Source organism: Poecilia reticulata, chromosome 17 (assembly GCF_904066995.2).
Source record: "Poecilia reticulata chromosome 17, P_reticulata-male-v2, whole genome shotgun sequence".
NCBI classification, from domain to species: Eukaryota; Metazoa; Chordata; class Actinopteri; order Cyprinodontiformes; family Poeciliidae; genus Poecilia; species Poecilia reticulata.
In genome coordinates, this window is record NC_088846.1 from 22,419,954 (window position 1) to 22,548,459 (window position 128,506).

At 38.4% G+C, this 128,506-nt stretch overlaps 9 protein-coding genes across 13 annotated transcripts; 6 read left to right on the top strand and 3 right to left on the bottom strand.

The window, feature by feature from the left end:
* The first annotated feature begins 2,609 nt into the window (after positions 1-2,609).
* Positions 2,610-10,021, top strand: cdcp2 (CUB domain containing protein 2). Its single transcript, XM_008434395.3, has 6 exons — positions 2,610-3,317; positions 3,558-3,905; positions 6,594-6,935; positions 7,650-8,003; positions 8,232-8,410; positions 8,969-10,021. The coding sequence occupies exons 1-6, from the start codon at positions 3,251-3,253 to the stop codon at positions 9,272-9,274; spliced, it is 1,596 nt and encodes a 531-aa protein (XP_008432617.1). The 5' UTR covers positions 2,610-3,250; the 3' UTR covers positions 9,275-10,021.
* A 335-nt stretch (positions 10,022-10,356) lies between these two features.
* On the bottom strand, positions 10,357-15,348 carry tceanc2 (transcription elongation factor A (SII) N-terminal and central domain containing 2). Its single transcript, XM_008434392.3, has 4 exons — positions 14,941-15,348; positions 14,712-14,853; positions 12,070-12,263; positions 10,357-11,356 (listed from the first exon to the last, which is right to left on the bottom strand). The coding sequence occupies exons 1-4, from the start codon at positions 15,037-15,039 to the stop codon at positions 11,168-11,170; spliced, it is 624 nt and encodes a 207-aa protein (XP_008432614.1). The 5' UTR covers positions 15,040-15,348; the 3' UTR covers positions 10,357-11,167.
* A 375-nt stretch (positions 15,349-15,723) lies between these two features.
* On the top strand, positions 15,724-19,745 carry tmem59 (transmembrane protein 59). The gene is made up of 8 exons (XM_008434391.3): positions 15,724-15,954; positions 16,151-16,256; positions 16,841-16,935; positions 17,016-17,168; positions 17,262-17,334; positions 18,251-18,374; positions 18,467-18,584; positions 19,059-19,745. The coding sequence occupies exons 1-8, from the start codon at positions 15,799-15,801 to the stop codon at positions 19,209-19,211; spliced, it is 978 nt and encodes a 325-aa protein (XP_008432613.1). The 5' UTR covers positions 15,724-15,798; the 3' UTR covers positions 19,212-19,745.
* Positions 19,746-20,156: 411 nt separating this feature from the next.
* Positions 20,157-22,761, bottom strand: lrrc42 (leucine rich repeat containing 42). 2 transcript variants are annotated; one of them, XM_008434389.3, is made up of 7 exons: positions 21,954-22,761; positions 21,728-21,859; positions 21,536-21,654; positions 21,364-21,449; positions 20,867-20,980; positions 20,698-20,782; positions 20,157-20,619 (listed from the first exon to the last, which is right to left on the bottom strand). In XM_008434389.3, the coding sequence occupies exons 1-7, from the start codon at positions 22,358-22,360 to the stop codon at positions 20,315-20,317; spliced, it is 1,248 nt and encodes a 415-aa protein (XP_008432611.2). In that variant the 5' UTR covers positions 22,361-22,761; the 3' UTR covers positions 20,157-20,314. The 2 variants fall into 2 exon arrangements, with proteins under 2 accessions (XP_008432611.2, XP_008432610.2); XM_008434388.3 differs by having other exon boundaries at positions 21,536-21,657; positions 21,954-22,758.
* Positions 22,762-24,686: 1,925 nt separating this feature from the next.
* Positions 24,687-30,639, top strand: yipf1 (Yip1 domain family, member 1). 2 transcript variants are annotated; one of them, XM_008434386.3, is made up of 10 exons: positions 24,687-24,802; positions 25,034-25,145; positions 25,697-25,854; positions 25,954-26,034; positions 26,148-26,235; positions 26,369-26,485; positions 26,562-26,728; positions 27,313-27,495; positions 28,806-28,913; positions 29,136-30,639. In XM_008434386.3, exons 2-9 carry the CDS (start codon positions 25,112-25,114, stop codon positions 28,887-28,889), a joined length of 912 nt encoding a protein of 303 aa, XP_008432608.1. In that variant the 5' UTR covers positions 24,687-24,802; positions 25,034-25,111; the 3' UTR covers positions 28,890-28,913; positions 29,136-30,639. The 2 variants fall into 2 exon arrangements, with proteins under 2 accessions (XP_008432608.1, XP_008432609.1); XM_008434387.3 differs by lacking the exon at positions 24,687-24,802 and adding an exon at positions 24,809-24,924.
* A 106-nt stretch (positions 30,640-30,745) lies between these two features.
* On the top strand, positions 30,746-33,443 carry LOC103479754 (uncharacterized). Its single transcript, XM_017309787.2, has one exon. It carries the CDS (start codon positions 31,354-31,356, stop codon positions 32,065-32,067), a length of 714 nt encoding a protein of 237 aa, XP_017165276.1. The 5' UTR covers positions 30,746-31,353; the 3' UTR covers positions 32,068-33,443.
* A 156-nt stretch (positions 33,444-33,599) lies between these two features.
* ndc1 (NDC1 transmembrane nucleoporin) lies at positions 33,600-42,605 on the top strand. 2 transcript variants are annotated; one of them, XM_008434382.3, is made up of 18 exons: positions 33,600-33,780; positions 34,807-34,927; positions 35,033-35,134; positions 35,450-35,624; positions 35,712-35,838; positions 36,329-36,437; positions 36,595-36,646; positions 36,750-36,882; positions 37,236-37,328; positions 37,399-37,480; positions 37,598-37,759; positions 37,841-38,101; positions 38,242-38,354; positions 39,279-39,329; positions 40,551-40,614; positions 40,704-40,804; positions 41,642-41,802; positions 41,896-42,605. In XM_008434382.3, the coding sequence occupies exons 1-18, from the start codon at positions 33,742-33,744 to the stop codon at positions 41,957-41,959; spliced, it is 2,010 nt and encodes a 669-aa protein (XP_008432604.2). In that variant the 5' UTR covers positions 33,600-33,741; the 3' UTR covers positions 41,960-42,605. The 2 variants fall into 2 exon arrangements, with proteins under 2 accessions (XP_008432604.2, XP_008432605.2); XM_008434383.3 differs by lacking the exon at positions 39,279-39,329.
* A 560-nt stretch (positions 42,606-43,165) lies between these two features.
* dcaf8 (DDB1 and CUL4 associated factor 8) lies at positions 43,166-52,392 on the bottom strand. Its single transcript, XM_008434381.3, has 13 exons — positions 52,097-52,392; positions 51,598-51,673; positions 51,391-51,489; positions 49,665-50,320; positions 48,947-49,087; positions 48,748-48,842; positions 48,498-48,608; positions 48,212-48,342; positions 47,405-47,512; positions 46,882-47,012; positions 46,584-46,703; positions 46,056-46,172; positions 43,166-45,143 (listed from the first exon to the last, which is right to left on the bottom strand). Exons 2-13 carry the CDS (start codon positions 51,632-51,634, stop codon positions 45,036-45,038), a joined length of 1,854 nt encoding a protein of 617 aa, XP_008432603.2. The 5' UTR covers positions 51,635-51,673; positions 52,097-52,392; the 3' UTR covers positions 43,166-45,035.
* Positions 52,393-55,024: 2,632 nt separating this feature from the next.
* Positions 55,025-119,621, top strand: LOC103479751 (guanine nucleotide exchange factor VAV3-like). 2 transcript variants are annotated; one of them, XM_008434379.3, is made up of 28 exons: positions 55,025-55,939; positions 62,197-62,313; positions 72,547-72,605; positions 73,038-73,103; positions 73,714-73,831; positions 75,193-75,285; positions 75,678-75,746; positions 75,838-75,941; positions 77,151-77,250; positions 77,580-77,675; positions 79,632-79,700; positions 80,106-80,192; positions 81,360-81,445; positions 81,632-81,764; positions 85,600-85,709; positions 91,724-91,825; positions 92,130-92,221; positions 93,147-93,169; positions 94,169-94,193; positions 96,024-96,154; positions 101,100-101,165; positions 101,410-101,444; positions 101,580-101,696; positions 107,451-107,538; positions 107,891-108,020; positions 113,677-113,730; positions 116,059-116,207; positions 118,273-119,621. In XM_008434379.3, the coding sequence occupies exons 1-28, from the start codon at positions 55,736-55,738 to the stop codon at positions 118,312-118,314; spliced, it is 2,565 nt and encodes an 854-aa protein (XP_008432601.1). In that variant the 5' UTR covers positions 55,025-55,735; the 3' UTR covers positions 118,315-119,621. The 2 variants fall into 2 exon arrangements, with proteins under 2 accessions (XP_008432601.1, XP_008432602.1); XM_008434380.3 differs by lacking the exon at positions 113,677-113,730.
* The last annotated feature ends 8,885 nt before the right edge of the window (positions 119,622-128,506 follow it).

Sequence of the window (128,506 nt, forward strand, 5' to 3'; positions counted from 1 at the left end):
CCTGCAAAACAGCATAAAACCCTGTTTTGGCATAGCAATTGTAATTAATAAGACAAAGTTTTTGCCCTCACTTACTTCATGTGCTTAATGTAGATATCCCAGATCAGTTGCTTGCTAAATGTTTCCCTTTCCTCTTCTAGAAATTTCCAGCAGTTCCAACCTTCATTTTGTGTTTTTCTGAGCATTTCGTTTCCTAATAGGTGATTAAATTGCTCCAAACGCACAATATCTTCCTGAAACACATTGCAGCATTGCCCAGCACCCACATCCTTGAACAATGACGAGCTTCAGGAGAGGACAGAATTAAAATTCAAAGACAAGGCAAGTTCATTTCAGTCTCACAAACCTCTGTGCAAAAAGCACTTGACTGATTTTAATCACATTCTTATTTATTTCAGCTTGGAGCTCGGCATTACTATTTGGGAAGCCTGCAGCGCCTTCATCATTTTGTTGGTATGGTGCAACAGCGCCATCTAGTAGCCCAGTGCTGGAATTAAAGGAGACCCGCCAAAGCTATTAGATGTCAGTCTAAAAGCTCTGCCTTCACAGCACTGCTGAACAGCAAACATTAATTTGCAGAGTATGGTTTCACTAAGAGTGCTTTATCTCCCTGTTTGTTATCCACCCCATTCAGTCAGTGTTATTGTATACATCTATCTGCACTTTTGAGCTATAAGACTGCCAAACAGGGGGAGTGAGTCATGGAATACGATTGGCATTTGGCAAATACAGGAAAATATCCATCTGAGAGCCTCTGCATTATGTTCCTTAGAATGAGAAATGAGAATGTAAACAAAATTTGCATTGAAAAAGGTGGTTTCTTTCTCAGAGATGACCTCTTTTGTTTACTGCTCTGACTCCTATAAAGAGCTAAAATCTAAACAAGGAATAATTCACATGCAGTACCTTAAAAAAGTATTCATACCCTTTGACCGTTTTAAGTTGCATCAAATTACAAAAGCACATTTTGATGTACTTATTAGGATTGCATGTGATAAACCAACAAAAAGTAGTGCATAATTGTGAAGTGGACAGAAAATTATACATGAATTCCAAAATAGTTTTTTGTTAAATGTTACATGCAAGTCAATTATTTTTCCTTTTTTTCAGAGGACTGTTTATGGTCTGAAAATAGGGTGCTTTTCTATAGCAGCACTGGGAAATTATAGTCGATGGTATGTTGGACTGAGCTGAATTCAGGGCAATCCTGGACAGAAATTTGTTAGAGAAGAGATGTCCAGCTCTGCAACTTTTGGATGAATTCCTTCTACAAACCACCTGAATCAAATGAACTGCTCGTTACCAGGCGCTCTGCAGACCTGAGTGACATACTGATGAGGGAGTTTAACCATTGGATTCAGGTGTGTTGGAGCAGGAATGCATCCAAAAGGCGTAGGATAATATCTCCAGCTCCCCGTGATGGAGGCTGCAGGAGACTTGAGTCTATGGCGGTAGGTAGTGTGCCCTCCAGCAGGACAACAGGTCTATAACCTAAAGTGAAATAGTTTGTATCATATCCATGTGCTACAATGACCCTTTCAAAGACCAGACCTAACATTCAATTAAAATCTGTGGTAAGACTTGAAAATTGATGTTCGCAATTGAGCTCCATTTTAATCTGATGGAGCTTGAGGTGTTTCAGAACGGGGGGGCAAAAAATTATTCTCATGTGCAAAACGTGGAGGGACATCTTAATGAGCCTGCATTAATAATATTGACTGCTGTTGCAAACAAGAAATAAAATTTTCTGACATTTTTGGGAAAAGTTCTAAAAACCACATTCATCACATTCTTCCTGTACGCACTGCTTTGTATTGACCTACCACATAAAGTCTAAGTAAAATAATTGACAAAATATAAGAACATTAAAGGGATATGCATACTTTTGCAACTATTTTATGTCACCAGAAACACCCTTTTCACAAGCACAACTGTAATTATGTTGTATTATTAGCACAGCCCTCTGCATGGCCAAACTATTTTCATTAGAAACTGAATTGGTTTGTGGCGTAGCTTCATGAGCTCATTATGGTTGTGCTATAAAAGCAGACTGTTACGACTGGATTAAATGTGTGGGCTAATCTTTATTGCAGTTGTTTCCCTCATCTGAAACACTTTTTTTGATGTTTAAAGGGGGGTTATTATGTAAAACCGACTTTTTTAAGCTTTGTATAATGTTGTGCCCTCATCAAAAACATACCTGGAGTATTGCTTTAGTTCTTCCATGCAAGTTTGAGAAATCCTTCAATCTCCTGCGAGAGTTTAAAGCAGCGGTGTCCAAAGTCGGTCCTCGAGGGCCACCGTCCTGCACGTTTTAGTTCTCTCCCTGGTGGTAGTAACAACCTTTTCGCCAGGTCAATGTTCCTCTTAGGCCTTCTAACGAGCCATCATTTGATCCAGGTGTGTTAAGCCAAGGAGAGAACTAAAACATGCTGGATGTCGGCCCTCGAGGACCGACTTTGGGCACCCCTGGTTTAAAGAGGTGCCTAAACACTTGCTCCCATAAAGCGTACCCCGTCTCTGCGCCTTCTCCTCTCTCCTCCACCAGACTAGTGACAGCAACAATTAGCAAACACCTGGTGGAACTGCGCATCTGCTGAGGTCATCATACAAACTTCGTCTCAATCCAACGCACCTCAGAACAGTTGCTAACGGCATAACAGAGGAGCATTGTTGTGATGAGGAGCTAAAGGCAGAGTGTTGGAAACACTACGATCTTCTTAAAGAGACAGAAGCTCATTTTCAAGGCATCCAATAAGGTCATTTTTTAAAGCTATGTTTGACATTTTTAAAGCAACTTCAGGTAATGCACTTGATTGTGGAAAATACATAACGCCATCACTTTAACAACATCTTAGCCCAGTTCACACATTCTTTTTTATTTCTCATGCAACTCTGACAGAAGTATTTGTTATTATAAAATGCATTTTCTCTGTCTGTCTCAAGGCCCCTCCCAGCTGGTTGTCTGACAGTGTTTGTGTGCACTCTGCCATCATTAAAAATGCATAACCTCTCTGCAAACAGTGTCCTGACAAGCATCTAGAGCTCACTGGATATCAGTCATTAAAATTTAGCAAAGAGGCCAAAGCCGCAGCCTGTAGGTGGATAGGCATCAGGTTCCCTCATTCAGGCAATGGATAAATTTTTCAAAGTCCTATTACCTCAAGGCGGTGCACTGTGACATTACAGTTGTGTGTCTCGGCTGGAAAAGCAGTCGAGGTTTCAGAAAAGCCGAATCCACAATAACAATATGAGTCTCGGGGTGGCTATACTGATTCATTTACTACTGTTGGTTGACAGGGCTTATACTAAAAAAGGTGAGTTGTCGTTTTTTATCCTGATGGAATACTATTTAGACTTAATAGGAGTGTTTTATTTTGCAGAGGCTATATATACAGATAAAGCTGGGCCTCCATTGTTCAAAGTCAGAGTGTAATACAATTTCATGGATTGTATCAGCTGGCAAGAAAACAATGATATCAGTCAGGGATAAGCGGTAAGCCTTTCCATATCTTTTCCTCTGAGCTAAAATAAAGCATTGCTTTTGTAATTTCTAGGTGTCAAATGTGGAGGCATCCTCTCCGCTCCGTCAGGTAACATTTCCAGCCCAAACTTCCCAGGCCTGTATCCCTACAACATTGACTGCTCCTGGCTGATTGTAGTGGCTGAAGGCTCCTCCGTCCTCCTCACCTTTCACCACTTTGAGCTGGAGTACCACACCAGCTGTGCTTACGACTACATCAAAATATACAACGGCATATCTGAGGACGAGGGGAACCTCCTTGGGACATTTTGTGGTGACATTTCCCCACCTCAGTTCACCTCTTCTTGGAATGTCATGTCCATTATTTTCCATTCGGACCGCCATGTGGCCCACAGGGGCTTCAGTGTTGGCTACAGAAAAGGTAAGGGGTTAGATTTAATGTAACATGACAGATATATTGGGGCTAAACTCTGCAAAACTTCTGCTGATTTTGTATCTCATAGATTGTACCTAAACATCCTGGCCTTGTATGCATGTCTAGAATTTAGATACAACAATCTTAGACTGCTTTCAAAGTTTTCTATTGAGTTTAAACATTTTTACTCTTAATGTGTGTAAAATAATGCCCTTTGTAGACTGTTGTCAAACAACCTCAAAGGCAGAGTGGTATAGTTGAGCCCCAAAATTATACAGACCTGGTAGATTTAGGTTTAAAGTAATCTTTTAATTTTGTCAACTTGCTTTTCCTCCCAAGGGGTAATTTTAAGCTTTTTATGTGGCCCAGGCAATGTCCCAACTTTATTTGGCTCCCTTCAAAGCAAAGATAAGAGTGATAGCAATTAACCTCCAACAGGGCAACGATCCTACTCAAGCATTCATTTTATGTTTTACAAGGATAATAAAGAATCATCACCGAGAATAAATCATCAAACTATCAGTGGAAATACAGAAAAAGATAGTCGGCCATTATAACAAGGGCAGTGGAGTACAATAGACTCCCAGTATTCGCATATGATGTTAGGGACCACAATCACCAGCAAATATATGAAATCCGTGAATATTTAAGACCCCATCTTATAATGCTTGTAGCCGCATATTTCAATAGTTCAAACACCAAATATGCCTTAGCACACACCACAGACACTGGCTACCCTACTGAAGAGGACAGCATTAACAGCCTTCTCTTTGGGGTATAGAATCAGTGCCAATAATTGGCCTGTCAATCATTCTAGGAGGGTTTGTCAGCAATTGACCAATTGGCAGTCGCTATTTGTTTCAAAGTACGTGCCCTTATGCCCCCAACAACGAAACCCGCTAATTGGACTATTAATTCTGACAACTTTGGTTAAATGCTGCTTGAGTTCATATTTGCTCTCAAGTGAAATATTGTTAGTTCCTGTTCCTTTTCAAATTCATCCTAGAGCCAAGGTTCATGACAAAGGCAGGGAGATTTTGCTGTGACAATGACGACGGTGCTGTGGACATTGTGTACAAAGCTGGTTCCCGTCTCTTTCAAGCAAGGACGACTCATTCCTCACAGATAAAGCCCATCAAAAAAAGCTTTCTTATTTTTGAAAGCCTTTGGGAAAAAGATGAAAGAGTATTTTTGAAATGAGGACGTGGATTTTAGATTTCAGAATTCAAAATTGACAGTCAGAGCATGTGACGTTTCTGTATTTTTCAAAACTTTTAAAGACTAAAAAGAGCCATGTGAAAAGAGAATGACAATTCTGGAGAGAAACATCAGCCATGTTGTAGACAACTGGAGGACTCACAGCAGATAATCTTCCAACGGGGCAATGATCCTATACTGCCAACGTGTTCATTGTATGTTTTACAATGACAATAAAGAATTTAATCTAATCTAATGTACTTAGCAAAAAAATCAACATAAATGTTTTTGGAAAGGTTAAAGTTTAGACTTAAATCAGATCCTGAGATTTTTGGGGGCCTAAGATATTTGACCAGACCGAGAAAAGCAAAAGTAAACAATGGAGAACTGACTTTTGTTAATTGCTTGCCAAAATGGACCAGCAAGCAGTCAAACACAACTTTCAACTTTGGACATTAGACTTCTTTTGCCTTCGAAATATGCCTGAGGAGCTTCAATGGTTCTTTGATCTTTCTCAGATTACAACAGCATTTTAAAAGATATGCTTCACATTTCAACAAGTAACCTTTTTTTTTTTACAATATTTGATTAGGGGTCAGAGTGTAGAGAAGTGAAGGCTTTAACTATAGACAAGGGAAATTTTACTTCCACACAGGTCAAATCTGAGAAGGTAAGGAGAAATGCAGAATAAAAAATAGCAATTAGAATTTATTTGCATTTCCAGAAAGTATTCACTGTGCCTTAGTTTTTCGGCATTTTAGTTTTATACCCTTCAGTGCATTATAACAACAAAGTGAAAAAAGTTGAAATTGGTGCAATTTTATTGAAAATTAAAAAAGAAAACCACAAATACTGTGTACTATATAAGCATTCGCAGCCTTTACTCTACACTTGTCTGAGCACCTTCAGCAGCAATCACTACCTCGAGTCTTTTATATGCCTCCCTCTACAAACTTGGCCTCCTGTGTGGGGCATTTTCTGCTGTTTTTCTCTGGAGATGCTCTCTGGCTCAGTCAGACTTAATGTAAAGAGTAAGTAAAAGGTCTTGGTCTTTACAGCGATGCTCAATTAGATGAAAGTTCATCCTCTGACTGGGCTGCTCAAAGATATTTGCCGACGGCTCCTGATGCCAGTGTTTGTGAGCTTGGCTGTGGGCTTTGGGTCACTGTCGTATAAATCTCCCAAATTCTTGCTTACGTACATAAATAAGGGAGATGTTTGATGACATGATCCACATTGAGTGATGGTTTCTGGTTATCCAATATTCAGTCATGGTAAACAGAAATACAGCCAAGGATTTTATGCACTGGAACATATATTTGTGGTTTGCTTATATTCTTTTATTAACTGTTGGTAAAAGAATATAATTCTGTTATATAACAGAAAACAATGCTGTTTGTTTTCATAAACTCAAGATTCTACAAGATTCTCCTCCTAAAAGGCATTTTTCTTATCATATAACAGTTTTGTTCCCTTTTTGCCTCCTATCCTCACTAGACATGTGTGGTGGAGTGTTGACTGGACTATCCGGTGTCATTTCCAGCCCAGGCTACCCTCAGGAGTACAGCAACAATGCAGACTGCTCCTGGACAATCCACATGTCAAATACAAGTGTTGTCACCTTGGTCTTCCTGGACTTCCAGCTGGAGAACAACGAGGGATGTAACTTTGACTTTGTTGCCCTGTTCGATGGGTCAACAGTCAACCACCGCCATCTCGGCAAATACTGTGGGACAGATAAACCCCCCAACACAGTCACTACTGCTAACCAACTCCTGGTAGTCTTCAAGTCGGATTTCAACATTGGTGGGCGAGGCTTCAAGGCTTACTATTACTCAGGTAAGAACATTTCCTAGACTAACTGTCAATAGAGTGGAAAATAAAGAAAGCATCGAATTAAAAAAAGCTCATTGATGATGCTGAATGTCTAAAACAAGTCACTTGAAGGACAAAAAAGATGATTCAAATCGAATCCTTTGAATTTCATAAAAAATTCTGCAACAATGTGAAAACCCATTAGTGGTCCAGTCAAAGTCCAGACTGGAACGCATGTGAGTGTGACTTTGTTGAGTGTAAATCTAAAGGCATGGACAATGTGCACAAATGTTATGTCTGGCTTAAATATTTCATTTTTTGTCTCCATTGCAGCTATGAGTTTTTGATCGATACCAGATCGATATCTGTACCGTGTTCCATATATAGCTGTTCCATGGTTGCGCTGCGATGCTATATAACCTTACATCAATCTCCAGTTTTTTTTACCCCTAGAGAATTAACTACTTGCTGCTAGATTTCGTATGGACGAGTTAAACTTTAGAATGCATAACCTACTCATTAAGTTTGTGCAATGCAAGTAAACAAATGAGTCAGATTCCCAAAAGTGGAAACCTATAAACTTAAAGCGAGTCCTCATAAACTTCAATTACCTGCTATAAACTTTAGCTTTTAATTTTAAGACCGTTTTAAATAGCACCCTTGAAAGGAAGTAGTAAAGTAAACACAGAACAGAAACCTTAATGAAGATGGCTAACTACTGTCATTTACTTCAAATAGGTGAATGCCAACAAGTTCTATCGGCTGTGAGCGGCAACTTCAGCAGCCCACATTTCCCCAACATCTACCCGAACAACATCAACTGCCACTGGAGCATCACCCTGGAAGCCGGGTACCGCATCAAGCTCTTCTTTCCTGTCATGGACCTGGAGGGCCGCAACAGTCTGTCAGACGAGTGCGACTACGACTCGGTGTCGGTGTATGACGGGGACAGCCAGGCGGACACGCTGATGGGGCGCTGGTGCGGCCGGGAGCAGCCTTCCTCCCTCGTTTCCAAGGGGAACAAGCTGCTGGTTGTCCTCAGCACAGACAGAAACGAAGCTCACAGAGGGTTCACCGCTTCTTATCTAGGAGGTAAATGTGTTTGTGTTTGTCTTTTATCAGGAGCTAATGGGACTATTAATTGAGTGTATCCTGTGGGGACTGCAGGTTAAAGATATGTACTCCCCACTGAGTACACTGTTTGCAGTATTAATCCCAACTAAATTTGCTCTTTAAATTCTAAACATTCATCCCAGCAAACAGCTCTCCTCTGTGTCGTTCCTATTCTGCTCACGAAATGCTTGCATATGTTTTCCTCAGTGGTGCCGGTGAACGTCAGCTGCACCAGATCAGAGTTTACCATCCTGATCCCTCAACGGTCGCTACCTCAGCTGGACCGAGAGAGCATCTACCTTGGAAACCCGACATGCACAGCTCAGCTGACAACCACCTCATATAAAATACTGGCCCAGTTTGTCAACTGTGGTACAGCCAGCCAGGTAACTGGCTCTCATACTCTACTACACCATGAAATGATTTCTTGTTTAAAAAATAATTTGCTTTTGCAAAGATCTGCAAAGACGGAGGTGGAATATATAAAAAAAAGGTTGAATATTTTAGTTTTAGGGTTTTAGATTTAAAAGCAGACTTAAAAAAATAACAACTGCAAGCAGTTATTTCAAGCCCGACCCAACAAGTCGGCCCCGCCCCGCAAACCCTGCTCTCCACATTCCCACCAGGCATCTCTTAGCATGTGGACCAAGTTAAGGATTTGCAGGACAGTGATTAACTTCTTAAAGGTGTTGCCATTATAATATGTTTATTCTATGGTTGGTAGAGTACAAGTAACTCGCATCTAAAATATATGAATCTATATTTTATAAATAAATGACCAAATCATGTCAAGGTCATGTCTACACATAGAATAACGTGAAGCTTTTATCATGTCCAAGGATTCAACGCCTTTTAAACCAGTGCCATGATTTATAGGACATGCAGCTGATAAAACGTGGCTAAACTTATTTTGCACCCATTTTGTGACTAATAATCCTTTACAGAAACACCGCAACATCACCATGCTGGTGAACAAGCTCTACATTGATTTCTCTGATGGGAAGCAGCAGAACGTGCAGGAATACAAGGTGCAGTGCGACGCCTTAAGGAAGGTCGCGTCTGTGTCAATCATTTCTGCGGAGGAGCGACGGCTGGAGGAGCAGGCCCAGCAGGCGGAAAGCGACAACAGCGGGTACGTGGCAGAACCAGAGGCAGAACCTCATGACTTGAGTGATATTGTCTTCATCAGCATCTGTGTTCTGGCTGTCATCCTCATGGTGATAGCGATTGTTTGGTTGGTGCTTCTTTAGTGAGTTACACGGAGATCACCAACAAGTTCTTAAGTCTCGATTAATTTTTATACAAAAAAAAATAAAAAATTGAAAAGAAAACATCATTTTATGACGCTGACACTGCTCTCTACATATACATATGCTTTGCACAGAAATGTGCACCAGTAAACTTTTCTGAATGTGTCATAATAAACCAAGTTCTACTAACAAAAATTTTAACTTCTAACTCAGTGCAGATTCATTTACAAACATTTTGTACTTTTGATTGTTTTGTACATAGATTTTTCAGGTACATAAAGGAACTGCCAGCTATGTAAGGTTCTCTATCCAACTTGCATCAATGAATGTGATTCAAGTTGTGCTGGGGATGCTACTTAAGTGCTTTGGCAACCAAATATTTAATGTGACTTTCTAGAAGCTAACTAGTTAATTTGTGAAATGTGGTTGTGTATCTTTTTTTTTTAGCAGTGTGATAACTCTTAAGACAATTTTTCTAGCTACTTTCTGACTTAGACATTGAAAAACCTAAGATGGCTTTGTAGGAGTACTTTGGGGGATGAAAATATGATTTTAGTTTATTTTTGTTTTTGTAAGGTTTTATGAAAATGTTTTGCTATTAAATACAATATAAAACATGGTCTGTTTTGCATTTTCTACAAGTGACATGTTCAAGACATTGTAATAATAACCCCAAAAATCTGAGAAGACATTTTACTAACTACTTTTTAATTATTTTGGTACAGTGAATCACAGAGATCCTGTCCAATCAGGCTTTTCCAAAAGTTCAGGTTCAAACTTTGATTTGATACATTCTTCCACAAGGTTTGAGGAGATTGCACTTTCATACTAAGGTCTTGCAAACCAACTGAACTCAAGATTAAACGCTAAAACTAAATCAAAAGGTGATTTAGCAAAAACTAGTGGTTAAAGGGCATTTATGCAGCCAGTTTTTGTGTGTGTTTTCCCCCTCTGATAAATTACTTTTTCCACCTGAATGGCACAAAATATATCATGTTATAAAATGATATATTCTGTAATTATTACAGTACTATTTTTACATCTGATTTTAACAGGGCTGTGTGTGTGTGTTTGAGCCAAAGTGTTTTTAAGATTTTTAATTTTCAGACAAAGTTGAACTGGCAAGAGGTGAATCCACAAAGAAGTTTGATCTGTTCTTCTCCACTTGTCATGATAAAGTGTCTTTGGAAAACTTATTGAACTCATATAAAGGGTCACTAGTGTTAGATACAATTTATCTTCCAGAAGTAGCATTGTAGCGCTGTTAATGTGCTACACCAGCGGTGACCAGGTCAAGAGCTACTATCCTGCAACTTTAAGATGCATTCTTTCTCACACCAGACTCAAATGACTGAAGTCTCTCATATTCAATTATTCTGATCTGCATATGCCCCTTAATGAGCCATTCATTCAATTCAGGTGTGTTTGAGAAGGGATGTATCAAAAAGTTGCAGGATAGCCGTCAAGGACTACATTTGAGCTGTGCTAAATAATTGGTGAATTAACCTTTACTATAAAAAAACCTCTAAGGCAACACACACAAAAAAAAGAAACATGTATGTTTACAATCCAAATTTCATTAATGAATTTTGTATTTAATTGACATTTTTTTCAGTCAGTTTTAAAACAAAATTAATGACATATGGTACAGTATCGTGTAAGTGGAGGTATGCTTGTAAGGTTTTGTAAGGTTTTACAAAACCTTATTAAAATTAGAGCATTTACTCATTAAACAGCGTACATTTATTGGTGTGCCTCAAAGTACAAAAATATTCTGTATTTTCTCAGCCAACAGAGAACACGATTAAAGACTAAAAATAAAATAGAAAAAAATTCACAGGCATTAAAATCTCTTCCATAAGAGGTCAGAGTCACAGTCCAACTTGTAGTCACTTATTTTTTGTACTTCAAAACCAGCTGGCTGACTGATATTTTGCCGTCCTTTACTTCACTCCTAACGTCAGGGTTGTGTTTGAAGGCGAACACCAGCGCCCTGATTGTCCGTCTGTATGAGCTGCTGACTAACCGGGAGCTCTGGTGGAAAACTTCTCTCTCTATGTTGTCTATCAGACCACAGTCCTCCTGTATCACATACAGACCAACAGACAAAAAATACTTTTCAATTCAGTTAGTTCAACAATCTGTAGGAATGAAATACAAAATGACCAAAGTGTTAGGAAGTAAACCAGCAAATATTAAAAAGACGATGATCACAGAATATGAAACCAACAAACCTGATTTGAACAAATAGCTCAGGTTTGTTACAATTTCAGCTAACAAGTACAGAATTTGGTGAGAGTCTCACTTGTTCCTACTAAATCTCCAAGAAGAGATTAACTATAGTAAAATAAACAAGACACCTTAAAGGATTAAAATATATCCTATTTTTTATTGCTATTGTGAAAGATTTCTTATTCTTACCTGTATTTATCACTTAATGATCATGATAAATCCAAATTATGTCTGAAATCCACTTAAAGCTGTCTGTATTGTCAAAATTGCAATTTACATGTTTTACTCCACCATTTATTCCATGAAAGCATCAATAAATATCAAGAAATTCACAATTATTTAAAAAAATGCACGTACTTTGTGCAGTTTAGTGATAAAAATCTAATTTCTTTATGGATTTGGAGTCCTGAAGAAGACCATTTAAAAATGTGTAGTCTTGTTTTCAAGCAGAATTTGGTTTTGTGGGTTTATGATTACTGTGCCATGCAGCCAAAGCCATGCAGATACCCAAAAAGATGGTAAACGTGTGAAATGCCATTGAAGTTCTTTGTCCTGTTTCTCACCTTGACCTCCAGTGCTTCAGACAGCATTCTCCGAGCGTTGCTCCTGAGCCCTTCAGACTGTTTGTCAGAGCGCACTTCAATAGACGGCTTATTTGAATTCTCCTCAATGAAAGTCCTCCAGTCAGTGTAAACTTTTGCTGCCAGAGAACTCACCTCAGGGTCTGGATGCTTCCGTACTTTGTTGACAGTGTGACCTAGGAAAAAAAAAACCCAGAAGGATTAATTTAGCCTCAGGTTAGTAAGCAATAAGCTTGTGACAAACTGGACTTTCAACAATAAAGAGTAAGTAATATTTAAGACTGAGTTTTGAACTTCGTCCAAAATGAAGACGTATGGTAAATCTGCTAAAAGTGCAGCACAAACGTATTTTAACCTTAGATATCTTCTGCTTTTAGCTTTTCATCTTACTTAAATGTTTCATATCCTTAAACAACTTTAAATATCAGACAAGCTGAATAAACACAAAAATAATTGGCAATTAATCAAAGTTTTTAACAGTAATTACCACACTAGATTTATTTTTCCTTTGTTTCTTTCAAGCAATAAAGAAAAAGTATCCTTGGCGGTCAAAATGCTTAGTAGCAGTTAGTAGCATTGTCAACTTGCACCAAGAGTGTTCAAATCCCTTTCTGGGATCTTTCTGCAATGAGTCTGCATGATCCTCAGAGAAGGACCCATGATTCGCTGGAGGGATTATTCGTTTCTCAGCTGGACTGGGAACGCCTTGGAGAGACGGAAGTCTGGTCTTTTCTGCTTAGGCTGCCAGATTTGGCCAAAAACATTAGATGGATTACTTATTATGTTGTAATAAATCAACTATGACTGCATACAGGGGTGAAAGTAGTTTTAAATTCTTGGGGGTACTATGACAAAAAAATAAAAAATAAAAAAATAAAATTATATATATATATATATATAGCTCTTGAATTGCTACAAAATAAAGCTGTATTTCCTTCAGCCCACTGACTGCAATGTTGACACCTTGAGATGCCATGAGACCTAAATTCTGAACATCATGGCATGGAGTGCATCCCAGTTTTCCATGTCTGGAATATAACCATTCATTTTATATTTTAAACTGGTTCTATTGATTCTGTGTCCAGACAGAAGGATAATCAGTAGCGTAGCATCATGACCTGTTTGTTCTGAAGATCCTGCAGCTTCCACTTCTCTTCCTAACATGGCGCCTCCTCACCCTGACTCTCATACTGATAGGAGGAACCACAGAGCTCTGTTAGGTTAAAACCACAACTTCTGAAGTTGGGATGTTTTTCCTCCAACAGGTTCCAGAGGAATCACCTCAAACCAGATGTTGGACTGGATTTTATTTCAATGTCATTTGTGAATGTTAGATCTTCATTTTCAACAGTGGAGCTATAAAGGTTGAAAAAGGTTATTATTTTGGAGAAAATCTCATTAACATCAATATGTCCACTAAATAAGAGGCAAAAAAACAAAATTGTTTGATAAAGGAAAAGCCTCTCAGACTCTGAGCCCAACAGCACCAAACTATTTTTTATATTAGACAATTAATTTAATTTCACATAATTATCACGGTAGAAGCCATTTGTTTGTTAAATACTTAATGAAACGTATTTACCGTGTTTGATGTTTGTTGTGATTGACGTATAGTCACAAAGAACGACGTAATTAGTCCAAGTTTGTGTTTATTGAATGTTCAGAAACTACAGCGGCTGTGAAAGGTAAAACAACCCGAACAGGTGATCAACTCTAAACCACTCGCACCTTTTTACACTCGTTGGACCCGTTGCCATGGCAACCTCCTGCGCTCCACAAGCCGACTAGAGATTACGTCAAAAACATTCAGTCCGTTACGATATCAGGTTTTCAGGCTTGATATTTATTTTTGCGATCATTAATAAGCTCCCTGAACACAGCGGTGGTTGATTAGTTCATTTTAAACTCCTGCTCTGCTAGCTATTTTGGTAATGGAACCGAAACGCACAGAATTGCGCAACACCTTGTTGAAACAATAATCACTCAGATTTATTATTGTTGTTTGATCATTAATTTGAACACGTTTTGTTGATTTTTGTTGTTGTTGTTCTTTTATAAAGTTACGAACGTTTTGATAAGGAGTCAGAGGAGGACGTGCTGCTCTCAGCCTCCTGGCGGCGTTCAAGTCTGTCACCTCATGCCGAGATCGATTCAAAACTTTCTGAGATCGTCGTGTTGCACCGCTGCTCTAGTAAAGCACGAAGAGTTCAGAAACAATATGAAATGGGAAAAAAGTTATTTATTAACTGATTAAGTCGTGTTTTAGATTGTTCTTGAAAAACTAATCAGTCACGGCTAATTAGAGGGCGCACTCGCGGCTGCACAGCGAACCCATTGATATTTTCTACAGCAGACAGTTGCTCCCCTCTCTTGCAGGTACTGCGTACCCCCGCTAAATCTTTTAGGGGTACGCAGTACCCTGCCGTAGCCCCTTACTTTCACCCGTGACTGCATAACTTTGGGCTATATTTCTTTATATAGTAATAGAAAATGGCCAGTATTTCAGGGCCAAAATTAATTATCTTGTTTGTATTTTGACCGTTTAATAACATATCTCTTCTGTGTGGAATATCAAACCAACAAAGAGCAGAAAATTATGATTGAAAGATTTCCCCTGTACATACCTATTTTAGTGGACCTGAGCACTTCTTTGGATGGGATCTTCTTGCTCAGCTCAGTCAGGGCGTCTATCAGGTTCTCCTTGCTCTGATCTGGCAGTTCTAGCGTCGACTTGTAACGTAGGATGTCCTCAATCACAACTACCCTCTTGAAGAAACATTATGAATGGTCTGTCATCAGTTTTAAATGTAGAAACGTATGTTGTTTTTATTCACACTATGCTTAATATCTCACCCGTAGAGACTCAATTGTAGCTTGTCTGTAAACTCGCTCGCCGCTCTTCGGTTGGTTGGGTGTTTCTCCCTTGGGGAGCCGAACGACAAACTTGTCCATCTTCAAATAAAAGTATTTCTTCAGCTACAGCTTGTTAGCGTTAGCGGAAGTAAGCTAACCACTGCTAACGGATTCAGTTTGCTAGATAAGAAATATGTTCTCGTTAAATAATTTGCAATTAATATTAAAGAGAGATTTTATAAATTTGATCATGCCATTTGTTTGCACTCTCTAACCATGTTTACGTGTGAGAAAATAGTAAAAAAAATAGTGTCAAAATAGTGTCAATAATGAAGTTGAAATACCGACGAAAGCCTGTTTGTAGCAGAAATTATGTTGCCTTCAGGTATTTGGAGGAAATAAATGTCTCGGTTGAAATAATCAACTAGTATAAAATGATGAAATGACTGTCAAGTAAAAATAACTAAAGAAAAGAATAACATTTGTAGGTGCACTGATATTTATATTTATATTTTTAGATGTTTCCTTTACCTCATACAATATCCAGGTTAGTTTAAATGTTAAAAAAGATGCGACTTAAAAAATGGCAATAGGTAAACGTATTTTTGAAAAAATGTCAAATATGTATGAGATGAAACGTAATAGAAAATAAAATGACATAAAATAACAATTAAAAACATTTCACATTACATCTCTAGGTAGAAACTGGGTATAAATTACCACATTTAAAAATATGAACACTTCTTTAAGAGTCCGTAAACGCAACCTTAAAGCTAAAAATCTCGCGAGATTTACAGTTCCGCTTAGGGTGGACGGGGAAGAGGAGTGGAGTTGTTTGTTTGTGTTTTCACAGGCAAAATGGGAACCTTTTCTTTCGTTGGTAGTATTTTGGGACTTAATGTCCTACTTGCTTGCACATTGGCGTCTTCAGACGTGTTTGACAGCGTTCTGGGAAGCACAGCGTCCTGCCACAAGTCCTGCGGAATGACATACAGTTTGCACACGTATCCACGGGTGAGTGCTTTTATCTTGCTTATGTCAGCTAGCTTGCGCTAACGTTATGCAATTTAGCTAGAGGAGATCATTTAGGTTTACTTATTTAAGTGCAGTTCTATTGTTTGATGCATTGTTGTATAGAAATCGTCGAAAAGTGCGTCATTTTTCGCAGAGGTATTCAACTGGTCCTTCGGGTTTGTTTTTGTGTTTTCAGGAGGAGGAACTGTACGCCTGCCAGCGAGGCTGTCGTCTGTTCTCCATTTGTCATTTTGTCCGTGACAGCGACGATTTAAATCAGACCAGAACTGAATGTGAATCAAGTAAGTGTATGATAAGTGTATGCAATCTATCATCTTCCATCTACAATGTTCAGGCTCGTCAGACTGTTCAACACTAAATGTATTGCAAGCTCCACCTGACACACACAAGGTTGATCTAGAATCATCTCGAGTCGCATTTGAGTAGTTTTCTGGTGTAAAAATAAGTTTGGAAAAATAATGTGCACCAGATGTCATTGTGTAAACGTAATTGACTGTACATACTCAGTACTCCCACCCCCCTTGTTTTCACGTTTAAAATACAAACTTTAATGTCTTTTTATTGGAATTTTATGAGTTAGGCCTACATGAAGTAGTGCATAAGTGTGTAATGAAACTAAATGGATACTTAGTTTTCATAAAACATAATAAATACCACACCACACTTTAAGATTTTTTTTAAAATAAAAACTTCCACTTCACTATGATGCACTACTTGTGTGCGATTCTCCCGTCATATAAAATGACATGAAATATGAGCAGGCACCTTGGCACCATAACAATTGGACAATAAAACCTTTCTCTTGATACATTTTGTTGTATTCTTCTAAACCTGTCTTGCTATCCGTTACTCCGAACTCGTGCAGCCTGTCGGGAAGCCTACACCCAGCCTGATGAGCAGTATGCGTGCAACATGGGCTGTCACAATCAGCTTCCCTTTGCTGAGCAGCGTCAGGATCAGGTATACCGGTAGTTGAATCAACGCAGAATTTCTCTCAAGAAATAATGACATGCTCAGTGTCTCTGTTGTTTTCTGAACAGTTGGAGGCCATGATGCCTAGGATTCATCTTCTGTATCCCCTCACCTTGGTAAGAGGATTTTGGGATGACGTAATGAGTCAAGCCCACAGCTTCATCACTTCCACCTGGACGTTCTACCTTCAAGCTGATGATGGAAAAGTTGTTATTTTCCAGGTATTGCTCTGATTAGTTCTAATAAACCTGACAGTGGTAGGTCATTTTATGCAACAGATTTTAAAAAATCCAGTTATCTCCTCTGCTTCCCAGTCTGAACCACAGATTAGGATTTTCTCCCAAATTGAACTGGACAAAGATTCAAAGGAGGAGCCTCAGAAAAGCTGTAAGCACATAAAATTGTATTCTTTTTATGCAAAGGTCTTCAGTTTAGAACAAATGTAAAACGTTCTGGCATATAGCGCAGCTCAAACATTATCGTGCATTCACCTGCCACATGAATGTCAAATATTTTGTGTCCAGTTTTGGATCTTGCTAAATGTTTGTTAACCTGACACAGAGACCTATTACTGAAGCATAATCTATACTTTAATAGTTGAATTCTGGGCCACTCTGAGCTTAACATTTAGCATGCTTTTCCCATTCCAACACCAGTTTGTGATCATTTTTTCTTCCGTAACTGTGTCTAAAATTCAGCTGACAGAATGGGTAGAATTACTGCTTTTTGCTATTTAAAGATTTTTTTTCTACTGAGCAAATCAACAAATGTTTAAAAAAAGTGTCTAGTATGCAGTGATAAAATTATAGTCAACACTACAAGTGTTTTTTTTGTTGTTTTTTTTTGTACATTTTCTACTTATTGCAAAATATAGTACAAAAGGTTATTGCAAATTTTAGGTCCTTAATATTTATCTCTGGAACCCGAAACTCTCCACCCCCCCCACCCAATCATGATGCTACAGCTTTAAACAGCTGATGCAGCATTCTCAGGTTTTGGATGTTGTGACACATCTCAACCAGCCTCATTTCATCAAATGGCTACATCTTGGATCAGATTCTTCTTATTACACTTTTGACAATATTACACGTAACAATATTTAGCAAGCTAACACAGAGCATCTTAAAATCTCGTTCTAATGTCCTTGACCTCAATTTCATGTAAAATATCTGGGTTATTTTAAAACTTGAGAATCTGCCTGGAAAGCAACTGTGATCTAGAAATGCAGCAAAGGAACTGTAAAGATGAAACATAAAGGTGGCATCCCTAATTTTTGTAATTGTCCTTTTTTTATTTTTTAAAGTCCCCCGGCTGAGCAGCCCTATTTACAAAGAATACCACCGGACTTTAATCCAAGAAAGAGACAGAGAGCTGAGTGGTGAGCGCAGCTATGACGACGGCTACAATCTATTCAGCTGCCTGTCGAGGTTTGCACATTTCTGTTGCCTAAGCAACTTTAGTAACACCATGGTTCCGCGTACTGCGAAGCTACACGGACCAACTGTGATTTTCTCCACAGGAACCCCTGGCTGCCTGGGTGGATCCTAACAACTACTTTGATTCTGTCTGTGTCGGTCCTGATCTGGATCTGCTGTGCTACTGTGGCAACTGCTGTGGATCAATATGTACCTGCTGAGGTAAGCCCTGGGTTATTTTCTTTGTCGTGGTTTCCAGGTTATTTGTTTAACCTTCAGACCTGTTGCTCGTTGTGGCCATTTTCTTTTTAAAAGGTTCCAGAAATCTGAAGGTTTTCTGAAACGTCAAACTGTTCACACAAAAAAAAATCTTCTGGAAACATTTGAAGATTAACATGAAGTAAAACCTGCAGTTTTCAAGAGCAGTTCAACATTCAGATGTTACTGTAAATTTTAGACTATGAGCTTATATTCACTCCTTAAATGTTTCTGTGACACATTACTTAAAGGCATGCATGTTGCCTTGCACATGTTGCCCCTTCAACATTTCACATTTTGTCCTTTTTAAAGCAATAAAAATCACAAAATGTAAGGAGTATGGATACATGTCAAGATGTCTTTATAAAACCTGCAGCCGTTCTGACTAGCTCAACATGCAGACTGAATACAGACTGTTTTGTTTTCCTCTTCCTGTAGAAACTGAGCATCTATGGAGACAAGGACTATATCAAAGAGCAGAAACTGACTCCTTACCCAGCATCCTCTCTGATTATCATCACCTCCAAAGGGCCAGAGGAAGAGGCGGGGCCACTTCCTTCCAAGGTGAACCTGGGACAGTCCAACATCTAGAAAACAAGACTGCAATCCTAGAGGAAACTTTCCTATTGATTATTGATATTCTATTTTTTTTTTCTTTAATCTCCAATTTAAGGCCTGAGCTGGTTGTGGTCTCAGCAGAACTTTCAGATCATTTACTTATAACTGGGTTGTCCCTGCTTTATTTAAACCTGACATTTGGGTAATTAAAACTTTCTGTATATTGGTATAATTGTGTCAAAGTATATTGAGGATAAAGGAATAAAATATTTTAGGGTTTTTTCTTTTCCTGCAAGCGTGCATTAGTTCTGTGTTTTTATTGAATGTAATGAACTGACTTGAAGTGATGCAAGTTTTTACCCAAATCCACAATGCTTGGTAAAACAGATTGTGTGGATACTGCCGACTCCCCCTTTGTTAATGTTTGTATTGCTGCAATATCCTGATTCGTTTTACAGTAAAAGTCCGTGCTCCTAATTAAATGAAATGGTACATGCAGTTAAGTCTTTCCTGCTCTGCTATTTGTTTTCTTGGTAATAAATACGAATAAAATATACAACTGTGAAATTGTTGAATTGGAATCATTTTAACCCTTTGGTAAATTAGGGAAGAGAAAACATGACAATATCAACTTGACTCTGCAGCAGACAGTTAAAAGCAGAACTGGTGAATTAGTGGGTAATGTTTAAATTTGTACTCTACAAATTAGCCAAAAACATGGACTGAGAGCTCAGGAAATGGGTCTGGCATAAAATATGTGCAAGAATTCTGGGGGTAAAACATCCTACGAAAGTTTTGATCATGTTACAATAGACAATGTCCATCATCTGTATAGAAAATGTCAGCAAGGAATTCGACACAAGGGTTTTGTCCCTGTGTGAGTTACAGGAAACTTGCATATAACTTGATACTCAGTTTTATGATTATTAAAGTACATTGTGTAGTAAGTTAAAAGCTGCAGAAAAAAAGGCACTCTGGCAAAATACAACATTTTATTTCTTATAAAAAATAAAGCCAAAACACTTCCTTTTTTAAGTATATGTGAACTGCTAATAGTTTGTGTGAATGTGGCATGTTGACTGCCGCTCCCAAGTCTGATTATTATTTTGGAATGCTGCCCGTATGGATTCCATTATTCAATAGCTGTTCAACAACTCTGTGTCCTCTGCTGTGAGAACTAATGAGGACGAGCGTTTTGTCTTAGTCGGAGGGCTTTGATGAGAAGCGTCGCACTTGCTTGACTCTCGCTTCGTCTTTGCAACGTTACAGGTGGGATTCCTAGCTTGGAGACATTTTGTTGTGGATGGATCCATTTTCCCACATAGATGATTGTTTCCTGTTGGTTTGTAGAAGTGTAATTTCTCCATATTGGTCTGCTTGCCATCCTCACTGATCAGTGGTGCTGCATTCAGTACCTCTCTGACAAACTTCTGTCTGCCAACTACAGAAAAAAACAACACCTAAGCACTCAATTTGTAAATTGATTAACAAATTTAAATGAAAAATGTAACAGACTTACAGAAGCGAAGTGCTGAGGCCCTTGACTCTTCCATTTTCTTCGGTTTAGACGTCTGGCAGCCACTTGTTTCCCACTGATTTACAACCTGGAAAGAAGACGAATGTGGATAAATGATTCTGCTTATTGAAACAAATTATCTACACTCCTGGTATTGGCTAAAATTGATTACCTGTTCTGCCCATCCTTCTGTTTTACACCCCGAGTGATCGAAGGTGTTCAGTGGTTTCTCCGAATGAATTAACCCCAATAAGTTCCACACGGTTGTCTTCAATCCTGTGCCAAGCTCATATATAAACGATAAATTATTCCCAACACCCAGATAAGTATAATACACCACAAATCGTGCCCGTTAAACAAGACGTATTGCCTATATCATCTACCCTAATCCCTGGTTTTGACATTTTCAGCTTCTTGATAATTGAAAAAGTTATATTTCAAGGAATTACTTGAATTTATAGTAGTAGTGAAAGGTGCTTTAAGAGAATGTAGGCCACAGTTGTCCAACTTCATTTGTAAAATAAATGTAAAACTAGGTATTCATTTCCTTGAGCTTTACAGGTACATTCTACTTTGCGTTGGTCTGTCACGTAAAATCCAAATCAAATACATTGTTTGTAGTTATGACAGAATGTGGTATGAATCTTTCATAACACACTCTTGTCTTACTTTCATGTTGGTCCCAGATGCATCAAGCTTCACCAGCTTTGGGAGACAGGTGAGGTATCTCAAAGCCATTTCTGAGAGGGGATTGCCTGTATAAGAAAGAAAAAAAATCTATCAATATTGTACAGTTTATGTTTGCAGTTGGTGCTCACCAGACTCCATTGAAATTACGGACAGGAAACATCCAGGAGTTCCAGGGAGTCCAGTCCTTTCTGCATCATCCGGATAGGCGCGGTCAATCTTTGCAGGCCAACATCTGACAGATGGTTGCCACCAATAAACAGCCGAGTCAGGCTGCTATGGAAGACAGGATTCAGAGTTAATGCCATCTTTTCTGCTTGGTGCATCCTAAAGAGCCAAGCCTTACTTCGCCAGTGACGCGGAAGTGAGGTGATGGAACAGCTCGTGATCATCTCCTAGTCTACAGCCAAACAAATCCAGAGACTTTAAACTATGAAACGTTTTTATCTCGGTGAGCCGCTCATGCAGGAGTGGAAACCTGCAGAATAAGAAAAGCAGACATGAATGGCTGTTATCTATGGCAAAAAGAGGCAGAGAGGCATGGAGGTGAGGAGATAACGATATACCCCAACCTGTTTCTGAGACAGAGTGAGCCCAGCACCAAATCTCCATATGCGTCACTGAATAATTTCAAGGCTTTCTGAGAAATATCTGGGTTTAAAAACACGCGGTTCTCTTCTGCTGCCACAAAAAGTCTGTCGCCTATTTGCTCTGGGAAGCCAACCAAAGAGTCCACATGCTGGATGTTGTCAGTAACGAACAGCAGAGTGATGTCAAAGAGGGATTTGGTGGTGTATCTCAGACTTCCTTCGTCGTTGTAGGTGAAAATGAAATGCTCCTTCCTCAGCACAAACGGATTCGTCCTCCTGCATGATGATGATGATGATGATGGTGGTGTTGTTTTTGGTTGTGCCAGAATAATGTCACTCACACGACGAAGGCTGCCTCTTTCGCGAACATAAATGGCGCTGCTGTCCATTACAGACACGCAAAAACTTCTCTTAACTTAACAGCAGATTTGAATACTCTTAAGTAGATCACAAATTCGCCCCAGAGGGTCATTAGCTTAGCTTAAACCATAAACTAAGAAGCTCCTTTGTGTTCGAGGTATTCCCAGCTACAACTAGTCATCATTCTCAGTATTGTATGCTAGTTTCCTCACGACCAGTATGCAGCTTTCACAGGCATGATCAGATCCCTTTGCCATCATAGAGCATAGACACATTAGAAGAGCAAACGCATAAGAGGCTTCTGCGTCGCTTCGCCGCCATATTGTTATGGGGTTCCATTTGTGTCAAAAAATATAGGGTTCCATTTGTGTCAAAAATAAGTAGAAGTCATATGCGTAGATGTTGTTGGTCTATGCCACAGGTGTCAAACTCCAGTCCTCAAAGGCCGCTTTGCTGCAACTTTTAGATGTGCCTCTGCTGCATCACACCTGAATAGAATAATTAGGTCATTAGCAAGGCTCTTGAGAACTTATCTACACAGGGAGGAGGTATTTAAGCCATTTCATTCCAGCGTTTTTCGTACCTGTGGCACATCTAAAAACTGCAGGACAGTATCCCTTGAGGACTGGAGTTTTGACACCCCTGCTTTAGAAGAACAATTTCACACTGATATTTGAGTCAATGGAGCACATGACTTGGAAGCTATTGAAGAAAACATGATATTATTTAATATTAAAATAATTAAAAATATTGAATATGACTTAAAAATTAAATGGAGAATAGTGTGTCTCATGTAACCCTAACTACCACTTTTTTGTGTCAGTTCGTCACAAGGCAAGGCATTTATTTACATATGTTTGTCAGGAGTGTTTGGTTCGGACATTTGTTGACAGTCCCTAAGTGAACCTCTGAGCGTTTGAGGAGAGAGAGGGAGGGGGTGGTTGATGATCAATCACAGAAGTTAAAGAAATTCAGACAACTACTTGAACCAACAACAGGAGGGAGTAACATAAAAAAATAACTGCAAGTGGTTCCCTGCTTTACTGCAGATGAATTGACAAGATGACAGTGAGTAATAACCACGACGCAGCCAGAGACATAACATATGCAACATCTACATATGCAGTGAATGCATATGCAACATAGACATATGCAACATCTACATGCAACGTCGACATATCCATAAAGCACTAAGACCATAGACATCTACCAAAGACACTTAGCAACGACATAGACCAACAACATCTACACAACTTCTACTTATTTTTGACACAAATGAAACCCCATATTTGGCAGTTTATAATCTCAGTGTATTACCGCCATCAACCGGACTGAGGTCAAATTTAACTCATCCTAGCTTTCAAATGCCTTTACTTAATAAAATAAGTAAATAAAAAATAAATCAATTCTCTCAGCTAACTTTGTGTCCTTTAAATATTTTATAAGTTATTAATTATGCAATGTCATTGAAGTTTCTGTAACCATAGTTATTGCTGTGTTCCCTAACTAATTTACTGGCTGTTTAATCCTTAAATTTACAATAGAGAGTTCAAATAACCAAGGACAAATTATAGATCTTATTAGAGTTTTACTCCATGCTATATTAATCATCCCCAAATAACTTATAAAACTCCTATGTTATGATCACATTCCCAACATTTCTGCTCAGCTGTCTACCCACAGCTTTTTTTAAAGGACCTTGGCCATGTCCCACAATCACAGGTGCAGGGGAAGAGTTTCACCATGTCACATCAGCAGTAAAGGCAATAAACCAAAAATATTATAAATAGTAAAATCTTAAGAAAAATATTTAAAGATCATATGTCTGTAAAAGAAAAACTGTTGAACTATAGTATTTAGTTGCAATATCAAAAACATATTAACTAAGATAAATGTTGGTTTGGTATTTTCAGAGGTAATAGTTGGTCAATTTTAACTGACGGATGAAAACATCTGATTGTCATTTGCAGGTGTTGTTTACTTTTTCTAAACGATAACCAACATTAGTACTAAGATTTCAATTAAATATATAATATATATAAATCAATTTGATGTACATTGTATAGTTTTATTCTGGAAATTACTTTTCCAGTAAAATTTGTGTCGTTTTCCAAGGCTACTTGCCACCCACAATATGGCGGACTCTGTGACCTACATTACAACGTACCAGCCGTTTCTTTCAAACTTCACAGTAAGAGTCAACTAATAGCAGTCCTTTTGTAGATCTGGATATATGCCAAAAACACATCTCAGTTTACATTATTCTTTTATAATAAAATACTTTACAGTTATGATAACTTTTATTTCACCATGTCCGCTAAATATATAGCCAAATTAATGTATCTAAACTCTTATTTTGAAAATATCTCACAACAGGAACGAGTCATGTTTACCTCGTTGGCATATCCTGCTTCGGGTTTCCCTAGCTAATAAAGATGACATAATTTTTACGAATTTTTTCGCAGAATTTGGTAAGCATGGGTTTAAGAAAGTCGACACCTTTATACTGTATTTCACAGTTACAATAGTAATAGGAGTTTATTTATTTATTTTACTGTTATATTGAAGTTTTCCAGTCGAAGTTGGTTCCTAAGTAAGCTAGCTTCCTAAGTTATTTTGTATCTATAGTTTTAAAAATGCTTTTAACCTGGAGTCAACAGATGTAAAACGTCAACAGCCGTGTTCTTTTTTTTCATCCACAGCTTTTAGGATTAATTGGTTGCCTCTTTGCCAGCCTGCCAGCAGATTCTCAAAGAACAAACATTTCTACTGAAAAGGGAATGGCGTCGAAAAATGATCCATTTCAATTTCAAGGTGAACGTTCTCCCTGAACTCTGTCTCTCAAAGTTTAATGTCGTATAGATATAACACATTAGTAAGTAGGTGTCTACTTTTACATAGATTTGATAGCTAAATTCATAAGAATTTTTGTCAAAATAAATAAAGATTAAAGAGCTACCCACGATTTTTCTCATAAACTAGTGTATTTTTGTAGGAAGTGTGTGACTGAGCAGCAAAAAAAACAGTGCTTAATTTTGAAGTGGAAGGATATTTCTTTACAAAAATCACAAAAGTGTGGCCTGCATTGATATATTAATTCAATCTAACTTTACCTGAGATAAAACCACACACCACGTTATTTTGTAGAATACATGTGCAATATTTAATTATAACTCAAAAACTATAATACATCAATTTATCAGCCCATAGCGTCATTTTGTCATGACATTTTGTATGTTAATGTATGTATTGATTTTCATGAATGAATGATGAGCTGCAAAATGAGCAAGCTTTAGTAGGTACACACCTTTCCTGAAGGAACAAACATGTTGATCGAGATGCCTAACATCTGTCCCTTCCAACAGAATTTGATGAAGCTGGGACTCTTCTGGAATCTAACAGAGATGCAGTCACCATTAGCATTGACGATGAGGATTTAAAATCCAAGAAACAAAGAAGTGCTGTTGGTTTTGCTCAAGATGTTGGTGATGAAGAACCACTCATCAATGAGGACAGAGAAGAAGTCAGACCATGACCCTGTTATTGGAAAATTATTTGCTTCTTGAAATGTGTATAAATCATATATTTAGATGATAACTGTCTTGTGTTTTTTTTATTCAAGCTTCTGTCTGGGCAAAAGAAAAATGCTCCTTTCTGGACATTTGAATACTACCAGAAATTCTTTGACATTGAAACCCATCATGTAAGTCATTTTGTTTCTTCCCTGTCTCAGTTTATATCATCAGATTAATTGCTTCAGAGCAAATGTGTCTCAAACCTGGTTGAAATCTGATGTGTTTTTAACTCTTTTTTTAGGTAAAGGAGAGGATCCTTGGCTCACTGGTGCCGTGGCCTGGAAAAAACTTCATTCAAGTTCACCTTCGTAAAAACCCAGATCTTTATGGTTAGTTCTGACTTAGTTTGCACAGTTGTTGTCACCGATTATTTGTGGTGGTAGGCTGATTTATTTCCTTTTTTCTATTCACAAAACATTGAAGTTGTAAATAATGATGCTCTAAATATAAATATGTTTGTAGGACCATTCTGGATTTGTACTACCCTTGTGTTTGCCATTGCTATCAGTGGAAACCTATCTACTTTCTTGCGATACTTTGGCAACTCAAACTATAAATATACCGCAGAGTTTGGAAAAGGTGAGTTCAGTTCGAGTGATGCTAAACATGCTTGATAAACGTCCAGCTAACCTCTTGCACTGTATGTGTTTTCCAGTGAGCATAGCTGCCACAGCCATCTTCAGCTATGCGTGGCTTGTGCCCCTTGGACTCTGGGGTTTGCTGCTCTGGAGGAGCAATAAAATCTTGAACCTGGTGTCATACTCGTTTATGGAGATTGTCTGTGTCTACGGATATTCACTGGCAGTTTACATTCCAGCTGTGGTAAGTCCTATAAATATGTTAGTTATGCTATTGACATTGTTCTGCAACAAATTGAGCCTGCATCATATTATTAAAAAATATATATTATTGTCTATGCAATGCTTTGCAAAAGTTTTCTCAAGCTTCATGTCACATTTCAACAATAAACCTCAAGGGTAAATTTACACAAAGTTTTAAGAATTGTTTTTCTATTTTCAGCGACAGCTTCGTTCTTGGATTTTGATCTGTTTTGCTGGCTTGGCCATTTTAACACATCAACATGCTCAAATCAATTGAATACAGATAAACCTTCCTGATGGTTTGAAAAGGTTTTTCTTATCTGATCAGCCCATATCACTCCTTGCTTTTACATAAACCGTTGCTTTGAAGCGGTGTGGATATTTTTACAAGGCACTGTAGCTGCATATGTTTTAAACAGAATGCAGAAGGAATGAGAAGGTTAGGGTTGACTATTTAGAAACTGTATTGTTAACAATAAACTGGTAGTAATTAAAAGATTAATACTTTTCAGTGATGCCATGACAGCTTTTGAGGAAATCTATTTCTGTATGTCATAACTCTGACACAGATTGTTCCAATAACAGGTCCTGTGGATTCCACACGTTGAGTGGCTGAGGTGGCTCTCCATCGTAGTGGCGCTCTGCCTGTCCAGCTCAGTACTGGTGATGACTTTCTGGCCTGCACTCAGAGACGACCACCCCAAAGTCATCATAGCCACAGTAGCAGGCATTGTGCTGCTGAATGGGCTGCTGGCTGTAGGCTGTAAGGTAATAATGCTGGCTTCCGATGCTGGATATGTGAGCAAACAAATATGGTCTAAGGTTTATTATCTTGATCTGGCTCTCTGCCTTCAGAGCATTTCTAATTTAGTTGATTCTTTATAACCAGTCCGCATTGGTGTAGGTAACAATGATTGCCTGAGTCTCAATTGTTCTCAGTGATCTCAGCATAACCAAGCTTTGACCCTGCTTGTTGTGTCAGTCACATACAAAGCCGTGCCATATTTGCACAGCTCCTACCTGTGTGTTTCTGGGAAACAAATGTACCTGAGAGTGTCAGGTTGTTCTCCTCTTGTCAATGGAAACTTTGACCATCCTTGCTAACTGCTGGGACAATGGGCTGTTTGATGACTTCTTAATGTGAATACTGTCAGGTCTGCAGCCATATCCAATGTCTTGTAACATCTATGTAATTGCTCTACAAAGTACAGTAACCCTATGTCTGAAGAGGTAGTAAGATAAATGGGTTGTAAAACTCTTGCATTCTCTTCTCTATTAGTTCATATTTTCCTCTCACCTAAATTATAGTCTGACATTGATTGTGGTTTTAGCTAATGGATTCAGTTGTTTTTCTTGACATATTTTAGCATTGAGCTTTCAACAGTTAATTGCAGAGATCAGACTTTGTGAAGAAACCCAATCTGGATGCCTTCTTATAAGGTCTAGTATCTAACATTTTTGACCTAAGAATCTAGAAAGGGTAGTAGTGAGAAATTTTCTCTTTTTTTCTGTGAGGCATCTGAAACTTCTTTGTTTGTATCACTGTATTCAGTGCTGTGTTTGACACAGTCAATCACATTGTTCTAAAGGTGATGCCTGGTACTGTGCTATGTTAAAATGGTTCAGAATTTATTTGACAGACTTTGTCATATGGTAATTAAAAATCTAAGAGAACACGAATCACATGTGAGCTTCCTAATGAGGTAATTTTCGGGTCAGTTTTATTCTCTGTGCTACCAGGACCCAAGCTGAACAAGAAAAGGCAGCATTTAGTTTTTCTCTGAAAACTTGAGGTGTCTAGAAACTGTTGACTCATGTGAAAAAGGATTAACAACCTTCTTGTTCAGCATATATTTCCCGTTGAAGAATACCTCATCAGTTTGTTTTTAACATTTCTTATTTTTGTGGTTTATACTATAATTTTGATGTTTTTTTTCTTTTTAAATTATTCTTTAATGTTTTTTATTTAAATTGTTCTTGTTTTTAATGTCTGATTGCTTCACACCTTTCCTTTGTTTTCACATACAGCTCTGTAAGTTATTTTGTGTGTAATAAACTTGTCTTGCCTTTGTCTACAGATGTACTTCTTCAGCGAACCAAAGCTCGGCCCAGGACATGTCAGTCCCCCTGCAGCAAAGATCACCAATGGAACATCGTCATGAAGGACCTACATTCACTGGGTGAAGGTAAACAACAGAGCTAAACAGGCTTATTTCTTAAGTATGTTTGCTTTAACATTGATGTCACAATTTCTTTTTTGTTATCAACTGCAGGCCTATATTAATACCGCCTATTCTTTATTTGAGTAAAGGATCAAGTGTCTCTTTTTGATCTACTTGAGTCAAAAACCAGACCACAAACTTTTGTCTTCCCTAAAGTGTGCGTTATTCTGTATTTTTAAATTACAGGTTCTCCAGTTGCATTATTAGAGAGACTCAAGTTCCTGCGTTGATGAAGTCATGGGTGGACTGGATTTCACTGGCCCTTCCGGATTAAGGCCTTAAAGGCCGACTTGTAACTTCGGTGCAGCGTCATGACCTCTGAAAATGAAAACTGTTCTCCAGTATGTTACTTCTAATGGGATGGCTTCTAAACTTACTTAAGTTAATTGGGGTGTAGTATTACACAGCACACACAATGTTATTGTGGTGGTGATGTCGTTTCCACTTTACAGCACTAATGTTAAAATGTAAAAAAAAAAAAAGGTTGGTGATTGCAGGATCAGTGGTATTTCATTGATCTATTTCTTTTTATAATTTTTATAGTTGTTTCATACATACCCTCTGAAGGTAAAGGTGTTGTATTTTCTTAATATCAAGTGCCCTTAACTATTGCCAAAGCCTGGCAAGATGTCAAAGTAATGTTTGTAAATATTCTATAAATAATTTGTTGTCATTATGGCAAATTATAGTAAAATCTATTTAAAATCCATGTTAATTTGTGTGTTCAAAGTTAATGTAGAGGCAAAAACTTTTGTGATTTGAGTGTAGGAGTTCGCCCCGCAATCGGCAATCCCCACTCCACTTGCATCTTTTCATGCCCATCGTTGGGCAAGACACTTCACCCGCCTTGCCATCTGGTGGTGGTCAGAGGGCCCAGTGGCGCTGGTTCATGGCAGCCTCGCCATGAAAAAAAAAAGATATTTCACAGCACTGTGTGTTTCTGATTTAATAAGACACAAAGTGCAAGATTTGCTTGGTTTAATCTCAATGAATACTTTACTCAGGTTTTTGCAGTTGGGAAAAAACGTTCTTGCAGTATCACAGTGTGGGGTTATTGTCGCACTGCATACAGGGCAATTCTAGAGGAAAACCTGATGGCGGTTACTGAAAACTTAAGAATTCAATCCACCTTCCAGTCAGGCAACAACGATAAACAAACAACCAGTGATACGATTAAAATGATTGAAGCATATTAAAAATCTTGACTCATTCAAATGGCCATATGGAAATTGCTGTCTACATTCACTGAACATTCAATTTGACAGATGTTGGATTGCCTGGCAATGGTGGTAGAAGTTTGCCATGAAACTCCTACCACTGCCTTTGTCATTGTGTCCTTGGGCAAAACACTTCATCTACCTTCTCTGTTGGTGGCGGTCAGAGGGGCCGATGGCATGATATAGCAGCCTCGCTTCTATCAGACTTCCCCAGGAAGGCAGTGGCTACAGTACAGTTGCTTGCCATCATCAGTGTGTGAATGGGAATGACTTGATCTCATGTAAAGGGTCATGTAAACCAGTGTCATTTCATTTTACCTTCCTACTTCAGAATATGCTCTACTTTGTATGGATACTTAAAATCTATTGAGGGTTATGTGTAATGTGACAAAATGTATAAAGGTTCAATGTTATTTTTCAAGGAACTGAAGAACAACTGAAGAGTCTCATTAAAATGTCAACATTTGCAATTACTTGAACTCTTTGCCCTTTTGGTGGACTTTAAGGATTTTAGACTTGAGAACCTTAAGTCACCCCAGCTGTCATCGGGTAGCAACGTGACCCTTCTACCAGTGTTAGAAGTTGCCTGTCCACTTCCACAGTTGGACATTTTAAATATTTAAAGGTGAGATTGTAACCAATAGGTATAGATTCGACATTTACAAGAACATGTCTGACTTTAAAAGCGAACGCTGGGCTTTAGTCGCCATCCAGCATCGGACTCATCCATCTTAGCTGTTGCATGGAGGGCTAAACCGATAAAATCTAGTGTGACAGTTTGAATGACCTGCGGTGGAAACTCTTGAGCCCTGCAATGGACCACATCCAGGCACACAGCATAGTTCTGTTACAGGGAGGAGATTGTCATTAAGACTTTGCCCATTGTTTGCACTGATTAACAAGGGCTGACAATTTTAGATTAATTAACAAAATAGGAAAAAAATTGGGTCACTTGACACGGTGTCAAAGGGATGGTGGCACCATAATTAATGGTCATTCTAGCCTCAGCTTTGAGTTACACTGGAGCCTACTTGTCTAACTGATAACCCTTTTAGACGAATGTCACCTACCTGAGTCGCAGACATGCTTGCGGATTCATTAACACCCCACTAAAGGACTCCGTTTTTCCCTAAAGATATGCAGTAAGAATTTTTCCTCCGTTGTTGATTTGGAAACCTCTCCGCAGGATGGCTTCTGCAAGTGGTAGAGCTGAAAAAGCCTCAAAATTTGAGATGCTGAAACTTTTGGAGAACTGCCGAAAGGAAAGAGATGATGCTTTACAACGGGAAAGTGCTCTCAGGGAAAAACTCAGGCAGAATGAGACGAGGTTGCGTTCAACAGAGGGCCTGAAACAAAAACTAAAGATCTTGACTGTGGACAACAAAGAGCTTAGAAAGCAAGTGAAGGCTCTTCGGACTGATATCGGACTGGAGAGAAGCCCCAACTTTGTGGGGAAGACCACCAAAGACATTGTCAATGATCTTGAAGAAAAGGAGCGCGAGTGCAAATCCTTAATAGACAAGACCGGGAAACTTAGAGTGACCATTGATGACCTGACGGCAGAGCTGTCCAATGTGACCACGTCCAAGATGCTCTTAGAGGACCAAGTACAGTCATTACAGCAAAATCTCAAGGACATGACAAATAATCAGCGGCGTCTGCTGAAGCTGTGGGACGACAAGAAGACCCAGAGGGAGCAGCTCGCTCTTCCTGCAATTGTTCAGAAACCCTTCACCCACAAAGACGTTCAAACTGACATGTCCATAAGCTCATACCAGAAGCTCCCACCTAATGCTTTTGAGACCAAGCAGATTAAACAGGATGGAGACAAGGACAATTCATCTTCCTTTGGTAATGGCTTTCATTATAGCAGAAAGAGTTCTGTTCACAATGAAACCTAATGACTTCAGTTCTGGCAGTTCATTCAAGGATGGTAACAGTGACACTAAAGTGAATGATTCAAAGAATTTCTGAATTACTATGCTTGATTCATATCTGGAACCAAGAGGCAAATCCTATAAACTCAGATATGACATGTCAGTTGAAACCGAGCTGGCTCAAAGAGCAAATTTGTTTTGTGAACAATGATTTAGGCTTTTTTATATAAGTTGTTGCTGTGCTGTTTTTTCTTTCTTTTTATAAAAGAAATATATTGACTTTTTGTGTAAATAATAGAATATTTTTAGTACACCGTACAATGAAATTCCATAATAGTAGATATGATAATACCTGTCGAGAAGCCAGTGGACACATTGGGATTGTTTGTAGACAGAGACCATCTGAGATATATATATATATATACACATATAAAATATGAAGCCAATTTGTTAGGCTGCAAAATAAGCTTTAAATTGATTAATTTAGAATATTGATGGCATTAAAAACATTTATGATGAACATATTCTAATTTAATACATGCACATTTCATTGACATAGAAAAGCATCTAAAAGTGTATTTATTTCAGTTAACATGAAAGTAACATGTTATTCGGACCTTTAGCTACAGACTGATATTTTTCAAGCGTTTATTTTTGCTAACTGGGCTTGCAGCTATTGAAATGTGAGATGTGATAACCGGAGCAGCTGAGCAACAGTTCAACCTTTTTTCTCATTAGTCCAGGTAAGGTGATTCTGACAATGTCTCTGTTTCACTAGCAGCTTAACACAAGGAATTGCATAGTTGTATCCCATTTGGATGCCTTTGGAAGCAATGACTCAAGCTGCACCACACATTATGAATTTTCACAAATGGTCTTTAAACCAATGTGTGCTATCCCTGTTGCTTGCACACCTTTCTCTACCACATTTTTTTCTTCCACTTAACTACTAACATACTCTGTGAAGAACCAACGTCTTTATTAATGGTTTTCTGTGGCCTTCCCTTCTTGTAGAGTGTGTTATTTTTACCATGATTGTGCAGGTAATTACATGACAGTAAAAAGCATTTCTGTATTAAAATATTTTATTGGTCTTATTTGTTATCCTAATTTTCCAGGATATTTTTATGAGCTGTAAACCATGATCATAAAAATTACCATAAATAAACCGTGTATTGAATCTATATTAAAAATCAATTTTAACTTTTTGAAAATAATTACTGAAATAAATGACAATTTCAATTACATGTTATATGCTGGTCTTGAAGTTGCACCGGGGACGATTAGAGAATTTTTTTGCGGAGCTGTCCAGACGATTCTGATCCCAGAAAGTTGTAGGAATTCCCATTGAGCCATTATTTTCGTGTTGATTTGTCTTGATGCCTTGAGTTGAGTTTTATTAGTGTTATTTTACTGTTTTCTGTGGACTAAAACTAAAACAATTGTAACAATTATTTAAATGTCTCATTACGTGTTACCAACTCAGCACTGCATTTATGTAGAAAAATATATTTAAAATAAAGCAGTTGCGTTTAACAGGCAGTAGAACGGGCAACTTTTAATCGGGGTCCTTCAGAGGTGTCTTGAATGCATGTGGCGCGATGTAGATGAAGTGGATACCGGAGGCTAAGATTATTTGACAGCCCGAGAGCTGAAGACAACTTTATCGCAGAGTGGAGTAATTTTCAAACAAGCATCATGTTTCCTTCGGAAACAAGCTGCTGGTTTATCCGCAAGGTGAGTTCTTTTGAATAACAATTCACTTATAGAACTACAAAACTGGATCGCTAAGCTAAAAGGCTAACCTCTACCCCATTTGTTTATGCTAGCTTCCTTGAGTTCAGTTTTATAACTTACTGTTTTTAATTTAATTTTGAGTTAATTTATGTAAAGCAAATAAATAAAATGCAGGAGAAATACGTTACAAACTATGTATAAAGATCCAAGAGTTGGGAGACAAAAAGTTTGAGAATGTAATATTAGCATTGATATTTTGTACGAATATTTCCATTAGCAAAGACTTGTATGTTTACTAGTGCCTTTCTCGGTTTGGTAAACGTAAAATGTCAGTCACAAAATAAAACGATCTAATTTCGTGAGTTGGAGCTTTTCTAGATGGTTTTCAGAAGGTACAAGAAAAACCGGCGTGCTGTGTAGGTTGTTAGTTTTTGATGATGCTTATCTGTACAGCATACAATCAGCGGGGTTCCTCTAAATGTAGACTTTAAACAGCACTTTTGTAGTTAGTAGAGCATTTGAAAACAAATTGAGAAGCTGGGTAAATTTGTCACAAAATGCGCTCCTGCATTGCAGATTTTCCCATTCAGTAATGGGTGGTAGGTTGATTTATAATTAAAAAAAAAACAAACAAATCATTGTTTTTCAATGTGGAAATTCAGGTTGACCAGCAGCAAAGTGACGAGTCGAAACATTCAGATTTACACAAAAATAAAAATATTAGAAACAGAACTAAGAATAACATAATATAAAGTGAGGGTAAATTTACAGCACAGGAAAAACACTGTGGAGTTCTTGAAAATGCCATAAAAATAGACAAAATGTATGTGCATTGTTGTACATAAAAAAACAACAGAATATTTACAAGAAGTGGAACAAACCTAGCAGCAGGGATGTTATTTAGAGAATAAATATGGCAAGCTAGTATGTATCTTGCTTACAAATGCTTGAGGAAATTATCAGCTACGTTTTGTAGCAGAAATGTTTTTCTTTAGTTGGTGTAATACTACTGCCTTCTCTGTTCAGGTTATTTGGTGGAGAGCTGCTGCCAGCATTGCCTGGTCTGTCCTGTTGTTGCCGCCCACCACGGCAGTTTTTGTGTTTCTCAGCAAGTTCAGTTTTCTGCACCCCATTCAGACTATTTCAGGTCAGTCGCCATGTTGGTTGTGCTCTTTGACCTGTTTATCTGACCCAGTTGAAAGTGTGCTTTAAACAACAACAACATCAAAAACCTTTTTTCTTGTGATACCAGAATGCCTGTCTCTGCTGATGAGTTCCTGTTTGATTTTCTCCTTCATCCTGCTTGGTGGAGTGGTCATCATGGTTGGGTTCTTGAATTTAGAGTACTATACAGGTGAGTGGCAGAGAGCAGTAAGATTTTCTTGGTATTTGGGACTGAGGCTTCTTGAAGCTTGGCTTTAAGAGAAAATAAAGAACTTCTTTGCATTTTACATGGCATTTTTATCTTTGGTTATTTAATGCTTTGACTGAAAAAACACAGTAAAAACATTGTTTTTGCCATTTCTATCTTTTTTTTTCTGTTACTGGATCATTTAAGTGCAATCAAAGAACTGGGATGTTAAAATAATTATCAGTTCATTATTTTCAGTTTTTTCCCAGTGGATTCTGTCCAGTTGTTCACATATCATGTATTTCTCTGTATCTTTAGTTATCCCAACTATTGCCTGCTCTAAAATCGCACTGCTGGGTCAGCTGCTTCACCCTCGCCAGGTTATCAACTCCTTTGCCCACTGCCTGATGGGAGTGATTGTAGGTTGGTGTTGTGCGGTCACTGTTGGTAGCAGATATGAGACACTCGGCTGCCCGTGTAAAAGTAGCGATGGGTAAGTCGATGCCAGGCCAAATTCAGTTTTAGTTTTCAGTACTTTTATCCAACTTTAATTGCTTTGGTGTCTTCTCATGCTCTGCAGTGTTCCTCAGATGGGGCTCAATGAGTACCACCTGGTCTTTTTGCTGGCAGGAGCATTTGTCGGCTTCTCCCACAGCCTCCGGGGAGTTATCCATAATATAAATTATGTCTCCTTCAATGCCGTTCAGGTAGGGGACACGAGCCAGATGCTGTTCGGTTTTCATACACTCATCATTAACATGACTCTGATCTTATTTCATGCCTTTAATGATTTATATGAAGCTTTTTGCTTAAAATAAAGAATGATGGAGTAATAAACAACCAAGTTATTTTTTTTTTCTTTTTTTATGTTGTGGATTGTTTCCAACTCCAACAGGTTACTGGAGTTGAAGATATTTTTCTTCTTGGCAGAAGAGGCAGAACTTTTTTTAGCAAGAGAAAAGCTCCGTATTTAATTTAGATTTATGCACAAAGTTCTTGTTTACAAAACTTGTTTAACTTGTTTGTTGCAAAATGCTTTACATGCATTGACAGGAAGGAAAGAGGAAAGATTAAAGATTATGATGGGTGTAAACATCTTACCTGACTGATAGACTTACCTCAAATAGCCAACATTAATCCCAAGCTAAACTGATTTCTACTTTTAAACTAAGAGTCCACCTGTTACTGTTTCCTCAGCAATACAAATATCTCCACTTCAAAGGGGCTCTGCCCTTAGTGCTGAAGTGCAGCGCCATTCAAGCATTTTACTCTATCAGGAACTTCACTGTCGCTTATTTCTTTCTGGGTGAGTGACTTGTTTGTTAAAGAATTGTTAAAAAGTCATCTTAACTATAGAGTTTAGTTTTGTGTTGTTATTCATTGCAGCTTATCGCAATTGTTATCAGTTGTTTTTTTTTTTGTTTTTTTTTTCTGCACATTTTTATATAAAATGTTTTATTCAGGTTATATCCCAAAAACATGGATCTGCAAAACTCTGAATCTTCATTTGGACAGGTTTGTGTTTTATACATACGTTCCATAAATGTTTTGGGCCTTCAGAGCATTGTGAGGAGTTGGATAAGCATCGTTGTGTTTGAATCTCCTCTTCCTCCTCCAGCTCTGTCCATCGTCTGGACAGCATAACTGGATTTGTGGACCTGTCCCTCCTCTACCACCTCTGGATCAGCGCCACCTTCCTCCTCTTCACCTGGTACACCACATTGCTGCTCTTTAGGATCTTTGTCACAGAGGTATGTGAACTGATTGAAATGCTTTTTTCCAAGTCGGACCCAGTAGAAGTGACTTTATATTTATTTGCAATGGTTTGTTCTGAGTATTACGTGGCACTGTGTGACATAGTTTTACTTTTTAGTAGACTCGGCTTTGACCCAGTTGTCTTGGCTCGCTGCCTTTCTGCAAAATACAAATGCACGCCACACATTTCAGTTATTTGTAAAAAATAAATATCAGTAAATCAGAGGAAAGTTTGTGCTTGTAAAGTGCCAATGCTGAATAATTTAAGTGGTATCGATATTTTGCAAGCCACTGGCAGACCTGTGGAAACATTATGGATAATGTGTATATATTTGTGTGTATTTTGCAGGTGTACAGTTTTCCTGTGCAACCAACTTTTACTGAAGATTCCCACCAGTGTCTTCCCAGAGTTCTCACCGACCAACAACCAATGATCTTGAAGGTATAAAAATTGACTCGCAGGTTGTTGCGCAGTCATATTTTTCTGACTCCCGTCTTCTTCTAAATGTCAGTTCCTAGCCCTGCAGGACTTGGCTCTGCTGTCCAAACATTCTCCATCCAGACGCGGTGAAGTCTTCAGTCTCAGCCAGCCAGGTCTGCCATGTTTTCCACACGCAGCATAATTCTTTGTGATATTTCGTTCTTTTATTTAAGTACATATTGATATCCAGTTTGGCTTTCAGCAGTATTTTTTTTCCCCGTCTTTTCTAGGCGGACATCCTTATAACTGGAACGCTGTCAGTAGAGAGTGTCTGGCTCTGCTGGCCGATCTGACGCAGAGACTTGTGGCTTATCATGAAACCGTAGCAACCAACGGGAGGGCCAAATCTCTGTCCAGTGGCAGTGAAAGGAAGACTTCATCTGACACATCATGTAAGTTGCTTACAAGCGTTTGATAAAGGTGAAGCCTTTCAGATCACTAAAGTTTGATCATTTTTTTTCTTTACCTTAAAGGTTACTCTGGTACAGAAGACCTGATGAGTACAAGACCAACTTTCCTAACCAAGACTCCCGCTTCGGTTTTCGCCCGCTCTTTTGCCGGAGGTCCACACAGCCCTCTGACGGCACCGTTCACGCCCGACCTGGACAGCCCCTTTTCCTCTCCCACCTTGCGGCGGCTCACCGGTCCGGTGGATCAGTGCTCGCCGTGGCACGGCTCGGTGCAGAGCCCGCACATCATGAGGCGGGCGCCCAAACTCTGGTCCACCTCCGCAGGTTAGAGGAGGGTTGAACAAAGGCCACACTCTACCTTTTAATCTCTTAATGTTTAGCAGCAAGGCCATTACTTATTTACTTCTGATGTTTGCCTATTTTGTACTGTATGGTGGTAAGTAATGAGAATATTGTCCTTCCAGAGTCGCAGGTCAGCAGCAGCCCACCACGCTCTCCAGCCTCGGTTCCCAGTCCCAAACAGGAACCCGCCAAACCAAGTTTTCTGGCCCAGTTCCTTCAAAACAGAAAAGAACAGGTACTGAAATGTCTCAGTTATAAGCTTGTTACAGTGCCTTTCAAAAATATTCACCTCATAATTTGGTATTTTGTTGTTTAAAACCACACATTTCAATGTATTTTATCACATTTTTATGTGTTAGACCAACACAAAGTATCACATGAATTAAAGGAGAAAAGTGCTTCCAATGTCACATCAGTTAAAACCACCAAAAATGAACATAAGCAACACTTAATCAGACAATACGTAATTATTAACTTCAATAACCTGATTGACCATTAATATTCCTAAATAAAAAACAATGTTTGCTGAAAATTTACTTAATTTTGAATATGTTGTTTTTGCTTAAAATATTCTTGAAATATCTTTTAGAGAATATAAAAGAACAACTTAGATTTGGATTAAACTTCACTGAAATCACATTGTTGCATTTGCTCTTTCATTAAAGTGAGATATGTTCTGTTGTATTTCTAGCAGGGTGGTTATTGGGATGAATCACTTTTTTTAAATTATTGTTATCATAACTTTTTTTATAGTGCCTTTTACATAAGATCCCATTTGAAACACGTTGTCGTTTTAATCAAAGGTTGTGAATACTTTAACAAGGCATTGTATGAGTCTGTCCAGCTCTGCACTTCAAATTTAAGGCTTTCTTCACTCAAATTCTTTACAGAGATCATAACTATAAAATGATTTCATGAGCTTTTTCTGAATTTTTAAATTATTTTTTATTCAAGGTTTTCTGAATTAGTAAAAGTGTTGACACCAAATATACAAACACCACCTTGTCAGTAACGGGGTTTGAAAATCATGTTTGGTTTTTATTTTCACTGGGAATATTCCTTCACGTTAAAAAATGGTCTTAGTTGAGTGTGATCACTTGATTTAAGCTCTTTTTCTGTTTGAAATCAAAACATTTCTGCACTTAATTGTTTCTCCCAGGTTAAAAATTTCTTGGCAAAGCGGGTGCTGATAATGTATTTGTTTAACAAGGTAAGGACGTGTGAAGCATGTGCATGAACACCGAGGGGCGGCTGCATGCTCTTATCTGGCATCACAGATCTTCATCTGTCTCTAACAAATCACTAATCTACCTTCTGGTTCTGGGCCTAATCTTGCCGGCATTACTAATGTAGCTCTTTTCCATCTAGCTGTTACACTCAGCCTGGCTAATTACCTTGAAAGCTTGGATTAAGGAGTCATGTAACGTGTGCTTTGAAACTCTTGCTTGACGATGAAACCTGTGTTATTTGTGCTTATCAATTATTGACGAAACTTTGCTTTTCTAATCACGCCGGGACTTTTTGTGGCGCCAGATATCTGTCAGCATCGCACAATTGGTGGTACTTTGTCTCCTGAGATTTATGCTTCTTCCTCTAATTACTGCAGCATGTAATGTGGCCCATAGACATGTGTCCAACTAACAGCTCTTGATTTTAAAGCTGTGATCATTTAGAAGAAACCCGACTAAGACGGCTTATGCACTTGGATTCTCTAGAGACTTTTGCGCTGCTAAGATACAATGTTCATAAAATATTCAAATGATTTAAAATATGCAGTTTGTCATATTTTGAACCAAAGAACCCAAAATTATGCTTGGCAGAATGGGATATATTTCCATACAGTTACATCTTAATAAATTAGAATTTCATCAAAAAGCATATTTACCCTTAAAAGAATAGTATTTTGTATTTGGAAGTGTTTATTTTAAAAACTAAAGTAAAATTTCTCTGAAAATGATAATGCATTAAACGGAAACAATTGGGTTTTTTTTTCTGCTTTGTAACGCTACGTTGTGGACTACACAGTGTTGAAAGTTGGCTAAAATGTTATTTATTTCTTTTTTTTTAACTGGTAAGTACTGATGAATACTTAGGTTTAAAGACTTTACTCAGTTATTGAAAAACTTTGCAGTTTCCAAACCATACTGTTTTAAAACTGCGCTACCTGCCCATGCTTCATCCATGCAGGTGTTTAAAACTCAGCCGTTTAATGACAGAAATGACACGGCACAATGTAATTAAGACTTAAAACAATGTGCGTTTTAGCGATGATCTAATTTATTGGGATGCACCTGTAGTCTTCAGAGAATCTTCAGAATCATAATCGAAAATTTGAATTGCCATCACAGCTGATCTGCGAAGCCGTGTGGGTCTCATTAGTCGGTGTTGCATCTTGAAGACAACTCTCACTGACAGACGTTTTGTCCTGCAGCTTCCAGAAGCCTCTAGTCAGGCCCTCTTCGCCGACAGCCAGGCTCACATCTGGGCGTTGGAAGGTAGGACGACATGTCCGTGTTTCCATCTGGATCAGATGGAACTCGTTAGTCCAGCATGTTCATCGTTTTCTCCTGCATCCACCCTGCAGTGCTGTCATACCTGGTTCAGGCCTCCTTCACAGAGGACCAGTTTGGGGTTGTTCAGACTACATTACCCAGCATTCTCAGCTCCATGCTGCACTTACAAGAGGTAAGTTGACATGGTTTAATGTGGCTCATTACAAGATAAATTCACTGAATGGTGGAGTTATGGTTTTCTTAGTTGCATCCCTCATATTTGGTTCACTGGAAGTTTGAATTCAGCTTAATGATGGTGTTGGACTCAGATTAATTATTTATGTTAATTCATTAAAAATTTTTGATGTAAAAATCGATCCCACATTAGATAACAGCTTTCAATAAATAAATTGTTTAAGATTAGTAAGAAGTAACTCAATACATAATTTTTGTAACAAATGTAAATATTCATGAACTTTAGTATCGTAGAGCAAGTTTATAAAGTGTTTCTATGATCAAAATCACTAATCTGACAGTAAATGGTTTTAATTATTACATGTGGTTCACATGAATGACCTACATGTGATGATCCCCAATTTGCATTATTTTTAAAATGTCGGCGGTGGCGCCACTAATTCCTTCCTAAATGCTTCCCACGCCGCATGTTGGAAGCCATCTGGTGTGGAGAAACGACGACTTTCATAGAAAACTGAAAGTCAGCAATATGAACGCTCAGATTTAGTTTTACAGGAGACTGAGCGTCTCTTCCTGTAGTTAAAGCCCAGCTATGTGATTGTTTTTACTAGATACTCAGTGGGATCCAGTAATTTTTCTATTCCAATTCATGCAATGCTGGTTGTACCTTTGCATTAGTGTGGATATTCATATTACTTTAATTACAGATTTTAAGCCAACTTTCCTGACTATATCACTATATCAATGAAAGGTTAACAGCTTCTTCCATAGCAGCCAGATTGCAGCTTCACATGTTTCACAGACTAACGTTTGTTGTTGCCTTTTTCACTTCTAGGCTGTGGATCGACACTTTAAGCTGCCTCATGCTTCCAGTAAGCCGGTCCGCTCCGCCAACAGCATGGAGGACTTTACCTACAAAACACTGCGCTTTGCTCTCAGAGCCACACTCAAGACTGCCATTTACAGGATAACCACCACCTTCGGAAGTCATTTAAAGTAAGCTGTGCTTGATTTTTTTTTAAAATACAGTAATGGATGGATTTATCCTCCTGCACACTCTGATTAAATCTTTTTTTTTCTGAATTTCAGCGCTGTCCAGATGTCTGCAGAGCACCGAAAAAGACTGCAGCAGTTTCTGGAGTTCAAAGAATAAGACTGCTCTGGTTTCTGTCGCTAATGTTTGATGTGCGGATTTTTGCTTGTTTGAACACAAACTCAAAAGAAATGAGTGAAAGCCTGATAGTGCCTCCTGGAGTACTTTCTCAGCAAAGTTCCAGAATGTTTTGGACGTTTGATCCCGACTCCTACATGCAGGAGAAGCAAACAAACTTCAAACTGTAAACGATGATGGACTACAAAAACCTTTGTACACTCTGGACCTTCAACAAAAGGATTGCTGGTGAAGAAAAAAACTAAGATTATTGGTTTTGATATCTAAAAGTCTGTCCTTGCCAAAGTTCTTTCTGTGTTCATTTTTCAGTAATCCCCCTTCTTTTTGGTGCGAGTGAAACTGCCATGATTAACAACCTGTTTTGAAGTTAAATGTCTAGTTGTTTAAAACCTGTTTAGTTCTGATTTGAGTTTCTTTCCAGTTTTTTTTTTACATCTTCTCAGTTAACATATCAGACCTCTGGGTTTAAACATGTTTAGTGTGTGTGTGTGTGTGTGTGTCAGGATTTGTGCTTGATGATGTCCTGTTGGATTAGTCACATATTTGATGCAGCTCTTTGAGTGAATGTTTCACTATTATGAGTTTGATTTTCCACTCAGACTTGAATAAAAAAAAAGAAAAACTAAGATTTATGATGAAATTTTGAATTCTTAAAATGAAAACCTACAGACCTTCTTCCCCTGGGATCCAAGATTCTAGGGTGAAACAAATTTGATGCTCACCCATAGGCACAGATATATTTTAGATGTAAAAACAGGCTATTTCAGTCAAGAATATTAACATCGTTTTTTTTCCTCTCAATTACTGGCATCTTCAGTCGTCTATAAAGCCTTCAGATAAAAATCCCATGTAATTATTTACTCAAATTTCTCAAATCTGTAATTAGTGTCTTTTTTTTTTCTTTTTTGTCATCCATAATTTTTACTGTCTATAGAATACAAATATTTGGTTTTCTCAGCCACGCTTCAAAATGGGAAATGCAGGAGAACATGCCTTTCAAGTTAAATCTTTAAGAAATTGTAAAAAACAACAAAAAAAAATCTCACTGGTGGAAAAACTTCAAATTTCTAACATGAAATGAACCCAAATCTGAATTTATTTTAAGGTATGTATTTATCAAGATACATCTGTACCAGTACTGACCATTTTTGTTCTAGGACCAAATCAATGACGGACCACTACATAACATCAAGAGCATCATCTTTTTCTTTATTGCACAAATTGTACATATTTCCAAATAAGCCAGTAGAATGCAATATTAGGCAGTGGTGGGAAAAATAGTTTTAATCAAAGCCTTTTATACGTATGCAAGATGTCAAAAAAAAAATAGCACGTGGGAAAATCTGGATAGAACTGTTTGAAGTTATGGAACAATTATCTGAACAAGAAGAATCAAAGTTGCAATACTCGTAAAGACAGCTGTCAAGAAACGGGGAAAGAAAAATGAACACGTCAACGTTTTCTCCTGTGGATTTTAAAAGTATTTTGTCCTCATACAGTATAGAATATAAATCTCTGCATCAATACCAATCAAATGTTCTGACTTTTTTTTTCCTCCTTTTTTTTCTGAAGTCAAACAGCATTTGCTAAAGTTTTTTTTTGTTTCCTTTTTTTTTTTCTTTTTCGTATTTTACAGTTCTAATATATATTTATATATATATGTACATATAAATTCAAACTAACTACGGTTCTCATAGAAAATGAGAAAAGCTCGACTTTCTCGCTCTCACACAGCAACTGACCCAGCCGCCTCCTCCGCCCTCATCTTTCAGCCAGTGTTAACAGCGCAGACAGGACTTGTGTGCCGAGTGCAAAACCAAAAGCCCTCCAACCTGGGTCAAGTGTTCGTTTCAAGAGTTCAGTTTAGACCTTCTTGCCAAAAGCTTGAGGGATTCACTTTTAATGCTCGAGCACGATGCTCCAACACAAAACTTGTTCTTTACAGTCATGGCAAGAAAGGATAGGGTGTAAGGGAACAACAGAAATAACTGCAACCGAGATTATTACGTTCTTTCACACTCATAGGCAGTGTTTACATTTTGACTGATCCAGGTTGGGTCTGGTGCTTTAAAAAAAAAAAAAAAACGGAAAAAGCAATCACATAATCCCCCCTGAGAGGGTAAATTCACCTCTGATTTGTCATGTTTATCAAGAGGCGAGTTGAAGCTTTCCTGTTGTAGATGACTTTCAGTTTGGAGAGAGAGGGAGGAAGAAGAAAACGAAGGAAACGACCTCTTCTCGGTCGAGAATCACTCAAGTGCAAAATATCCCATCTCAAAAGGGACAAAAAAAAATAAATTAACTCCGCTTCTGCATTTCCTATGACAAATTCAAGATGGTGGCTCCTCCCCCATCATCAAGCTCGCTAAATCGTCCCTGATTCAAAGTGCAACCAGCAGTGACGAAAAGAACAGGAAAGCACGAAGATAATTATGAAAAAAAAACAAAAAAAAACTACCATTTCAAGCTACTCCGAATTAAAAAACAAACAAGCAATTATGAGACTGGGGTTAAAGCGGAGCTCGCCCCCTGCACAGTCTAAATCTTAAAGGGAGTCACATTTAGGGGATAGTTGAAGGTATACGCCTAAATCCTTTCCTTTCAGCTGAACTCTTCCTCGAGAGCAGGAGTCTTTTAACCCAGATTGAGCTTATGGGTCTGCTGGTGACGTAAAGCTCACTGCACATCGCCCGCCTTTCGCCACACACAACTTTCCGAGTCTACGTCAACAACACGTGGAGAGACAAGAGGCCTCCGAGTGGTTCAGAAGGTCGTAAGCGCTCACTAAGCCTCTGTGCACAAATTCCCACTAAAGAAACAGGATCGTGGAAGTGTTGCAGTCTACAGTCGGCGTGTGCACACATCGTCGTCGCTCTGCTTCAACAGTAATAGTACGTTTAGGTAAATGTGTCTGCTTGCTTGTGTGTGTGTGTGTGTGTGTGTGTGTGTGGGGCTCGTGCCAGTGTGTCAATAGTGCTTGCCTATGTGCATCGATTCGAGGGCAATAAATTGTGAGTATCAGTTTGTGTATGTGGATGTACGTCTGTTTGTCCGTGGCTCAGGACGACATGCACTGGACGTGGTCCGGACCGCCGTCCTCTTCGTCGGAGGAATCCGGAGAGCTCCAGGACTCGTCGGTGTCTGCGTCTGCTCCCTCGCGCCGAGCCTGCGTTGAGACGGGATTATTTCCACTGAAAACACTGCTGCTGCTGCTGCCGCTAAACATCAGGCTTTAAATCCATTTTGTAGAGCCAGCGCACTGTTAGGGCGCCCACTTTGATCCCACATACTTATTTGATCTGTAGATTTTTTTAGACTTCAGTTTTTGTTTTTGTTTTTTTTTAGATATTTTTTTGGAATAGCCAACTTTGGCATTTACACCATAACAGTAAATAAAATGTTATCAAAGATATCAAAAGCAATTTCCTTTACATGTTTTACCTTTAACAAAAAATGAGCAATTAGGGCTCAAAACAACCTAAATGTGAACCAAGGCAGCCCCTAGTTATCTATTATCAATTTAATGTAGGCGTCCGATTTTTCCTAAAATAACAAATGTTTAATGTTTCTTAAATTTATGAGGAATCAATTAATTGTTGATTAACATCTGTGTGCCAAAAACGTAATTTTTTGATTAATACAGTTTTCACTTTAAATTAGAAATATAGGAGCAAATTTATTAATTTGATCTTTTTAACCATCCATCCATCTCTATATGTGCTGTATACTTTAAAGTGCAAATCTTCGTTTACATTTCATTTTGTAGTTTGCATTAAATTGAAAAGGTTATATTAAAAAAAGAAATGGCTTTTATAGGAAAGTTATTGGGTTTCAAAAATCATTGTTGAAAAACAATTCAGATTTCTTTTTTTCGTACCAGCAGCCATAATTAATCTAAACCAAAATTTTTTCTGTTAAAAGTATATTTTTAACATTTTTAAACTGAAATGTTGCATTTTGCAGGAATGTTGGTAATTTATTTTGTTTAAAGCGTCTTTGCTCTACGTAAGTGGTTCATGGCAACATCCCAAACTGAACACAGTGAAAAATAGATAATCTAATGAAATCTTTGACTCACCCTTGGAGGTCGTCTGTTTCTCATGTGTCTCATCAGAAACCACAGCAGCTGGGTGTCATACTGGTCGCCATGACGCACGCTGTCTTCATCGCGCTCCCTCTTGTTTTTCTTCATCACCTTTCAGAACACAAGAAGCGATCAGTGAAATATGAAGATGAACATCACAAAGCCCCATTTTCTTGGACTGTAAAAGTGTATAAACAATATCAGCCTTTAAGCAATTAGGAAAAGGATAGAGTTTCAATTAATCTGACAAAAAATGTTACCAAATAAAGATGCAAGATCTCACTTGAAGCCTTTTGTACCATATTAAATAAAACCCTTCTGCAATTTCCCATAATGGAGGCTCTTTGTTTTAGTTTGAACAAGGATTTTATTGTGAAAAAGCCAGACAGGAACTTACCAAACCCATTCATAGTGATTATTTTGATTCCAATCAAGCAGGATTACTTTAGAAATCCATGCGCTTTACTTTATCTAGTACATCAAAATCAATTTTAAACAAATGGGATTGAGCAGGAGTCATACCTCTTTCAGGCCCTTGAGTCCAGTGGGGTTTTCAGCAGTGGGCGCCCACAGTTTGATATCATGGTCCAACCCACTGGTCGCCATTCCTGGCAGATGGGGGTGCGGCTCCAGACAATTCACCTGGAGTTACCAAACAATCACTGAACATCACAAATCCTAAACTTAAAAGCAAAAGTGAACGGAACAAAAATCTGGTTAGATTTACACAAACTGACTCCTTGAAGTTTAAGCTACAGCTCTTAGCCAACTCGTGTCATATTTGAAAACACACATTTTGAACTCTGCTGATCAAACTCACCACTCCTCCTCTGTCTCCCTCCATGAACTGGACGATGCGAGCAGAGTTTTTGTCCCAAAGGTAAATATGACCACAGTCACTGCCGCTGACCACAAACTCACTGCAGGGACCGTAGAAGTTCACGCCCTTCACTGTGAACCAGAAGAGATGCAGGGTCAGTGTGAGAGCTGGAGGGAAACTCAAAATGGCCGCTTCGTTTTACAAACCAAAGGATCTGAGAAGGAGAGATGTACTGACCTGACCATACAGATTTTAATTTCTTTTTAGAACAAAACCTCATTATGGGATGAGTAAAGTAACAAAAATGAGTTTCACTAAACTTTAAAATGGCAAGTTACGAATAATCTTCCTCCCATAGTAAATTCCAAACAACAGAATGCTGCCGTTAGTGTGACAATTAGGTATAGTTTGTTCAGACTTTTAGTTTTTTTCCAATCATTATTCAGAATAACATCATCCATTTCCAGTCAGATGATTTCTTCTTCTGTTTAAAGTTGCTGCTTTGTTCGCAAAAAATAAATACCTGTGGCGTTATTGCGGTGCCCCTTATATCTCCTGCGATAGTCTGCCCCGTCACTGTGGTTGGAGTCAAATAGGTAGATGTCCTCATCGTTGTAACTGGCCAGGAGTTCTGAAAAGTCAACAACTTTCAATTCATAACTTTCCCAGGCTTGAATTAATCATTTATTTCCATTTTAAAATATAAAAGTTCACAAAGAAATCACGGCATATAGTTTTGCAGAGGTTTTCAAAGTGCGTCACCTCATTCCTTTAAAAATAAAAACCCAAAGATGAAGAATAAAAAGAAGGACAAAATCAAGCACAGAAGACACAAAGGACAGAAGGAAGGAGGACAGAAAGGAGAAAAGAATGACAAACGTCAGCTGAGGTAGGACACAAGCATGAACAGGAGGAAGGACAAATGATACAAGAGAGGGATGGAGGAAAGAAAAGGGTGGAAGAAAAGAATATTGAGAAAGATGGAAAAAGAGAAAACAAGATGGAAAATTGAAAAAAAGTTGCTTGTTTTCACACTACCCAGATCTAGAAAATACTCTAATTTAAAAGTTCCTATATTTCCTGCTGATTCTAGAGTATTGTGTGTGAGCTTGAGATAATTAAACCTTCAACTATTGTTCAAAGCTCATCCAAATAACTGATAAATTTGTGCAGCTGATGCCAAATCTAATCTTAGTGTCCCTCTGCACAAACAAACCCATAGGAAATATTTTATTAAGAGACACAACAAGTCAGACTGTTGTAATCAGACAGACATATTGGTACTTTAAACTGACAGGAAGCCAAAAGATGAAAAACGATGTAGCTCTACCTGTGCCGTCGTGACTGTACACAAGACAGGTTATGTTGGTTTTAGACTCGCTGGAGACCAGATGTGAAGGACAAAACTTTTTCAGAACGCCGTTGTTTTCATTTTCATTAATCTTCCTCTGATCATAAATTCTAAAAAGGAAAAAAACCCCAGCAAAAAATAAAACAAAGAGGAAAAAACGTGTAAAAAAAAAAACAAAAAAAAAAAAAAAAGTCTCGTTAAATTCAGAGGTCTTCTAATAAATCAGACAAGATAACCAACACAGGAGCCAGAGCACAGCTCATACCTCACATACTGATCCCTCCCACCGACTGCAAACTGCTGCGTCTTTGCTGGGTTGACAAAGATGGTGTACAGTCCCACTTTTTTATCGCCCTCCTTTACCACCACCAGTTTACTGCCAAACAGGATATAAGGAGACAAAGAGGAAACATTAGTGAGCTGCATAAAGGCCAGGATCATTTTAAGATGCGGTTCTTGTTCTTTTCTTGCTCTAACACGTTGATTTCAAACCCCAAATGATGAACAGAACTCACTTGGCGGGACGATCCAGGCGCAAATCGATACCAAACACCACGGCGTCCTCTCCAGCTGACAGAAACGAACAAGGCGAGTCCGGCTCCAGGGCCAGCTGATGGAACGAAAAAAACAAAAGTGAAAACGCATAAGAGTTGGCATGTTGTCTCAGAAGTCTTTCACTTTCTGGTTTACAACAACCTTTGTCGGCATGCTCACCTTGTGTGCTGCTCCTTTGTGCTGTGCTACCCGCTTTGTGTTCTTGCAGCGCTGCGTGGCCGAGAGCTCAGCGACTCTGATCTGACCGTCACGAGCGCACATGGCCAAGGTGGAGTCTCCGCTGTGAGGCAGGAACTTCGCCTGTTGGAACCCAAGAGGAAGAAGAAAACTCACATCAGTCACATGCAGATTATAGTTTTACTTTAATTGTTTGTATTTATTTTAGTAACCTTTTACATTTTGCTGTGAGATCATTCTGTGTTTCAATCAGCAAAATGTCCTTTGGTTTGTGACCTCCTAAATACCATCAGTGCTAAACAATTTGTAATTTTTTTATTTTTTTTTTACTAAAGACAAACATTGCAAAGAATTTACAGGGTTCTTACATTTGCTTCAGATCAAAATAATTTGTTTCCTCTCATAGTTTAAACCTGATTTTTAGAAGAGCTTGAAAAAGTGTTTGCTGAAGTCATTTCTGCAGTTGCGAGGCATTAAATACGAAGCTACAGCTACGAGAAAAACTGTAAAGAGGATGGATGGACAAAATGAGAGAGAACGCATGGGTGGCACAAAAGAGGATATATGGACAATGATGAATGGACAGACAGAGGTAGGACAAATGGACATTTCTACATATTCAGCTGCTGATAAACTTTGAACAACCCAAGAATGAACTGAGTGCCGATTCTGGTCCGTCCCTCTTGTCCCCGCACCTCACCTGAAACACATTACTCTTATGTCCGCTGTCAAACTCCAGCTCCGCCCGCCGGATGGCCCAGTCCCAGATCACCACCCGGAGGTCGTCGCTGCCAGACGCCAGACGCGTCCCAGAGGGGTTGAAGTGCAACGTGTTGACGCAGCCAGTGTGCCGCTCCAAGCGTCCCTGGAGCTCCAGCCTCTGCACGAGGCCCCGAGCTCCGCACACACGCCGGACAAACTGGTGTGAGTTCCTGCCGATCTCCCTGGAGCGAAGAGAGGGAACCGCCTGCCACGTCGGCCCACGGAGGTCGTGGAGCTCGGCGCCCAGCCAGGACTCCATGGCCTCGTCGTCATCGTCGTCGTCATCGTCGTCCTCCTCCTCCTTTGGCTCTTCGTCGTCGTCGTCATCATCGTCTGAGCTGGATGAGTGATTAGTGCCGCCTCCAGGTCGGATTCTCTTTCTAGCGGCCCTCTTCCCTCGATCCTTCTCTTTGCCCCTCTCTCGTCTCCCACCCTCGCTCTCCCTCTCTCCATCCTCCGTGAAAGAAAACAGTCCACTGCCGTCCATGCTGTCCGTATCTTCCTCCTCCTCCTCTCCTTCTTTGCTTGCAGCTGTCTCTCCTTCTGCCTCTGGTATGCCTTTGTCTCCAGACGCTTCTACTGTTTCTTTGGGAGCTGTGGAAACAGGAAAAGGCCGAGATGTCAAGGCAACGCAGTCTCCGTGGGAGATTCCAGAAGAAATCTTGCACAAATTAAGAAAGTTTCTGTATTAACTGACTAAAACAGACAATGATGGAATCTAAACTTTTGCAGAGGAAGCTGAACATCTTGTGACAGAGTCTTTTCAACAAAACCAATTGCATCCCTGCATCATGGCTGTTGTAGTTTAGTAACAACCAAGTCAATCGGCCAGAACTACAAATGACAGAAAACAAATGCTGCCACATTACTTGTTTAAAAAAATAACAGAAGAAGCAATAAATGAACAAATGTAGAGATTCAATACTTACAGAAGCATCCTTGAAAAGCTGGACATATTTCTGGTTTTTAAAGACCTATAATTAAGATTATACAATATAATATTGTTTATGATTCTTTAAAACCTTGGAGAAACGTTCTTTAACACTGCACATTTAGAAAAAAGCTAATATGAGCAAGTTAATCAGTTAGCAGAGCATGCAAGTGGCCGTTTCTACTGTAGATTGCTAACTGTAGCTTCAGAACATTGTTGCATTAACAAATGGAGCAGCACTCATTTCATTTCCAGACCAGGGCTGTCTGTGTATTCAAAGACCAGAAATATTTCTGAACAATCAAATATGACTGACGATATAAATATTGCAGTAAAGATGGGCAGTAACGGTAAATGCCACTCTCAGTTTAATTTTTCTTACCCTGTGTGACCTTTAGCATCTTATGGATATTCATGCTTCTGTAGTTTTGTGTTTTAAATGAAGGCTAGAGACGTCCAGCTGCCTTCTCGTGAAACTCGTGAAGATCAAGTCCTGAATGACTGATTCTAACATATATTTCTACAATTCCTAATTTCATTACAAAAAACCCCCCAAATAAACAAGCTGACAAGCATTGGATTAAGCACACAGGTGCAAATTGGTTTGTTTGGAAGAAGTAACAGACAAAATGGGAACAGGAAGGAACAAAATGGTGAAGTAAACTGACCTGGAGCACATTGTGGCTGCTAAAATTTTCAAGTAAACAGAAAAAGAATACAAAAGTGGCTTTACCGTCTTCAGAGGAGGATTGTGTCTGACTGTCTTTACTTCCACAGGCGTCCCCGTCCTTGTGCTGCCGCTCTTCTCCGGGCTGTTTCTCATCTGAACCACCTGATAAACACAAGCATTTTTCCCTGATAAGCTCGCAGGTCCAAGAGGCACCAAAACATGCGTGGCTATAATTAAGTCTACAAAACGGTGCATTTTTATATACTGCACCATTAAGCACAGGGGATTTTTCGTCAGCTTCAGCCATTCTGTCTCCTTTGGGTCCTGCGTCGTCCTGAGGTAGAAACTGTAAGATGTCAAGCAAGTAAGAAGCATTAAATATGTTTTCTGACCAAACATGAGGATAAAGTCAGAAAAGAAAGCGAAAACAACCAAAAATTAAATAATTTCCGTCGCAGCTTAGCCGTATAACTTTAAAACTCACTATCAGCCTACTTTTACCAGGTCTTCATTGCTGCACCTAATATAACACAACTGACTTCCCAGCTAGCCGACACAGAGGCCCAACTAATGCCGTTTTTGCTTTGTGGTGTCGGTCTTCTGCGACTGTGGTTCAACCTGACACCCGTTTCATCGAAAGTAAAAGCTACATAGTATGTGTAAAGCGAACACACATCGAAGCTAAGAGAAGGCATTCAAGTTGTACTCAACAAGCTAGCTGTCAAAATGCGGGTACTTTAAATTGCTAACTTAGCATTGCTAGCGTTACCTCTACTCGAAGGCCCGACGAGGCGCACTTCTTAGTTTAGTACTAATCTTTATTGCAGATTTGTTTTCTCCACCTCGCTACTTGGCAAACGAGCTAAGTGCCCTGACTAGGAGTTCTCTGATGGGAGATACACGACATTAGGAGAGCCTGCATTAAGCTGTCTCTTGCTAAAAAAAAGAAAAAAAAGTCAGACAACAATACGAGCTAGCTGCGTTCACACAAGGTTGTCTTCTGCTCTGTTTATGTTTTGACGATCCAGCTTCTTTTTTTTTTTCTTGCACAGCTCCATTTCCGGTGTCGTACGTGCCTCTTCTATTTATGATTTTTTTTTCAAAACCGGAAGTTCTATTAAAAAATAACCACCACCACCACCACTATTATTATTATTATTATTATTATTATTATTATTATTATTATTATTATTATTATTATTATTATTATTATCAGCAGTAGTTGTATTTACTGTACTGGGCTTTTTTGTCTGCATTTATTTATTAATATCCGAATTATGATTATAGTAATAGAAGTATATCCTATGAGAACTGGTTAGAGAAGTTAATAAATTGTACTCAAGATTTTTACACAAGTAGAATTAAAGTCAAAATTCCTCAAGTAAGTCCAAAAAGTATTTTTTGTGAAATGGTTTCTCGAACACTAACTGTTTTATCATAACATATGAATTTATTTGTGGAAAAATATGGAATTAGACTGACATCATGTAATATTTTGTGCAAATTCTCGTTTTTAAAAAAACAAAATACTAAAATAGTAATAACAAAAAAACAAATAAAAAGAGGTTACATCAATGCAAAATGACAACTTCAGGAAGAAGAGACAAACATATCCAAATCAGTTGTTTTCACAATGTAAATCTAAGTGGTCATTTATATGTTAAAACAGAACAAAAATACTTCCAGTGAGAGAAGATACTATTCAGTGTACCTGCATTTTACCTCCAAGTGGCACAACAGACTTAGTAGATACAAAATACCAGAACAATGAAGCTTGTATACAAACAAGACATTTAACTTTAATTTATGTTGGAAGTAAGTGTCTGATGCAGTTTGCCTTGATATTTATTCAGAAAATAACTGGAAGTGGCTAAAGTAGCCAGAAAGTGTAAGAGCAGCATTATTAATAATATTACACAAGTAAAAGTAAAAAAGAAGGATGCAGTAAAATTGCTCTAAGTAGTGTTTTTAATTTTTAAAGTTACTTACATAAATGTAGCTGCGTAAATATACTCGGTGTGCTTTATTATCTATAGGAAATATAGTATATACAGCAATAAAGTATTTGCTTTGAATAATTGTACCTCTGTGATATAATCAATGTCTGCTCTAACATGCAGGAGGAAAGTGAGTATAAAATGGCCACTGTTTTGTAGGTCTTTTTAAAAAATATGTTTAGGCATTAATGAAACATTAATACTGAATATTCCTGTATATCTGGCTGCTATAACTGAACATTATTTGACAAAACAATCAACCAAAATCTTTCAAGTGTTATGTTTATTGGGATGATGCTCTCATTCCCTGTGAAGCTGTATTGATTGTTGCCGTCAAAACCCAGTTGTATTATATAAGGTGAAGAATTATATTTGGTACTCGGAGGCCATGATGTTTCTGTTTTATTGCAGTCAGATGTAAATAGAAAAATATCAGGGGTTCAACAGTGGCAGAGAGAGAATTTGTCCTGTTGGAGGTGTTCTGGGGTCAACCCCTGCTATCGAGCCTTTGGCATAAACACAATGGAGATCCTACGTTTCATCCTGAAACGTAGGATCCAGATATTTCTGAACTTTCACATTCTGAGGTAAACAGAAAGACAACAAAAGAAATTCTTTATACTCTAGTATGATAAATTTAATATAAAGTCACACAAGTTTACATATTATGTCATAACTGATGAAGGCAGGGGGTAAGACATAGATCCAATGTCCTTATCCTTGCAGATGAAAGTATTCGGCTTCATGATGACACCACCAACATGTTTCCCTGAGTGGGTGGTGGGTTCATTGTACTGAGCAGGGTTAGTTTTCAGTCATGTTTGCAGGCAGACCAAACATTTCTGCTTTCATCTGTCCGGCACATCTTCTTCCACATGTTTGTTGTGTTCCTCTGTGGGTTATGATAAAGTGTGAACACTAGATGGTATTGGTTTACTTGCAACAGTCACTTTCATTTTGCCAGATTTTTTTTAAGTGCACAGCAAACAGGTTTTGTGTTGATTATTCCACCTGAGCTGTGAATTTCTGCAGTTCCTCCATAGTTACCTTGGACTTTTTGGCTATTCCTCTATTTAGTGCTCACCTTGCCAGGCTATTTAGCATTTGCATTTGTGCCATACTCTTGATTTTCAGATGATGAATTGAACAGTGCTCTACCTGTAATTTTGTAATTTAACCCTGCAATAAATTTCTCCACAACCTTACGCCTTAAATAAAACAGAAAGTATATGTATAAATAATTTATTTTGAGGCATAAATCGATTACATTTCAACAATCCAAATTTAAGTAAATAATCTCAAATCTTTAAATAAATCACAAGTCATAGGTAGATGGCAACTAGTTGCATTTACTTTTTTGGGGGAAGAAGTACTTCATTATTTTATTCTGAATAAAGCTCTTGAGTACAATTTCTGGATACTCTACCCACTGTGAGTAACTTCACTCAATGAATAACATATTTTAGCCATAAATGCACCAGACAATGACACACACCAGTTTATGTTAAACTGAGAATTATTGTTTGCAGACAAGATTTGTTGTTTTAGTGTTATTTTCTACTTGCTGAGCCGTTAGGATGGCACACCTATACACACACGCGCACACACACATAAATATATATAAAATATACTTCTTAGCTTCATAAATTTTCATAAAATTTTTTAAAAAATACCAGAATTTGCACATTACATTTTTTGGCTGTCTGATTTCAAAATCTAAATTCTGATGTGATCCAGCAAAATACGTTTTTACTATTATTTGATTAATTTCTTGATTGGCTACTTTCCATAACTTTTTACTTTTACTTGTCTACAAATATATTTGAGCAGTGCTGTTTTTACCTGATACATTTTTTGGGTTGCTGAACCCACCTGTGATCATAGGGAAGATGTATTTTTCCCCATTAACAGCCAACCTTTTTTTAATTAATTAATGTATTTATTTATTACATGAGACACACCTGTCACAGCCTCAAGCAAGCACACAGTCGACATTTCCTCTTATGTAGCAAAAAATAAAAAATAATTAAACAAAAACAAAACGACAACAAATACAAAAACAAAAACGGTGCAGCGCCTATTTAAAATAATAAAAAAAAAATTGTGACGGGTATAAGTAGCATGGAAAGTGCCAGACTTACTAAAGGAGAGGTAACGGCGAGTTCTGAGCAGGAAGGGGAAGTTTAGACAGTTTGAGGGGGGTTTCACATCAGCCAGCCGCCCCCGTGAGTCGCAGAAAAAAAAAGAAAAGCTGCAGCGACGCGGTGGTCCCTCCAGAGGCGACGCTGGAGTTCACGGACACGAGTGAACGGCTCGAGGAGCGGCTTCTGTTATGACGCGCGCGGATTTAAAGCAAGATCAAAGTTTGTAATTTCATTTTCGCGTTGACCCGCTGTTCGCAGACAGCGGAGATGGAGTACTGGAGGCAGTGTGCGATGTGGCTGATCGGCTGCAATGTTCTGCCGGCGAACCACCGGGTCACGGCGGACACAGCGCAGGTGTTCGACCTGGCGCAGACCCTGCGGGACGGGGTGCTGCTGTGCCAGCTGCTCAACAACCTGAAGCCCCACACCATCAACCTGAAGGAGATCAACCTGAGGCCGCAAATGTCACAGGTAAGCTCAAACACTACCGAGTCTGCTTGTTCACGTTGCGCGTGCGGGGAAAATGTGAAATTGGCCATGAAAACGATTTAAAGTAAAAACCAATCATACCCACAAAAAAAAAAAAAAAAAAAAACACTATTCACACTGTTAACTTTTCATGTTAAATGATTCGATTCATTTAGTCTGGATCAAACTGTTCGATGAACACGCCATACAGGCAGCAGGAGTGAACCTACGAAGTGATGGCCAGATGGGGCCCAGTAATAATTTGCAACACCAAAACTGACAACAGAATTTCATTCACCCCTCTCCTTCTTCCCCATTTATTTCTTCATTGTTTGTTCCCTATAAATTAACATTATGCCCCTCAATTAATTAAAATATCACTACAAAGTTAATCTATTTTAAGAATGAAATTTTAACAAATGAAGCTCATATAATCATTACATGCAGATTAATCTTTTCCTATTCTACTTTTTAAGACTATGACATAACAACTTGTGCAAATCCAAAATTCACTTTCTCAGAATATTACAAAAGAACAATGTTAAAATGATACTTAATACAGAGATGCTAGCATGGAGAATCATATGGAAGAATGCTGATCGAACAGTTGTTCAGCAGAAAGCCACTGGCATCCACCAGATGGTGGTTGTTGTACAAACATCTTAGTTAAATATGTTTGTCTGTTCAGACTAGTATTGAAGCATGTTCATGGAAAGTAAAGTGAAAGGAAAACGTGTGGAAAGAGCCTTTTCAAGCAGATGAGCCAGATGGGAGTGGACATGTCAAAAGCAGCTGGATAAAAGCAACACCAGTAAACAGGGGCGGCTCCTGCATGTTTTATGAGACCTGTCCAAACTCTGAGTTTATTTTGTAAAAGTTTGTTTCTATGACAGAATTTGATGTTTAATCTAATTTAAGTAAGCCTGTAAATTAAGTTTTTTAGAATTTATATCCTAAAAAGCATGTTGAACTGATAATCTAAATATGTAACCATCTTGTCAATTGAGGGTGGCGAAGGGAGTCAAACACATTAAAAAAGGGATCGCAAACGAGAAAGCATCCTAGCATAGTATTAGTATTGTAATTAATTACAAATGATGCCTGTAAAAGTCTTGTATGCATAAAAAATATGCACAGAGGACAATAAAGCAACACATAGATTAAAGACAAGCAGGTTTTAAGAAGGTTAACACACCAGACTCACGAATTTTAAACACAATTTATATTGGCACACTGTAATATTGTTTTGCATAGTTATGAACCAACATTTACCCTTAATGCACTCTAAAAAAAAAAAAAGCTTATCAGATCAGCGTGAGTTTTTTTCTTTCTAACTTTTGGGTTGATTTTAAAATAGATCTTCTAATAATAGAGACTTGCTGCTTCAGGCGGACATCTGGAACAAACTAATTTTCAGCATCCAGAGTTCTTTGGTGTTTTGCCAATCTGATTGGTATAAATGCATTCTTCGAGTTATTGTCGATGTTTTTGTTTCAGTGGCTTAATTTGTTTAAAACGAATTAATTTGTTGGAGTTTTTTTTTTTTTTTTGCAGAAGCGAGTTGGAATAAAAATTTCCTTAGAGTATTAAAGTCTTTGTAGCCACTGGAGAGGGCTGATAAAATCCTGACTTTGATCCACCCGTTAGACAGGAAACATGTGCAGTTTTTGCAGCAGGAGAATGTTTGTTTTTAGGAGGAGTTTGAAGCCCAGTAGCAAACACTTTTAGACATAAAGAGTGTTGAATAAGAATTAAAAACATAAACATTTTTCTCAGTAAATTTAATAACAAGAGCTTCCATGTCTATGTGTTTGTGATCACTGCTCCAGACAATTTCTCCATTGATCTTTCTTTAAGTTATATGTCTGCTGACCCCACATGCTGAAAAACACACTGAAACTATGATGCCCACCTCTCCAAATTTTGTATCTTGGCATGCTTTTGTAAAATTATGTGCAGTGACTGATTTCAGTTCAGTTTGAATTCAGTTTATTTATACAGTGCCGATTCACAACGTCATCTTGAGACACTATACAAAGAAGTCCTTTCAGTTCAATCACACATACCTTCCACTGTCCTATTTATCAAACAAACAATTTCAGCTCGTTATTCAAGTTAGTTTAAGAATTTTTTTAAATCTAATGAAACCCAGCAGATTGCATTGAATCATTGACTTGCAGCAACTTTCATTTTGATCTAAACTGACTGGGTCAAAAATGAATTATTTTGATGCATCAAGATGCACACATGAATGATGTTAACTTTATCAACAAAAGAAAAAGAACAAAAACAATGTCAAAACTCGATTATTGTAATATTTATTTACAACCTAAATATGAGGAAAAAAGGAACTGGGGAACTTGGGAGCACCTTTATGATGAATATAGCATGCTGGAAAAAAATCCATGCCACATGCGGGATGTTTGAAATTTTCAAATTTCAACAATGAATTGGAAGTAAAACACTGCAACCTGGAAGCCTGTCAAACCGCGGATGCTACAATTCCCACTAACTCAGGAAAGCTGAATATAATTGCAAAGATTGTTTCCGTTACAGCAGCTTTGTAACAGCCTTTGGATATATCATCCGCCCTCCAAGATACTTCATAGAAACCACACACCTTACAATGAGACTAAAACAGAATAAGGCGATTACAAGCATGTGGTGGCAAGACATAGTTTCTAGAGACATGCGTGTCTGGGGAGGGATGTGGGTAATTGTCAATTGATTATGATCGCATCTTAACCTTCTGAATTGTAAACACATCAATTCAAATACTCCCAGTCCCAATTCAGAAGCTTAGAATAAAGTCTGTAACCAATTTGATCAACGTGTTTCAGAACATGTAAGGTGTGTGAAGGTCGTCACAGAGCACTTTAGTTTTACACATCATGAGCAGCTTCTCGTGTGACACCTTGGCAACGAGAGACCTACTTATAGGCTGTCAGTTGATATTCATTCTTCATTAATGGGGAGCTGGATTGTACTCTGGACAACGGTCAATTTCACAAACACTTTGACATGTTCGGTATTTGTTTTCCCTGCTGGACAGGTTGCGTTTTTTCATTTGTATATATTCTGACAAGACAAAAGACATTGCAACGGTGTGCATTAGCTGAACGTGAACAAAGCCCAGTAGGTTAATTTGCTTCTAACGAAGGCAAACATGTCACCGGATGAGTTGTTGTGGTTTCCATAATATTGACGGATAGTTTATAGGTCACTCTTTGAACCTTGCTTCCTGTGCAGTCACAAACACGGGCAACGTCAGAAGTGACAATAGCTACTAAAAGCTATGAGTTAGAGATCACAAAAGGAAGCACAAGGAAGTAGATCTATCAATAACTTTGCAAAAAGCTAGTACTGCAAAAAGAAGAAGAGAACGTACACAATATCGCAATTTAAAGCGGCACTAATTGGACTTGAAATCCTTTCTGAGTAGATACATTTTCGTGACCTAATAATGAACTGGGGTGGTTGGTATATGCTCTGGCCGTTCCATCTATGTCCTTTTTTCCCCTTCATTTAAAGACACTCAAAGTGAACTCGGAGTACAAGAACCCAAACAAAAGAATCTTGTGGCCTGCAGCTGTAGGCCACATGAGTATACGGTTAAGAGAGGCATGTGTGTCAGTGAGCTCCAGATTTGTAAAAGGCATTTTCATTGTTCTCCACCCTCCCGAGCTATAATTTATAGAAATGAAAATGGGGACTCGAAGTGGATGAAGACAACGAAGAGGGAAGCATGCTATGAAGTCAACGTTTTACGTTCAGCTAAGCATTTTGATTTCAATGCAAAATGATGGATACTCATTTTCTTCCATTTTTAGCACAACGTGCCTCACCTCTTCATAAAAAGCAAACCACAAACAAAATATAATTTGACTGTACACAGAAACATGAATAACCAAAGTAAAACATGTAATTAAAGCTGCATAATACAGGTCAACAAGAAATGTATTGATTTTGCAGAATCACTGTATGCATCGCATGCATAACATGAACTGCTGAAGCAGGCTTTTAATGATTATTTTCATACAATTCTTCAGTCATAATACAGTACTAAGAACATCAACCCACAATATCATTTTAAAGATAAACCACAAGATAGTCTGTAGCTTTTCTGTTTCATTCTGCCTGAAAGAAACAGAACAGCTACGGTACAAGGGACTGTACACAAGAGCTCTGACTCTAGATTCAGAAGCATGAGGCTTCTGGTGCTGCACAGCCATCGTGTTCAAGCACTTCCTCTGCAGAGTACCAGGGCCCCAGGGGGCGGTGGAGTGATTACAGGCGTCTCCACGATGAGCCGATGAGATAAAAAGGAGCCTATCTGTTCTCGAGAATCTTCAAAGAACCTTCTCAGGTTTCAGTTTGAGCGATTGCATAATCACATGTTAGATCAATCGCAGTTTCACGAGGGTTTAGAAAAATTTATTGCATTGGTAAGATTGTTTATCCATTATTTTTAATTTTGATTTATTAGGAGAAAAAAAACCATTTCTTGTAGGACACAAACGGTGAATATGAATTTCTGAACTCTTTAAATTCTCAGTCATAACCATACACGCTCATCGTATAGCTGACACCTGGCTTTCCACTGACGCATAGATCCTGGTAGGAAGTGACACTAAAAGAGGGCACAGTTTGGGGTTTCGTTCGTACTGATAAACGTTTAGTTTTCACTTTCAGTTTTCAGAACATGTGGATCACATTCACTATGATGGGAGTAACTTCATACTCCCTGTGCTGCAGCTATATTGCGTATGCCAGATTATATATATATACCAAATCACTGAAGATGTGCTTCAATGATGGTCTTCTTTAATTTTCAATGCTGTACAAAAATCCATCCATCCATCCATTTTTTAACACCCTTGTCCCTCAGTGGGGTCGGGAGGTGCTGGTGTCTATCTCCAGCTAACGTTCCGGGTGAGAGGTGGGGTCACCCTGGACAGGTCGCCAGTCTGTCACAGGGCAACACAGAGACACACAACCATGCACACACACACTCACACCTGGGGGCAATTTGGAGAGGCCAATTAACCTGACAGTCATGTTTTTTGACTGTGGGAGGAAATTGGAGTACCCGGAGAAAACCCACGCATGCACAGGGAGAACATGCAAACTCCATGCAGAAAGACCGAACCCAGAACCTTTTTGCTGCAAGGCAACAGCTCTACCAACTGCGCCACTGTGCAGCCCTGTACAAAATAATCATGCCTTTTTTTTTTTTTTACATTAAATGTGCAAATATTGGTCTATTTTGAGTCATCTGTATATAACTGACCAATGTAAGGTAGAGTATAACTGAAAATTTGAAGGAAAACTGAACAAAGCTTTCCCATAAATAAAGAATAAAAATCTCAAATATAGTTTGCTTTTGTTTTGTTGGCCTCCTTTAGTTTAACATCTAAAAATAAAACTGCAGCAGAGATCTAAAAATAAGGGTCAAGTAATAACAATGTGTAACAATGGGTTTATTCCTCGCACATTATTCTAGATTTTTGCACTGGAGCTTCAGTAATTACTTGAAGTATACTTAAGTGTGTAAGCACATAATTTAGAGTGACCAGATTAACATGGAAAAATTAGAGAGGGAAATGTGGTTTTCACACTGAGTGATGAGAGTCAAGAAGCTGAAGTTGTTGCCTAACTAACTGCTTCTCTGATTCATGTTGTGGACACCAAACACCTTCTTTGCGGGTCTAATGTGAAGAAAGTTTTCAGATCACGTCATTAAATAGAAGAACACTAAAAATCTGTGCAAAACAAATTATTCTCAAGAAATATGTTTTCATGTTGCTATTAAGTTTATTTTTATTCCTAAACAGAAATGGCTAACTAACATAAGGATTTTTACGATAATTACTTGTATTCGGCTGTAACTAATTACCCTTATTGTAAATGACTATGTTGATTTTATTGATTACTCAGTGTGATGGTCTTGTGGAAGTTCAGAACTCAGAAGAGCTCTTTGAAATCAAGGTCACTCATAAAGCAACCGAAACTGTGAGATAAATGTAAAGTATATGGTGAAGAATTTCCCAGGAAATTTCTGCTGAATGAAATGAAACTAAGCTCAACTTTCTTCAGAATTCAAAATTTACAGTTTAATTAAACATCAACAGCAAACGACTGCTTGCATTTGTAAGCATGCATTTTTAAGAAATTAATTTCAGGTAAATGCAAAGCAGAAAAATACAGTCTTTTCAAAACTGTTTATTTTTTTACTGAATGTGATTGTCTTCTCCTTTTAGTTCTTGTGCTTGAAGAACATCAGGACGTTCCTGTCTTCCTGCTGTGATGTGTTCAGCATGAAGAAAAGTGACTTATTTGAAGCCTTTGACCTTTTTGATGTCAGAGATTTTGGAAAGGTGAGCCAGCCACTCATTTTATCTGTTTATTGCTGCATCTCTGAGGAAGTCTGTATTCGAAACATGGGGAGTTCAACTTTACTCTACTTTATGTTTACAGCTGCTCTCCTGTGATTTTTAGATATCGCTCTTTAGTTGTCTCAGATTACATGTCGATATCATAGACGGCAGGATCTTTTAAAAATGTTGACTTTGGATGATTGTATTTTCTAGTTCATGTTTTAAAATACAATTGGGCTAAGAAATGTAAAACTGCTTTGGGTTGTTCCTCATTGATCAGACATTAAAAATATTACAAACGTATCACCGTTTGAGACAAAAGACGACAAAATGTATATTATTTTTCTATGGAGTAAGATTAAAAGGACGCCCTCCAGATATTTTGCATATTAATATCCTCTGTCTCTAACTCTCACACATTTGTATAATTATCTTATAATGCAAGAACTGCTGTGTGCTGAAAGGTGCTATACCAAAAAAATGTGATTTGATTTGAAGAAAATGGACAAGCGGCCGACATAAACAAATTATTTTTTCACACCTGATCTCATCTGATATGATGAATTGTCTGACATATTTTTCTTTTGTATTTCCATTTTCCTCACAATTTTTTTTAAATAAATTGATACAGTCTGAAGATCTTATTATATGAAAAGCAGTTTGAGACACCCATTTAAAGAGCATGGCTAATAGATAATAATAGTATTTTTCTGTAAGTGTTGCCATATGTTTTCTTGACTTGTCATAATCTTGTGTATCCACCCATATGAGACTAAAAGGATTTAGTTGTGCAGCCATTAGCCGCTTATTAGTCAGACACACTTCTGAAGGATTATCTGCCTTTTCTGCTTGTGCTTTATTGTGGTAGCTGGTTCAGAGTCTAAGTGCATGACCAGGTCAGCGTGTCAGTGTTGGTCTCTGCCTTATTACCAGGATGACTCCTGTTCACAGTTGAGAAGCCAAGTATAACACCTCTGAAGAAACCGCACAGACTGAGAATCGTCTTATTTCCTTAGCTGAGAGCACCTGAGAGCAACTTTTTACCCAGAGCACAAACAGCCATGTGCAGCCTCTCAGGAAAAAGCTCTTTGAATGTTTTTGAAGCGTTTACCTATTGGAGTTTTGTGATGCAGGTGCATCTTAGTAAATTGCACTATCATAGCACATTTTCAGTGATTGAATTAAATGTTTGAATTCATACTTGTGTTATAGATTCACTGTCAGGGTGATATGTTTCAAGGGTTAACTTCAGGTTTTTTATGATTACAGCTATAAAAATCCAAATCCAGTTTTTCCTGAAAATTAAGTTATTGTGTAAGACGAGGGGAAAAAAAATCTCAGTATATTGAATAAGCTGAAAAATATTTTTCCATTTACTATTTGAACCTAAAACATGGTTGAGGCTCCTTATACATTCATTATTGGGTTGTGGCATGAAAGTGATCAGCTTTGTGGTGCTTTTGAGATAATAAGAAAGTCCAGGTTGCCTTAGTTGTGTATGTCAGCTCATGTTCATTGTTGGGGAATCTTATCTTCTTTTTAATAATTCAAAACAGATTCTGTGTGGAACATTTTGAAGAGGTTATTAAATCAGTTCATGGTAGTTTTACTAGCGTGGACAGATCACATTGCTCCTGAAAACATCATTGACTGTGCAAATTTCACCGTGGATCTCATAAATTTGGATTCTGTGCCTCTCTGTTTTTCTTCCAGTTTGTAGGATCATAATTTCAAAAGACATGCAAAATCTGCTTATTGGTCTTTGGACCAGTCCTTTGTGTTCTTAAACATTAATGGTTGAGGAGTGGCTCCACACCAGGAATGAGGCATTACATCCCATGTCCTGGATGCCTCTCTTTGTCAAGGTCTGACACCACCTGTAGTTCAGGTTTTGTGAATCTCCCCAAGCTCTTGAATATGGCTTGCTTCATATTTCTTTGATGGCTGCAGTTATCCGTGTTGCTTTTGGATTTTTTTGTATCAGCGCTTTTTCCTTCCACTAAACTTTCTGCATAAAATGCTTGGATGGAGCACTCTATAAACAGCCAGCATTTTTGGCAGCAGTCTTCCTCATGATTCTGTATGTCATAGCAAAACTATTATATAATGTTTCTGTATTAAAATAAAATGTTCACTGATATCAGTTAGTTTTCCCACATTTTCCTAAATTTTATTCACCAATGCTAATCTCTATAACTTTAGCCTCTCAGCCACATAATGTCAACATCAGGTGGAATCATTGAGGACAGCTGGTGTCCATACTGGCCAAATATATTATCCCTATATAGAGCATGCACTGTTGAAATATATCTAACCAAATACTGTATTTAGAGTCTTTGGTGACTGAATTGTTGCACACTGCGATTAAATAAATTGTACAGTTTTTGTCTTCTGTATTATTGTTAGCGATAAGTCAAAGTCTTCAAACATGCTAAGAATTTTTCACTTGAAATACTTTTTAGTCTGAAAACTTTTGATATATTTTTTAGATTCTATAAAATTTGGGAGGACATAATGTAGTTTATGACTGTGCCTGAATCTGAATAATTTAGTTTGAGCTGTGTGCATCCCTGTTACTTTCCTTTCTTCAGTCCAGTGTGGTGTGACCTAAAGAAGCTTCCAGTTAATCTGGCTGCTGATAATCCCACAGGGGAGGTGCCCTCTGCAAATATGTACAGTACATGCAAGCCGGTCTGCATAATCTCAGTCATGTTCAAGGGTTATCCATCAAGTGGACATGCTTGCGGTGGGAAAAGGATTGCTCTGTAGCATAGAAATATGGGTTTCCGTAGGTTGGACTGTGTGATTGAGTTGGATTTGCCCCAGAACGGGCTGTACAGCTAAACAAGAAGTGGTCAATCTCTTCCTTATTTTGAGCATTCACAAGAGAACATCGTAAATCTCAGGCAGCCTAATCCACTCGGGTTTGAGTTGTGCCAACTGTGCCCATAGACTGAGCATTAGTCTGCTGAATATCTAATGAGAGCTCTCTAACCTACATTCCTCCGAGTTACTACAAGCTGCGCTGCAGGCTGCTTCAATGAGTTTATGCAGCAGCATGAAGGCTCCAAGCTAGAGAGGAGAACTGAAGAGGCAAAAAGAATTTCTTTCTTTCTTCACTATGAAATAATGTAGCCCTTTTTTGAGTTTTTAATCTTAAGTGACACATTTTGGTGTTGGACAGTTTTAGGGAATTTACAGACTGTAAATATCCTCAATGGGAATTCCTAGAGACCGTTAGCTTGTTCAGTTAGCCTGTTCATCTTAAAGGTGAAAGAGAGAAGTCTTTGCTCTGTCTGTCGTAGTTGTCAAATTTTATTCCTAAAATAACAAAAAAAAAAGGGAAAATGATTAAGTTTGAAATAAATACATTTCATTCTTAATTGGACATCTTTCTTAATACTTATTTTAACATAAGAAATATATATGTATTTTTCTTTAGGGTTAGCATAAATCTGTCACGCTTATCCAAAATTTGGACCTGACTCGGTTAATTTTGGTCTTACTAAAATCTAACTTTTTTTCTAACTTGCTTTTAATTTAAGGCAATTTGTAAATGGTTAAAGACGTGTTTGTGCATAGCACTTTATCCCCAAAGCACTTCACAATACATTCAGTCATTCATGTAAGCATTCTCACAATGGTGGTGGCAAGCTGAATTTGAGGCGCCTATGATCTTAAATAAAGTAAATTTGTTGATTCAGGAATTTAACAGGTAAGACAAGGCATGTTTATAATTATTCACATTGTGTGTAAAAACACAATTCAAAGTGCTTTACAGAAATATCAAAAGAGTAAGAGTTTAAAAGCAGATATTAAAAAGACAGACAAAGGCAAAACAAATGAAATACAAGGAAAAAGCATTCAACTAAAGTAGAAATAAAAAAAAAATGTAGATAAAATGCTTTCTGCTGCCACATGCACAGCTAAAAGGAAATGTTTCCACCTTGATTTAAACATTGTCAGAGTCAAGTCATGTCCCACGTTTTCAAACTGTTCCAGATTTTAGGAGCAAAACACTGAAATGCAACATCACCAGCCGGAGATCACTACCTGACGCTGAGTCTGAACTGGTTCAGATGGGAAAGAAATGTACTTTGGTGCTAGACCACGAAGGCACTTTTCACAAGCAGTTCTGTTTTAAAGTCGGTTCTCTGTGCGACAGGAAGTCTGTGCAGAGACCTGAGTGCTGGACTAATATGGTCGTATTTCCTGGTTCTAGTAAGAACTCTTGCAGCAGCGTTCTGAGTTTTCTGCAGCCGTATCAGAGCTCACTTAGAGAGCTAAGTGAGAGCCTCCTGCTGGAGACGAAACCATGGATTAGTCTTTCTCAATGTGGTTTAAACACTTCCTTTGATTCGAGCAATGTGTTTTAGATAATAAAAAACTGTCTATGTTATCGATTTAATATGGCTGTTAACATTTTTGTCTGAATTCAATATTATCCCTGATTATTAGGTTCAAGAGAGAGAGAGTTTCAAATTGATTGATTTGGAAATGTTCCAGTCTGAAGTGAGATGTTGACTAGATGAGCAAGTTGTAGTAACAAGCTGTTCATTACAGATTTTAGGAATCTAGTCGGTAACTCATCAAGGCAGCATGCTGACAGAGTCCGAATAATATTGTTGCCTGTTTTGTCAGAGTCAGATGTGAAATGTGTCAAAATTAGATGTCCAACAGGGTGCAAAGGAATTTGTGTTGTGGAGACGACTGCATTTATTATGCTTTGAACTTTACCATTAAAGAATATTGAAAACTCATTAAACTTCGATGAGGAAATAAGTTTAAAGAGCAAGATAAAAACTGGAGGGTTTGTTCATTTCTTTGTCGTAGCAATCAGGACACAAAAGTTGTTCCCACAGTTTTTGATGATTTCAGAAAAATAAATCTCCCTTGTTCTCCGCAAAGTGAACCAGGAGATTTGATTTGCGTCATTTCCATTCTGTTCTTATAGCCACTGGCTTTCATGTGCCATAACAGAATCTTAGTTTTCTCTATGGTGCCTCGTCTATCCGTTTGGTAGCTGCAGAAGAACTTTGCAAAGGGACTTAAATTCCATTTGTTTTCTGCCATTTTCATGTCTCTACCAGGTCAGTCTGGTAGACCAACATTTTTTGTTTTTCTGCATGACAACAAATACTTCCACATTATCCTCATTTCATGTTTTATGCACCAGTTACATGTGAAGAGAGAATATTTTAGACAAAAATAACAATTGGATCGTGTTACAAATCAGCGAAGTAAAATACAATAAATAAACTTTCTATTTTCATTTAAACTGTTAGCATTTATCTTCCTGTTGCTATTTTATAAATTAAAGTGGCAAATTACTTAGAAAACAACCTTGCAAAGACAAACTTTGAATACAACAAACCATCTAAAGAGTGGGTACTCAAAAACAAAATGCAAATTTTTGATTGTTTTAAGAATCGTACCACTCCACTTACTAAAACTGAGGAGGTACAATGTCCAAATGCACCAAAAACCAAGACTTCTTTACTTATCAGCACTTTTAAAACAGCATAACTGTGACCAAAGCTGAGTGAACACTTCAAAGTGGAGACAAGTGCTAAACTGTACGGTTAACCGAAATGACTGTTACTTTATGGCAGAAAAAAAGATTTATTTAATAAAATAACCTTTTTCACACTGCCCTCGGGGTAGAAGATGCATTTACTAAACAGGCCACATTAACCGAGGCGGTTGGAGGTCAGCTAACTTTCTGGGTTTGCATTGCAAGTCACATGTGGCTTAATCAGACAAACTTGGTGTGAGAGCAGCTTGTTTTTAAGACTTAAAATCAGTCAGAAAAAAAGTTTACATCATTCATGATCAGATTGAAGTTGGTAATGCTAAGAAACTTGCAGCAGTTTTTTTTTTGAATAAGCACTTATTTTATTTTGACCTTTAAGAGCAGAGTGGGACAGAGCACCCACAATATTTACTCGGGTAGGAATAGCGCTGCTCAACTTATTACTTTTACCAAAGTAAAAGTAATTTGTATCCATCCAAAAATATTAGTGGCGTAAGAGTAAAAAGCATTTGGTACTTATCAGAACATCTGATTTAAAATTTAAAAATGATGTCAATAGAGAGACAAACAGTATGAAGTTGTACAACAATGAAGAAAAAAAAAGATTACAAACAAATAAATTACAAAATAACAAATTAAAGCAGAAGAAACACTTTTCAATGTACATTTTTTTTAAATATAAAACTTGTGAAACAAGCACAGTGGTATGTGTGTGTTATCTGTTTCACTATCAAATGCCTCAGCAGGCTCAGCATGTACAAACTAACATCAGAAGAACAAAGCTTGTGTCGAAACAAGAATTTTCATCCAGACATAAACTGTAGCTGTATATTTATATCTGGTGCATCTTGGATTGAAATTTCTTTTTCTTCATTTAGTGTGCAGTGTGCAGAGTATCCAGAAATATTACTCAAGTAAGAGTTGTCGTGATACCTCATTGTAATATTACTTACGTAAAAGTAAAAAGTACAGCACAGTAAAACTACTCCTAAAAGTAAAACGTCTTCGCTCCTATATTTAGAAGCTACGTTGGTGTAATAAAAAGTCACGTTAGGGCTGTAAATACTTAAAAACAACAATACTGATGTTTAAAACCATTTTACATCCATGGGAAATATTCATTTTGCTTTAGTTTGAAAAAGATCTTAGTTGCTTTTAATAACCTTAAGCGATACAAATGTTCTTTTTTAAGGTGGTTTTCAAGCTGGTCTCAAGACTCTTTCAAGTTTCAAGTACACCTGTGTGCTCCAAAGCCGCAGCATTTATTCACACAGGAAGAGGACATAAACTGCGGCTAGACAGGCTGTTAGTTCGAAGCCGTCAGATGTCTGTTTATGTTTATATAAAACATGTTTGCGAATCCAAACCCCCCGAATAAAGCAAATAGTAATGCAGGTTACTGACATTTAATACTATTCTATGCCAGAGACTTTGGGGAAAAGTCATAATAATAGTAATATGAGCTAAACTTTACTATTTCTCATGCAGTGGCTAGGACTAAGTTGGAGAAAATTTGAATAATAGCACTGAGACATGATCATAGGAGAACTGCATAGGTGGATTTTATTATTAGTTTATTTTGTCTGATGAAAAGTTTTTTTTAATTATTATTATTTTGATGACTGCCATGCACTCATTGAATTAAGTAAACTTTTAAGGAAAACAACAGAATAATTGGTTTTAATCACTGTCACTTTTTGCACATTTTAAAATGTCTATGAAGGCTTCTTTTAATCACACTGAAACTAATATGAAGGGTTTCATATCTAAAGCTGATATGTGTGCACCAACTTTCACCACACTGACACACAGTGTGATGGACGGGTGTGAGTTAGAGGTAACGTGACCATTTCCTGCTGAGCATGCATGTGCGTGAGGCTGTCACCGTGGCTTCTTTCACTTTCATGATTTGAGTTTTAATTCAGTGACTCAATAAGTACTGAGTAACTTATCACTTGAAATGATTAACGTCGATCACAATAATAATAATAATAATAATAATAATAATAATAATAATAATAAAAGCAAATATTTGTTTGCAAATGTTCACTGCGTAGACCTTCATGCAGGGTGAGTTTTTAAATTAACTTTAGAAAAATGTCTGAAGCTGTATAATTGAATTACATAATATCAATCTAAAAAAAAAAAAGTCAATTTATTAAGATAAATTACTCTCACCGGCCACCTTAAGAGGTTAAATTGCTCATTAACACAAATTGCGAATCAGCCAATCACATGGCAGCATCTCAGTCTACAGTTGCTTTGAACTAAGAAAAAGAACAGAAAAAAAGACATAAACGTGAACTGAGTTGAAACTCTTTGCCAGCAGTTTTCAACTTGGTGTACGTTGGATTTAATTATTTGCTTTAAAAAACTCAAGCTAAACAAACTAAATAAGTTGTAGCACAAGCAAAGCTCCCTGCATCTCTGCCTGTAGCTTTTAACTTGTCCAAATGGTGTTGGAGTCTCAGTAGAAACACACACTAAACTAAATAATGATGTTGTCAAGCGGATTCTGCCTTCAGGAGGTGTTTTCCCACCGGGTGTTCTCATACGGTGCATTCAAGTGCAACTCGTGCACCGGGTTGTCTGTATATCAAAACATCTCCACAGTGATTTGAATATGGTTTTAATAATAAATGTCTGCACAATCTTACTTGAAAATGCTTTCCTGGTGTTTTTTTCTTAATAAGAACAAGTATTTTAAATGTAAATCCATCTAGTTTCAGTTATTTTTGAAAACACAACTTGAGAAAGATATGTGATTATTTGTACACAAGTCACAAAAATTGTCTACTTTCCTATAAAAGTGATAGCTGATTGTTTGGCAACCGCATCATGCAGAATACGACAGTAATAGCACGATTTTCAAAGGGAAAAAATAAATATGTGTGTATGTAAAATGAATGATAGCAAAGTAGTTGTTTTAATTGGCTTTATCTGACAGAGGTGTCAAGTTTAGATTTAGGCAGATGCGCATCATGAAAACAGGAAGGGTGTGGGCACAAGCAGCCGATAAAAATATATAATGTGTCTGTTGATTTCTATGCGGTTAATGGGAAGTTGATATTTTCCTACCTGTTGCTGAGAATAGTGTGACTATTTTACATGGTTTGTGTGAGACTCTGCTGATTTTTTATGGCCCTAGGATTGAAATGATTTTCTGCGTTTTGATCTTTTGGGAAGGTGGGTGAGGTGTCATTTTTGCAAGAACAATCAGTTTGATTAGTGTGTAAAATTTACCCCAAAACAGGGTTTATTTATCCAGTGGCCTGTAACACAAAGACATGCTTTTATTCTTGTGTCTTAGAATAATGTGTCCAGTACACGTTCTTCAAGTCGGCTGTTCACGCTTATCATCCTTGTTAAGCAAATTGTGAAAGAATATTTCAACTGTTGAACATCTGTAGATGCAACTTTAAACTATTTTAAAGTTTCAAAAATCATTCAATATACATTTAATTTAAAATCTACTGAAAAGAAATAAGAAGGATGAATTCTTTCCCAATCAGGGAGTCGAATTGTTATGAACTTTGGAGAAAGAATGAGGAGAGTTTGTGTATTTTTCATCAATAAGGCACATCACAGATCAAAGTAAGTCGGCATAATGAAAGAATGTGATTGCCCTGTATTTCTAATTTATATATCAGAAGGATCGTTGACATCCACATTGTTAGAAGAAGCAAAATCATACCTGTCAAGTTTTAGACTTGAGAATACCGGGAAATATATATCCATCCGCTGCTGAGGAGTAAAAAAGGGGGAGAAAACTGCAAAATACTGTAAAAGCGGGGGGAATGCGATGTAATTACTCTAATACGGGAACGTTTCTAGGCCAAAATGAGAGACTTGACATGACTGTGGTCATTGTGTTACCTCTTTTTCTTTCAGTTCTCTCTGTTCTGTGTCTCAGCTCAGCTAAGACGGATGTTCAACACACACAGGGTGGTTGTTCTTTGGCAGGGTGGTAGAAGCTGCCATTCTCTTGCCAAGAATCACAAAGTTGTTTTTTTTTTATTTTTACATAATTTCCCAGTTTAAATCCCTCCTGAACTAAACCAAATACACAAAAAAACCTTAAAATTTTACTGCTATCACAAAAATATAACAAGCTAAATGAACCTTTATTTAAGGAGCACTTTAATCCACCCGGCAGAGGCGGTCCTAGCCTGTTTGGCGCCCTGGGCAAAAATCTTGTAAGTCGATCTGACCTGAGTTTGATTCCATTTGGGCTTTTTATTTTGGTTATGAGTTTCTTTTGGATTCTTCTCTCTCTGTGTTACATAAACCAAGACTAAAGACTTCTTAGACTTATTCCTTAAAGCCTCATGAATTGACTTGATCAGAGACTCGAGTTGTATTTCTATCATCAGCAGTGAAAGCAAGCCAGTATTTTAGCTGTAGACCACAGTAGTTCTGACAGTTGATGTGCTGCACTAATAGGCCGCAAGTGTCTCTTAGCAATCTGTAAACGTTAACTGCAGCTTCATAATTTAGACTTTGGGGTCTTCTCTCTAATTGTTAAGCTATTGTTTCATCACAAGGACAGTTACTGCTAAGAAATATCCAAACAAAAGTACTTCCTGTCCAGTTTATTGAGATTATTTTGTATTATTTGCACAGATGATAAAAACAATGGTAATGTAAATCAAGATATTTCACACACTCATTCAGAAATATGGTTGTTTTTGTCTCACCAGGTCATGGACACTCTGTCAAAGCTCTCCCACACAGCAATCGCACAGCAAGGAGGATTCAAGTAAGTCCTCAGATGTATATACATATATTTCTTATATACATTTAAAAGACTTTCTGCTTGCACCTCTGTTTCATTTCCATCCAGCACCTCCGCCTCCGCCTTCCCTCTTTACCGACACTGCAGCCAACACTGCAGCCGCAAGTCACCCACCAATTTCCAGTTAACTTTATCACAAGCAATATTGAAAAACATTTTTTTTTCTTAATAAACAATTTGATTATCTAACAGTAAAACAAAACAAAACAGCACCCTCCCCCACCCCCCAGCAAAAACCACAAGAGAGAACCAGACGTTAATTAAGTTTTATTTAGGTTTTCGAATGTATTATTTCATTTCTTCTAACACATCACTACATTTAGAGATAAAAAGCCACTTTTGCTCCTCTTTTCTCCTTTATTGACTGAAGTCTCCCTGCTTTTCCTTCTCTTCCAGGCCGTTTCCACTGGAGGAGAGCCTGAAAGACGAGGAGATTTACAACAACCTGGAGGACCTGATTGAGTACGTACGAGGCTTGTCTCTGTGGGCCCTTTGGGGCTGTTGATGGCGCGTGATTATTTCATTCAGAAGAAGATTTAACTTCTTGCATCCGGGCTCTCCAGGGGGTCTGCAGCCACCCACATGTTTGGTAAAAGGCTTTGCTTGGTTTAGAAAACAAGAAAACAAATGAGTAATGTGGCACGTTTTTGCTGAGTCTAGCTGTTCCACCCCCATTAAGATTCTCAATGGGAGCTGTTGACAGTGTGATTGATGGAAAAGAATACAATTTTGAGAGCACATTGGGCAACTGCAGTGTTTGTATTTGTTTCTTGCCACATCAGTTTTACAGACCAGTTTATTTGAATCATGAGCTGTCCTGCTGAGGGATTTCATTCTTTTATATCTGCATGTGGGCATGATGAGAAAGAAAATACTTTACTGTAGCTGCAAAACCCTTTTACAATTTACACAAATTTTGGTTTGTGCAACAAGGTACCCTACTTGTGACAGATGGTTTGCATGGTTTTGATTCGTTAATGTTTGTGCACGTGTGTGTTTGTGTGTGTGTGTGCGGGTGTGTGTGTGTGTGTGTGTGTGTGTGTGCGTGGGTGTGTGTGTGTGCGTGTGATAGTGAGAATGTTCCTGAGGACGAAGATGACTTGTATGCGGCGGTATACGGGCTGGAAGATGAGTATGCGGGCGGCGAGATCTATGAAGACCTCATGAAGACTGAACAGCATGCACCACTGGTACCACAATGAGTCAGACTCACACAAACACACACACACACACACACACACACACTTAACATTACTGGCATTATGAAACTGCAACCTCTCGCCAGGTGTATCGCTATCTAGTGTACGTCAACATTACAGTATTTTCTTGTAATGAAAGTCTTTAGAGGGCTTATTTGTTTTTCTTACCGTCACACTGTGTTTTTTTTTTTTTTTTGAAGGTGTGAAAAGAAATTACCCTCTGAGCAGTTAATGTTCATTTCCATTACTCGCTCCTGAAGGTTTTTTCTGTTCTTTTTCTTTTTTTACCAGAAATTAATTTCCTGAAAAATGTTCAGCTACCGTGGCTGTACTGTGTGAATTTTTGACTGAGGGTCTGAAACCAAAGCCCTTTACCTAAAGATTCATGTCATTTATGATCATTTTCCAGTCATTAGGTTCTGAAGTTTAAATAAAACAAATTTCAACTCAGAATTAGTTTGTTAACTTTAATAATTAAAAGTCAGGGAGATGTGTCTTGTAGGAACAGTAACCACACAAGCACACTAATGCTGAGCATTAAATATTTTTAAACATTAACGTTTAAAAATATTTTAACTTGACCTTCTAAATTCTCTTTAAAAAGTTTTGACAACAATGTTTGTCTCTCTCCCGCTACGTAACTGGGGAAGTCCATGCTTTCTTTAATTAAATGTTTCCTCTAACATTGACAGAGTTTAATAATGTAATGCAGAGTTTGTAAAATACTGCCATATTCAGCACGGTTGGCATGGTTTAGATGTTAAGTTTTCAAACAAACAGACCTCCAGCCATGTAATTTAAAGTTAATAAAACAGTGGAAGATAAATACACAGATCACTTAAACAAAAAGCAAAGACAGTCAACTTTTAAGAAATGTTTTTAACATGAAGTCCCACCCAAATTCAGGGTGTTTCCAAATGTATTACTTCTCTCCCTGCGCTGTTTTAGATAGATTTTAACTGCTTTTTGTCTGATTTTTGCCCTGACTGGTGCAAACCTACTCCAGAAAACTAACATGGCTACTAAACAGCCTCTTGCAGTGAAAATGCACCTTTTGTCATTAGACATTTTCCATACCATTTTTGAATAATTCACACTTACCGTTGGTCTGTTTCACATCTAATCCTCACAAAATATGTTGTGGTTGTGTGGTTGTAACGCGTCAAAATGTTAAAATGAACAAAAAAAAAAATAAATAAATCAAAACGGCTTAATCTAAAGGTTGTGTGATGAATTGTTTAGTCACTTGCCAACGTTTTGGATTTCCTTTCCTTCAGAAGCCCTAAAGAAAACAATGTCTCCCCATCAGATGGTGACATTCAAACAGCATTTCCTCTTGTGTATCTTCCTAGAAACAGGCAGAGGTTGACGTGCGTAGCTGCTGCCTTTCAGAGATTAAGCAGACGGAAGAACGATACACAGAAACACTGGAGTCCATTGAAAAGGTGCTGAACCAGTTTCATGTGAAATGTCTAGATTTCATTCATCACAACTTGGATTACTTATGTTTGTACCACGTTAACACAACTAGCTTTAACTAGCTGTTTGTCAGAAGTAGAAATTATTACAATCACAATGTCAGACTCGTTAATCTTAATTTGATTACTTAATGATCATTCTGCATGCAGACTTTTCTAGATGTTTGGGGCTATTGGGGGAAATTCCCAATTAGCAGTTCTGCATTTCACCTTCCCTTCTCGCTCTAGCGTCATTCATCAAATGATACATCTGTGTGGTTTCAGTATGGATGTGTGATTATTTCAAATTATTATAAAAAAACGTGTCAAGAAGGAGTTTCAAAGTATTTTTCTAATGTTCTTGTTTCATTTCTTTCTAGTATTTCCTGAATCCACTGAAGAAATTCTTCTCTGCAGCTGAGATTGACAAAGTTTTTGTCAATATTCCCGTAAGTCAAATTGTATTTTTCATCTCTTAATAGCAAAATATGGCAGTAAGACCATCTGTTCCGACGCTCATGGCTTTCTACTACAATGCAGGATTTGGTTAAAGTTCACAAGAGCCTAATGGGAGATCTGCAAGACTCCATCCTGAACAAAAATGCCCTCAACCTCTACCAAATCTTCATCAGCTATAAGGAAAGGTACTAAACAAGTCCGACACAAGATATAAAGTTGCCTTGTTTTAATTATTGGTTCAAATGTGGGTGTCAGATTAATGTTATTGCTAAAGACTTGGAGATTTTTTTTTCACATTATTATTTTATTTGTTGGTGAATTTCCTAGTTAAAGTGCAAATTTTTCTCTTTTATCAGTAACTTTTTTTTTTTTTACAACCATTCAAATGATTGAAGTGTTTGCATTATAAGTGTCTTTTTATAGAATGTGTTTGCTTTATAAATACCACAAACTTCTGTATTTTTTGGTATGGTTTTAGTGATGATAAAATCTGAAACGTGTGGCTTTTGTTTTAAATCTCCTAATCACGTCCATCGAGCAACACTTCTTGAAGCCATTTTACAGCTGCAGCACTTCAGGAGAAGGTTTCTGTTATCTCATCTTATCTAGAGACATGAAATTGTAGCCAGTTGCTCTTAAAAAAGTACTGTAACAAATGAAACAGTCTCACAACCAGATTTGGGTTTTGCACTTTGACTTGGCCATTTTCACGCATGAATCTGTTTGCTCTGAATCATTTTTTGTTTTTTGTACCTCTGTTTGCTGGAAGGTGTTTTGGCAGGCTTGCAGCTGTGCTGTGTTCGTTCCATTATCTGGTGGAGTGAGCAGTGCAGAAAGCTGTGATACGGTTTAACGACATCAGCTTGTTTTAAACTTCTTCTTTTTCAACCTTTTCTCCCTGACCCGTCTGGTTCCTTAGTCTTCATGATGCTGATTCGTGCTCTTATGTTCTCCAATGAGCCTCCAAAGCCGTCCCATAACAGCTCCATTTCTACAGAGGTTGAATCACACACAGATGGGCCTCTTGTTTTCTAAGTAGAGACCCTTTGAAGGAAATTGGTCGCATTCGATTTTAGATTGCGGTAAAACGAGTACCAGTGGCTAAATCTAACTGTACACAGCACTTCTCAACATTTTATTCGCAAAAATTGTTAAAATAAGGTCTTGCTTTCCTTCTATTTCACAATCTTTATCTCCTTTGTTTTGTTCTGTCACATAAAATTCCATTAAAATGCATTGAAGTTTGTGTTTGTAAGGTGAAAATAATGTGACAATGCTCAAGGGACATGGACATTTTTTGCAAAGTACTTTATGCTTTTACGGTTTTCAGGAAGTTTTGGATGCCTTGCAGTATGTTTTAATTTACTAAACCATCCTTTCATTCCTCATCACAGACTTCTCATTTATGGGATATACTGCAGCCGGGTGGAGATTGCAATTGCTGTTTTAGACCTCATCTGCAAAGAGAAAGAGGATGTTCGCTTGAAGCTAGAGGTAAAACCTTTGAAAACCACTTTTCTTTTCTAAAACTCCTCATGCCTATGTACTGCACAAATGATATTTATTAACCTGTACTGACCCCTAGTGTGTGTTTTTTGCATTACATATACGAAGGCTTTACCCTTCAGGAGGAACACATTCTGGAAATGATAAACCAATGAAATTGAAGAAAAAAATATTTAAACTGGCAAAAAACACTTGTGTTTGAACAAATCATAAGATTATTCCAGACCAAAAATATTTTTCACACAAACACATACAGAATCTGTCATTGTGCAAAGCGATTTGCACAGATCTTAATATGCCCGTTGTATATTTTGTAGGAATGTTCCAAAAGGGCCAACAATGGGAAGTTCACACTGAGGGACCTGCTGGTTGTTCCCATGCAACGAGTCCTGAAGTACCATCTCCTGCTACAGGTGAACCCGCTTAATTTACCAAACTGAAAAATTAGTAAGCATTTTATAAAAACTAGAATTTTAATATTTAGAAGAGCTTGTTTTATGTTGAGTCCATTAATGTTACTGCTTATGTTTCATAAAAACACAAACCCAAACCTTTAGAATATAGAGAAGTTTTTCTTTTCATTAAAAATCTGCAAGTAAACACTAGGGGGCGACATCCTCCACAAGTTTGTTCTATAATTTTTCTTCAAGGCTCATTGAAAAACACTATATTGGATGAGTAAACACACTTTGCTTCACTCTTGGAATCTGAGCTGGCATACCAAAATCAAGAAAAACAAATAAAATCAAACTAAATCACAGTCTAAATATTTTAAGGAATAAATCTCCTGTTATGTGACCCAACTGAATATCATATATACGTTAAAAAAAAATATTACATTTTTTTTTTGTTTTTGTTAGAGGAATAATAATTATTTCCAGTCATAAAAACAGAAGATTAGCTTTGCGCATCCCCTGTCGGACGCTTTTATTCTCTCGGGTGAAAGTGGACTTCCTGCCTCTCGGACTCGCACCAGTTCCTCTACCTACTGATAAACTGTATGACATGGTCTCCTCTGGTTTATATGAAGCTGAGGTCAGATTACAGCTGGCAGGGCAGAAAAGGCCAATGCGTACAGAGTGGTTTTAAATCGTTGTGGAGGGTAAAGGCCTCTGTGGTAAATGGTGTTGAATCAGGGAGTTCTTAGCCATTCCCTGAGGAGAAACCGTGATGGAGGGGGGTGAGGGGGGGAGAACAGGGGCAAGAGGAAAAAGTGACTTAGATATGGTTGTTTATCTTTTCATTACTCATAATGTTCTGAGAAATGTTATTGCAGCTTAAATTATTCCACACCCTTTTGTTTTGTTTAATATATTTTTTACATATAACAGGCATGCTCAGTGCATAATAGTGTGAAAATGATTCAATTATCATAATTATTTTCTGTTATAGAAACACACACACAGTTAAAACAATGTTGGCAGCTTGTGTGGTTAACAGGCAGCATCTGCCACTTTAGAAATTAAACCTTGGCTTCAACACAAAGCGATGTCGGGATGCGCTGTGAGGTTTCCAGTGGAAGTGAGCGTCTTCCATCACACTTGGTTTGCACAGCATCAACTACAGTAATGTGTTAAAAAATAAATAAAAATGGAAAGATATATGTTCCTGTGGTTGCTACTTAGGTATATTTTATTTAGCACAATCTGGAGGTTAAATATTTCACACTAAAACACAACAGAATAGTGAAAACAACAACAGCAAAAATCACGTTGCTAACATGTTAAAATGTTAAACTGTTCACAAATCAGTGTGTCAGTATACATTTAATAGTCCCACAACATATTAAATTAAAACGCTTTTTATGACAAATAAAAGAGGGCATCTACATATGCTGATATAAAAAAACACTGACTTCCTCAAAAGATTACATTAAAAATCAACAACCGCTAATTGCTAAAATTAAAAGCTGAATTTATTATTAATGAAACTTATATGCATCCACATATGTGTAGAGATGTACTGATGCTTAATAGTCTTCTTTAAAAAAAGAGCATACATCCAAGGCTAAGAAACATTTTATGATTTCTGATGATCTCAAAATATAAAGTAATTAATCAACTGATTTCCTGAGCTGAAATAAACTGAACAACCTAATAATGGAATATAAAAAAAGGAGAAGCGGTTAAACCTTTTCTATTTTAAATCCTGTCTGAGGATCTGCTGCAGCTAACTTACCTCGTTAGCTGCTCTCAAATCAGAGTAACTAAGGAAAAGTCTTTTAAATGAAAAACCGCTCCTCGTCTTTGTCAAATCAATACTTCGGGTTCTGATTTTGAATGTACTTGTCCACGTAATTGTGTGTGTGTGAGAGAGTTCAGCTCGCAGACGCAGCCTGTAATCGTTTTTCTGTCCTTTTTCTCCACCAGGAACTCGTCAAACACACTCATGATGCAGCTGATAAGAGCAACCTGAAGATTGCTCTTGATGCCATGAAGGCAAGTGCCTGTTTTGAACAGTATGTAATCACAGATACATAGCAGATCATTTCATGTTAGACGCTGCTTATTTCATTAAAAAGGTTCAATAAGCTTTACATTTAGTGTGCAAAGAAAACTTCATTTGCTCCACACTAGTCCTGAGATTATCTCCAGTTGCTTCGGCAGCTAATCTGGAGGCTTTGCAACCTACATACAGGACACCTTTAATCATGAAAAAAAAATTATTAGTTTGATTTTCAAATGAAAAGCAGTCAGAGTATTACACTAATTAAACCATTTTTAATACAGAAATGTCAGCTCCTGAAATGTATGTCCATGCAATGATTGCCAGTTTAGTTGACACTTGTCACTTTGCATGACATTAATCCAGTTTTATGTTCATTTTGTCTGTTTCGTATTTAGGACCTTGCTCAGTATGTCAATGAAGTGAAGAGAGATAACGAGACTCTGAGGGAGATCGACCAGTACCAGAGATCTATCGAAAACCTGGTAAATAAAAATTAAAAAAATCTCTTCCTGGAACTATAACCAGCTGTTTGTGTGGGATGCGTTAAGATTTTTTTTATGTTAAGCAAAAGGAAGTAAATGATGCAAACTCCAATTCCTTCGTTACTGTTTAGAAACAGGAGGCCCTGATGTATTTTGAGATTTTAGCAGTTTTTTTTTCCTTTGTACCCTTCTTAACATCTGACAAACACCAGTAGCTAAAAAATATGTATATTTTCTCACCACTGTAAACCTTTCCAAAGTGGTCAGCTGTCTAAAAGTTTTGGAATTTGATGATTTCAGTGAAACCACTCTGGAAATGCAGGTTTACATGTTCTTGAACAAAAGTATTTTATTGTTTTTTTTATTCTTCTTCTGTACTAGCTAAGCTTGGTATTAGCAGATTAAGCTTTTTTTATTCTTTCTTTAATTAGTGCCCTGAATTTTTTTAATTCAAGTAATTACTAAAATCTCTGATCAGTGCACCTCTTGGAATAATCATAACACACTGTCTTATCATCAGTAACAAAAGCAACTCCTTTTAAGCAGCTCAAACTTTAAAGGAAATTTTTCTGAAAATTGCGCAATGGCTAGTAAAAAATGCATGGAATTTATCCTCGTTACACAGAAAATAACCTAATTGGGTATTTATGTGGAGGTTCTGAGTCAGGAATCGAAAAGCATTTAAAATTGGACCTTCAGATGCAGACACACTCGCACAGTGATGCAATAATATATAGCTCATGCATAATTAGGGCATAAAATAACCTTTAGGCCACAAAAAAACATCAAACTCTTCATTGCTTTTTTCATACAATACACCAAAAAAATACCTGGGATGTAAGATCTGGTTTCAGCAACAAGGCATTTCAAACCACGTAACATCATATAGTAATCAATTCTGAAACAAGCAGTAAACATGACAAAATCATCAAGCAGATATTCATCGAATATATTGATCAGTGTCACAGTTATTAACAATCAAAGCCAACTCTGAACAGGTGGGTTTCTGTTTTCTAGTAACTAAAATACAGGACATAGACGGCAATGTGCTACAGGTTGTCTGATTGAGGTAGTTGTGCAGTTGAGTAACAACAATATCCTCATTTATGTGTCAAAGCATATTTTGAAAATACACCAGTGCTTAGCTCCTGTGTGTTTCGCCTGCAGAATCAGCCACTTGTCACTTTTGGTCGACCAAAAGGCGACGGAGAGGTGCGCTTGGTCTCCAATGTTGACAAGAGGAAACAGGACAGGTTGGTATGCTTCAGGATCACTGCCCTTAAGAGAAAAATAAATCTTTAGACGGTAGAATTACTTGCTGAAAGCTGGATGAGTTAAATTAGTCCAAGGATCAAGCTTATTTTGACTAAAATGCCAAGTAAATCTTAATGGTAGAGAATAAAGATAAATAAATAAAATAACATGCTCTTGTTTTATAGGCACATATTTTTATTCGATGTGGCAGCCATTGTTTGCAAGAGAAGGGGAGACAACTATGAGATGAAGGACATACTGGATCTTAACTTCTTCAAAGTTACCAACAATCCCACATCTGACAGAGAAGGCAAAAAGGTCAGTTTACTCATGCTCAGAAGCATAGTAGTTGTTGAGAATGCAAACTCTGCGTCCATGTTCCTCTTTTCCACATCAGACTCCTAAATTAAACTCTGTTCTCATTGTTCATCGCATGAAAAAAAAAAAAAAAACGGATCTGACTGCAGGTTGCAGAGTTCCAGCTGCAACTCCGAAGGTTGCTCACTGGCAGCAGTGGATCCGGGGTCCACAGAGAACTTCATCCGTCGCTGCAGTGAATAAAAAACTTAGAAATGATGCTTGAACTGCTCGTGCAATTTTCTCGATATCAGTCTTGTACTTGTGGAGTAACTTATCATTCTGAAAGATACGATTTTGCACGTCCTCACCAGAGGAGAAGTGTCTTAAAATCACCTAATTTATGCTGAAAAGCGGTTACATGTGCACACAGGTCACACGCTGCAACCTTGCGTTCAGGTTATTCAAATGCAAAGTAATGTCAGTAAGGAAAGCTGTGCCACTGTGTTTGTGAGTTGTTGTTTTTTTTACAGTACAGTGACACCCAGAATGCTGTCCTCCAAAAACGCTGGAACTTCAGACTGCAGTGCAAAACCCCACAGACTCCTCAAACGGACCTCTGTGTGCATTTGTGCATCTTCATGCATAGCGCCCACCTCAACCCAAAATGTTGTAGCCCTGTGACTGAATGAATGATTTGTTGCTTGGTTTTTTCATTTGTCCAATCCATAACTTTGACTGAAGTTCAGTGCCTTGACGCAGAGACAAATGAAATATGCATTAAAATGAATCTATATTTGTCCTGCATCTCACTTAAAGCCCAGTTTTATGGACTGTACTTCTAATAGCTTTCCTATTGGCAGATTTTCCCCAACTGAGTGCTGGATCTCTGCAGGTCTTCCAGATTTACCATGGGCCTCCTGGCTGCTTTTCTTATTGATGCTCTCCTTGCACGGCTTGTTAGTTTAGATCAGTGGTCTCAAACTGCATTCCTTGTGGGTCAGAGTCCTGCAACTTTTAGACGTGTTCCTTGAATTGCATGGTGAAACTTTCTCACTAGCATGTCAAGCTCTGCAGAGCCTTGCTGATGAGCTAGTATTGGTGCCAGGTGTGCAGAAGCAGAGAGACACGTCTCCTTGAGGAACACAGTTTGAGATCCCGCTTTGAGATGGACAACAGCAAACCTTCATACTCTTTCCATTTTAAAACGATGAGACCCACAAAGCTTTAAAAATTGTTTTATATTCCCACCCCACTTTATAATTCTCCACAATTGTATCTTTATCTTTATCTTCTCAAACACTTTAGATATGAATGAGAAATTGAAGGACAATAGAACAATAAAGGGGACTGAATTATTTGAATATTATTTGAATAATATATTTTTATTAGTTCCCTTCCGCTTCAGAGTTACGCGCTGCTTTGTGCTGTTCTGTAAGTAAAATCTCAACAATATAGACAAAAGTTTGACATGATATTGTGACAAAATGTGAAATAGTTGAAGGAATTGCAAGGCTCTGGTTCGTGTGTGTGTATTTTGTTTTTACCAAATGTTTGGCAGGCAGCATTGTTGTGTCAGAGACTTGCTGATGTTGTGTTGATGGATTCCCACAGATGGTGTCTTCTCACTCTGGTGCTGATTGCTAACATGAAAGCGACAGCTCGCCAAAATACGATGTGGTTTTCATAAAAGGGAGCCTATTATCATAATCATTTACTCTATTAAGCCATTGTGAGATGTGTGTGTTGGGGTGGTGTTAGTCCAGCACAGTGACTGGTATTTAACATCTCATTGCCTAAACGTGCTTTTTGGTGGTTTTGTCTCTTTTTGGGTTTTTTGCCGGTAAATTAAATATGAATTTAGTTTCTAGACCCTTTCCAACCTTGAGCTGTGTGTGTTATACCTTTCCTGTTAGTTGCACAAAGCAACACAACACCACCTCTGGAGATGTTTGGGCTTAATTTTAACCTGTGCCTGGAACCACCACGCACTGCAGGACCGAGATGCTAATATCAGGTGATGAATGTGTGTACTCTTCCAAGGCTGCTTAACTCTATACATCATTTTCTGCTAAATAAAACTTCAACCTTTGAATGCGGCGCTACTGAACAGCACCCACACAGTCATCAGTGATTTAAGACCCAGCAGAGCTCTAAAAGACTTGGGGCTCCGCAGGTCAGCCTAATCACTGTCGGGGAAACTCAGCTTCTTTTCTCATTACTGTATATGACACAACCGGCGGAAGCAGATTGTTGGCGAGAGCAAGGGACCTTAATTTAGAAATGGATCAATCTTAACGTGCTACTTTGGAGCTACTTAGTGGTCAACAGGTTAAAGAAATAATTTCTTACCTGAAAATTAAGAAATGTTTTAGTCTTCCTTACGGTTTCTCAGTAACTGTGTGACCCCTGCTAGATGGGGTCTAAATCTTTGGCGGGGATTAAGTTTTTAGAGGTAATACTTATGAATTTATAAATGTAAAAGGAAGTTGTTTCCTCTAAAGGTGCGTTTTTACAGCCTGAACCTTTCAGTGCTCTCCAGGCTGAACTCTGGTTAAACTCATATTGCAGTAGCAGCTCTGTTGATGTTGAAAGAATTCAGCTGCCAACATATTTTCCTTGATCTGTGCAGCCGGTGACCTCACTGGCACTAAAACCAGGGAGGATTGCTGACAGCATTATGTCAGAGAGCTGCAACTTATTCACCCGCCATACTTACCTTGTCATTATTAGGACTGGATAACCGGCAGGGTTTCAACTTAAAGGCTGGCTTACAGTGATTCACTTTTTTTTTTTTTAGATAAATATATATGTTTTTATGGACTGCACAGTGGCGCAGTTGGTAGAGCTGTTACCTTGCAGCAAGAAGGTTCTGGGTTCGATTCCCTGCCCCGGTCTTTCTGCATGGAGTTTGCATGTTCTCCCTGTGCATGCATGGGTTTTCTCCGGGTACTCCGGTTTCCTCCCACAGTCCAAAAACATGACTGTCAGGTTAATTGGTCTCTCCAAATTGTCCCTAGGTGTGAGAGTGTGTGTGCCTGGTTGTTTGTTCTCTGTGTCTCTGTGTTGCCCTGCGACAGACTGGTGACCTGTCCAGGGTGACCCCGCCTCTCGCCTGGAACGTTAGCTGGAGATGGGCACCAGCAACCCTCCCGACCCCACTGAGGGACAAGGGTGTTAGAAAATGGATGGATATATGTTTTTATGCTATTAATTATTTAAGTGACTCAACTCTATTCATCTCTAGAACCAAGAGAAATGTCTGTTGCACTATATTTTATTTAGGGGTAACAGAGACTTTAGTCATATATACAATAGAATATTAACATTTTTATTTGTAAAATGATTTAAAAACCTTTTCCTTCCACCAACTTGATTATGTGCGATATCGTACTAGTCTTACATGAAATAAAATTGCAGTTTATGGCTGTAATGTCAGAAATTGTAAAAATGTTTTACTTAAGGTTTATGAACACTGTGTGTGTCTGTATGTACTTTGAAAGGCCATTTGTATGGTTGCTAAGAGACATCTGTCAGGATGAGCATTTTAAGGTAAACCAGGGACAGTTGACACCCTTTTTGCTTTTTCCATAACTGCACAAGAAATAATCGCATCAAAGAAATATTGAATACCTTTTAGAGGATGCATCACAAACTCCTTCTTTTTCTGGCTTTTGAAAAAGGTAAAAAAAAAACAAAAAACATAAGACCTATTAAAACACTACATCAACCTGCCCTGAAAATAAAACCTAACCCAATTTTTGAAATCCAAAATGAGGTCATTGTAATTATTCTGACTCATACGTATGTGGTGTCGGAAAATTTCATTTCCATTTTGTGTTCTCGATGTCTACAGTGGTGCTACGGCTTCTTCGTGACTCACCAGCAGGGACATATGGGCTTCGAGCTTTTCTTTAAGACCAAAGAGCTGAAGAAGAAGTGGTTGGATCAGTTTGAAATGGCAATGTAAGTACGCAGCGGCAAAAACTCCCCAGTCGTGAACGGTAACGGTTTGCTTGACACAGGTCACTGTATGTATGTATGCATAGAGCTTATTTACTTTTGTTTGCAACTGTGTTGTTTCAAAGTGGAGAGAGCTGTTGACTTTCTCATGTGTGCTGTTTGATCAGGTCTTAGTCGTAATCAAGCACACACGGCTGACAAAAAGTACAAAAACACACACATACACACTCTTACACAGCTATGTGTTGATATAAAGTGAGCTGCAGAGCTACAGTAAACTCCCTGTTCTGTGATGATTCTGCAGTTCAGTGTTCTGCGGAGATAAACTGTTGTATTTGTGTTGTTCTGTAACATTTGGAGGAGTTTATCGGCAGATATCCTCTTTGTCTTCTTTTGTTGATTGGAAAATGCTATTTCGGTTTGAGATTGCCTCGTCGGACTGGAACGTCGTGTTTCGACACTCTCCCTTCATAAACACTTGAAGCTTTGACCTTGCTGAATACATTAGAGCTTTGAAATTGCCACGATGTTCTGAAATGTTTTGCGGTAATGTAAATTGCACCCTCCCTGGACCACAAAACCCCCGATACTTGCCCAAAACATAATGTGCATTTCACAAACATTACAAAAATGATTTTTTTTCTTCTCTCTCTAGGCCCCAAACTGTGTTTTCTACTGGGTTTTAGTCAGAAATAAGCTATGCGTGCTTCTGTGCATTGGGTAATGACACCAGAAGGTCCAATTCTGGAAGTGAAAATTGTGCCATCTGAAGAAGATGTGAGCTCATGATGGAAGACTCACTTAGGGGAGCACTCAGCTGGTCTCTGGATTGTGCCTTAGCGCTGAAAACATATTTGTTTATTTTTGTCATGCATGTTGCTCCTTCTATACTTCAGCTCGTGCAGAACTGCAATTATCTGCACTCAATTACGCTCTTCATTGCGCTAAGGACTATATTTGCTCTATGAAGACATTCACTCACACTGAAACAATATGTGCTTTTTTTTCTTTCGATAGAGATGCAATAGTTATTCTTCTTTTGGCCAAAGCCAATTTTAAATGACTATGTGTTACGTAAATATAATAAAACAAATTAACGTAACAACTACTGAGTATAAGAAGAAAAAAATGTACTGAAGGTCCCTTGAGCTACAGTGCAGTTAGAAAAAGTATTTGCCTTTGTTACAAATAAATGCTTAAAGTTATAGAACAAGTGTTAAAATCAGACATAACACAATCCTAATAAATACAAAATCCATAATTTATAAAGGGAAAAAAAAAATCTTTCCAGGACCAGCTTTGTTCATTGATGGATATTATCGACCTCTAAACGTGTTAAACGGTTGTGGCATCCTCTGCACCATCATTTAATTTTACCTGGCTCAGGAGAAGTTTTGTCCTGCGGAATTGTCTTAATTTAGCCAGATTAATGCGTCGTCTTTGAGCATGATCGATCTTTCGTAGATCGTGCCACAGTATTGCAACTGGATTTAAGCCCGGACTTCGACTAGACCACACAGAAACCATCATTTTGTTATTTTGAGTCAAAACGTGTACACCTTCTGAAGTTCAGGCCCTGGGTGTGTGGTCTGCCAACAGACTATTTTCCCAAAAGTCTTAAATCAGTCATCAGTATGTTCTTTTGGAAAATGTGAGACGGGATCTTGTGTTCTTTTTGAGCATTGTTCCATTGATGACATTCTTGCTGTCTGTCTTTTATTGTCGAATCAAATGAAGCATGAACTGAAACATTTCCATTTCACAAAGGGCTAAGTGGGTTTGTATATCTGTTTTCTCTTATTAAACAAGATCGTCAGTTGAAAACTGCTGTGATGCTGACGTTTTTGATAACCTGAAACATTTAAGTTTGACAGAAAAACATAAACTCCGTAAGGGGCAGGGCTGTAAAAACGAGATAAACACCAGCCTTCAGAAACCTCAGGCAATAACAGAGTGGTCTCTGAGTTAATTAGTTTCTTAGGAAAACAGACAACTCAAAGACCAAAAATTCTCTTGTTCCAGGGGGACATAAAACATCATCTTACCCACTCAAGACTTCACTGCTTTTGAAAATAAATTGCTTACTTTTAGAGTATGATTTTTGAAGCAAACCTGCAACTCTTTCCATCTGACTGTTCAGGTATTAGATTGTTGAACTGAAAGTTTTTTTTTTGTTTGTTTGTTTGGTTCATTTGGTCCTTGCTACTGACTGGATACCAGCAGCAGGTCCTGAGTTTGTTCCTAACAGTGGGAGAAATAGATGTGAGTGCAGATTGTTTGTCAGGTTGTTTTTAAAGTGAAGTTTCTGAAGTTACTGAACTTATTTTTAATGAAAATTATACTCTAAGCATCTTCAGACACTAGGTTTTAAAATGTCAGCAGGGGTGGATCTACTGGGGTGGCATTTGCCACCCCAAATGAGAACCTTGCCACCCCTGTTGCCACCCCAAATAGTTATGGGAAATCGAACATTAAGCACATTAATCTCTTTTTTCCGACAACATTGAATGCAACACGACGCAACCTGACACCTACTGCTGAGTAGCGCGAAGTGCGAGAGAAGGACAGAGCTCGAGGCAGCAGCATTGATGGATATATTACTGGACTGGACATTACCTGACTTATCGTGCGCCACACATGCACCATTGCTGTCCATTGAATCAACATTATGGGTGGTCAGAAAATACCACAGTCACACAAAGAATCTCAACAGTGGACGCAATATTTAGCGGTTAATTCAACCCTATGAATTGGATAACAAGGGCTTCAGATTTAACAGGTGAGCAAAAAGTTTTAACTTAAAGAAAACATTGAACAAGTGAGCAGTGGGTCAGTTATACTAGCCTAACTGTTGCTAACCTTCTATTGACTTTGATAACCTTAACAGGTGCTGCGCAGTTCGGTGTGTTTTGGTTACGTTAGCACTAAATCAGGTCACATCAGTAGAGCGGCTGTTTAAATCAGCTAATCAACCACCGCGGTAGTCGGGCGAAAACCTATTAATAATGACAATATAGACATCAAACCTGACGGAATAATGTAACAGACTGAATGTTATGTTTTGGTGTTTTTGCTTCTTTTTTGTGTGGGAAATTTTTAGTTTTTTGGTGTTGATTCCCCTGATCGGTAATCTCTGCTCTATCTGCTCGGTGAGCTGTTGTCTGCCGGTTGCCATGGCAACGGGTCCGCGTAAAGCACAGGTGTCAAACTCCAGTCCTCAGGGGCCGCTATCCTGCAGTTTTTCTATGTGCCACAGGTAAAAAAACACTGGATGAAATGGCTTAATTGCCTCCTCCTTGTGTAGATAAGTTCTCCAGCGCCTTGCCAATGACCTAATTATTCTATCCAGGTGTGGTGCAGCAGAGGCACATCTAAAAGTTGCAGGACACCGGCCCTTGAGGACTGGAGTTTGACACCCCTGGCGTAAAGCCAACACACACAGCGAGAAAAGCCAGGATAGAAGTGGTGTTTGGTTCTTCACCTGTTTATCAGCTTAATTGTACCTTTATTGTGGCGCACTGTCTGCAGCCGCTGCAATTCCTAAAAGTTAAACAACGACAAAAAACTGAACTAATCATCAAACTATGGCTCCTACAGCATATTTAAAATAAAACGACTGACCAATATAAGATACATTTGATCCTTCTTGCATCTTGACAGAACTAACAGAAACAAAATACAAATGATGGCGCTACAAATATTTTTGTGACAGATTTCTGCTCGTCCTGCATTGGGTTAAAATGGTTTTCTGGACATAACTCAATGAATCACATAGTGACTAATAGGCACTGTCCAATCCAGTAATGCATATCAATAAGCAGGAGTATGAAAGACATAAAAATAATTAACTATACTATATTAAGAAATTATATTTAATCCTCAGTGCTACATGAATGCAAGTTTAAACATTTTGCAACAAGTAAATCAAGTAAATTAAGTCCAATGTTAGGTCTGTGTAAGCTAAACATGAGAGCGAGACGTCATATATATACAGGGGTGGAAGTAAGGGGGTACGGCAGGGTACTGCGTACCCCTAAAAGATTTAGCAGGGGTACGCAGTACCTGCAGGAGAGGGGAGCGGCTGTAAAACATCAATGGGTTCACTGTGCAGCCGTGAGTTCACCCACTAATCAGCCGTGACTGATTAGTTTTTCAAGAACAATCTAAAGCACAACTTAATCAGTTAATAAATAACTTTTTTCCCCATTTCATATTGTTTCTGAACTGTTCGTGCTTTGCTAGAGCAGCAGGGCGACATGTCGATCGTGGATGGTTTTGAGTCAAACTCGGCATTAGGTGACAGACTGAACGCCGCCAGGACGCTGAGACCAGGACATCCTCCTCTGGCTCACTTAAAACGTTCGTAACTTTATTAAAGAACAACAACAACAAAGTCAACAAAACGTGTTCAAATTAGTGACACAACAAAAATAATAATAAAATAATTATTGTTTCAACAAGGTGTTGTGCAATTCTGTGCGTTTCGGTTCCATTACCAAAATAACGAGCAGAGCAGGAGTTTAAAATTAACTAATCAACCACCTCTGTGTTCATGAGAGGTTTATTAATAATCGCAAAATAAGTATCAAACCTGCAAACCTAATACTGTAACAGACTAAATGTTATATTTTTAACGTAATCTCTGGTCGGTTTGTGGAGCGCAGGAGGTTGCCATGACAGAGAGAGAGAGTAAAAGGGTGCGAGTGGTTTAGAGTTGATCACCTGTTCGGGTTGTTTTACCTTTGCTTACCTTTGACCTTTACAGCCGCTGTAATTTCTGAACGTTCAATAAACGACAAACTTGGACTAATTAACTCGTTCTTTGAGTACAAGTCATTTATAACAAACATCAAACACAGTAAATATGTTTCATTAAGTATTTAACAAACAAATGGCTTCTACTGCGATAATTATGTGGAATTAAATTATCTAATAGAATAGTTTAGTGCAGTCGGGCTCAGAGTCTGAGAGACTTTTCCTTTATCAAACTATTGTTTTATTTTTTGCCTCTTATTTAGTGGAAATATTGATGTTGATGAGATTTTCTCCCAAATAATAACCTTTTTCAACCTTTATAGCTCCACTGTTGACAATGAGGCTCTAACATTCACAAATGACAGTGAAATAAAATCCAGTACAACATCTGGTTTGAGGTGATTCCTCTGGAACCTGTTGGAGGAAAAATATCCCAACTTCAGAAGATGAGCTTTAACCTAACAGAGCTCTGTGGTTCCTCCTAGCAGCATGAGAGTCAGGGTGAGGAGGCGCCATGTTAGGAAGAGAAGTGGAAGCTGCAGGATCTTCAGAACAAACAGGTCATGATGCTGGGCTACTGATTATCCATCTGCCTGGACACAGGATCAATAGAACCAGTTTAAAAGATAAATGCATGGTTATATGCCAGACATGGAAAACTAGGATCACTCCATGCCATGATGTTCAAGATTTAGGTCTCATGGCATCTCAAGGTGTCAACATTGCAGCCAGTAGGTTGAGAGAAATACAGCTTTATTTTGTAGCAATTCAAGAGCTACAAGCTTTTATTGCTTCGCAAAAAAAAATCAGCACAGAAACTCCAAAGCACATAGAAGTAATATGTATGTATATTTATTTCTTTAGTACCCCCAAGAATTTAAAACTACTTTCACCCCTGTATATATATATATATATATATACACATGCACATACTGGCATATGCTGCCACCCCTGAAAATATCCCTGCCACCCTCTTGCCACCCAATATTTTCCTCGATCCGCCCGTGAATGTCAGCTGAGAAAGTTGCAGCCTGGTTGAGATCTAATCTCAGATATCAGTGGTGAAATTAAATATGAAAGACTAACAAGTGTCAGATTTTTCTTCCGTCAGACAAGAACTTCATCAAATTCTTCAATTTATTTACACAAAATAATTTTATATTTGTCAGTTTTGCTGATTTTTCATCTGCGGGTATTCTTTTTGCGACACCTGCTCATATATAATTTATGACACACTTTTTTTGTTTTATTTTTGCTCTTAGCTCAAATATCCGACCAGAAAAGGCTAACCACAACTCCCACCAGTTCAAGATGCACACATTTGAAAGAATCACTTCCTGTAGTTACTGTCACCTTTTGCTCAGGTAAGATTTAGAGAACATTAAGACTAAGAGTAATCTGAAAATAATTGTGCATTCCTGATGAAGAGATTTTAGGACGTGCAGAAACTTCAAGTTCTCTGCTGGAAAACCATGGTTTAATTCTGTTACACCTAATGACATTTTAAAACTTTTAACTTGCTGAAGTCCAAATGAAGTACATACTGTCATGTTAGCTGTTTCTGTTTCCTGTGTCATTTCATTTATTTTGACAGTGGGGCAGAAGCCAGAAATCTTTAAATGTCACTTGCTTTGTTTATTCTTTTCTTTTTTTTTTAACTGTCTGCAGGGGCATCTTTAACCAAGGCTATCGGTGTCAAAAATGTGGCCTGGGGGCTCATAAAGAGTGTTTGGGTCGACTGGAAGCCTGTGGGAGAACAGGTGAGACTTTACACTAAATTAGCCAATTATTTGTTTAATTACCACCCAGCCTTTAGATATAAGCGAGTTGAGCAAGTATCTATTTTCTTGTAGCCATTTTCTGATTTATGAATGTCTGCACATATCTGTCATTATATGACCATGTAATCTATAGAGCAGAGTTATGCTTTTTAGAGCAAAATGTTTTGAGAACTTTATTGCAGTTCCATCCATCCATCCATCCATCCATCCATCCATCCATCCATCCATCCATCCATCCATCCATCCATCCATCCATCCATCCATCCATCCATCCATCCATCCATCCATCCATCCATCCATCCATCCATCCATCCATCCATCCATCCATCCATCCATCCATCCATCCATCCATCCATTTTCTTGCACCCTTTTTCCCTCAGTGGGTCGGGAGGGGTGCTGGTGCCTTATTGCAGTTCCATGCATTTATTTTCTGAATTGCAGAAGGCAGAAACGCGGATGCTTTACTCTCACCATTTTCAAATTAATATATGTAAATGTAACATTAACCCTGAACACTTCTTTCTCTCCCAACGTCGTATTTCACTTCACATTCTGTATAAGAAAAGTGCCAAATAAAACACATTTTCTCCCTACTTTTGCAGCTTACGACTAACAAAAAAAAGTATTTGCTGAATTTTAATGCTGCGACTGTAACAGCCTCGTGTGTGTGTGTGTGTCTCCAGACTGGTGCTTTTAGGTACATTACCCTCACGCAGTTCACACACAGCTAAAGCCAGCTCAGGAGTCTGACAAGCTTCCTCTCTTTCACAACCGCTGCGGTTTTTATGCATTCAGAGGCATGATAAGGGCCACCAGAGGTTGACAGTTGAGGTTGGATGTCAAGAAGCCACCATAGTCTAATATTGTATTCCTCTCACTGTGTCTGTTTCCCACCTGCCTGCAGATCCTGTCAAGCTGAGGCCCAAGGTAAGACCTGATCTGTTTCTCTTCTTCGACTTAAGACATCTTAGCTAACGTAACGATTCAGGCATGAAGCAGCAGCTGGACTCTTATTTTGTCTGTGGTTGGAAAGATAACGAAGGCTTTTGCTGTTAACATCAACGAAGCTACAGGTGACCTTGTTATTGCAGTTTTAACTTCACTCCTTTTGTGGGATGAAGTTGATATGAGATGTGTTTTTTTAAAATAATAACTGTCTCATTTCATGTTTAAATTTAGGGTGTTTTTTTTTTGTTTTTTTTCTTCAGAAGTTTCTACTTTTTGTTTTTCCAGATTAGGTAAATAAAGTGTTGCTAAAATAAAAAACTGCTATTAAAAATTAATTTGTATCATAAACCAAACAGGCATTGTGAATTGTGAAAACAAAATGTAATCGCTGTTTGTGTTAGACGCACAATGAATGGTCTGTTTATCCATCTATCCGTTCATTCACTATATTTCATTTATATTTAATGAAGAGAGTGGCCTGGGAAGAGCTACTGCTTTTAACACTTTCAATTCAATTCAGCTTTATTTATATATGGCCATTTCACAACACATGTCATCTGAAGCCTTCATCAAAGTGATTAAAAAACAGTTTCCCATTCAAGAAAATCTAGCAGATTGAATTGAGTTTTTTTTTTTTTAAATCTACTACAAACTTATAAAATCCCTTATTGGTAAGAAAAGCCAAAACTGAACGACCTACCAGCTCACTGAATCAATAACAGGTTTTTAAATCGTTTGCTGTTGGCAGAAAATTGTAGATATTCTCAAAATTTTACCCTAAAACTAAACAAAATACTCTTGGCCTTTATCATTGGTGCTAAAATGGCTAAATCACTTAAACAGCGTAAACCGTCAACATGATTGTGTGACTCATTTCTCATGTCAGTCTGATCCTGTGCAGGCACAACGAATATTTTACCTCTTGCTATTTTGTTCTCTTTCTTTCTCTGCTTCTTTCCCTTCTTTCACAATTTACAGGAGAACACAGCACCGCCAGGCCCAGGTCAGCATGATTTGACCACTTGAGCAAGTTTGTTAACCTGCAGAGGGCTTCACATATATATATTTTTTAATCGTTTCATCTCGACCTTGTAGCAGAGAGTTTAAGAACGATTGAAATAACTGATACAGTTTCAGTCATGGAACTCGAGCATTCAGGAAATATATTCAGGATTCTATTTTCTCATAAGTCCGGCCACGAATCAGCTCTCTTCTGGAGCAGAATATCCAATTGACTTAGACATTTAACAACTTTTAATGACCAGATAAAAGTATGAGCAAGGGATCGTTAACCAGAGCCAGAAAGAAAGCCTCTTTCCTGGTGCTCGCCATGGTGCCTAAACCCTTGATCGCATTGAGATGAATTGGAGTGGGTGGAATGATTATGAGAAGCACGCAGGAGAAATACTGGAAAAGAAATGCAGACTCGCTCCCCGAGCAATCCGCGGTGCCTCAGCCTCGGCTGCTGAGCCGAGCGAGCCTTTGTGATAAATCAATTTCCATAAGGGGGTTTATGAGGAAGACAGCCGTGCTTATTGTTCTTATTAAAAACATGAATGCGAGCTATTCCATTCATCTGAGGTCACAGTCAGCTAATAGTTTCCTGAGGCTGGTTTGCAGGGGAGCGGGAGCTGGAAGGGTGATCTGTCTGAGGCGGGCTAGATGTGTGAGTCAGCGGAGAGTAAGTGGCTGTGTCTTTTAAGTTGGCAGGGGTGTTTAGTCTTTGCCTCAGCCCCATGCTTGTGGCTGTGTTGGCTCTGCCGTGCAGAGGAAAGATTGGTGCGCCACCTTTCAGGATTCAAAGAGATGGATTTCCTGTGACGGTAAATTGGTGCTTTTAGGGTGGAAACCTTTTAAGTGCTTCAGATCTTAAAAGACCTGGGAAAGAGTTGAGGATGAAACCAGTCAATTAAAAGCGACGGAATAATTTGCGCTGGAGAGAGAATAGAAAGAATTTAGTAAATGATCATCTCAATAGCTTTTGATATGTTATCTTTGTTCTGCTGAGTATCGATAGGCACAGTCAGTTACATTTTGCCTGATGCAAAATGTAACTGACTGTGCCAAAAGGTTTTGTATAAAAATGTTGAAGAGTTCTCCTTTTAGGGACGTCCTGACTGGGATTTTAGTTTTGGTCCAGATACAGATCCAAGTCATTTAAAAGTAACCATTTGCAGACCAGTGTCAGTCTGATGTTTCATCAAAACCTGCATTTAAAGTCCAGTAAAACAAAACACTGCATTTCATCAGTATAACTACTGAAACAGGCGGTTATAAGTGTTTGCTCCCTAACCCCCCCTCAGATACTGGGGATCTTGACAAAGGGGAAAAATACTGGCAGGCTGCCCATCTTCTCCTCATGGCCTGATTACTTACAGATTATTACAAGAAATCACTTTAGTAGAACCGGCTACTAAAGTAGCATGATTTGACCACTACTAAAGTAGCCGGTTCTACTGTGACGTATTTATTTAAGTAAATAAACACGTCACAATCCTGATCTAAAAAAATAAAAGTTTTTTAGATCAGGATCTCTTTAATGTTTTAGGATTTTTAAAATAATTTTCAGGACTTCTGAATTGCGAGGATTTCATACTTTGAAATATTCTGTAATATATCCTTTTTTTTTGTCTTTTTCAATAGTTTTTTTTAATCTTAGTAGTTCTCTTTATAATATGTACTAACTTACATTATTTGACTGGATTTTTTCTGATTTCGTGCAGAAAAGTAGCCTTTATTACTCATTGTGACATTCCTCTACTTTGCCTTCATATTACTCTGAACTAAAAGCAGAGAACGTGGAATCTGACTGTTTGTGCTTCCTGCCTGCCAGGTTTACCGAGGATGATTGTGATCAGAGACTACAGCGGCATCCCCAGCCCCCTGTGTGGGCCCCCACTAAGCATTCAGGCAGGGGATGTAATTGAGTTGATGTTTGCTGACCTGCACAGCTCCTGGTGGCAGGTGTGTGTCACAGTCTCCTCATTCCTGTTTCATGTCCACATCTGTGACTTTATGAAAAAATAATATGTTCAGACTCACTTGACTGGTAAGACACATGAAATGTCTTTCCACTAACACTGGTTTAAATGTGTTTTGCATTTTAACTCCATCGTTCCACTTTGAGACAAGCGAAATCGGTAGACTATTAGCAAGATGTCAACGTAGCAACTGCAATGGTTTATCTTTTGTGGCAGCTTTCTTCCTGATGAATTGCTGATTCTGTTTGTGGCTGTTCATCAGACTCTCTGTGCTGCCTTATGAGGTCAGCTACCATCAGAACTACCACATGAACTCCACTGGACTCCAGCCACCTTACAGATGGGATATCTGTCCTTTCTGTCACTGCTTAGATTGAATCAGAGCCATCGGATGATCTAACCAATTAGTGACTTCAGTTGATTAATTAGGTGACACGATGAAACTACAAACCCTTTACTCCGCCCCCAGGATGTTTTACTGCTTATTTGCCACTTTGTGCTCCGGCAAATTGTGCAAACCTCTCACGACGTCAGCCAGCAGTTCAGGGTCTTTGACCTTATCTATTTTTGAAAAGACAGAGTTATCTGTGGTCTGTTGGCAGCCTACCTCACTGCTTCCAGCTCTGTTTTATGGTGACATCAAAGCCTCATTCTCCTTCTGGTGCTGCTCCAATCAGAGCAACCTTTGCCAGCAGCCCGGCTGGGAGTGGGCAGTTAGCCCGATTTCTGATGCCCTATGATTCTCTCCGTTGTGTCACCGCACGAGTTGGAGGACGAGGACATGAGTGCCAGGAGACTTGTTGTAAGCTGGCTGAGTAGCAACCAGAATGTCATGCCCTAGAACTGATGGCACTGCATTGTTTGCTACCATGGCAACGGTGCATGCTGTAAGAGCATAATCGGAGCAATAAGGTGGTGAAACACATTTCTGCGTATACGCCTGCTGCATAATGATACCGGGAGCTGCCTAGCTAAAGGTTAGCAGTGGTAGATGTGTGTTTTTCTAGTCCCAGACAGACTTATTACCACAGACAATAATGGTTTTTTTATTTTTCTAAATATTTACTAATTAAATTTAGTCTTGCCACAAATTTTTAATCAGATTTAGGTCTGGACTTCAGCTGGGTGTCAGCCATTTGTCATAAATTGGTGTTGAGAAGGAGACAAGAGGTACGCAGGTGAAAGGAAACTGTCCTTATCAAAATCAAGAAAATTGTAGCTGTGGAGACAAAGACATAAACTGGAATTCCAAAGAGAATTCCTTCATAAATTCATAAATTCTCTTTGGAAATCAAGGGAGATAATTGCGGAGCCTTTGGCATGTTTGTGCAAAGCTGTGTCTTTGCCCTAACCAAAGGATCATGGGAGATTTAAGATAGAAATAATGAAACTATATAAACGCCTTCTTGTTTTAAAGGAAGGATGATTCTAGGGGGCTACTTGTAACTTCGGAGATAATAAATCATTTATCCAGCCATGAGTGAGCTCATGATGAGTCGCTGTATGACAGAGTTGCAGTGTTTCCCAGGGCCGCATGTTTAACAGCTGCACACAACTAATAACTCCACAAGATGGTAATCAGCTCTGGAAAGCAAATTTAAACAGTCTGCGGCTGAGAACGTTTAATGTGAAATTACACTTTGAGTAATATATAAAGTAAATTTTGTTCTCAATTCATTTCCTTATGAAGTTTTGTTGTGATTTTGAAACACGATTCAAACTGGGAAACCCGGCGTTCCAGTCCAGGCGCTTTCCCTGCTAAGTGTTTTTTACACCAGGACCTTTCAGTAGGACATCAGTGACATATGAAGTTCAGCATAGCCCACGGTGAAGCGCCTCTTCAGAAATACCAAAGGCAAGATGGGTTTGCCATAGGTCAGCTGGAGGAATTCTGTTACACAGGCTTGTTGAAAGTTTACAAAATTTGACACAGATGCACAATTTTGAACTAATTGGATCCAGCTCTGCTAAAACGTGTCTGTTGAGGATTGCATTTGAAAACTGTTCAATTTTAATAGCAGGTCGCAGCATTTTCAGATACTATTTGAGACAGCAACGGCATTTCAGGATTTGCCTTTGTCCTCCATCTATTCATGAATGCTAACACTTCTGTGGGGAAGATAAGATACTTTTATTAGTCTCCCATGGGAGAAATTTGTCTTGGAAGCAGGTGAAAAACTGCAATACAACAATAAAAGCTCACCCAAAAAGACAGTAACCATAAATAAATACATAAAACCAAAGATATGTAAATAGTGATAATTTCCAGCTGATGGAATTGTTCAGTCCAGAATGGTAACACTGGGATTGGCAAGCATGCATGTACACAGGCTTGTGCCAGTGTTTCATAAAATGAATTCACATAATTTAAAGATTGGTTGCTTTTACATATTTTTACATTAAAAAAATACACAGTTATTTAAAAAGCAAAAATCAATTTTGACAAAAACAATCAAAAATATGTCCATGTAGCCTGCAAATTCAAACTGCTTTATTTGGATCCCAGCTACTAGCAGTGGCAATGAACTAAAAAAAAGATTAATAAAACAAAAGATTTTATAAACACTTTCACGTAAACAAGTTGAAATGGTCTTATAGTTGCACACAATACGATTTTGGGGGAAAAAACACTGAATCTGAACAGAACCTTGTTTGTTTACAATGAAAACTCCACAGGGTGCCTTTAATCTTCAGCGTCCCCGGTGGCGCCAGAGGATGGAATTACAGAACACTGAGAATTCATATCCCCTGTTACCCAGAAGGCAATTATCCCCCATCCCCTGGCAGAACAATACAATCAATCACTGTAATTTCATTTGATCCTCTGGCTGCTGCCTGTTTATGCCAACAGAGTAATAAGTTTAATCTGTATCATACGCTTATCGAAAGCATAACAAATAGAGAAGGGCTCTCTTAAAAACCTTTGATGAAATGTTATTACACAGAATGAATCATAGAGATGGGTAAAGATTCGCTATCCAATTTAGTTACTGCCAGGGCTTGGATGGCTCCAAAAAGCATTTCATACCCTAATAAAGAGGAGTGAGGAGGGAAGCATAAACAGGGCAGGAAGCTGAATGAGAAGCTTAACGTGTCCCCACCACTTCTTGTCTTCTCATGTTTGCTCAATGGACTTCAAATTGACCTCGAATTTGAACTTGTAAGCCCGTATTATTAGGTTAATTCTGACAGATGTTCTTATTGTTTTCGAAAACATGAGACACATGTTAGTGGATTAAAGCTGTATTAGAAGCTAAACCTAACCTTAAAGTGGATATTTAAGTTTAGGTTTAGCATACTCCTGTTAAAATGCTAAGTTTGTTTGATTTAAAAAAAGGAAAAAAAATGACTAGAATTCATCTTAGAACTTTTAGTTTCACATTTTATAGTGACCTGTAACCTTTAAACTGAAAAACAAACAAAATGTAGCTAAAATAGGTGGCAGCATAAGTTTGCTCGCCCTGTTGAGTCAGCACAGGTCCTAATTTAGCTATATTTTCTATTACCACTTTGCAAAATCACTTAAAATCTGTTTTATGGGCTCCAGCCTTTTTCAGGGTTTTGGCCAGATTCACAGATCTGGACTCTGACCAGGTGATTACAAAACTGTAATCTTCTGTTAAAGCCATTCTTTTGATGATATGGATGTGTTCTTTGCATTGTTGTGATGAAAGATGAAGTTCCTTTTAATTTTGAGCTTTCTAGCACATACAGGTCAGAAGGTTTTTTTTTCCCCAAGTTGCTCACAACTATTTAAAATTATGACCCAAAATTTCAGCTTTGGTTTCTTCAGACATTGTAATTTTACATGTAAAAAAAAAAATTATAATAAGTCAAGCTCTTTTGGCTCCTCCCAGTGGTCCTACTGCCAAAAACACACCACTCCCAGTCAGAAACAACCAATCAGAGGAAGGGGGAAGGCCTTAGCACTGTCCATTTGTTCAAGCTACTCACACCTATCCCCTATGTAAGGCAATTTAAGCTCAACATTGCCAGTGTGCTGCAGCTCTGCTAATGACACAGAAACAACCTATAAATAGATAACGAAAAATCTCTCAGCAACGATTGGTTAAAGTTGTGAGATATCAACAGGAAAACTGTTGACATCTCAAGTTCTCGGCAGGCTCAGCTGTGGAGGGACGACTGTAGGGCAGGAGAGATCAAGGTGGAGTGACCTGTAAGGTGTGCTTGTTCAACTTTTCAGTCCATGGTTTTCTCAGAACTCATTATTGCAGCTCTAACACATTTTTCACAAGATGCCAAATGTCTTTGGAAGATGGCCGATTTGCCATCATACGTCATAAGCCCAGACTTATGATGATCACAAGGGGAGTTTGACTGTGGTGGCTAACTCTGAACACAGCAAGATCCTCAATTATGTGAGGGTGTGCAAACATTCCCTCTTGTTCTTCTGTTGAGTTGCACATTTTTAAAGGTGGAAAAGGCTCTTTAGCAGGTATGTTTTCTATGTGCTGTATTTGCATTAGAAATAGAGAGGTTAATTTTAACAGTAGGTTTTATTTGATGCAGACAAATGTTTCTGTTGTTTGTTTTAAAGAATTACAGATGAGCACATATAACTTGTGATTGCTTTGGGCAGGTTTCCTGAAAAGCAGCCGCGTGTCTCTGGCGTGAGCCCGCGCTCACACTATTTAGATATTAAAAGACTAGAATACGATCCATTATTTAGTGTTAAAACGAGGCTCTTGTTTTGATGCAGTACAAATCTAACTGCCGGCAGACTTTGAACCATAATTAACTCAGGCTGCAAATTAGATGCACTGCTTGTTGTGTGCTAATTGCTGAGGATTTACTGAACCGAGAGTGGGGGTAGGAGGGAGGGCTATAAAGGGGGGGCAAAAAAGAGGGAGAAAGTTCATCTTAACCCAGACAAATATAATGCGATTAACAAACGGCTGCCATTGCAGGGCAAAATTCTGGCGACAAGCAAGACTGGCTTCTTTCCAAGTGATGCTGTGAGGCCTTGCCCATGTGTAAGTGTTTGTATTTATCCAAATCAATAACAAAATCTAGTGTGATTACAACGCATTCAGTAGATAATGGCTGCTATTGACGTCTGAGCAATGAGATGTAGGACTTAGAATTGCCTTTTTTCACTGAAGAAGACTTATTTTAGCCCTCAGATGTGGCTTGAATATCACATTACCTGTAATGACCTCCACCCTTTGTATCGATCGCATTAAAACACAAAATAACCACAATTCCTCTCTCCGCCAGGTTCCAAAACCTGTCGATTATTCTTCCCAGCTTTGGTAAGAAAACAGAGATTGTGTATGATAACCATAATCCATTTCTGCACTATATTATTGATTGCTATCCATTGTTTTCATTGTTATGTCATGAATGGGCCGCGGTGTAAGTGCAGTAGTTGTTCATTGATTGCTCAGGTTTGCAGGGCTAATGGAGAGATACCAGGCTGAGGTGGAGCTCATCGACAGAGGGAACAGCACTTATCTGGTTCGACACCGGAGCAAAGACTGCAACGAATATGCCATCAGCATAAAGTGAGTATCGTGACGGCATTCTGAGTCTTCCACACTTCATTCAAAATGAATAGCAGAGCAGCAGAAGAGGATCATCCTGTGAAGATCATCTCAGTAAAACCTAATTATTGGATTGAATTAGATTAGATTGGAAACTTTATTAATCACTAGAATAACATGAGTTTATAACACAAAGCAGCACATACAGCTAACAACCTGATGTACAGAATTAAGAATGAATTTAGAACAATAAAATTCTAAATCTAAGCCTCGCATCTAAATGCGTTGATCAATACAGCAAACAGTTGTAGCTGTGTGGAAAGCAGTGCAGATGAAAACAGCACAGTGGTCTCCATCTCAGGCCCACTTCACAACAAACTCAGACCATTAGAATAAAAATCTGTGTTGGAGAAATCTTCATAGTTGCAACTAGAATGCAATATGCTCTCGGTTACTGGTAATGGAGCTTCAGGAGTTCCCTTACTCATTTTAGCATGTTGATGTGATGAAACTGTGGTCCTGTTGGTGTCGGCATATGTACGGGTCCTGGTTCAGAGTATCTAGATGGGGCTACAACTTCATCCCACCCACACACAGATGGTAGTGTTTCAATTAACGTAATGTTCTCGGGAAAGAGTTGCATAGATGAGCCATTAAAGGGAAATTCTATAGATCGTAAAGAAACATCTCATTACTGTGTTAGTGGCGGTGTGGAAGTAAGGCCAGGGATGGATGGAAGAAAAACCTTCTTAGTGATTAGTAAGAACCCAGTAGCATCGTGAATGCCTCCACATAATGAAATAGATCCAACCGATCCAAACGATGATTGAGATCCTGGAGACCGTGGAGCATTGTTCATATCTTGTGCAGAGACATCATTGAAAAAAGCTGGCTGCTTATCCGGGGTGTTGGTGTTACTAGCTTAATTGAGGGTGAAGCGGAGATAGTACATGACATAATACACATTTCTGTGCAAATTACCATCCCAAAATCCCAAAATGTCATCTGTTTCCCTGTGACATTTACCAGTGTTTGTCTGGACATCATTAAAACATGGATTCCACTTAGTAAAAATTCTTAAAACCAAACGTCTTAGCCAGGGTACAATCCTTACATTACATTTTTCTGAATAAAACTAAAGAAATTGCCACCTCAATAAAAGTAAACCACATTTTTCTCCTTCGAAAGGGCCTTTCATTGAATAAATATGAACGTTAATACTTACAGGTTACTGATTTCTTTGAATGTACGATGCGCCCCAAAACCAAAAATTACCAGGGGATCTTATTATCCTGCCATTCCAGGTCAGTCTAGCCTTTTGGATTTAGAAGCAGCAACAGTGGATAAATGAAAAAAGTTGACAAAGCCCAATTTGTTGTAGTCTCATACGAAAGCTTTTACAGAGCAGCAGGTCTTACGACTGCTCTACCTACAAAATAAGGTCCAAGAAAGAAGATTCAGTGAACCGCTACAGGATCCCTTCTGTCGCCCATTGTTCATTGATGTGTAGGAAGCAAAGGCGGTGGGATCCCGTAGATCCCATTATACAGTCATTAAATTGCTGTGAACTTTTACGCCGACTTTAATAGAAAGGTGGTAGATCACACAGTGGGCTGCTGCTTGCTTTTTGGGCTGTGCAGCTGTAGACCAGTAAGGACGCCCAGGCTGAGCTTTTTCCCCTCGCTCAAAGTGTCTTTGATGGACGGGCGAGTGTCAGAACTGGATGAAGCAATGGAACATCAGTGATCTGACCTGATGAATCGCCTTCTTCTTTTACATTGTGTGGAAAGCAGGAGAAAAGATGTCAAAGGAATGGACAGCAGGAAAATGGCAAACTGACAGAGGCACTATGTTAGGCTGAGTGATGATCACCTAGAAATATCTCACATTCTGGAGGATGTGGAGGTAGGAGGTGGGACGACATCTACATACGTGTAGATGTCGTCGAAATTTCTACCTGTATATTTTGACAAGTCCTACGTTGTTCTTACATTGCTGCACTCTCTCGACTTTATTTTTTTTCTGATGGTATCAAAAAACTGTGGCGATACTTTCAATCAACAGGGACAGGGGAAGATGGATGGAGCTTAAAATCAGAACAATCTTTAAATAAAATCATAAAACATAACAATGTTTCTATTTTTCTGGTCACTATGTTGTGACAGTATAACATGAGACAGTTAATCAATGAAAAAAATCAAACTCCTTTGCTTCCTCCCTGTGGTCCTACTACCATCTGCAGAAATACATCGGTCAGAAACAAAAAACAAATCAGCAATCAATCACGCTCATGTAAGCGCTGCTCACACTCTTCCCCCATGCAGTGAATGTGCATGTTAGTTAGCATGGCCTCTGGTGGCGGCAGATAAACAGTTCATCTTTAATGGTAAGTTGTTTTCCACCATTTGAACAGCTGCAGCAAACTTGTAATCCAGAGCAGCATGTACACAAGCGTGATTGACAATACTAAGACCCTCCTCCTGACTTTTATTGGTTGTTTCTGATTTGTAGTGGTATATTTCTGCAGATGGCAGTAGGACCCCTGGAAGAAGACAAAGGAGCTTGATTTTTTTCACAGATTATCTGTTTTTTGTTTTACTGTCACGTCAGTGACATTTTGAACAAATGTATAAAATACGGGCTGCACAGTGGCACAGTTGGTAGAGCTGTTGCCTTGCAGCAAGAAGGTTCTGGGTTCGATTCCCGGCCCCGGTCTTTCTGCATGGAGTTTGCATGTTCTCCCTGTGCATGCGTGGGTTTTCTCCGGGTACTCCGGTTTCCTCCCACAGTCCAAAAACATGATCCTCCCGCAGTCCAAAAACATGACTGTCAGGTTAATTGGCCTCTCCAAATTGTCCCTAGGTGTGAGTGTGTGTGTGCCTGGTTGTGTGTCCTGTGTGTCTCTGTGTTGCCCTGTGACAGACTGGCGACCTGTCCAGGGTGACCCCGCCTCTCGCCCGGAACATTAGCTGGAGAGGCACCAGCAACCCTCCAGACCCCACTAAGGGACAAGGGTGTAAAGAAAATGGATGGATGGATGTGTAAAATACATATTTTTATTAAATTTACCTACTGCAACTTTAAACCAGACTCTTCATAAAATCTGACTGAGCAAAAGCTGCCCTGGAAAAAAAAAAGGGTGGCATTTTCTTTGATCTGTAGATGTGCAAAGGTTTGACATTCTGCAGAAATATTTTCAGCTGCAGTTGGAGTGAGGGTCTGGCTCTAGAAAGTATAGAATCACTTGGTAGAACCATGCGTATGCTATACAGTATGTATTACACTGTAGTGTTGAAGAGTTTAAAAATAAGTTGCCTTTCACTCCCCAATTATTGCCTTGGTCTATCACATAAAATCACAAAATCATGGAGTAAGATGCGCATTTGAAATGTGGCTACTCTTTTACAGTTTTCATGTCAACATATGAGATTCTGATTTAGTGTAAACATGATTGTAGTTGGCTTAATTTATGCATACCGGGCAAATGTGACTTAGAGAAAAAGTGGAAATGGATTGTCGTTTCATTATCCGGCTATGCGTCTCAGACATAAGGAACACTCGATAGCTTTTGATGGCACCACTTGACGCACTTTTGTTACAACTCTTAGAAATGCATTTCAAAAGAGGGTTAACAATACCTTTGAATTGTAGATACCACGTACAATCCCACAAAGCCCCAATAAAAGGCTGCCTTATCTAGAAGCAAAGTGGCTTTTTGTCTCTCTTTTGAAAAGCAACTTTGTCTGTTTAACTAGTGAACATCTTTCAAGCCACATCAAAGCGTGTACGGTCTTTTAAAAGAAATAAAGGCCCACCGAGTCCTCCTGACCTGGCATGACAATTGTGTGAGATTATAACGACGGAAAGCGCGCTCTGAAATAGTGTTTGGATGTTAAGACTATTTAGCCAGTGACACACCATTCCAGCCCATTTATTTCTGGTCGGCTCGCGCAGTTACTCATTCCTTGCTTTGATCTAGTGGGCCAGTTTCTGAACAGTCCAATCCTAATTGCCCGTCTCAGTGCTTAAGATCATTATCAGGATGGCTGTTTGAGATAATGGAGCTTTACGCAGCAAGCTCTTACCGATCAACTAGAGCTGTTTAATGTCAAACTACACCACAAGTGGTTGGCCTATGAGCATATCTCTGTGTTCAATGTAGTTTCCAGCCCTGCGAGTATGAGAGAGAGACTCTGTTCAGAAAACATACCTTATATGTCTCAATGCGTTATACCACAACACATACTGGATAAATAATATATTACCCCTCATATATTTATAATGTATCAAGGAAAACACCAGACGTGATGGAACTCTTTTTAATGTTTTGTCCTAGATCTTACATGCCAGTCTGTTTCTCTTTGTTTCCCACTTTTTGGGTTTAGGCTGTCACCCTTTCCTTAAGTGAACGCATTTTGACTGTGTTCACTCTGAGTCTTGTACGTATGTTTCTCAGATAGCTTTTGTTATGATTTACAATATCTTTACTATTATTATTATTATTTATTTATTTTTTTACATAACGCTGTAAATAAGAAGTCCTTTAACATGTTTAACTGTGAACATTATTTACCATGTTGGTTCTAAGTAAAACATCAAACTAATAGAGGATATAAATGAAACATTATTGTAGTTTTAATCCTGGACTCTTTTTTTTTGTCTTAATGTATAAGAAGTTTTGCAAAAACCTTTTCACAGACGTACATCACAAAGGCAAAATAATAAGACATACATAAAGGCCTGTCTTTACGTATGAAATAAAAACACCTTCAGTTATTTCTTAGGAGTGTGTGCAGTCTGTGGGACGTTGGGACGATGTTCCAGAGCTTCAGAGCCACACAGGAAGCAAAGAAACACACACCTGGAAATACAGCACCAAATGAGATAGAAGAATGTTACCGTTCACTATACAGGAAGCAATTAGCTGCTGCAACTCCACTGTGTTGGTTCTTGCATTGTCCACAAATAATAAAATATGATTATGATAAAAAATTACTTAAGATCAACCATTTAATTTAGCTTGAACGTAGGAAACTGCTTCCCAACATTATTCTTTAAATCTTAGAAAACCACTTTTACTTCTTAGAGACAAGAAAGGGAAAAAAGGAGAGTTTGATGATCATGAACTTAATCTATTAAGAGAAACAGAAGACAAACACCAGCATGCATCTACCAAGCATCTTCCCACGGCTGTAAAAGACGTGATCACACTGCTCAACACGCCATTTCTGCTCCTGGCTGTTGGATTGTTTACAAGGCTGTGACTAAGTAATTGCATTACATTAATTTGTTGGGTTTTTTTTGTGACAAATGTGTTATAATAAAAACATATTCTATACTGTGGTGATGAATGCCAAATAAATAAACATTATTAATTGAACTGTAAGAAATTGCTTTGTAATCCAGCAAGGTAAAAATGTATTCACTTCTTAGAATATGCTTTTTGTGTAATTGGTTTATTACGTAGAGTTTTGTTAATACCTCCTAAATGGCATAAAGTCTTAAGAATAAAGTACCAGTTTCTAAATAATACATTAAAAATATAGCTTAAAATACATAAATACTAGGCATAATTGATGAGGTCTATGACACTTTACGTATTTATTCAAAGAAAAAAAACTTTTTTCTATTCAGTTTGTTATGGAAACATACTTTCTTGCATGACAACCAACTAATCTCTCAGACGGCCAATCTTTATGGTTCACCTTAGAGACCAAACGGAGGTAAAAGCATGTATAGTTGATTATCAGTCCATGTCCTTTTCACCCTCCACAGGTTCAACGATAAAGTCAAGCACATTAAGATTCTGACCAAGGACGGATGCTTTTACATCGCTGAGAGCCGCCTGTTCAAGACTGTGCTGGTAACGGCTTTGACTTTGTATGGATTTTTATTTTTTTTATTTGGTCCCACAGAACTCTGTAGCATTAATTGACGATACCTTTGCTGCTCAGTTGAGATATATGAACTTTTTTTTTTTTTAATTTACCTTTTTGTATTCATGTTGGAAAATGAGCCGCTAAAATATGTAATTAGCAAATACTTGCAGCACCTGCAAGTCATAAGATTTTCCATAAAAAAATATAAATATATGATCATGAGTTAACATCAAGATATGTCAAAATAAAAGGTGCAGTACCTAAATTTTGGTGCAAATATAACCCAGACTCAGCCCATGTTTCGCTGAAGTATTTTCTTGTGCTCGTCTCACACAGGACTTGGTGGAGTACTATAAACAACACTCACTGAAAGAGGGATTCAGCAGCCTTGACACCACTCTGCAGGTTCCTTACCGAGAACTGTCCAATGGAAACATGCCTAAGGCCATTACCAAGGTTGGCAACGGTGAGTCTGCTTCACAAACATCCAGGTTTCTTCCCTGACACTTTCTGCTTGATAGGTGGAAACGCTACATGCTCAGATCATGTCTTGAGCCGGTTATATATGAAAGACATTCTAAGGAAAGCTTTTGTTTTCGACCTGCTTCCAAGACCAGCATTTGTGGCTTTTGCTATAAAAAAAAGAGATCAGATAAGAAGGAAAAAGGTGATTTTTGTTCTTTTTTTTTTTTGGAAGGCTGCTTACCTGCCAACTGTGTATAACAGGCACAGTCTGTGCTGAATCCTTTCTATGTTATCACATAAAATAAATAGTAGAAGTTGTTTTATGAAACATTTTGCTCAGATCTCACCCAACAATCTTAACGTTTTGCTTCAATCAAACCGTTTCGCTCTTGGGAAGATGAGATAATATCTGTCATAATGTGTAACACACTCTAACTTATAAAGTAATGATTCTGTCATGAATAGCACTCTGGCTGAACCCTTTCTGCTGTGTCCCCCACGCGTCCTGCCCTACTTAGACTCCCCATTTTTTCAGATTAAGACAAGCCTGCTCACCTTTTGATGAGTTAAGTTTTAAAATCTGATATGTCAACTAATTTGTCCAGCTCTGGCCATGTTTTTGAGCAAGATAATATCAAATTGGATCCAGAGTACTTAAAATTATGACTTCCCTTTAATAGATTTCAAATTTATTCTCTTGAGTAACCTTTTTTATTTTCAATTTTAGCAGCGTAGACTAAAAAGAGAGTAAAATTCATAAAATTCCTTTAATTTAGCTTTGGATCAATGGGAAGATTAAATATCTCACCATTATAAAGTTGTTGATTTCAGTTCAGCTGTCATGTCAATGTTCCCTTAAGCAAGGCATTTAACCCCAGCTTGCCTACTGAACTGCATTTTGCTGAGTGAATATTGTGAGTCTGGTTGAGTGAATGTTATTCTAAGTTGAAGCACTTTGAGTGTTCAATATGAGTAGAAAAATGCTCCACCAGATCAATCCATTTATAAAACATTCAGCAGATGAAATACACTGGGAACACTGCGCATTCTTTTCCAAATCAGAGAACGAAGAAACAATTATCAAATTTGTTCTTACTTTGGAAAAAGTGAAGAAAAGTGAGTTCTGGGGTGTTCAAAAAATTTGTAGTGTCTGTATTTTTCATAAAACCTCAAACATTTACTGTATAAATGAAAAAATAGCTTTCTAAGATCTATTTGTACTCCATACATTTGTTGCTTGGAGTTCACCAATTTCTGAAAACTATGAACAAATATAGTTTTCTGCATCCATAACTCTAGATTTCTTGGTTTTGTCTAAGAAACTGTATGTTTGGTTTTCTTTTGTATTCAGATTTGGGGATTGTACCCCCTAACCTTATTTTGGTCTGGAACAATGATTCTACACACTTACTGGCGTGGTTGGGGTCATTGTCCTGTAACAAAAAAGAATTTCAGTTGCCTTATGTTGCCTTCAACATAAGGCAACATGACCTCTTCAAGTTGTTGATGCATTCAAAGTGACCCATCATCTTTGGTATGTGGTAAATTGCCCTGACACACCGGTGTGAAAAACATCCCCTGTCACAAGTGGTGGGTTCGAGAGGACACAAATTCAGACAAGGAGGGGAGCAAAAACTGAAAGCTTTAATAATTCACACAGAACTTAAAGAAATCCAAGGGACAAAGTCTAAAAAAAGTCCAAAAGGAAACATGAAGCAAACATATCCAAGAACTGAGAAGAGAAACCTGGAGCATGGAGGGTTGACAATCGAGCAACCAGAGTGAGAGCAGCTAAAAGAGAAAAACAGATAACAGAGGGGATACAAATGCTATGAATGGCAGAACATAAAATAAACAGACAGAGACCCGAAACTAGAAAACAATACGAAAACAGAACACAACTTCACAAGAAAGAGCCCAAAGCCAATAGGAGAAAGGAAAACTCAGCAGGAAAAGAACACAGAAATATCCAGAATAAATCAGGAAGCTACAAATCAGAAACTCTGGACTACATCTCTAGATGCATGAAACTTAAGTGTGTAAAATAATAGAAAGTTTGACATATCATTATGCCTCAGCCACCATGCTTCATAGTGTACTCTGGATTAAATTTAGTGTTTAGGTGCCATCTGGCAGACAGTGTGTCAATAAAAAGTCGCACTGTTTCTCTTTAGTCCAGTTAATGTGTTCTTTGAGGATTTGTAACCCATTTAGAAAGTCATTTTAAAAGATGGGACCATTGGAGGGTTTCTTCTTTTATATATGCATCTAATTGCTACCATACTCACTGGCAGGGTTTGAGTTGGAACTGTACTAATGCCCAGGTACGTTTATCTGTGTTAGCTTCTATAACTCCTCACTCTAGCCAGTTCTCCCTACTAAGTGTCTCTTTGAGTAGATTTTATTTTAGCAAGCATTTCAGTGAAAGCACTCAGCAAAGGTTCTAAACCATTCCTAAGAATAAAATTGGTCTTGATAAATATTCCTTTCAAGTTTCTGGAGATTCTCAAAGTTTCTCTTTCAAGTTGGGCCTCAGGATTGTTTTGTTTGTTTCCTAAAATTTGTGAAGTTCATCTGTGACCTATTGAGGCAGAAGAGTTTGCAAAACTACAAATTATTGATACGTTCTAAAAAGAAAATATCAAAAAGGAAAAAAAAAACAGAACATAATGTCTTGGTTTCAAAGAGCTAGTACCTCTACAATCCTGACTCAGACGCTCTATCTGGTGGATAGGCTAATAAATAGAAGTAAAATAACAGCCTACCATTTTCTGTGCTACTTTATGTTTCCTTTCCTATTTTTTTTTTAATTAAAGTATGCCATTTTTCTGAACAATGTTTGAAACAACCCAATTTTACTCAATTTCAGAGAATGATAACCAACACGTTACAGTGCTGCCTCACCTGTTTGCTGCATGAAAGCTCACGAATGACCTCACTGAATGCCAGCTGGATTTACTCATTACCTGTTACTCTACTACACCTGAGCAGTGGTCGGACTCTCCCTTCATCAAAAACTAATCCAACACTTATACATTGTAATTTCTACCAAAAAAAGCAATCAATCTGGTTTGTCTTGGACTGCTATTATTTCAACATTTCTTTGTTTCTGCTGCCGTTTTCTTTGTTAAAAGAGAGATGCATATGGGAGTAAGGTGATATAGAAAATAAGGGACTGAGCTAAAAACAACAGAGAGATTGGGAAGCTTACTGACGGATAAATAAAACGGAGCCTGAGCAGCTCACCAGTCTTGGCAGGGAGGTCCCAGTTAGGGCTAAAGCGCCTTAGGCAACCACCAAGAGCCTGCTACTCCAAAACGTCACACTCCGAACTCTGCTTAGCTGCGAGATGGCTTCACAATCTTACTGACAGGACATGACATTTCACTTGGGCTGGCTCCAGCAACGGGGGGAGAAAAAAAAACATTGTGACAGCCGCCTGCTGACATACACCTGGGGGAATACCCCGGGTCCAACGGAGGGACCACAGCGGCTTCCGCAAAACTGGGAAAAGTTTGCAAATGTGATCTAATCTAGATGAGCGGGAGGCAGCTGGAGGTAAACTGTCTTAACTTAAAGAGAGACGCGTGTGTAAACAACCAGCAGCCAGGGCGAGCAGATGAGCGCTGGAACAAAGTCAGAGTTGGGCCTTTGTGTCTGTTTGGGTGTAAAATTCTGCTGCATCCTTGTCCCTCTGCTTCTTTTGGCGGAGTCGGTCTCAGAGCGCGTGGAGCTTCAAAGCGTCTCTGTAAGAGGTGCTTTTGTGTTCTGCTGCCACTCACAGCACTACGTTCTCTCATGAAACCTTGACAGAGCCACGGCTGCCTCTGTGCTTTGCGGGGTGGATTATTATTGCCTTAAGTCGTCCACCCCCGTCGACGCACCAGTGTGGGCACTGTATTCTCTGTCAGGTAAACAGCAACAGCCTCTGTGGAGAGATAGATGTCATGCAAAAAGCAAAATGATAATATTTTTTTTTTTTAAAAACACGTTTGAATCTCAAAACAAGGTGCTGCATAGCAATGAATAGAGAAAAATGTGTGACTGAGCAAACGCACACAAAGATTCTGAACTACAGAAACGCTATAAGTTTATTAAGAAATGTTGTTGGGAAATCCCCTTCTAAACGTTTTAATTGTGACTGACTTGGTGCTTGTCGTTGTCTGTGTGTGTTAATGCTGGGACCAGAAAATGATTTACTGTGTGATGATAATTAAATATCTGCTTGGAAAATCTTTAAGAGATGACTAATAGTGTTTTCTGGTTGTATTTCTTTGATGAAAATCTTAAAGCCGGTACGCCTGCAGTAAATCGATTCTTTAAATAAGTTGGAATGACACATTTACCAGGTTTGAGATTTGATTTAATTTAATAATAAAATTGACAGATTTTATTATATAATAAATCTGCATAATCTGCATGCAGGCTAAAATGTTTTGTTTTAGGTTTCACCTTCTTCAACACGTTTGCTGTGTTGATTTGAATTTTTTCAACATTGATTTTCTTCTTTCCAGTCTTAGTCAACCCACATTCTTTCACCTGAGCTGTGAATCTCTGCAGCTCCTCCAGAGTCACCATGGACCTCTTGGCTGCTTTTCTGATTAGAGCTATGTGGATTGGTTTTAAGCTGATGACCTGAACAGAGCTCTGTGAGATGCTCAAAACTTGAAATATTGTTTTGAGCCCCAAATATTGTATTGGGGCGACTCTGGCTGTGTGGGTGGAGTAGTCGTCTTGCGATCAGAAGTTTGTAGGTTTGATTCCAGCGTCCTCCTGCCACATGTCAATGTGCCCCTGGGCAAGGCACTTAACTCCAAATTGCCTACCGATCTGTGTATTGGTGTATAAATGTGTGAGCGTTTGTGAGTGCAAATGGGTGAATGTGACTCTAGTGTAAAGCGCTTTGAGTGGTCAAAATGATTGGATAAAGCGCTATATAAGTTCAGTCCATTTACCATTTCAGAACCTAACCATGATTTAAACTTCTCCACAACTTTCTTCCTGACCTGTCTGGTTTGCTTTTTGGTGATTTTGGCTCATTAATTTTCACTAACAAACCTCTGAGAGCTTCACAAAGCAGCCGGATTTAAAAAACCTGTCTGAGTTTTTAATCATGTCCTAGTCAAACCACCAATCTCGACCACGTTCATTTGGTTCTGCTCACCTGGATTGAAGCTGAAACGATTGCTGATGCCATCAGATTATCAAGATCTCCTAATCCCCAATAATTTAATATTCCTGTAACGGCTATCCATGAATCTTTCGATATGTTTTATTTTTTGTTACACTGACGTAGCCTTGTCAAATTATTGGTCTCTCTGCCACTTACTGTTATGTCTCTGCTTAATGCCGATACTACAATGAATGAGATGTGCCTCGTAAAGTGACAGTTTTGTCTGATTCCTTCACTGTTTTGCTCATTTCTCTCACAGCACTTCAGCAGTATTTTCTTTTTCCTTGTATTTTTGACTTTGACAACTTTTCTGCTTTCTCCTCTCCGCTCCGCCATCTCACACACACTCTTTCTGTCAAACTTCTGTTTACTTTGCTTATGTTTTCTCTCTTTGCTCCCACTACGGACTGAACCTCCCGCCCCCCCTTACCCACCTCCCATTTCCCTCACTTCCTCCTCCATCTTTTGCTATGTTTCTCTGTAGTTCCTTCTGGCGGCTGCGGCTTTGTTCCTCCCTCCTTCTCGCCTTTCTGGTCAGGTACAGGTGCAGCTTTTCTGCTCTTCTTTGTCTCTTTTGAGCTGCATGCTTGTATTTCAGAGTTCTTGAAGCATAACTGTCTTCATTTATGACATTTTAAGTAAGATATAGATACATCTGAATGAAGTAGAACGGTTCATTTCTGCCAAAAAGTGTATTTATTTCAGTAATTCAGATAAAAGTAATAAGATTAATCACACACGCTGTGATACATTTGAAACTTAATCAGACATTTTTAAACTGACACTAATGAGGGTGACAGTTGCAGACAGCATGCTGTATGCAAACATATGAGTGGAAAGTTTAGTGCTACAAAGAACTGTGGCAGAAAGAGGTGCACAAGCAATAACTTCAGCCTTAAAACAAAGCCAATTTAATAATTTACTGAAGATTCACAAAGTATGAACTGCGGCTTGAGTTTGTGCTTCCAGAGCCACCGCACACACAGGTACCCAGGAAACGGCCTGCAAGTGTTGCATTCCTGCCGTTAAGCCACTCTTGAACCAAAGATGACAGTTTTCTGTCTCCACAGTCTGGAACTTTGTTTTCTAAATTAAACACAATGTCTGTTTCATCTGAAAAGATGCCGTGAGACTCCTAAGCAGAAAGATGCTTCAGACGCTGCCTCTGGTTCAGGGATGGCTTAACGCAAGGAGGGGCAGAGTTGCAGGCCAAACTCTGGATACATGTGAGAGGTGGCTACAGTTATCCCTCTTGCTTGTGATTTTTTTTTCTACCACACTTTGTCCTTCCACTCAACTTTCCATTGACATGCTTGGATACAACACAAAGTAAAAAAGAAGTGTTCAAGCAGGGATCTTATGCAGCTTGTCCTCCTTGTGGAGGGAGATTGTGTAGGTCATATAACATTTCTGTCTTAAAAAATGTTTTTGGTCTTATAATATATTAAACTTTCTGAGAAATTACGTTTTGGGTTTTTAGAAATTCATTCTTAAAATATCTCACTTTGGATGTAATGCATTTTGTTATGTAATTTCACTTTTTTTCGTTGAATCACTGAAATAAATTCACTTTTTAGTAATGTTTTATTGATAGTAGGATACATCACCATGTTTTCCATTGGTGTTACGACTCTATAATGTCCCATAACGACAAATCAGAACATAACTTGGCGATTTAAATTTATGGCAGGCGTTACTGTCCTATCTCCAGTTTGTTTCAGAGTTACTTTAAAGTGGCAAAAAGAAATGCAATTACATGATTGCACTTTTACTGGTAATCGGTCCAAGATATGGGTAACACTTTATTTGAAGGGGGGTGAATAAGACTATCATGACACTTTCATAAACATGACATGACATAACTGTTTAAACTTTACCTTTAATAACATAAAGTTACCTAATTTTTAAAGTGCAATCAGTAATACTTTTAGAACAAATTTATATCAGTAATGATTTCTTGGTTAATGTCAAGTTGTCATAACAAAGACATTTTGAATAATGTCAATTTTGTATTAAAAGTGTCATAATTTACCGAACGACGCTTTAAGACAACAGTCATAAATATTCATGAAGGCTTACTTATGTTCATGGCAGGTGTTATGTTATGAACATGAATGTGTCATGTCAGTCTTATTCGCCCCTCTTCAAATAAAGTGTTACCAAGATGGGTTGAAAATGAAAATTGGTAGAATTTTACTGAAATGTCAGGTTTGGTCAAAAGAGTCCAGAAATAGTGAAGAAACGCTCAGTGCATGCAATTTGCTGCTCTGACGTAAATGCACGGCAATACCGAACATATTATCATGTACTCAACCACGTAACAAATACGATTTGTTACGTGGTTGAGTACAAATCCTGTACAGGTGCATATTTATTTGATGGTAAGAGCTCCTGTCATCGTACATTGTGCCTCTGTGTGCACTCTGGAGCGGATACGCTCCTTTCGTCCGGCGTATCTTCACAGCTGTCATCTGTATTTTCTCTGATAAGGCAGACAAACCTTCCCATACCCGTGTTCACAAGTGACACGAGGCCTGACCTGCACGTGTAAGGAGGAATGTTGTTTATCCTGATAAGGGAGGGCGCATTACGTGAACTGACTTCAGGATTAACTTTTATTAAGTTCAACACAATACCACAATAACCATGACCTCTGACCTTTACTGAGCCCCATCCTGATGGACTGGTGAAGATGTCTCCATGCATACCAGGCAACCAGAAGTTATCTTGTAGTTTTTATTTACTTCAGCTCGAGTCTATCTGGATTACAAACATTTGAACTATTTTTGGATTACTATGAAAGTGAAAAGGGTTCATTTTTGTCAGTGAATCGCAATAAAAATAACAGGATCTTTCCATGTCTCAGTTATTTCTCCCAGGATAGTCGGTATTGCAGTGGCACGTTACGACTTCAGCTCCAGAGACACGCGGGAGCTCTCTCTGCAGCAGGGAGACATGATCAGGATCTACACCAAGATGACCAACGGCTGGTGGAGGGGAGAGGTTGATGGCAAGGTCAGCTGCCGCTGCTTTTGATTAAACGGTCTGAATTTAGGCTGTTTCATATTGTTTTCTTTATTTTATTTTTGTTGCTAGACAAAGGAAAAGATTCTAAAAAAAAATCTTGAGTCATTTTATTTTTATTTTTTTCATCTTACGTCATCTTATAAGTGAAATGTAATGGGACCATTCTTGAGTGAGATAACGACAAAAGCATTCTCTTCAACATAACCAGAGTAGGAAGCTCAGCTAATTTGTACATCTGATTTCATCACTATTATTAGCAACATTGGAAGTATAAGCATGCTCTCTGGTTGGACTACAAATGTTACTTTCTTCACAAGAAAATGTTTGTAAAAGAGTAAAACAATCCGTTTTCTCACTAATAGCCTAAGGGCACAGCGCTGCCTCGCTCTCATGGCACGCTGCTGCTCAACTTGAAGTCTAAAAATGCGTCACAAGATATTTATTTTTCTTCAACAGTACAAGATCATTTCATAATGATTAACAGCTACGCATGGGTATTATTTTAAAAGAGAAATTTACACCCCAGTTTCAAATTGAGATGAAAAACACACGCTGTGCTCTGAGATGGTGATACCATCAGGATTAACAACACTGCTATAAAAACGATTTGCCTCTTACAGATTTCTTCTGTTTTGTACACACAAAAAAAAACACAGTTTGAAATGATAAGTTCATTTATTAACAGGAAAAGATTATCAAAATCAACCTGGCCCAATGTGAAAAAGTAATTGCCCCTTAATCCTAATACAAAGTTGCTGCACCACCCTTGGTGACAATTGCCATTTAGCGTCAAATTAGTTTTTATTTTTATATTTCTGTGGAGGAATTTGGGCATGCTTATCTTTTTAGAATTGTTTTAATTTAGCCATAATGAAGGGTTTTGGAGAATAAGCAGCCATGTTTTCTGCGATGATATTTGCCCTTTCTCCTAAAGTGAAGCTTTGTATGGAAGCACATAAAACACATAAAAGGGCAAAACGTGGCAGATGTGAAATAACCAATTAATAAAAACTTCCACATTATTAGTGTGGTTACAGTACAAAAAGGAAGAGTGGGTCTGTGCAACTTGGTCGTCTTTGTTATCCGATTCATCAAAAACTCTGCATATGTCTGGTAGGCGCAGACAAAACAACTAAAATAACTAAGTTTAGCAAGATATGGATGTTAATGTGGACAGGGGCTTAATATCCGTTCATTTCAAAAACCCTATAGACATAACAAAAATATGCGAAGCATTGATGACTAAACACAGTCGTGACTGATGTCTCAAATCATCTCAGTTTAAGATTTCATTGTATTCCAATTCCTAAATCTAACCCTAGAATAAAATAGATCCAGTCTGTTCCCATATGTTCAATCCAGGTATTTGGTTGTTTTCCTCTCATTAGCTCCCTCTCTTCCGACATCATTCCTGATCACGTTCACTGCTGCTAATGTCTGTTGTGAATGATCTGATAATGTCTGAACAGTGGTAAAACCTCTCAGAAGTGGACTGGGACTCTGCATTAGTGGATCATTAGTGGACTCCCCTCGAGGAGCGGATGTGTCTGGACAGATCCCAGTTTAAGAAAATCTCCCACAATGCAGTGTGAACAGCAAAATCAGTGCCTGGAGAGTGTCCAACAGGAAACGCTGAGGGGGGCATTCTGATCAAATGCCCCAGCCACCTCCACTGAGTCCTTTTGATTTGGACAAGCAGTGGCTCTATTTTGTGGAAGAACTGAGTGTGTGTAAGTTCAAGTGAGCAGTGATGTCACACTGGATGTTTGTCGCCTTGCTCTGTGACGTGCTAATTTGCACAAAATTGGGGAAAATGTGAACTGATCGCTCGGAGCGAATTTTAATACCAGCTGTGAATGATCACTGTGAAGCCTGTCTACTTACATTACTGCCTAAGTAGGAGTCCTGTCAGCTCTGATTTAGTTATTCCAAAAATAATAACTGTGTTTTTCTGCGAGATTTATAACATAAAAAGATCGAATTGTCAAGATTCTTTTTGATGTGTGCCACTTCGACCTGGTGCCTGATTCTTTTCTGTTCTGCTGTTTCTCAGGTGGGCTGGTTCCCCTCAACTTACGTGGACGAAGAAGACTAACTGCATTCGACGATAAGCGAAAGTTGGCGACGTGCAACGACGGCCACCCTCCGTACCTTTACTCAGGTCTTTCCCGGATAAAACCGGGACATGGGATGAAGCGGCACTACCCTTTAAGATCTTCTCCTGGTCGCTGGTAGACTCTCACTTGAGAAGGAGGAGGAGGAGGAGGTTGGCAAAATGGAGATTCCAGAGATGTCATGCAGTGTTGTGGTTCTGTCTGCCCTCTCTGTTCCCTCTCACCTTCTCCTATTATTGATCACTGCTTTGGCTGTGGTAATACCTGCCTTTGCTGTCATCATGTTTCGACACCTGGAAGGCTCAGTCGTCTAGCCGAAGCGCAGATCCTGCTGACAGTGCACCTCCCAGGTACTCCCCACCCCCCAGGGATGAACTCAGCTGCTGAGGAGCTTTGACCGTGGCAGGAACACAGGAGTCCTCACTGCTTCTCTTTTCGTTTGTGTTCAGCTTTTCTTTTTTTTTTTCCCTTCTCCAAACTTAAAAAAAAAACTGGACAGATTTGAAGTTTCGTTTGTTGCTATCTCGGACTCTTTAACAAAGAATTATGAAATGTTTCAGTATTATGGCTTGTTAGACTCTGTTTGACATGAAGAGGAAGGAGGCCTGTTTGAGGGGAAAAAAACTTCATAAAAAGGATACATTTCCACCAGACTATGGGGCCAAAATTTCTGTTCTAATAATTCCTTTTTGTTTAGAACAGTTTAAATGGTTTACACCTAGGTAGCTTCTGTTTAAACCCGTGCAGCTCTACATGATGTTTTTTCAGTCAGTCACACATTCACACACCAGCAATGCGCACGGTCGCCATTTTCAGGAACAGAATTTTAAATCCACTCCAAGGACAATTGCACCTGTCGAAGGAATAGCGAACGATTGCACTCACACATGAGATTCCTCTCATATGTCACTTCTGACATGTGAGAGGACGGTGCTTTAAAAGATACCTTTTAACATGCATTTATTAATGAAAACTTCTATCCACAAATCCAATCAAAGACAAAACAATGCAGGATAAGTGGGTGATGTAATTAGTGGTACAATCTCATACCTCACCGTGAGCATTCACTGTGGAAACCTGAGAGTCCTTTGCATTCCAAAGATTTTAGTGTTTACCTCAACTCTTCTTACTTTGAAAATGAGTGATTCAAGGGTGATGTAACAGCTGTTCACTGTGGAGCGAAGTAGCACAAGGGCGTCAAAGTGATGAATTTTCCTTCAAACGCCAACGACCCGCTAACCATGTGTGTGACATCAATATTTAATAAAAGCTTTCCATTCAAATTGTACTTTTTAAATTTTGATTGGCAATTCTTTTCTCCTTTTAAGACAAATGTGATATTGCATTAACAATGCCACTGCGGTTGCATCACAAACCCCAGCTGGGTTGGAGACGGTTGTGGAGGAGCAGGCAGAGAACTGGCGGTTCTCAAATGCGGCTAAACAAGCAGAAGAGACAGACACCTGAAAGCAATTATGCTGCGTGGAGGATGGTGCTGCAAAGTCTTGTTTACTTACTAATTTCTGGAAGTGAATTTGGTGAATATCGCTTCCGGCGTCTCATCCTTCCAGCAAAATATTGCTTTAAAATCTGGGAATAGGTGGATTATAATAAGTTAGAACGTCATCTGAAACCTGAAATCTGTCAGTAATTTTAAAAATTAAACTTATTTATTAAACTGATTTGTTAGTCACAAAAAGATTTATTTCATGTGGTTTTCAGTTCAAAGATGGATATTGTACAATTTTTGGATCCAAACATACAGTCAGTGAAGACAACAATATATTTACAGTCAACTTGAACTTTTTTCTAATTTTGCCGCAAACAGCTGCAAAATTCAATCTATATATTGTGATTTTATGTGATAAAACAAAAATAAATATCACAAAATTAAACAGTGGAAACAAAATGATGCAAAATGATTGGTTTCATGTTAAAATATCTAAAAACTGCACACATTGGGACACTTTTTAGATATTTCAGAGGCTTGTTTTACTTAAGAAGGGTCATGAATTCTAAAGGAAAAGCAGAAAAATCAGGGGTTAAAATATAAGGAATTTCACACCGGGTTTGTTTATAAGACAATATTCCAAGGTTTGAACATCTCAAAGAGAATTCCTTAGTCCATCTTTTGAAAATGGAAACAGTAAAACAGAAACACAAAGAAATATTTGCTGTATCGCACATACACTCAGCCTACAATAAGAAATAAGGATACAGTGTGTTGGCAGCTTTCTGTTCATACATTTTATTATGTATTGATTTGTTTTCATGATTTTTTTATTTTTTTATGAAGTAGTCAAAAACTCTGAAAACAGTTTTCCTGCAGCAGTAAATTTGATTGGATCACATTATATACTCTTTAGCACCTTTGCCTTGTACTTTCCAGGCATTGAAGCTTCCCAGTATTGGTGTTGCTGTAATGTTAACTGTTCCTCTGCTGCTCCGCTGCCTTCCTAATGATCAGACTCTGCAGAGGAAGGGCTCTGTTGTGCTATAACAGTGAAACTTGCCATCACAAAGAGGCAGTGCAGCTAGTTTAATGCGCTTTCTCTCCTAAATCTTTCTGCTCCTGTCTTACGCAAAGAAGATAAAAGACTACAACGGAGATGTTCGAGAGCAGCCGGAGAGGTGCAGCTGCATAAGTATGCAGGGGACATTGTTCATGAGGATGGGCGTTTGTGCAAACGTATGCATGTGAGAGAGCCAAAGGCCAAGGAGTGAAAGGTGGTCCTGCTTTCTCTTCATCTGTGTAAATGATCTTCTTGGCATCGCTCTCTGCCAGCAACACTCCCTGGATCTTTGTACGAAGGTTAAACAGGGATTTAGTGAAAACTGGAGCTGCCCTTACAGTAAACACTCTCAATCCCTCCCCAAAGAGCTTGGCTCTGCAAAAGACTTTATTTTTTAGATTTATATTCGACTACTGAGTTGTGACCACCAGTCGCTCTGCTGTGTTTTTCCCCCAAAAATTGGAAAGTTTCAACTGGATTAGTTTGACGTGAATTATATTGTTTCCACTTTGACATTGTTCGAGTAAGAACATATCCAGGCTATAGTGTTAATGAAGTTGTATGGAGAGCATTTAATTTAGATTTCAGTGTGATGAAAAACTACCTTTCAACTGCTTTATGGCAGTTGCCAAACTTGAACCTCTTACCTCCCAGTTTTTTTACCTGAAAATCGTAGCATTAAATGCATTTACTGCACATAAATTCAGCGCGTTGTCCTGTTAAGTGTGTCCCTGTCGCTTGTCCATATTTTCCCATCACACTCTTTCCTTCCACACAACTCTTAGTTAATATGCTCGGACACACTCGATCAACAGGCAGCTTCAGAAACAAATGCTCGAAACACATAATTCTGTGACTCCATGCAATGGGGTTTCACTCCGCGAATTGATTTACAGAAATAAACTAACTTTTCAATATTAGCTTTACTGAGATGTGCCTATGCGCAGATATTACCGTCGAACTACAGATTTAAGGTCACCGTGTCTCCAGATTACAGGAGTCGGGGAGGGAAGGTAGAAACAATCCCTCTGCATTCTTGTCGGCATGATGTTGCTGAATCTTCATTAAGACTCTTAACAGCGCTGCCCAGCAATTAAGACCTCCCAGATCAAAGCAGCCTAAATGAGTTAATCCTCAGAGAACTGCTGATCTATCCTCCTCTATCTCCTTATTTCCCCTTCTATCTCTTGCTCACCCCAGTTACTTCCTCTTGACTCATGGCAGCGCGCGCTGACTGGGCTTTGATGCTTGCCAGCAGTTGGTCCTCTAAATATAAAATGTTGGATAAACACAAATTAATGGGTTTCACTTCATATCCTTAATCACAACTTGCCCGAGCCGGGGAGCATATTTTCAAAGTTCTTAATATGTAATCGCAGATCAAGCATCTGGAGGCAGTTAAATGCGAGGCCCACATATGGAGAAGCTCGATGGAGTACACAAACCGACGGCGGTTGCATCAGCAGCCTGGCATTTAGGACACTGCGTTAAAGCTCGTGGTGAATCGAGCCTCTTGTGAGTGTGCTGAGGTGGAACTGGCAATGGCGTCAAAGCGAGTCGCAGCTCTGAGGTCAGTAGTTGTTCAAAGGAGCGTGACGCTGTTTCGCAGGTCTGTCATTATCATAGGGAAGCAGAGCATCTGCCTGTGGTTCCTGGGGACAGGTTTAACAAGGTGGCGCTGCTTGTCCTCTTTGGCAGGAGGCTGTCTGTCTCCCGACCCACCTGCTTGCCCTCGCTTTCCAACCAGCCCTGCCAACAGCAATGTTCAGGTTTGCTGTGGTCACTTTCCTTTAGGGAGCCTTTGGTTGCACTGCAGCCTTTTATGGTAGACATCTTTTGTGCACACTGTAACAAGATTCTCTTTGTTTTTGTTTTCGTGTGTGTATGTGTGTATTTTCTGGCTTTAAACTATTTCTGCTTAGCATGTCAGTCTGGCAATGAGTCTGTTTGCTGCCTGTGGTTTAGGAGTTTGTGTCAGTATTGTCAGTCCCTGGGATAAACCAAATATTTCATTGAAAGAGGGATAGGACAAAATAGAAAGGTGGATCAGTTAATGTTTTTTTCTCCTTAGTTCTTCAGAGCAATAAGCTGCTAAAGCAAACGGAAACTCAAACAACATTTAAATTAATTTGTGATGCAATGGACACAAATATATGACAAAATAATTCCCTCTCCCTGCAACCCAACAGTTGAGTCATGTTGTGTTCAAAAGGTGTCCTCCAAAATTACATGGTACGTTAAGAGTTGCTAATCTCTTAACAATATTAATTTTATTATTAACATTAGCTGTGCTTCATCTCTTACTTGTTTCGAACCAGTTCTTGAGCCATCAAGCACCATTTTTGATTGTTTGTTGGCTAAAGGAAGGAGTCTCTCTTCTAACACTATTCCAAGTGGATCAGAAACCAGATGTTTATAAATAAATTTATGCAAAGACACATATATGAGACCTTCATTGTTTTGGATTGGTTGGAGAAACCAAACCAATTCAGTTCTGGGAAAAATGACCTCATCTCCTCCAAGAACCTTATTCAGGTTGGACCTTCTGATCGTGTGTTATTGTTTGAACAGATCAACACGGCGCCTTTGAGCATCTGGAAATTAGAACCAAGACTGAAGAAGTCTTTTGCAGCTGTACAATTATCTTCCAGATGTAACGGCCGACTAATTGATGTTAAACAGACAAGAAGGCGGCATGGCAGTGGTGTTAACATGTAAATAAACAGCTGCCATTAAAACAGAGATGGAGAATGCGTCAAAAAAATTTACCAAATTGCTATGATGCAAAATGTAATTAACTATTAGCACTGCTATTTACTGTACTTTGATGATTACTAGAAAACCTTCCACAGTTGTGCTCACACCATTACAAATTCACATTCTCCAGCTGTGTTGTTTCTGTTTTTCAAGTCAGAGGTAATCGTGATGTAATCTCCAATAACCAACCAAAAAAAAAAAGCACAGCTTCCCTCCCAGCAAGCTCAGAAAAAGAAGGGATAAAGCAATGTTTTCCAAACCCAGATACTCTGGAACAAAATGTGAATGGCATATTTTATTTATGAACTATACCGCTGTGATGTATAAATATTTTTTTCCACAGGGTGATAGGGGCTTGCTGTGCCAAAGTCAGCTAGGGCTGATTTGCAATTTAGTTGTGGCAAGAAAATCCAAAAGTACTGGATTTGGCATTGAGGAATAAACTGCTTATGAGAGCTGTGATCGCGCCTGAAAATGAATAGGATTACCTTTTGTGACTGGAACTACTGACTTAAAAAAAAATAAAAAATAGGGAAAATCAAATTAGTTTACCTGAAATTACAAGGAGAAAAACTGTTTTTCAAACCTCCACCTGGTTTGTCCTGCTTAAACTTCATTTTTTAAAAACTCATTTACACTATTTACGATGCATACTGCACCAACATAATTGTAGAGTTAGGAGATTTAAACATGCAATTTTTAACAATCCCCATCCTTCCTTTCAGGGGTAAATTAGTAAGAACAGAGCCATAATAGGGGCCTCTTGAAAGGTCCACTGCAAGAACAGAGTAATTGGGAGAGAAGGAAAAATCATTTCAATCATGCTCTAGAAGAGGCAGCTTAACTCTGTCTTTGTTCTGTCTATTGATTCTGGTGTAGTCTGGGCTCTGTGTGCCAAGCTAGCGAACCACCCACCAGCTGTCCTTGCAATGTCAGAGATGTGAATAGCAGTTTGATAAAGCCACATATGGCATGCTGCTCCAACCTTTCCATGAGTGCCATTTCTTTCTTTTGTGTTGTTGCACAAATAGGGCCGAAACACTTTCTAAAGCTGGAACTGAAAAGAATTGATTTGGGAGGAGAGGACGGACGTTCTCATGAAATTAATAATATGGAATTAGTAATGCAGGGAGGATTCGCCTCAGTCAGTGAGTTCAATAGCAAATCTCTTGAACCTAAATTTTAACTTTAACAAGAAAACCTTCACTTCAATTGTTGACAAATAAGTTTTTGATAGAAATACTTTTGAGACCTTTAACTTTTATTTATTCTTTGCTCTAATTACTCTATTGAGGGAATACATACATATATATATATATATATATATATATATATATATATATATATATATATATATATATATATAGCTTACTATATTTTAAGCACTGTGTTGTACATTAGCAAATCAAATGGGCATGTTTGTTTAGTTATTTATTATAATTACCTAAACTGAAAAGTCTAATGCATCAACTGTGATCCAATCACCATAAACTAGTGTGATGCAGGTATTTATTAAATTCGGCTTTAAGTTATTAAATTGTAAGACTCCCAATGTTCTTTGACAGTTCTGACAGTTAACACATAAGCTATAATTACAGCAATGCTACTATCAACAATCTGCCTTAAATGCATCAACATTGATTTCATTTTCTTTATAAACGATTTGACAAAACCCAGTGGGAAAGTATCTCAAAGTGCCACACTGTGCCCTCACAGTGTAAACTGTACTGCACGTTTAGGTCAGCATATCCATTCATTCAGGCTGCTAACAGGAAGGCTAATCACACTACAGTATAGTGTTGCATTTGGAAATAAAGAACTGCATTGTGGGTGTTTTTTATGGTCTTTTTCTAAAGGTTTTTTTTTAAAGCTTTGAGATTTATAACAAGTGGAGATATTCCGCTTTACAGACACTGAATAAAAAGACATATTTACATTTTTTTTTCTGTCTAGTTAGAATTACCAAAATTATTTCTATTTACTAATTTCTATGCTAGAGAACTTAGACAGAAATGTTTTTAGAGAATTTTTTGTAATTATCTTTGAATTCAGATGTTTACACATATTTGGCCAGAATCAGAGATAACTCTCTTATAATGCACGAGTTGGGTTTCCTTTCACAAACCTCCGATAGTTGAACTGACACATTCGAGTCAATATGAGGCACATCGGTGGATGCATTTTAAGACCAAACCTGGAGCACAATGCTTTCTTGTCTGATTGAAAATTCGAAAGAAATCAACCGAAGTATCAGGAAGAAAATTGTGGACCTGCACAAATCTGGGTCATTTCCAGATGGCTGAATGTATTTTGCTTCAAAACGTACAGATGGACCCCATAGCAAAGGCCAAAGACCTGGTGGAGACGCTGCCTGAAGCTGGTAGGGCTGTGTCATCCTCCACAGTGCTTGTATTTCTATGTGGCTTATGTAAACTTCTGGTTTCAACTGTAACTCTAGCACTGAAAATATGTTGTTGTTTTATTTCTTTCCTCGTCTGAATGGTTGCTCATGATTCCTATTAGAAACAGTGGCAATGTCATTTTGGATGTGTGAAGCTGTCATCGGTATAAGAAAAGGTTTTTCCTCACTTAAAACAACGAGTGCTAGAAAAAAGAAATATTTAGAATAGTTGTTAGTTATAGTTCTTAAAATGAAGTCGGATTCAGTTAAAGCTGATAAAATTGCTTTTCAAAATCGGAGATCAGGAAAAAGCAAAAAACAAAATAGTAATAACTGATCAGTTCATCTCTTGTGGTTTAGCTATTAAACCTCAAATATTTAAACTTTAGTCCATTCCATATTAAACCATATAGGTTTGAATCCACTAGTTTAAATATGATCCCTTCTTCCTCAAACAACTGCATTGTAGCAATGAAGAAGCTAATAATAAAAGTTAATAAATAACTACATGCATTACCTGATGTTTGAGGGTTATAACAAAAAAACATTATTCTTCAGAAGCAAGTTATTATATGGAATAAACTGTTATGAAGCAAAATGGGACACACTGTCAGTCGTTTAGCCAGGAGACTTGTCCATGCGTCCTCCCAGGTCTGGTCAGCTTGCTTCAGCCAACTCAAAAACAAAGTTTAATAGGCAACAAATTATTTGTTGTTTTTAAAGAGGTTTGCATACGGCTCATACATTATAAATAAAGTGAACCTGAAAGGATTTAATTGTGGGTTATGTGCTGCAATGTAAAATAATTTCATCCCACAATGAGGACAAATCACCTTCTGGCACCTATAAGGTTAAAAAACTGGACCTTTTCAACAGAACGGAAGCGAGTGCTGAGATGTTTTATACGAGAACATCGTCAGTCAAACTTTGTCTCCCTACTCTAAAAGTTCTGTACAGTGCTTTTAATTTTGTGCATGCAAACATTGTGCAGCCGTATGTAACTTCTTCCTCAACTCGATGCCAGCATTTGCAAAGAAACTTTCTAGACAAACAAACTGACAAGCAAACAAATAAATAAATAAACTTTCATTCCCAGGCAGCGCGCGCTCTTTGAGAGCAGCTCGAACAGAAAAGAAAGTCTTTCTAACAACTGCAGCTCTCCATATGGAACCAGGCTGTCTTTATTTCTCGTCTTTCAGCAGGCGCTGAACCAAGGGGGAAAGTTTTTCCTGGTGACAGGGTCATAGACGAGTTCTTGATGAGTGAGAAACGAGAGCTGTGAGGACCTGCAGCCGCTTAGCTCCAGTTCTTCAGCGGGCGATGTAGATAAACATCCTGCTACTGGTGACCTAAATAGAAGCTTTGGTTTCCTCCAATCCTCTGATTTTTTTAACAGCCGGTGGAGGGGCTTTTGAAGGAGCGCGTCTGTCTCTATTTTAAGCGTGAAAACAATTAATATTCAAATTCTTGGCGATATTTAGCGAAGTAGGAACATTTTGACACGCTGGCACTTCTTACACGTGCCTTACAACGGTACTATTTACGGTGCTAAATGCTGGGAGAGGTTTCGCTTCTGTCCCCGGAGAGTTCTCGGTTCTGCTGCAGGCCATCTTCACCTCGGCTGAATATTGATATTGATTTGCAAATGAGCTGAGTGCTCCAGTCGTGTTGCTCAGCCTCCTCTTTCCCAGACACTGAATACCCCTGAATGTCTTCTGTTACGTAACTTTTGTGCTGGTGCCACCAGCGCTGACGGCGGCAGAACACAAGGACTGCCTGTGTCTAAAAGTGTCCTCCTGATACCCCCTCCTGGGTCTCAGATGTGAAAAGAGGAAGGACAAGGAACTGCTGTGACACGGAACAGTGGGGAATGCAAGAGGTAAACAGAATTTGGTCTCTCTTTTTTGTGGGGATGGGGGGGAACTCTGAATGTAACCCCTTGAAAGAAGCCTCCTGCTGCATCTGCAAAACCAGAACAAATTTATCAGGCAAAAGAAATATTTTCAGCGTTGGCTCAAGCATTCTTTTTAAGAAAAACATATAAAAGCATTCAAGTCAGAGCGCACATGTTTCGTCATATGTTAATGGTGATGAATTCATGAATTCCCCCTTTCCTTTCTCACATCTTGCGACAGCACGACGAGAAACTTTATTGTATTTTGTCGGGGTTTAAAAGAACAACACAAAAGAGTGTCTAACTCTGAAAGTGCAAGGATGTCTGGGTTTGGATTTATTTTCAAACTAAAAGTGTGAGAAGTGCAGTGTGGATGCTCAGTCAGCTCCCAAGAGATTTAGATCCAGAAATGAATGGAGGGCATCTGCAAACACAGGGTCAGAGAGGGTTGGACAGCCTATTTCCCCTAATAAGAAAAACCATCATCTTACACCTGCTTTCTGTATTTATCCAGGGTGTTTTTATGCATGACATTAAAATCCGTTTGATGATGTGAGATATTAAGGTGTGACCACAAAGCAAACACACACAAAAAAAAATTGTGAAAG

Bases quoted from the DNA above. Each gene is read 5' to 3' on its own strand.
- cdcp2 (XM_008434395.3), top strand. From the start codon at position 3,251: ATGAGTCTCGGGGTGGCTATACTGATTCATTTACTACTGTTGGTTGAC. The intron at 3,318-3,557 runs GTGAGTTGTCGT...TGTAATTTCTAG, and splicing joins CAGGGCTTATACTAAAAAAG to GTGTCAAATGTGGAGGCATC. The intron at 3,906-6,593 runs GTAAGGGGTTAG...TATCCTCACTAG, and splicing joins CAGTGTTGGCTACAGAAAAG to ACATGTGTGGTGGAGTGTTG.
- tceanc2 (XM_008434392.3), bottom strand. From the start codon at position 15,039: ATGGACAAGTTTGTCGTTCGGCTCCCCAAGGGAGAAACACCCAACCAA. The intron at 12,264-14,711 runs GTATGTACAGGG...TTTTTTTCCTAG, and splicing joins GCTCAGGTCCACTAAAATAG to GTCACACTGTCAACAAAGTA. The intron at 11,357-12,069 runs GTGAGAAACAGG...TATGTGATACAG, and splicing joins CTGAAGCACTGGAGGTCAAG to GAGGACTGTGGTCTGATAGA.
- tmem59 (XM_008434391.3), top strand. From the start codon at position 15,799: ATGGGAACCTTTTCTTTCGTTGGTAGTATTTTGGGACTTAATGTCCTA. The intron at 17,169-17,261 runs GTATTGCTCTGA...TCTGCTTCCCAG, and splicing joins GAAAAGTTGTTATTTTCCAG to TCTGAACCACAGATTAGGAT. The intron at 18,375-18,466 runs GTTTGCACATTT...TTTTCTCCACAG, and splicing joins CTATTCAGCTGCCTGTCGAG to GAACCCCTGGCTGCCTGGGT.
- lrrc42 (XM_008434388.3), bottom strand. From the start codon at position 22,360: ATGGACAGCAGCGCCATTTATGTTCGCGAAAGAGGCAGCCTTCGTCGT. The intron at 21,860-21,953 runs GTTGGGGTATAT...CTTATTCTGCAG, and splicing joins TCACTCTGTCTCAGAAACAG to GTTTCCACTCCTGCATGAGC. The intron at 21,450-21,535 runs GTCCGTAATTTC...TTTCTTATACAG, and splicing joins GGAACTCCTGGATGTTTCCT to GCAATCCCCTCTCAGAAATG.
- yipf1 (XM_008434386.3), top strand. From the start codon at position 25,112: ATGGCGTCGAAAAATGATCCATTTCAATTTCAAG. The intron at 25,146-25,696 runs GTGAACGTTCTC...CCCTTCCAACAG, and splicing joins TGATCCATTTCAATTTCAAG to AATTTGATGAAGCTGGGACT. The intron at 26,236-26,368 runs GTTAGTTCTGAC...ATATGTTTGTAG, and splicing joins TAAAAACCCAGATCTTTATG to GACCATTCTGGATTTGTACT.
- LOC103479754 (XM_017309787.2), top strand. From the start codon at position 31,354: ATGGCTTCTGCAAGTGGTAGAGCTGAAAAAGCCTCAAAATTTGAGATG.
- ndc1 (XM_008434382.3), top strand. From the start codon at position 33,742: ATGTTTCCTTCGGAAACAAGCTGCTGGTTTATCCGCAAG. The intron at 33,781-34,806 runs GTGAGTTCTTTT...TTCTCTGTTCAG, and splicing joins GCTGCTGGTTTATCCGCAAG to GTTATTTGGTGGAGAGCTGC. The intron at 35,839-36,328 runs GTAGGGGACACG...CTGTTTCCTCAG, and splicing joins TCTCCTTCAATGCCGTTCAG to CAATACAAATATCTCCACTT.
- dcaf8 (XM_008434381.3), bottom strand. From the start codon at position 51,634: ATGGCTGAAGCTGACGAAAAATCCCCTGTGCTTAATG. The intron at 49,088-49,664 runs GTGAGGTGCGGG...GGGTTCCAACAG, and splicing joins ATAAGAGTAATGTGTTTCAG to GCGAAGTTCCTGCCTCACAG. The intron at 46,704-46,881 runs GTGAGTTTGATC...TGGTAACTCCAG, and splicing joins AGGGAGACAGAGGAGGAGTG to GTGAATTGTCTGGAGCCGCA.
- LOC103479751 (XM_008434379.3), top strand. From the start codon at position 55,736: ATGGAGTACTGGAGGCAGTGTGCGATGTGGCTGATCGGCTGCAATGTT. The intron at 80,193-81,359 runs GTAAATAAAAAT...TTTCGCCTGCAG, and splicing joins AGAGATCTATCGAAAACCTG to AATCAGCCACTTGTCACTTT. The intron at 81,765-85,599 runs GTCAGTTTACTC...CGATGTCTACAG, and splicing joins CTGACAGAGAAGGCAAAAAG to TGGTGCTACGGCTTCTTCGT.